Source organism: Berghia stephanieae, chromosome 3 (genome assembly GCF_034508935.2).
Source record: "Berghia stephanieae isolate SIO BIC M18660-M18661 chromosome 3, UCSD_Bste_1.3, whole genome shotgun sequence".
NCBI classification, from domain to species: Eukaryota; Metazoa; Mollusca; class Gastropoda; order Nudibranchia; family Aeolidiidae; genus Berghia; species Berghia stephanieae.
This window is the reverse complement of record NC_088362.1, coordinates 65,233,740-65,341,239: the sequence shown is the minus strand read 5'-3', so window position 1 is coordinate 65,341,239 and position 107,500 is coordinate 65,233,740. Positions and strand designations below refer to the sequence as shown.

Genomic DNA, 107,500 nt, shown 5'->3' with positions numbered 1-107,500 from the left:
GCAGCCCATTCAAGACGGGTGAGGTTAGACCTCTTGATAGGTGTGGGTCGTAGTGCCTCTATCTGTCTAAGACAAGTCTGGATAAACAGGTCGAGTGTAGGGGACTTGCCAGGACTAGGAGTCCAGTTTCTTTTACGTCGTGAGAAAGCGGCAAACGGATCCTCAGGGTCACGGTCATAGTCATGGTCACGTTCATCATCTTTGAAGTGATACTTCAAGCGTAAAATACGCATGAAGCGACGTACATCCGACTTGCGGAGACTCTGTCTGGAAGATGATGAATTTGCGCTTCAACGTGATCGCATGCTAGATTTTTTTAGGGCACGGGAATATCCCGAAAGGGTTTTGCTTAAGGCTGTCCGGAAAGCCAGCCTCGTGTCGAGAGAAGCAGCAATGAGGCCTCGTAATGCCAGGAAGCAGGAGACACAGCGTCCCATTTTAGTCCTCACGCATCACCCCCATGCCGATCAAGTGAGGAACATCCTATTGCAGAACTATGGGATCCTCCAGGCGGGCGAAGACACCCACAGAGTTTTTTCAGAACCCCCGTTGGTAGCATATCGACGGGATCGTAACCTGAGGGATCTCCTTGTCAGAAGCCGCCTGGAACCCATACCTAGGGATGGACCTAAAGCCAGATCGTGTATGCGACCCCGATGCAAGACTTGTGGCACCTGTGGGAGTATGACAGAGTCAGCTTTCCAGACAAGATTTGGGACATCAGGCGGCCGTTTACTTGCACTGACCGTAATCTAGTCTATGCGATTACGTGCTCCCTGTGTGGGATTGCTTACGTTGGTGAGACGGAAAGAGGCGTGGTGTGACCAATATCGAACTGTGCAGACACAGCAGTGGCCAGACACTTCAATCTGCCAGACCACTGCGATGTACAGTGTGTGCGTGTGTGTGTGCTCAGTTTTTGCCATTCGGACACTTCCGCCCGTCGACGTAGGGAAACTCACCTGATCAAGTTGTTGGGAACGCTGACTCCACGCGGACTCAACACCAGGATTGACCACCACTAGATGTCAACGTCCCCCATATTCATCACCACTGCTGCTCTCACTTCTGCCACTACAGCTACTGCTGCTGCTACTACTACTACTTCTACTACTACTACTACTACTACTTCTACTACTACTACTACTACTTCTACTACTACTACTTCTACTACTACTACTACTACTACTACTACTACTACTACCACTACTACTACTACCACTACTACTACTGTTCATACTACAAAAAGTACAACTCTACCTACCTACCTACCTACCTACCTATCTATCTATCTATCTATCTATCTATCTATCTATCTATCTATCTATCTATCTATCTATCTATCTATCTATCTATCTATCTATCTATCTCTATCTATCTATCTAGCTAGCTAGCTAGCACCTATCTATCTACTGATTATCCACCGATTCATAGTCATCTACCTTCCTAGCTATCTCTCATTGTGTCCAATCATCCACTTTTTTATCCATTTATATACATATAGACCCAGCTATCACTCGGCTGTTTACTCGCCCTCTCTCACCTCCCCTCCCCCCTTTCTCTCTCTCTCTCTCTCTCTCTCTCTCTCTCTCTCTCTCTCTTTCTTTCTTTGTCCCCCCTCTCTCTTTCTTTCTTTGTCCCCCCTCTCTCTCTCTTTCTCCCTCCCCCCCTCTCTCTCTAATTCCCCCTCTCTACCGGTCCGCCTCAAACCAACCCCCCTCCCACCCCCCCCCCCCCCTTTTTTTTTTTTTTTTTTCTCTCTCTCTGTCTCTCTCTCTCTCTCTCTCTCTCTCTCTCTCCCCTCTTTTCTGTCTATCTACCTATCTATCTGTCTATCCATCTATCTATTTATCGGTGTATTCCACTTTACTATCGCATCGTTCCTTCGCGAAGATTCGACCTTCGCTCATCCAACAAACACCCCCCCCCCCCCCCCCCCCCCACCTCCGCCGTGACTCTTTCACCTCGCCCCCTCCACCGCCCCCTACTGTTCCACTACAGTGTTCTACTACTACTACTACTACTACTACTACTACTACTACTACTACTACTACTACTACTACTACTACTACTACCAATATGTCTTTTACCTTCCATTATAGTCTGGAAAGTTCGGTTCCCTGACGCTGACCTTTGCTTATCAATTAGATCACCCCCCTGGGGCACCCTATCCTCTACCCACGCCACGCTAACATTTCATTCATACTGCAACCACCATTGAGTACAGACGATACAAGTTATTTTTCATTATATTTTATTTGTTTTCCACGTTTATTTGTGTATTGTTGTGCTGACGAAGGGTTTGTACCCGAAACGTCCATTGTCTGTTTTGTTCCCATACGAAGCCTTTCCATTTTCACTCTTTCGTTAGTATTTTACGATCACCGGCTTCAGGCAGCCCTTACCGTTTTCTACCCTCACCAACTGACAAATTTTGATTTATTTAAATCAAATAAGTGCTTCTTTGTAGGTAGGTGCTTGCAACATTTTAAAGTTATTTCACAGCCAAAAATAAGAGGAAGATGGAAGAAAAGCTTATAGATTTAGATCTAGCTAAAAGCACCAAACACTTACTTAAAACGAAGGGAGAATTCAATAGAAAGCAGTAGATCCAAAAGCAAAATACCCTTTTCACTAAAACCACCTTTAAGTTTACACTGACCCTATTACATGGCTACAAAATAAACATTACTGTAAAATTCTTTTGTTTTTATGTTTTTAAGGGTTTTACGGCGCTTGCAACACATTTAGGTTATATCAGCGCCAGTAAAAAGGAAGAAAATGGGATAGTAAAAAGTTCTAGAATTACAATTAAAGCACCCAAGAAAAAGTAAGACAAAGGAAACTGAGAACAAATAGGGATCAGATGTAGATTCCAAGAGCATACCACCAATGTACTTAGTTTGAAATCACCTACAAGTCTCATCCAGACACAAGCACAAAATCCAACAAAGAGGAATACACTCAAATGCTTACATTATACATTCAAAATAAAAATAATAATACATAACAGAGAGATGACTTACAAGGAAAAAAATATCATCTCCCAAAACAATAACTATGCATTTGACTGTTTCCCTCCCAGCTAGGACTCCGGCCAGATCCAGGACAAAACCAAGTAATCTCATTCCAAGACAAAGACAGAAAGCATGTTGGAAAACAGATATAAGGGGATAGAAGACACAGTATGTACCTCCCTGCCCGCTATGGGAGGTCAGGATCCCCACCCAGTTACTGTAAAATTCTACCAATGGTTTGATCAATGATGTAGAGAGATGATTTACATGGTAAAAACAACACCACCTCTCACAAAAAGATTACCTAGTCCATCTGACTGTTTTTCTCTTAGAAAAAGACTCAATGCAAGACTCTGGCAAAGGTAGATAGAAGAGGTAGCAAGGCTGTGGAACGATGGAAAATCCTCACCCTAAAGGGAATTCCACCCAACCAAAACTTGAAATGAATCAATCATACTAAAAATAATGTTGAGAACTGCAGATATAGATTACAAATTACATAATGGATTGTTATATAAAATACAAAAGTGAGGAATAAATTAATGACATAAGAGAGCCAGATCTAATGCTTGTCACAATACAAACAGTTCAGCATTTTCTGCAACAGAAATAAGTCCATTATATGACATGATACGAGGGCTCTTTCAGAAATAACCGAAAAATGCCCATTGCTCAGCAACCAGTGGAGATTTTTTAATTCTGTAAACGACATGATATTCCTTATTTCCTTACGGATATTCCCAGAAATTATGAAGTGCATCATTTTGCACAATGAATTTCTAGACGATTTTAAAGATGGCGGCCCACCTTGAAACTTGGTCAAAGGAGGAAATCAGAGCTGTCATACGTTTTTTGAACGCCAAAAGTCTGAATCCTACCGAAATTCATAAAGAACTTCAGAGTATATGGTGAGCATGTAATAAGCCGTACACAAGTCTATCACTGGTGTAATTTGTTTGAAGCCGGCCATTCCGACTTGACAGACAGGGAAGGGAGAGGGTGTCCGATAACTGCGACGTCAGAAGACAATGTGAAGCGAGTTGATGAGCTTATTTGTCAAGACAGGAGGTTGAAACTTCATAAAATCACAAGCAGTCTTGAAATTTCGGAAACTTCTGCCCATAGAATTGTATTTGATGAACTTGGCTACAGAAAAGTCAGCGCAAGATGGGTTCCTAAGCAATTGACAGACAATCATAAAGAACAAAGATTGGACATCTGCAGGGAACTTTTGAGAAGAAGCAAGAGCTCACGCAGGGTTCAAGGGCATACTGCCAATGCCGGAGGAGACTTTCTAGGGTACGATGTGACTTTTCTTGACAGCATAGTCACCGGTGATGAGACTTGGTTGCACCATTGCACCCCAGAAACAAAGCAAGATTCGATGACATGGAAACATCCATCCTCACCTGTCGCGAAGAAATTCAAAGTCATGCGGTCAGCAAAGAAAATAATGGGAACTGTTTTCTGGGACAGTCGTGGTGTTATTCTGTTAGAAACCTTACAACCTGGAGAAACAATCAATGCTGCAAGGTACTGCCAAACTCTTGACAAGCTTAGGGAGGCCATTCGCAGAAAGCGCCCAGGGCAGTTGACCAACGGGGTCATTTTGCAACACGACAACGCTACACCCCACATAGCACGAGTGACGCAAGGTTGGCTAGAGAAATATGGATGGGAGATCTTGCCACACCCACCACACAGTCCTGACCTCGCACCATCTGATTATCACCTCTTTGGGCCACTGAAACGTGAGCTGGCAGGAAAGCGCTTTGATGTCGATGAAGAGCTTGTTGACCATGTGCGGAAATGGCTACAAAACCTTGACGGAAATTTCTTCCTAGAGGGTATCTATTCCATGGTGCGGCATTGGCAGAAGTGTGTCGACAGACTTAACTGTTACGTAGAGAAATGAAAGACGAGTCAAGGTATGAACACGTGCAAGAATTTTGTTGATAGCATAAAAAACGCGGATTTTACAGGCATTTTTCGGTTAATTATGAAAGAGCCCTCGTATTTTAGCAAAATATGAATATGACTCAAATTTAATAAGACCTTGACATACGTTACTGATGTACACTGACAAAACATTTTTCTACATTTTGGACTGAAAAATTTTATGTTCTGTATGGATTGATTAAAATGACCCTCAGCTTGGAAGAAAAATTAATTAACTTGAGACTTTGATCTAGGGTTTAAGAACTTTCAACAAGTTGGGAGTAATTTGAATCAATCGATGTGGGAATCAAAAGCTTTCTGTCCAAAATAAGGAAAGATGTTTTGTCAGTATATATACGGGATTTGTTTGTTTGTTGCTTTAGGTCTCTTCCAACACAATTGAGGTTATATGAGAGACCGCTGAAACAAAAAAACAAGCAATCTAACAAAAATAGTACAAATGTAAATCAAAATCATAACCTAAAGATATCATAAGCTAAATTATAAATAACCAAGAACAAACAGGCAGAAGATTTACAGAAAAAAAAATATCCCCTGTCAAAAATACAATCACAAACCAAAGAAGCAGGATAGGCTAGTAAAGAGAAGAAGAAACGACATCACTATCGGATCGTACACCCATGCGAACATCATAGGTATATGATTCAAGGGTGATGCTCCCATCCAACCACCCGCTTATATATACGGGATTAAGGGTGTGGGTCACATTATTGATGATGAAAAGTGATGGATGAACCTATATATTTTTTTTTTAAGAGAGAGAGAGAAATGATGAGAGACAAAAAGTCATGAGAAATTGGACTTTGTGAGATATTTTGTGGGAAGACAAGAGTCAATTGATTTGGATTGAATAACAATTAATTTGGCAAAAAAAAAAACAAACAAACAAACAAAAAAACAACAACACAATTATCCAGTAAAACCTGGTCTGGGTTAACCAAACTTCAACAGATTTGGTTTGTATAGTATTGAACATCTTTGGCATTTGACTCAATCTGTGAAAAACGGCAGCAACCATTTCAGATTTGTTTTTAGCTCAAATTAAAAAATTGAAAACCGATATGGTGTGTCCATGACACCTTTTACATCAACATCTAATAAATAGCGCAAGCCATCTACGCATTGTCACATTTGTATTCAGGATGATAGTAATACAGGTAAATCGTAGATGTCATTTGCACTGTTGGAATCAAAAATTGACAACAGAGCATTTGGTTTCAAAGACAGTAATTACAGATCTAGAGAAAATCTAAAGGTTGTTACACATTCATGAGTTGTTCCCTTTCATTTTGGGGATAAGAGTTTTGGATTTTAGAGAGTTCTGTAAAAACTGATAAAAAGTGCTTTTTAAAGAATATAGGTTTAGTTTATCAATATTTTTTCATTTAACAGGTTTTCACTGTAGTTTGATGTGATGGAGAATAATTTTTAAATCATACTGCACCATATAATGGTAATAATAATGATAATTTAGTGTACGATAATCAAAACTAACAATACTTATAATACTGGTACTAATACAAATAATATAATAATAATAATAATAAAATAATAATAATAATAAATAATAATAATAATAATAATAATAATAAAATAATAATAATAATAATAATATATAATAATAAAAAATAATAATAAATAATAATAATAATAATAATAATAATAACATCATCATTGACATAACTCTCCCTGAGATTGTTCCACACAGAAAATCAGTTGTTTTGTTTTTGTTTTAGGGGTTTTAATGCGTTTACGACACTATTAGGTCAATTCGGACGAGTAAAAAGGAAGATGATATTGGAAAGATGTAGATATGAAGTTAAAAACACTGAAGAAAAAAGAAAGACAAAGGGGACTGGATCAAATGGGGAACAGAGGATTCCATGAGCAATCCATCGATGTGCAAATTTTGACATTAACTGAAAGTCCCATCCAGGAACAAGCAAAGGATCCTACTATGATGGATACACTCAAATGTGGACAAAGTACAATATACAATATTCAAAACTAATAATGATAATAGAACAGTAACAGAGAGATGATTTACGAGGAAAAAAAATATCATCTCTCAAAAAAAGGTACTATACATACGACTCGTCTCCTTCCCAGCTAAGGATCCCTGTGAGTGTGAGGACCAGAAAAAAAGTAATGTCAATTCTGTACAAAGAAAGAAAGCAACATGAAAAGGAAAAACAGATATAAGAGATAGACGACATAGCAAGTGACCTCCTGTCTACCGTGGGAGGTCAGAAGACCCCACCCAACAGAGAAGTAGACATACTTAAGTTAAAATTATCAATTTAAATATGAGTACCTTTATATTTGTTCCTCTTAAATTCACAAATGATAGCACCAGCGCACAGATCAGCACATATTCATGGTGTTCAACACACTGACATGAGGAATGCTAAAACACGCTATTGAAATAAATAATAAGTAATATTATATCATAGACTGATTTGAGAGAGATACATTAAGATCAAAATATTTTTTTTAAAAAGCAGGTAAAAAAATCTTATCAGCAGTACTAGGAAAAATTGAACTTCAGCCAGAAGGGACCTTATATACAGCTATACTTTTGTAGACATCACTCACTAGCTTGTCTTCATTTTCAATGAGTTTTACTTCATTAGGAATGTGATTCAAAATAATTTCCCTTTTAATAGTATAGCGGTTTTATTTAACATGATAAATTATTTTATTTTATTTTTCTTGCTGTGAAGAGGGTGTTTAGATGAGACTTTTTGAAAACACAAACAGTAATCTACTCACCAAATTTCTACAATGAATTCAAGCCAACAAAAGTCATCAAAAGCGATTGTATTATTAAAATGGAACTTAAACTTAATTGATAGGAATTGAAAATAAAAGGTTAAAAAGTAAAACATGATGTAAATATAAATATATGAAAAGAGCCAGAGACCAGTACTTAGATAAGACAGACTGACATGATTTTAACAGAGAAAAAAATCACCATAATATACCAGGCTTGACTGAAAAGTCTTGATACCTATCGGATATTTCTGATTGTATTAAATGCACCAGTGTACATTGTAAAATCAAAATGTGTGTAATTTATTCTTCCAGTAAGTCACCAAATCTTACTTAGCTACCATTTATTTTTAAAAAATCATTTATATGAAAGAACCCTTACTCCATATGTCACTTAAAAAGGATTATACATCATACAGCGGGCTGTAATTGATTTCCCTACTGCAGAGAGATGTGCACCCGTAAAGATTCAGGGATGGGTGAAACCTGTTTATGGTGACTTGTATATTGGCATTTGAACACTTCAAAGGTGAATTAAGTGTTTTACTGGAACTGATGCCATTTCTACCAACATAAACGACCAGAATCATTGTTTTCGTTCACAAAGTGCATTGACCGCAGCAAGTAAAAAAAAAAATTGACAAACTTAATTGAGCCAATCGTGTATAATACAACAATCAAACACTTTGCAAAGTCTTGGAATTTTATGGGGAAGGCTTTGATCTTTGGGTACAGAAGGTATCTGTGCGTTGGATAACGAAGAGCCCACACAAATGCATGATCACATTGAAAGAGGAAGTTTTCTTGAAGTTGTAGAACACACCCCTTACATTTCTGATTTAGCTCAAAGTGACTTTATCCTTTTCTTAAACCTAATGGGACACCTCAAGGGGGCAAATTTTGACAGTGTTGGCGAGGTGCAGGTGGAGGTGACTCGATGGTGTCAAAGTTTGCCACATGAATTCCTCTTCGACGCGATGTAATAACTAGTGTGTCTTTGGCAGCTCTGTGAATGGGAACAGTGAGTAGCTGAAATCTAAAATGATGATAAATGGAAAGGACATAAACTAAGCTTTGTTTTGATACCTTTGTCAATCTCCTTTTATAGTATTTTTAGGGGCAACGTGGCTCAGCAGTACGGTCTTTGCTTCGTACCTGAAAGGTAACGAGTTCGATCACCGGCAGCTACGCTGTGTGGCCTTGAGCAAGTCACCTAGCCCTAGTTCAATTTGTGATGCTGCACTGCGGCTAACGCCTGGGTTATTCCAGTCTTCCCTTGGAATAGATCCTAAAGACAAATTTCCCCTTGGGGATGAATAAAGGGAATTTTATTTTATTATTATTTTTTTTAATTTCAAAAAACGGCCTCAAGATTTTTCAGTCCGACCTTGTACCAATACAACAGAAAGACAGACATTTAGGCAGTTCAGGAAGCAGAAATTCATCTTTTTTTCTAGCACAACATGTTGAATTTCCTTGGCAGTTTTCACTAGGTTGTGTCGCGTTGCTAGTCTCTCTGTTTAGCAGTGACTAAAATTAAAATTTACATTCATCTCATGCAGAGCCCTGTACCCATCAGTATCTTAAATTAATTCATTAATTTAGGTCAGGTTTAAACGTTTAAAGTATTTGCAACACTATACGGTCATATCAATCTAAGATTTAAAAAATAGTACACAACCTACAAGTCATCTCGATGAATTGAGAGTTGGGCAGTGTCTGCAATAGTCTAAGCTCACAAAGGGCTTTTAAAAAAAAAGGACAAAGGACAAATAATACAAGAAAAGGCAAGATGTTAAGATAGCAGGATCCCGAGTTATAGATAATTTTTTTTCAAATTTTTAACTTATGTTTTTTTTGTCTTCTTCCAACATTCAAAAACAACATAAAACATGTAAATTAACTTAATATGATCTACTATTTATTCTATAGAGCATTTGGTGAACGAATGTATATTCCGATTACCCCTGACAACCGTTTATTTACCTTGGTTCCCACCATATTTTCCACATCAACATACAAGACTGACCTAAACATGTGAAGTTCTATTAAAACTGGAGACCGTTTAGCAGTGAAAATTGCATGGAAGCATGTATACAATCCCGGGGGCCACTGAAAGACCGAAGTGAAAGTAGACTATATTTTAATCTTTTTTTCCGTATCGTTTTGCCTTTTTTTTCTGAAATACACACTTTTGTCCAACCTTACAATTTTTAAATAACAGTTATAAACAAACTATTGAAGATATCAACATGACACTTTGCATTCTAGTTACCAAGATATTACTTTATGTCCTGAATCTAACACTAATACTCTATAATCAATATTTTTCTACTTGTGGGTCTTTTGCATACGTAATTAGGGCCATTTTTTCTCAGGTTTGTATTACTTGTACATTTCATCTTCTGTCACAAATATTTTAAAGTAAAATGCAATTATTTTTAATAATTTAGGACATGAAAAAGGTTCTAAAAGAAGTTATGTTGCAATTTTGAAACAATTGTATTGATAAATAATAAAGATACCCTTATTTTTTGTTATCTGCAGCCATTTTGGATGCACACTCAAAAAAAAAAAAATCATGCAGAAAAATTTCTTTATTGATAAATAAAAGTACATCAAATTAAGTTTTAAAATAAAAACGGCCATTTCTAGGGTCCTGCTACCTTAATCTGGAAAGCTATCTGTCTTTTTATCATGCCGGAGGCCTCCTTGTGTCTCGCTCAGATGGAAGCACAAAAGCTCAACTGAAAGGGAGACACTTAGGTGATTTCTTAATTCTAAAGCAAACTTAATCAGAAAGGTGATTTAAAAGTTTAAAGTGTCTCCACGTCAATTTATAATCCAAGCCAGGGCCTGGTCAAAAGATGACAACCTCATTTTGGAGCAAGGACAGAAATAAGACAACAGATATAAAAGGAAATTACTCTCCCAGTAGTCCCAACAGCCTCCCAAAAAATCTCATCTTCACGCTTAGCTTTATGTAAAAACATCAACATAATAATAATAATAATATAGGAATGAGTCGGACCAAAATATAGAACACAGTACTTTAACAACCTTTGAAAGTATATGAGGATTTGAACTCTTTCATGGTGAGCCTCTAACCTTTTCTTCAAACAAAAATTTCTCCCATCATTTATCTGTATATATAACCCAGATTTGACTATTTTCAAAAAGCAGTAACAATTATGCAACTTGAACTGCAACAAAGCCAGAGTCCCATCGATGTAACTGTTTTCTTGGTGAAGATGGATAGGTCTGTGTTTATATTCAAATAAATACTGGGAGATATTCTTGTTTGATTGGGTTAGAGTAAACCCAAAATTGGGTTATAAATGCTTAAAAACAGACAGCTGCCTTCTATCTCCTGGAGGACAGCTTGACTTTGAAGTCTTCTGGAAATGGGACGAGGCCTCGTTTTCTCTGGGTGGACGGTAACTGTCCCTCTTTCTCTGGTTGCAATTTGAAATTGTACAAAATGGATGCCAAAAATGTGTTGAGTATTGCAATGGCGATATTCGATGCTGGGCAGTTGCGTTTTCCTGAAAAGAAATTCAGGAGATAATTTATCATTAAATAAAAAAAAGCTCAATGATTAGGGGGAAAAAATGCATAGCCACATGATTGGAGAAATAGATAACAGTTGATAAATATTTCACAAAATAGAAAAACAAGATTCTCATCAGACCGCATCAGCTAAATAAAACAAAAATAATAATGATAATAATAATAATAATAATAATAATAATAATAATAATAATAATAAATAATAATAATAATAATAATAATAATAATAATAATAATAATAATAATAATAACAAATAATTATTATAATGATAATAATAATAATAATAATAATAATAATAATAATAATAATAATAATAATAAAAGATAAAAAGAAAAAGAAGAAGAAGAAGAAGAAGAAGAAGAAGAAGAAGAAGAAGAAGAAGAAGAAGAAGAAGAAGAAGAAGAAGAAGAAGAAGAAGAAGAAGAAGAACGAAATCCATTAATAGCAAAATAAGACAGAGTTCATAATGACAAAACCATGTGTTATCTTATAAGCAATAATGTATCACCATCAAATCACCCCCCCCCCCCCCCTTCCTACCCCCAACCATTACCACCACCTGCTGCCTGGACAAATTCAGTGTTAGGCTGGTTTGTAGCAGACAACAAAAAAGATTAACCTTTACATCAGGGTTTGATTTTACTCAACCTGACATAATGCAACTTGAATTTCACTAACTAAGGCTTCTTACAGAAATGGTAAGATAACAACGTCTTTCTACCTGTTTTGGGTTAAAGTACACATGATCAGATTGCACCTTGATTTAACTCAGATGCTATTTTAACTTTAAGCCTAATTTTCAGTGTCTTTTTCACACTTGACAGAATATGATATTCAGTGTTGCCGATTCAAAAAGGTTTTGCAGTGGTAAACCGACAGACTCATGGAGCACGACAAAACATCCGTCAGTACAGGTTGAGAAAGATTACATGGACACAGTGTAATAATTGCAATTTATCTTATTACAGCTAGAAAAGAGCAATGAAAAATCCTGAAATGCTGAAGAAAGAGACTAAAACATGGTGGGAGAGGGGGATAAGCAATGTAGATTATTTGTTTTGGATAAAAGAAACATTTTCAGAGTTTCAAATATCTATATAGATACATTATTATACAATAATAATGTCAACCCTGCATACAGAGTTGAAGGCCATTGGCACAAGAAGCAACCTACCAACAAAAAAGGGAATGAACTCAGGTGGTGTGGAGAGTTTTCCATCAGAGTTGATGAACCTGTCTGGCCTAAAGTTGAGTGGGTCACCCCAGACGTCGTCATCCATCATGAGGGAATCCAGATTTGGGAGAATTACAGCATCCCCTGGCACCCTGAAAGATGCACATCAAATTTAACAGCATTGTAAAGCTGAATTATAAATATGGTTTGACATATCTAATCTGTTAATCTATCAACCCATACAAAAGACAAATGAAATTGAAAAACTGGGGAACTGGTAATGGTGTAAAACAAAAATCTGAAAAGGTGTGTATGATACTGATATAAGACCAGAGAAAAGAGAGAAAAATAAAAGAGAAAAAAAAATCATTCTTCTGCCAAGGGAGACTGGTTTCCCGGGATGATTATTTAAATAAAAAATTGTCTGGCACGGTAAAAAAAAAATCATTTTACATTTTGTACCGTAGAATGTAAAGTCAGAATTGTATAATTCCAAGTAAATGATATGTTTATGTCTGTGCTCAGTATCTTTAATAATTGAACAAGACAAGCTGCATCCTGGAAATTCAAAGCAGATCAGCTGGAAGGTCTTAAATAAATAAGTAAAACAGTACTGAACCTGAAAACAATTAAATTACTAAATCTAGAACCCCTTAAAAAAGGGATTTGATTAAATCAAAATGGTATCGATGGTTAATCTGAGAAGTATGTTTGTCATGTGAGGACTTAAGACGATAATAAGGTGTTTTTAATACAAGGATGCAGTCAATTTTTAAGTTTAAAACAATAATAAAAAAACTATTTCAATATTTTAATTACAAAATCAAAATGTATTAACCTATAAAAAACCCTGAAAGAATTTGTTTCCCTATAGAGGTTAAAAAGGAATTTGACATATGCTTTAAAAGCTAAACATTGGGCAAGCGACTCCACTGACCTGTATCCCTTCAAGAACTTCTCTTTAGCAACAGCATGGGCCATGGATAAAGGAGTGACATTGGCACATCGCTGAACTTCCCTGACAAAGGCATGGAAATTCACTGGCAGCTCAATGGCTTTCTTTGATTTGTCACTGTCACCCTCAGATTCTAATAATAAACATTATTACATATATAGTCAAATCAAATTTTAAAATGAAATAAAATAATTAGAGACACTTGATTCAATTTAGTGATATTTTATTCCTATTATTTGAAAAGTTTTTTGTTTAAAAAAAATTTCATTCGCAATTATTACAAATTGTGTTATAATCACTATTTTGTAAATAAAACAATAGAATTCTAGCCGCTCAAAAAATGCAAAACTTGAATTTAATTGGAAAAATAATTTTTTCAACAAAGAAATGTATAACATCTTAAATTTCAAGAAATTTATAAATAAATGACTAATTCTTTAAAACATTTACACTGGATGTAGTATACATGTATTAATATAAAAACAGACTTGAGCCTGTTGTAAAAGATATTTTTTGTTGAAAAAACAAATACTGATTTATTTTGAAAAGATCATATATTCATTGATTGCTTTGGGTTGTATAATCGAAAATGATCAAAATACTGGGAGACTGGAAACAAAAGGAATGGCAGAAATAACTTGTCAAAGAGTTGAAAAAGTATATGGATATAATACACTGAAATGCAATATCCTCACCAGCCTTTAGAAAGGCCTCATCTATGCTAATCTGTAGATTATTAGTGATGTCAGGGCGACGCAAGAGGAACACTAAAGCCCATTGGAGGGTGGCAGCTGTCACTGTCGTTCCATGCCATAACAAGTCATACAAAACAGCCTGACAGCTTTTCTCTGGAGATAAAAATGCAAAACATCCAAAATATGACCTAATGTTATAATTCTTGGGCTTATTGCAAAATATTTCGAAATGAAACATGTAATAAAAGGTTTTCTAAAAAGTTTAACATAACGTTTTATGTAATGTTTGTTACATAAAGACAAAGCAGTACTAGTATTTGGGGGGAATTTGTTGTGTTTGTTTTTGAATAACTATGGGAAAATATTGTAGGATTATCAGTAAATCTGAATCTAATGATGTGTTTTAAAATACTAAGAGAATAATACCAAAAAATGAAGGTAGAGCTTATCACAGTGTATTTTGTCCGCATGTTAAGAAAACATTCCTATAAACCTTCTGTTCACATTCTCTTAATTTTTAAACCAACTGTCATTTTCAAATGAGAAACTAATGGCGTTTAGACAAGTTATACAGTAACGACTGTTTTTCCTAGCCCATATGAGGTGATCATAAACTGAATCTATTAAACTAAACATGAATTTAGGGCATTGTATTTTAAAGGGATAAATATGTAGTTAAAATAGCAAAGCAAAACGATAAGATTCATATATGGACTAAAAAAACAAACTGTGAATGAATGTTGTATACTCATACTCCCTATAATCGTCTTACCACAAAATAATTTAAGCAAGAAAGTTTTATAGACCTGTGGTTAAGTTTAAAGAATGACCATCATAAGAATATAATTTTTTAAACCAGCAATGACTGAATCACTTCACTTATCTGGAAAATAAACCAATTAACTCTTTCACACTTGAAGGTTTTCCCAATTAATCTGCCCATTTCCTTGGAATTAAACAGTTTAATCTGATCTCTGTCTGGAAAACGGCATGCTTGCCTTTGAAAATCTTCCAAACCAACAAGCAAAGGCTTGGGGGAATGCTAAACAAGCATGCTAGAATGTCCCAGAGAACTTTTATCCATGATTTTAAGTGAAGTCACATTTGTAAAAAGAAAGTTGTGAAAAACTGTAAAAAAGATTTTAAAAAAGAAAAAAAGAAAAGTCTGTAAATAAAAAAATAAAAACATCTAAGTTCAATGTAATGTTTATTTTAAGTTTTAAAAGTGGTTCAAGCTAAAAAAAAAAAAATTAGTTTCATTTTCATATGCTATAACTTGTTCACCATTTGGATTCCAGTATCAATAATATCAAACCAAATGGGAATTAATTCAGGAAATTAATACTATAATATATTTTATAATCATGACATGAAATAAAATCAAAAGTGCTTTCAACACATTATAATGCTAGTCATTGGCAAGCAGGAGCTACTCAGGCTGAAAATAAATTGGAAAAACTCCCATCTCAGTAACAAACTTACCTTCAATAGTAGTTTTCTCTTCATTCTTATGTTTCTCCATTTCACTCAAATAAACATCTAACAAATCAACAATTTTGTCTTTGTTAAATTCAACCCGATGTTCCTCAAATGATGGATTGATGATCTTCTGGTGAACTTCAGTCATGTTAATGCGTAGATACTTCACATCAAAGAAATCACCCATGAGGAATTTTTGGAATGGAAAGAAGTTTGGAAATTTAGAATCAGAAAACAAACCAAGATTTTCCCCAAATCGCTCAATGGCTTTTTCCAATCGCAAATCTTTGTAATCAAGACGACGAGAGAAAATAAGGGAGCTGATGGCATTAAATACAGCCGACTGCATCAACGCCTGTGGAAGAAAAAAAAAAATACATATTTTTATTGATCAGTTTCCCTCCACTACTTCCCCCCCCCCCCCCAAAAAAAAAAAAAGAAAGAAAAATAATAAAATTAATCATTATTCAAATCGTCATATAACCACTATTATGTTTTATTTTCTTTTTAATCAACTAGTGTTATAATGGATAAAAAGAAAATCGGTCTCCCCCATCTCTCTCTCTCTCTCTCTCTCTCTCTCTCTCTCTCTCTCTCTCTCTCTCTCTATATATATATATATATATATATATATATATATATATATATATATATATATATATATATATATATTTATATATCAAAATAAAAAGAATTCAGACTTACATGAGTATCAAATGGTGTGTCGACATGTTCCTTCATAGCATTGACAAGATGTGTGCCTTCTCGTCGCACAAGGATATTAATATTTGGACTAATTTTCTCAATCCCTGCATCTGTTGTCACCCTCTGCTCCCGCCACTCCTTTCCAGAATTGCATATGACACCTGTCAACGTTTCAACAAGATTCCACAATGTTAAATATATTTTGGTGTGAAGAAAAAATATTCTACTGTAAGACTATAACATAATTAGTGGAGCACTCAACTCAAAGGGACGTTTTAATTTCGCACTGGGAAGGTTGAACCTAATGGAAAGTACCTTGCAACGGTAGAAAAAAAAAAAGAGTAAGTTGGAAATAATTTAGTCTGTTCATTAAATAGAAACGTGGATAAACTCTGGCTCCTACTTCTATTGTTTAAAACTGCATGCATCATAAATGAGAATTAGTTCTCTTGGAAATCGAAATATTGTTATAAGTGAATTGTGAAAAATAAATAAATGTTACTGTATGGTCAAAACACTTGAAAATCTATTTGAATAAATTCAAAACTATATTTGTTGCCCATAAACCCCAGCAAATCCCATTATTGTTCACATGCTATGTGCTTTTTTTCATTTGCCAAATTATGATGAAAAAAAGTTCATTATGAAAATGGATGGAAACCTGTACAATTCATAAATTTTCACCTCTTTGTTCTATTATGAAATAAATACACTTAATTCTTAAATTTCTTTTTAGAATTTTGGAGCCCCACAGTTAACCATCATCTAACTTAGTAGAAAAATTGAAAATGTTGTTAAAGGAAGAAACATCCTCAATTTCAAGAATTCTTCAGCAAAAGTATGTGTCAGTGTTTCATAATGTATGATCTTTAAATAAAAAATTTAATGATTTAAAAACATTGCCTAATTAGCTTAAAATCAGACCTTTTTATGATGCGAGATCGCTCACTTGCCCTTACAATTCACCATATAAAATATGGAATTAATGCTTTATCTAATAATTGCACCCATTCTTAAATCCCTTGAAAACATAAATGAGAATTTTTTAGTTTAATAGTTAATTCTAAACTAAGTAACAACAGACAAGGTGAGAAGTTAGTGCCATTATAATAACTTACCAAAATGAAATAAATCACATGTGCGTGTATTGGGACGCCAGTGGAATTCTGTGCCGCGGATATCAAATGCTTCTCTTATGGCAGCTAAACCATTGACAACAATCACTAACTGGGCATCAATGTAAATACTGTAAACATCCCCAAATTCCTTACGGAGTCTCCTTAATATTGATATAGGTTCACCCCGAAGTAAAGGTCTGTGTCCAATGATTGGGAAAATAAACCAGGGATTTGGTGGGATGCCAGAAGGTCTTCTAACACACAACCACAACAATAGAGATGACACAGATAGCACAACTGATATGTTTGGGTGGGTGTACACCAAGTCCATCAGAAAATGAACACCAAGATACACTGACATGGTTGGAACTTTTTTTTGTGTGTATGTAAAAACCAAGAATTAATTCTCTTTGAAGAATAAGTATTCAACTTCAAATTACCGAAGAGCTGAAATATAAAAAAAAATTCAAGCATTATTAGGGGTTGGCAAATAAAAGCATTTCTACTTGATAACTTTAAGCTAAAACTAATCCTGCAAGAAAATAAAATTTAACTAAGACCTGCCAACCCTTCACATTCCAAAAGTGGAATCATAACATCAAAAAATAGGAATTTCTTAAAAATGGATAATTCTGTGTCAAAATGACCACCAACTTTGCCAAATATTTTTTATAATAATAACCTCTTTAAGATTTTTTAAAAAACCCATATAATATGATATATAAAATAAAATGAGCAACAACAGTTACTGCCAGAACTATTATTATCTTCTGTGATAATCTACTTTTGACTTTTTATGTAATATGTAATAGTTCAATAAACAAATGTATAAACTTTATATTGAAATCTAATATAAAAAATAATAACATAAATTTGTTTTATTAAAACATGTGCAATGAATGTTTACAGCACAGCAACACTTTTAATGTCATTCTTGTGTGTATAATCTATTATATTATAATAATGGTGATAATGTAGATAAATTTTCCAGGAGGCCTTCTGAAAGCTCTTTGTGCTAAAGGGAACAACCCAAATATTTCCTCAACTAACCCTAAGAAAAATTAAACCTAGAACCTTAAACTAACCATAATAGGAAAAACAAACACCCTAGCACCTTTACTAAGACTTATGACTAACCCTAATAGAAAAAAAAATTCCTCCAACCTTGAACTAACCCTAATAGACTAATAGAAAAAAACCAACCTAGGACTGCTTTCAATACTTCAAAAAATAAAATGGTGGTGGAAAACCAAAACAACGGTCGTATTAGGAAAGTTTAAACTTTCACTAATCTATCAAGGTATGTTCTAGGGTTTTTAAAATGTTACTTTATATTGACAAATTGAATAAATAAACGCATGACAAAAGATCCACGGTAAAAATACAAATTGAAAGAAATGCTAGCACGAGAAGCTTTCGGAAGGCCTCCCTAAATGAAGTCCAAACACACAAATAAAAATGGACAAGTATTTTATCTGAAAACTTTAGGTGAATGGTATTTGCAACATATATACAACAGTTATTTTCACAATTATTCTTGGCGTACGGCCACTAGAGTCATTGAGCTAAGACTAAGAGAGGGGAGTAAGTGTAAGAGTTAGAGAGCCATTTTGGGGATCTGAATGGAACACCCCACCCTAATTTTAATCGTTTTCTTATTCCACTTTTTTAGCCCTGATAGGTCACATGCCTTTTTTATTATTAGTTATTTTTCTGACATAGACTTAAAGATTTGATGCAAAATGCCAAACTAAGCGTGACAAATACCTAATAATCTGAAAAAATGCTAGTGGTAATTTGTGTCCCAAATCAGTTTATATCACATATCTAACAAAAGATGAAAGTGAAAGTAAACATCTAGTGCTCAAATGCGAAATCCAGCTTTTTTAAAAGGCTGACTCTATTTCTCTGAACGCTCAGGAAAATAAACTTGAAATCTGAATGGACGGCTAGCCTCCAGTAGCTGATGTGTTACGGATGCGATGTTGATGCAAAAATAAATGCTCAAACAGAGTGGATAGGGAACTCTCATGAATCATCAAGCTAGCGCTTTTTAGGCACATTGTTGTCAAAGAAAGATTTTATCAAAAAGTTGTGCTATCGCGAATACTCCATGACGCATTCACTTTTGCACTTCGCGCTGCACTATCAAAGAGAGAACAGAAATAAACCTAATTAACAAACCCAAAGTCTCAAGATGGGAACAGAGATTGAAAGATAGGATAGCACAAACTTAAGATAGAATTATAGAAGTCTAACAGAAAGTTGGGAATAAAGGCAAAAGAAAAACAAAAATAAAAAATGCATACACAGTCATCGTTCATACACACACTCTCGAAATAACCAAAAAAATCTTAAGAACGGAAACCGTTCTGAGAAATACAAGCTTATTTGCCAAAACATTCCTAGAAATTAGTCACTTCGTTTTTTAGTTTAAAAAAAAAAGCAAATGGAGTACCAACATTGATCTTTCTCACAATAAAATAAAAAAACTCTTTAAAATGATACCAGTACCAGAACCGTTCAGATACTGTGAAAAATAATGCAACAGTGATTGGGTGAAATTGTGTTATTCAAATTTAAACCCAAAATTGCGCTTCACTTTTCCAATGGCTACAACTACAACTAGACCAGATGATATCTACACGACAGGCTGGAATCAGACCTAGAAAATGACTTTTCTTCTGCTTATCTGAATCTGATCATCACAATTTTGGTATCATTAATTAGAATCGTGTTGAAAAGCACTTTATAATTATATATGTTTCATTGAGCTCAGGGGTAACAAAAGGGAAATTGTTTAATTACCTTTCATTCTTTAATGTTTATTTTTCTCTAGAGTCTAATTCTAAATTCTAATGCCAATGCCAATGCTAATCAATGCTAGACGTCTAACTCACTACTAACTCTATACTCTCCTGCGCCTGATCACAGCCACAGCGAGATACCACTATACATCATGAATCATTGTGGATGCCTGACTTTGACTTTCAAGATAGGAATATCATTTATTATCTCATTTAATACAACTTAATATCTATTGTTGATGCGGGCAAATTACCTTGCCAAAATATTGGCAGACTGAGAAAAAAAATACTTTTTAACTCCACTTTCCAGTTTCTTGCCGGCGGAAATGACAGTTTTTATTTTGTTGGGTGCGTATTGAATTACCCCCCTTAGAAGAGGGGGGGGGGGGGGGGGGGGGGAGTTATAAATACTCAACATCTGCTAAAGGAAGTTTGTTTCTCTTTTTTTTTTTTTTTTTTGGTTGGGGGGGGGGGGGGGGGGTCCTTTTTTTTTCTTTTTTCTCTTTTCTTTATTTCTTGTTTAACGAATACGACTTGACATTCAACATGCGTTTCGCCTATTATTATTTTATTCCTAACCAGGAAGTTCTCTCACGTTCGACATGTACCACACCCCAGGGAGTTCCTCATAAAGTAGGTTTAAGTTCTTGGTGCTAAGTACATGCAAATGAGAACACGTAGTCTTATTATGTCAATCGACCTCAGAAAGACCTTATTACATATTTATTTTACTGAGCGTCATATAATTTTATGTATTTTAATCTACGTTTTGATTCAACCGATCCATATTCAATGCGTATGAGGAATCTTTAAAAAAAAAAATTATATAATCTTTTAGGCAATTATAATATTTCACATAATATCATTACAACTCCCACACAAAACAAAGACCATATTTTAGATGGGGCTGCCTCAAACACCACAACTTGCCCAATCTCTATCTTTGCCCTGCATGACATGTATGACTGACCACTCCGTCATTATGGATCAGCATTAATGTCGCAAAACCACTCATATCAAGGCGCTGCTTACATCCCGTAACATAAATGTTTAGCATCGGGGAAATCTCTGGAAGCGCGAAAACAGAGCTGACGAAGCTTGGTGCACAATTAAAAACAGAATCTTATGATGCCGCGCACAAAGGTCACCTGGCGACGGACTGTTCCATAGATGACGAACAATAAAGTTACTGTTGCAAATTGAAGCCGTAGAGCTATGGAAAAGGGATGGAGGAAGTCCCGCACAAACGAAGACCATCGTGTTACTATCGTCAAGGAGACAACATCAAGTAACGGGAAACTTACTTTGTTGACAAAATTTCCACATACAAAAACACACGTGCTCTTTTTCAAACAGTAAAGGAAATAAAGTATGCAGTCGATGCTGTTACCAAAGGACATCGGTGAGGAAAACAATCCGCTTTTTCGGAATATTTCTCTGATAAAGTAAAAATGATTAGAAAGAAAATTGGACCATTTATTCGATTGTTCAAATCGGGAATTTCAGACTGTGCTCCATCTCCAAATTTAATCTCAAATTTTAGTATTCTTAAAGGTGTATCTTCTGATGAAGTGAGATAAATCATCCTAGCCATAACCCGAATCTTGTCCCCTTGACCTGATACCAACTAATCTCTTATTAAAATATCTTGACTATTTTTAGAACACATTTCAGAGATCATAAATCACACCCGAACGCAATTATGGGCATAACAACGAACGACGAGCCCATAATAAATTGGGTATCAGACCTGCAAATTAGTGCACGCCGAGTAGTACCAAGCAGTTAAATATTTTGTTTATTTTGTTTTTAAGGGTTTTACGGCGCTCGCAACGTATTAAGGTCATATCGGCGCCAGTAAAAAGGAAGAAAATGGGAAAGTAAAATGTTCTAGAATTACAATTAAAGCACCCAAGAAAAGATAAGTCAAAAGGGAATTGGTTCAAATCGGAAGCAGGTGAAGATTCCAAGAGCACACTATCAAAGTACTTAGTTTGAGATCATCTGAAAGTCTCATCCAGACACACGCACAGGTACCCACAAAGAGGAACACACTCAAATGTTTACAAATCATATTATAATATAATATGTAAACAAAACATAGGTAATACAATGCATAAAAGAGAGATGATTTATAAGGGAAAAAATATAATCTCCCAAAACTATACATTTGACTGTTTCCCTCTCAGGGCATCCAACCAGGGCCAGGACAAAACCAAGTAATCTCATTCCAAGACAAAGACAGAAAGCAAGTTGGAAAACAGATATAACCCAACAAGCAGTTAAAGAACCACCTAAATATAAATAATTTTTATCAAACTTTTTCAATCAGCTTACCTACCGTGAAAATCATAGCAATGAAACCGCTCATTTGAAGATCGTGCGTGATCTGCTGAGCAAGTGATAATGGAGAGATATCCATCCTTAAGTTATTAGATCTATCGGCGGCATTCCACACAATATATCTGCTATTTTTGTGACAGGGTTTATTCTGATTTTAGCATTTCTGGCACTGCTGTAACGTGGTTTAAATCATACCCCACAAATGGGTTCCGGGCAGTGAGTATAAATGGGAAAGTTTCTGTGTATGTCATTATAGAATATGGTTTGCCACAAGGATCGGTTTTAGGCATGGCTATGGTTTTAGGCCATATCCTTTTACATTCCTTACATTCACCATTAGGCAATGTAATAAGCTCCCATTTTGTTAGCTACCACATCTATGCTGACGACACGCAACTATATAAAGCTGCCTCTCCGCATGATTTTTCCTCTCTTTTGTATGATCAAAAAAAAATATTATGACTTCATCAAAAGTTAGATGCTAGAAAATAAGCTAAGCTATTGTTGAATTAATAAAACTGAAGTTGTTTCGATTGGAGCTCAACAAAAATGAAAATCTACCGACTTGTCAAATACTAAACTTACCATAACTGATTGTGATATTTCCAATTCTGACAACGCTAAATTTTCCCATTTTTATTTCTTTTATTTTATTTTTATTTTATTTTATTCATATCTTTTCACTAAATACTTACATAATTGAAATGTTTAAATGCATATTATACGATTTCTGTTTTTATGTATTTTTTCCCCTCTTCTTTCCCATCGATGCCTTGATCAAGATAATATTGTTTTGATATTGATTGTTTGTTTTAAAGGGTTTTACGGCGTGTGGAACATATTTGGGTCATATCAGCGCCAGTAAAAAGGAAGAAAATTGGATATTAAAAACATTCTAGATGTGCAATTAAAAGGACTTGAGAAAAAGTAAAGCAAAGGGGAATGGTTAAAATCAAGATTCCGAGAGCACACTATCAGCGTACTTAAAGTCTCACTCAGACACCAGCACAAGACTCCACCAGGAGGAATACAAATCATATGTTGAAAAATAATAATAATAATAATAATAATAATAATAATAATAATAATAATAATAATAATAATAATAATAATATAATAATAATAATATAATAATAATAATAACTACATAACAGAGAGATGATTTACAATGAAAAAAGTATCATCTACCAAAAACTATTACTATAACTTCGACTCTTTCAGGTCCAGGACAAAACAAAGTAATCTCATTCCAAGACAAAGACAGAAAGCAATTGGAAAACAGATACAGGGAGATAGAAGACACAACAAGCACCCCCCCCCCCCCCCCTGCCCACTATTATTATATTATTATTATTATTATTATTATTATTATTATTATTATTATTATTATTATTATTATTATTGTTATTATTATTATTTTTGTGCAGCTATGTGGTCTAGTGGTATGACACTTGCTTTTGGATCGAAAAGTCCTGGGTTCGAGTCTCGCTCGGCGCATAGTTGAGTCCTTGGAAAAAGGCTCTTTACTCACATTCTCTCACCGTACTCAGGTGTAAAATGAGTACATGGCCGTTAACAGCGTTGTCTATGTCTGACAAATTGTAATATCGCCTAACAGGCGTCATGTCTAGCTTTACATGTTACGTGTTGCTGTTGGTCAGGGACCAGGGACCCCTGTAACGCGCTTTGAGCACATTTAGTGGATATTGCTCTATATAAAAGCTCAATGATTATTATTATTATTATTATTATTATTATTATTATTATTATTATTATTATTATTATTATTATTATTATTATTATTATTATCATCATTATTATTATTATCATTATCAATATTATTATTATTATTATTATTATTATTATTATCATTATAATATATCATCTCATCACAGCCAGGGCTTCATAAAAATCAGTCACATCACTAAAGAACAAGGACAGAAAGCCACACAGAAAGGACGAGGGGTTTAATAGAAAGAAATCATTGAGAGGGAAGGTTGGTTAATGACATGGCTATATGCACCGTCTTATTATTGTTTTTTTTTAAAAAAACACACAAAACCCCAAAAAACAGAAGGAATTTCAAACGAGGATTTACAATATTATATTCAATTTATTGTTGTGAGCCTTTGTATGGTTCAGGAAAAACAATGTTCATAAAACAACAGAATTTGCTTGAACTAAAGAGACATCATATCTATTAATCAAATATATAATTTTAGAAATGGTAAAATACATAGATAATCGGAATTAGGAACTAACATTGCAGTTACTTCATCTAACAATTGACAGCTCGAGGAAATAGAAATGTGTCTAGATAAAATGGTTACACTGATCTATTAATTTTCGAAACAATCATTTAAATATACTATATATAAAGATGAGAAAAGTATTAATAATTAAATAAATAAATAAAGGAAGAAAGAAAGAAAGAAAGAAAAATAAAAATAAATAATAAATTTATAAATCCATTAATCAAAAAGAAATGAACATGCACTAATTTCAAAAACTCCACATGCCTTGGTTTTGTAATGACTTATAAATAACATTATCCAGAACACACACATAGTCGCATCAAGGATTTGTTGATAAACTTGTCTTCCATGTCCTGAGCTGAGTCGAAAATGATACATAAAAAAAAAAAGAAACAAAATATATAAATAAAAAACAATCTGAGCACCACAAACATACGTAAGTATACAATTGTCACACACACACACACACACACACACACACACACACACACACACACACACACACACACACACACACACAAACTTACAGATACCCAAAAGAGCAAAATAAATCGATGCGGTAAATTAAGTATTTTGTTCGACTCCACCAGTCACATTTGTTGCATCTCTTAAGAAAATTAATTTTAAAAGATAACTAAGTTAAACTCACATATTTTTGTCAGACAAAGTATTTTTAAATGTTACTATTACAGTTAAAAGCAGATGGTAAAAATAATACAGATTTCTTTTCTTCAAAGATATGTGCATGAATTTAAAAAATAACATTATTACACCCCATTTTTTAAATTTTATTGTCCATTATTTCCTTTGTGACGTAAGCATAAGTTTAAAGATCCATAAATGCATGATCATGGGATATCAATTGTGGTTAATGATCAGCGCTAAAAGTAAGTTGTTTGTTTTTTGTTTGTGTTTTTAAGGGTTTTACGGCGCTTGCAACACATCAAGGTCATATCAGCGCCAGTAAAAAGGAAGAAATTGGGATAGTAAAAAGTTCTAGAATGACAATTAAAAAACCCAAGAAAAGGTAAGACAAAGGAGAATTGGTTCAAATAGGACACAGATGTAGATTCCAAAAGCAAACTGTGTAAGTACTTAGTTTGAGATCACTAAAAGTCTCACCAAGACACAAGCACATGTCCCCACTTAGAAGAATGCTGCTTTGTTTGTTTTTTAGGGTTTTACGGCGCTTGCAACACATTGAGGTCAGCGCCAGTAAAAAGGAAGAAAATGGGATAGTAAAAGGTTCCAGAATCAAAATTAAAGCACTCAAGAAAAGGTTAGACAAAGGGGAATTGGTCCAAATAGGAAACAGATGTAGATTCCAAGAGCACACTATTAAAGTACTTAGGTTTGAGATCACTTTGAGTCTCATCCAGACACAAGCACAGGTCCCCACCAAGAGGAATACACTCAAATGTTTACAAATCATAATTAATATGTAAACAAAACATAATACAGTGCATAACAGAGAGATGATTTACAAGGAAAAAATATCATCTCCCAAAACTAACTATACATTTGGCTGTTTCCCTCTCAGTCGCGGTATCTGGCCAGGGCCAGGACAAAATCGAGTAATCTCATTCCAAGACAAAGACAGAAAGCAAGTTGGAAAATAGATATAAGGTGAGAGAAGACAGTAAGTACCTCCCTGCCCACAATGGGAGGTCAGGAACCCCACCCAGAAGAAGAATGCACTCAAATGTTTTACACATCATATATAATATAAAGAAAACACAATACAATCAATGCCTAACAGAGAGATGATTTACAAGGAAAAAAATATCATCTCCCAAAACTGACAATACATTGGACTGTTTCCCTCCCAGCCAGGGTATCCGGCCAGGGCCAAGACAAAACCAAGTAATCTCATTCCAAGACAAAGACAGAAAGCATGTTGGAAAACAGACATTGGGGGATAGAAGACGTAGAATGTACCTCCCTGCCCACTATGGGAGGTCACGAACCTCACCCAGCTAAAAGTAAGTCATGATGTAATTGCAAACAAAACTAGAGAAGGAGAGGGGCCCGTGACCCACGCGTATGAGGTCAGTCAAAATAAGTCAGGTACAGATAGTAGCAGAAAAAATAATATTCTTAGATGAGATTTTCAATTCAATTAATTTGGTTTGGCCTTCATTCTTCTTAATCTTACAGACTTCCTTGTTTTATGTATGGTTTTGGAGGAGAAGAGGTGTAATTAAATGATTAAATCACGTATTTTAATTTAGGTTCTTCATTCATCAAGCTCATGAAAATCTTAAAATAACAATTTATGTTTGCTGTTTTTGTTTTTAAGGGTTTTACGGCGCTTGCAAACACATATAGGTCATTTCAGCATCAGTAAAAAGATAGAGAATGGGATAGTCAACAAAGTCTTGATTTATTCAAGGGAATGGTTTATATTAGGAACAAATGTAGATTCCAAGAACTTGTGTTTATAGCCCAATAAACGTGCTTTAATCCTTTAGTAAAACAAACTAGCTTTAGGCTTAAATAAAAATAAAAGTAATTTCACACCAAAATTCCTATTAGAATTGATGAATGAATAATAAGACTAGAATAATTAATTCATATAATACATTCCAACAAGAAACTAAAGTCACATTTAACCCTTCTTTTTATAGGGTGATTAGTGCTCTGAGCCTCCATAATTAGAGATATGCTGAGCACTATCATTGAGTAAAATACATTAAAAAAAACAAGTGCATAAAGGTTGTTATTAAATCGTTGATATGATGAAACGTTTCATTAGAAAATCTGTCTATTTCGGAGATATCACAAATTTTACATATTTACACAATCAAACTAAAGATACAGTGGTGCTTTACGTAAACTAAAATAAACAATAACATTCAAGCTATATTCAAACATCACTGTATCAAAGTCCACTTTGTATCTATGCCCACTAAACAACCAAAACAATTTTCATCACCCACACGGTTCACGTTTATTTGTAAAACTTCAAGAAGTGCACGGTTAGATTGAATCTTACTAAAAAAATTCTAAAATATACTATAAAATAGATGATAACTGGAAAGTAAAGTATTTTTCATATCTGTGAGTGATCAGGCCAATCTGGGAAATATGTGACCCACCATCTCAAAACGGTATTACATCGTGATTATTTAGATGCTGAAAAATTTATTTTTAAAGTAAAAAAAGATGAAATTGTGTCAATTATATTTACTTTATTGAAGACAATATGCATAGTTTCTTGAAGGGACAAAAACTAAAATCTCATATTTCTGGTCACTTTAACGTTAAAATCCTTTATTTTTTAGCACCTTGTTCAATTCAACATAATAGCGTTTTGAGACAATACACCACTCATGTCCAGATGAACCAGATGGAGAGAATTAAGTTGAGTCAAAACTCATAACATGATGATCACAATTGAGAAAACTGAAGTCTTCAGCAGGTTAAGAAAATCCATTGACCCTCGTCAATGAAAGCATTTAATCTATATAAAATTTTATACTTGAATACAAATCATTAACAGGGTAACCAAATACAGGTTTGATTCTCTGTGTCATATCTATAAATGGACATAAACTCAGAATTCTGTCCAGACTAAATCAAAACTTTAAAATATCATGTTGAGATATCACTACGACTTCACCCATCCCCCCCCCCCCCCCCCCCCCCCCCCCCCCTAAAACTAAAACATGTATAATCAAATTTATTTTATTTTGTAAGCCAGTATCTTTAGATAAGCTAATAGTTAAGCATTTCATTGGCGCACAAAAAATTTACACACATGCTCACACATAATTAGTTATGTTGTTGCAGATATGGCTTTGTTTTGTTTTTTGTTTTTTAAGAGTTTTACAGTGTTTTCGACATTATTAGTTCATTACAACACCAGTAAAAAGGAATACGATAGAGGAAAAATTGTAGATCTGAAATTAAAAGCACCAAAGAAAAAGCAAGATAAAGGGGACTGGTTCAAATAATGTTTCTGTTTCTAAGGGTTTTACGGTGCTTGCAAAACATCAGTGCCAGTAAAAAGGAAGGCTATGGGATAGTAAAACGTTCTACAATTACGATTAAAGTTAAAGCACCCACGAAAAGGTAAGACAAAGGGGAATTGGTTCAATTAGGACACAGATGTAGATTCCAAGAGCATACTATCAAAGTACTTAGTTTGAGATCACCTAAAAGTCTCATCCAGACACAAGCACAGGTCCCAACTAAGAGGGATACACTCAAATGTTTACAAACCATATAAAATATTCAAACAAAACAATACAGTGCACAACAGAGAGATGATTTACAAGGAAAAAAAAAAATCATCTACCAAAATTAACTATACATTTGACTGCATCCCTCCCAGCCAGGGTATCAGGCCAGGGCCAGGACAAAACCAAGTAAACTCATTCCAAGACAAAGACAGAAAGCATATTGGAAAAAAGATATAGGGGGATAGAAGACAAGAAAAGATAAAACGAAGGGGAATTGGTTCAAATAGGAAACAGATGTAATTCCAAGAGCACACTATCAAAGTACTTAGTTTGAGATCACCTAAAAGTCTCAACCAAACATACGCACAGGTCTTCACTAAGAGGAATACACTTAAATGTTTACAAATCATATATAATATGTAAATAAAACATAATGCAGTGCATAACAGAGATGATTTACAAGACAAAAAAATTATCATCTCCCAAAACTAACAATACATTTGACTGTTTCCCTCCAGCCAGGTTATCCGACCAGGGCCAGGACAAAACCAAAGTAATCCCAATCCAAGACAAAAACAGAAAGCAATTGGAAAACAGATAAAGGGGGATAGAAGACACAGCAAGTACCGCCCTTCCCACTATGAGAGGTCGGAAACCCACCTAGTGGTTCAAATAGGGAAAAGAAGATTCCATGAGCAATCCACTGATTTGCCAATTATGATATTACCTAAAAGTCCCACCCAGGTAAGAAAAGGATCTCGCTATGAAAGATAAACTCAAATGTTTACAAACTACAATATATTAAAAAGTAATAATTATAAAAGCACATAACAGAGATGATTAACAGGGGGGAAAATATCATCAAAAAAAAATTTCTATACATTTGACGTCTCCTTCCCAGTTACCAGGAAAAAAACCAGAGCAATCTCAATCCAGAAGAAAGACAGAGAGCAACATGGAAAGGAGAAAACATATATGAGGGAGATAGAATACACTACACATCTGTCATCTGCATTTTTTGCGGCCGCAAATGGCAATTTGCGGCCGCAAATATCAGGGCGATCCGCAAATTTTGGCAAATTTCCCAAAATTGGCAAATCGTGGCAAATTTTGGGAAAATTGGCAAATCGCGTGGCAAATTTGGGGAAAAAAAAGAAGCGAAAACAAAATAACGAAAAAAAAAGTGCGAAACTTGAGAAATGTTGCTGCTTTGCCTGGGCCCAAACCAAGGGAAGCTAGACTCTACGGATAATGATCCTTTAAAATCTTACATTGTGTAAATTAATAAATGTAGCCTCCTTAAATGTAATAAATTGTCTTTTATATATATTATTTTCTGTATCGCGTGTTAATTTTTACTGAAACGCTTAGTTCTCCTTGGCAAATTTTTTGGCAAATTTTGGTCTTTTTGGCAAATTTCTTGGCAAATTTTGGGGGTTTTTTGGGCAAATTTGGGCAAATTTTAGGTCCCAATTTGGCAAAAAATGCAGATGACAGACACATGACCTCTCTGCCCACTGTGGGAGGTCAGAAAACCCCACTCATAGATATAGCTTAATTGTGTAACTCGCAACCAAAGAAACTCATCTTATAGCATTCAGACACATGTGTTATGCTGCATGTCTTTAATTTCTAGATTCCTGAGAATGAATATAATATTGCACAGTAACAGATCATATATAATTTATATGTCATAAACATGAAAGATCGTCTTATGTGCCACAAAGGTAACGGGTATCATAGACTGAAATAAAAAAGTGGTCAAATAAACAAAAAAGGCAACTGGAGATCTACAAAGAGATGGATGGATGGATTGCCCCTTTTCCAACCCTCTTCCCCAAACCACCACCAACACACACACTCTCAAACCAGCAACATTTTGGATTCAATTAATATCTAATACTAATAAGCAGAAGCATCAAACACATTTGATCTATATCTACTTTTTTGTACACCGCACACACATAAAGAATACTGTAATATTATGAAGTGCTTATACAGCATATCAGTCAAAGAGTATAAAATTATAAAGCGATAAATGTATTAGATTAATATAAATATTTTAAAACGCACAACATATCAAGAATGTACAATCACTTTTCATATTTGTTGGACATGCAACATCAAAATAAATACGCAGTCTGACTGCCTTCCTTCCTACAATGTCTCTGGTCAAGTCCTGTTTGTTTTTAAGGATTTTACGTTGTTTGCGACACATTTAGGTCATTTCAGCGCCAGTAACAAGGAAGAAAATGTTTGTTTGTTTTTAAGGGTTTTACGGCGCTTGCAACACATTTAGGTTATATCAGCGCCAGTAAAAAGGAAGAAAATGGGATAGTAAAAAGTTCTAGAATTACAATTAAAGCACCCAAGAAAAAGTAAGACAAAGGGGAATTGAGAACAAATAGGGATCAGATGTAGATTCCAAGAGCACACCACCAATGTACTTAGTTTGAAATCACCTACAAGTCTCATCCAGACACAAGCACAAAATCCAACAAAGAGAACACACTCAAATGCTTACATTATACATTCAAAATAAAAATAATATTACATAACAGAGAGATGATTTACAAGGAAAAAAATATCATCTCCTAAAACAATAACTGCATTTGACTGTTTCCCTCCCAGCTAGGATTCCGGCCAGTGCCAGGACAAAACCAAGTAATTTCATTCCGAGACAAAGACAGAAAGCATGTTGGATAACAGATATAAGGGGATAGAAGACACAGTATGTACCTTCCTGCCCGCTATGGGTGGTCAGGATCCCCACCCAGAAGGAAGAAGATGGAATAGTCAAAGAATTCTAGATTTACAATTAAAAGAACACAAGAAAAAGTGACACAAAGAGGAATGGTTCAAATAGGGAACAGATTTAGATTCTAAGAGCACACTATCCCTGTATTTAGTTTAAGATCACCTTAAAGTCTCATCGAACAAAGTCCCCACCACAGGATCCCACTAAGTGGTATACACTCAAATATGTACAAGATATGTTTGAAACAAAAAATATAACTTAACTATCAGCAAATAAAAAAAAAAAAAAAAGAGAGAGAGAGAGAGAGAGAGAGAGAGAGAGAGAGAGAGAGAGAGAGAGAGAGAGAGAGAGAGAGAGAGAGAGAGAGAGAGAGAGAGAGAGAGAGAGGAGAGAGAGAGAGAGAGAGAGAGAGAGAGAGAGAGAGAGAGAGAGAGAGAGAGAGAGAGAAGAGGAGAGGAGAGAGAGAGAGGAGAGAGAGAGAGAGAGAGAGAGAGAGAGAGAGAGAGAGAGAGAGAGAGAGAGAGAGAGAGAGAGAGAGAGAGAGAGAGAGAGAGAGAGAGAGAGAGAGAGAGAGAGAGAGAGAGAGAGAGAGAAGAGAGAGAGAGAGAGAGAGAGAGAGAGAGAGAGAGAGAGGAGAGAGAGGGAGAGAGAGAGAGAGAGAGAGAGAGAGAGGAGAGAGAGAGAGAGAGAGAGAGAGAGAGAGAGAGAGGAGGAGAGAGAGGAGAGAGAGAGAGAGAGAGAGAGAGAGAGAGAGAGAGAGAGAGAGAGAGAGAGAGAGAGAGAGAGAGAGAGAGAGAGAGAGAGAGAGAGAGAGAGAGAGAGAGAGAGAGAGAGAGAGAGATGATTTACAAGGAAAAAAATATCACCTTCCAAAACAAATACTATACATGTGACTATTTCCCCTCTCAGCCAAGGACTCTGGCAGAAACAGCACAAAGCCAAGTATTCCTATTCCAAGATAAAGACAGAAAGCAATTCGAAAAACAAATATACGGGATAGAAGACACAGCAAGTGACCTCCTGCCCACCATGGGAGATCAAAAGACTCCACCCAGGGTCATGTCCTGCGTAAAACCAATTAGTCTAGACTTGCTAACAAAAAAACTATCGTGAGACTTCATTTTACCCATATTCTAAAACAACAAAAAAAAAACAAAGCAATTTTTTTTTTTTTGTATATTAAAAAATCGTTTAAAGTTTTAAGCATAATGAAGCAATTGCTAATTAACTTATAAATTTCATAACTATAGGAATGGACAGGGAATGGACAGACGAGCAAAGAGACTACATAAGGCTCTATGTCCTGAATTCACAAAGTTAGGTCAAGTCAGATCACGTAATTGGAAATAAGGAAATAAAAAAAAAAATAATAAAAAAAGATTTTCATCACTCACGCTGAAATTTATGCTCAATGTAATCAACGTTAAAAGATACTAAATGATATTTTACAAGAATAATTATTGACTATAATTTGCATAATAATATCAATTAACATTACATCAATATATTAGCATCAATAAGAAAATAACAGAATAATAATAATAATAATAATATACATAATATAAAATAATAACAAAAATGACCAACAATACAAATATCTATTAAATAATAATTTCATTTCGGTTGAAATTACAGGAACTTGAATTCAATCACAAAATTTGACATTCCTTGCCTGCATAAAAATAACTATTTTGTAAGTTTACAAACAATAAAACAATTCAATTTCTGAACCCCTTTACATATCTCAAGACATTTTGAGTACTTTTATATATTCTGTGTATTGTTTTACTTATCACAAAATCAACACAAGAAGTAGATTTTCATACATTAAATATCAAATTAACGCACATTATAACAAATTGAATACTGGCAGTGATAGAAAATTTAAACGAGCTAGCAATCATGAAAAAAAAACCACAAAAACACACAAGAAAAAAAAAACAAAACAAAAAAATACAACCATACAAACTTAATGACACAAAATGGACATAGAGCAACAACTTCTAAAAGTTTTATATTCGATGTTAAGTAATCAGACAAAATAAATTCTTCATTTTTCTTTTTCATCAAAAACTAAAGAAAACAAAACATGATTAAAAATGAAATTACCCTACGATATGCCCTATGATTTTACTTATACACTTCAAACTTCATAAAATGTGACCAAACATGTCAATCCGGTATCATGTCAGAGCAAACTTAACGCTGGAAATCAAATTGAATTGAAAGCTTTGTGGCCATTGAGGGTGTTTGGGCTGCCTGAAGCACGGGATTGTAAAAATACTAACAACAAGGTGAAACTGGAAAGGCTTCGGATGGAACAGTACTGTTTCCACCCAAAGCCTTTCCATTATAAGCTTTAAATTCAATTAAATGCTGAAATCAAAGATAAATCAATTTCGTATCTCTGTTCATTTGGTATTTGAGCACATCTTTCTTTATATGGTTCATTCCGTCATAATAAAACTTGCTACAGGCAACATGCACAATAAAATATATATCCCCTCCCCCCACACACACAAAAGAAAAAAAACCCAATCACATTTCAACTTTAAAAATCTGAGTCAAGCGACAGATCTGGGTCTCATTATCACTTTTTACTTTGATAAATTTTCACTAATTTTCTTCGACATTTTTGGTTTAAAAATCCAAATCATTAGGGGAATAAAAAGCTGAATTTGGCCAGATTCCAAAGTTGAGGGACTTGTGTCTCAGAAGAAAAGTTTCTCACAATTAATTGTAAAGACACGATTTTCTCTGTGCAAACATCAGATTATTCAAACAGTAACAGAATGAGGGCATTTGCTTTGCTTATACAAGTCCATTCAGAAAATCTCTATAATACCAGATTGACAAGGTGGTCATAGTCTACATATCCATATTATACGACACCTTTTGCACAAGTCAGTGGTTGGTGGGGTGAGTCAATAGACGAAAAATGGTAATACAACCATTTCAATAATGAAACATCAAATCAATAGTTCCAAATCAACAGAAACAAAAATCTTTTAACTTAGCATGGGTCGTGAAATAATAAGATAAAATCTGTGGTCCTCAGGAAAAGAGCAAAAATCTATCATAACATGAAACAAAAGTAAAAGAAAAATTAATGAGTTTACAAAAAGATCTTCGAAGAACTAAAGCCTTGTTAAGAGAGAAATAAATAAAAGTCATGATACTTGACTGCGAATCAAAATCTGGAGAGATGAGCATGAAATAGTGCCAGGGATAATTTTTCAGATTTTTATCATATACTTTTGCCTGCTAAGTAATTTATCAGTTTTAATACAACTTAATACCTTCTGCAAGGCAACATGATATGCCATGAACTAGGCATTCCATATGGGAATAATAATATCGAATCCAATCAATTAAATATCCAAAGTCGGGTGAGTTGTGTATCAGAAGAAAAGTTTCTCACAATTAATTGTAAAGAAACAATTTTCTCTGTGCAAACATCAGATTATTCAAACAGTAACAAAATGAGGGCATTTGCTTTGCTTAAACAAGTCCATTCAGAAGTTGGAGAAAAGTGAATAGCCTTAAATTCAAATTTTACACCGACTGACACCAAAATTAAGTTGGAATCAAGTAAAAAAAACTTTTTACTTTATATACAGCTGAGTAGATGAGCCTGAAATTGTCAAAAGTTTAAAATCCAAACATTTAAGCTTTGCGTGTCAGGTTTAAGAATTTTTGACAAGTTAGGGCTCATCTTATTCAATCAATAAATCAACAAGATGTTTTCTGACCAAATTGGAAAAAAAAAAAAGAAGATTTTGTCAGCAACAATGACTGAAAATCATGACATTTTCTCACTCATGAGTTGCATCCCAGTTATGTTAAGGAATAAAGCTACTAATTGCATATCTTTATTACAACGTCAATTTGTGCCGAGTGCATGTAATGATTGACATTACAAATCACAAAAATTATAAATTTGGCTTTGTAAATAGCAACTGAAGACCAATATGATTTTCAGGTGATCAATTGGTTGCAGAATGATTTCGGATTAAAAATAAATTTTTTTGTTAAGTTGATTTCAGTTAATCAGGTTCTAATTACGGGTACTGCAGAATGAAACTATTTTGTACATAGGCCCTATAGGGAATGAGATTAGCGGAAGAGTAGCATCCCTTGATTGGACGTCACCAGCGGAAAAGTTATTAGAGAGAGAACATCATGATGGTTGTGCGCATGCGACTCTCCTCCTCGCTTCCGGTGAAAGCGGCACGAGACACTTCACCGAAAGCGAGGACAAGAGAGACACATGCGCAAAACCATTTTGACGTTCTCTCTGTAAGGTGATGTCCAATCAAGGGACGCTACTCTTCCGCTAATCTCATTCCCTAGGATTTATGATGCTAATCTCATTCCCTATAGGATTTATGATATCACATGTTCAAGACAAAGAGCCTTAAATTTCACTTGGTCTTTGACACAGTCATGCAAATGTATAGATAACACAAACTATTGTCATCTCATTGACATTGTAATGGAAATCTCTCAAATCAACATAAAACATTCTCTATCGCAACAATGATAAATTAAGCCCCTAATTTGAGTTCACTTATCAGGCACGCAAATATGTACACACAGATCCATTGCCAATTTTTTGCATTGGATATTTCTCATTCTTTTTCTCTCTCATGTCTTATGAAAAACCAATCAGTATTCAATCTAACAATGGCTTAATACATAACACAGGACCCCAGATGATCTAACTGGAATGGCAAAACTTAATAACTTAATTTAAAGAAGAGAAAAGGTGCATACAATTCAAAACATAAAAAAACAAAAAGCTTAGAGGGAAAAAAGTTGAGGAAAGTAAGAAACAAAAGGCCAAATGTACAAACAGGGGACTGCCAGTCTATATGAATTGTAATAACATGGAAACATGGAATATCAACAGTATAACTTATGGTACAGAATAGTTGTGATTACTGTGCTAGATAAAAAAAAAGTAGTCCTTCAGAGCCATTAGACCCATGAAGCATGAGTTTATCCCAGTTTGTAGAGCATGAAACAATTGCTTGCCACCCTTTGGAAATGAAGCTAGACTAAGCAAACCCAATCGCTGCTGGGTGGACAAGGTTGATCACAGCCCCTTTGTCTGTGATGCGAGAGCTCTACCAACTGAGGTATAGAGACTCCTGTGCCAGACAAAGCAGGTGAAAAATACACGAAAAAATAAAACCAGCTTGTTTCGAAGCAGGCCTTTTTTTTGGTGATGATTCTTTCTTGTATTTTTCTTTCTGCTTTGTCTGGCACTCTTTCATGCATTCCTTTTCAAATAGTCATGAATTCATATATGATTTGAGTTATGAGAGTCAAACGATTTTTACAACACTCCTTTGCAGTATTAGTGCTATAAGAAAGAATTGAAACAGTTCATCAAAAGTCTTTGCATACTATAAAGCCCATGAGACTCGGTCAGTGGAGCACTCAGCTTGCTTCTTGAAAGATCTAGCTCTAAGCTTCCACTTAATTAAATTTTTATCCAGATCCCTCTGCACAACAGAGATTAGTTAATTGGGTCAATGTTAACTATGCAAAGATTATTGTAGTGAGTTAAGGCTAGCGTCATATCCAAAGAGAGACAAAAAGTTGCCAATGAAATGTGTTTCACTGGGATAAAGTTAAGACATAGGTTTGGACCACTCAAATTCCACCTTGAAAGTTTCAGCTTCATTGGAGAGCTAATCATGACTGTTAATGAAAGACAGACATGTTTGTGCTCCTTTTATATTGAATAAATGTTTACTTATAAGAGAGTTGGGTTTTTTTTCACATGAGGCTAAATAAACTCCAAGTTCACATGAAATTTCAATAAAAGAAAAATAACAAGACTTTTCTTCAATTCTTAATGTATTTGAATATAATATGAAAAAAATGATTTCTTTCAAAATATTACAAACTTTAGCTTAAAAAAAATTAGTCTTAATTTTTCTTTTTCAGTGTTGGAGATTTTAAGAAGCTCTCCATTCATCTAGAATACAAAAATATATTGCACTATATATAATTTTGTTTTGTTTTTCTAGTGTGGGTTGAGAAAGGACTTGAACCCAAATTTTGATATTTGTAATGTGGTATAACCTAAAACCTTTAAATTTTACTTTTGACCCTATATCTAGATCCTTATCTGGCTGACAGTTATAATCATGAAATTTGTAAAATAAATAACAATTTGTAATAGAACAGCCATGGTAAAAAGCTTATACTCATATGATAATAGAATATTCAAAACGACGAATCTGGTATTTGTTAAATACTGGAGTCAATTTTTTCTAATTCCTTGGTACATAATGACAAATAAAGAAAAGAAGTGGAAAAAATGGAGAGTACTTTTATCCCAAAGGATATTTTTAAAAAACAACAAACAAACAATAATAGTATATCACAGATTCGGTTCCATAGCATTTGTAATCTATTTGGAGCTAAAGTCAAAGTATGATATACTTAGTCGCTTATGTACTTTGGAGCAATTTCATGAGGGATGGTTTTGTTTGATTAGAGAAGTTTTATAGCAATTGCATTTGCTTCAACAATTGTCATTTCATAGCCAATAAAAAGAAAAACAATAAAATGATTTGGGTGAAAAATAATAGATCTAAATGCTAGATACAACCGCCCAAGAAGAAGTAAGACATGAGAAAAGAAAGGGAATGGAAAGGCATATATAACGTTATAACTATTTATAGACACAATTATTTGTTCTTATATTTAATCAGCCACATACTTGATCTGTTCTCATCACACTATGAAGAGGTTAAAAGTTACAAATACATTGGTGTGTTGGTTACAACGATTTATTGTTGCTATGCCACTTAGAACTGATGTACAAATTGTCTATTAAAATATAATGGTTTTCCTCTGAAGCTTGATACAAAACATAAATATGTAAATGAAAAAAAAGGCAATGAATATCCCAGAGGCAAGAACAAAAATCTTATCAAACTTTGGTACATACAAAACATTTGGCACCAAGCAGAGAGATGAAAATAAAGTGTGTCATAACATTATACGGATTGGAAATGTCTCCTATAAAAGGCAATGGATAATGACATGATAAAGGGCATTGATAACATGATGGGTTTTTATGCAACAAATGGAATAAGGAGCAATGAGAACACATAAGCTATGACACAAAACTTGCTGGAATGAGTCAGATGGAAATAGGGCTATGACTGTAATTAACATGAGTAAACGAAGCAGATGAATGCAAACACATAAATACAAAGAGAAGTGGTTTGGTAGGGTATGTGTATATGTGATTCTTTCAAAGACCATTTCCATTGATGGATATGATTGCCTACTGTTACAAAATCAGTACGCCCAGATCCTGATAATAAAAATATAATCATTGAAATTGTGGTCTTGTGGTATGATACTCACCTTCGAATCGGAAGGTTGAAGTCCCGCGCTGGGCAGTGCATAGTTGAGTCCTTGGAAAAGGCTCTTTACTCATATTCTCTCACCATATTCGGGGTGTAAAATGAGTACCTGCCATAAACAGCATTGCCAGTGTCCACAATATTGTAATATCGCCTAACAGGCATCATGTCTCATCCTACATGTTATGTGTTGCTATGGGCTAGGGAACCCCTGTAAAGTGCTTTGAGCATGTTTAGTGGATATTGTGCTACATAAAAGCTCAAGATGTACAAATATTGTTGGTATTGTGCTTTAACCATGATACGGAAAATGTTGGCTTAACATAAAGATAAGCCATTTCTGAAGGTTCCATATTCATCAGGAAAATCAAAGAATATTATCGTTGTGCTCATGAAAAAAATGAGAGAGAAATAAAGAAACTGAATTTCTCTTCTGAAACAAACCAATACCAGAGACAGTGATAATGCAGAATTCTTATAAAAAAACATCTTAAAACATTACTTTTTATTATTCAATATTAAATAATTATATTTTTTATTGTAATTATCATTATCTTTCTTATTTTTTATATATATAATATATAATAATAATAATAATAATAATAATAATAAATAATAATAATAATAATAATAATAATAATAATAATAATAATAATAATATAATAATAAAAATTAATTACTATTATAATTATTATTATTCTGATGATTATTATTATCCTTATCATCACTATAATTATTATTATTATTATTATTATTATTATTATTATTATTATTATTATGATTATAACCATTATTATTATTATTATCATTATTATTATTATGATTATGACCATTATTATTATCAGTATTATTATTATTATCATCATTATTATTATTTATATCATTCATATTTTTATTATTATTATTATTCATATTTTTATTATCATTATTATAATTATCATCACCATCATCGTCATCATTATCATTATTATTATTATCATCATCATCATCATTATTATTATATTATTATTATTATTATTATTATTATTATTATTTATTATTATTATTATTATTATTATTATTATTATTATTATTATTATTATTATTATTATTAAACAGATAGTCAAAAAAGAAAAAGAACAGACTGTATGTATCTCCCGTAAAAGTCCACAAATCCGAATCTGGTTAAAGCAAGACATCAGCAATATGTAATTCAACTGTTATTACATCTAAACATGACAAAAAACAATCTTAATAATTTGTTTTAGCCCGGAATAATAAGCCACCATTTGTTTTGACATGAAAAATCAGGGAAAATGCAGGATTTTTTCAGTTATTTATTTGATTAAAATCATAAGATCTGTTTTCTTTTTTAACGCACTTGACAGTCATGCCCAATTAGTTTGAGTCTGAATATTTACAATTTACTAAGCTTGGTTACAATTACTGTAAATAGGTTATCTGAGGGTGTGTAGGTTTGTTTGTGTGTATATGCATATGTGTCTGTGTGTGTGTGTGAATGAGCATCAGTGTGTGTATGTGTGTATGAGAATATGTGCTTGTATGCATTGTGAAGAGATCTCAGTTCCCTTATGAAATCTCAAACACCAAATCAATACGGTTTTTACTATACGACACATAGAAAGCATTTAGGGTAAATAATTTACTTCAATAATCCCGATAGAAACAGACAAAGCTCTTCACAGATCACCACCACCACCACCACCATCATCATCAAAATTAAATTCATTAATACAGTCACAGAGCAACATCTTTTCATTAAAATAGACGATACATGGTGCACCCTTTACTACTAGTTCATGCTAATGACATTCCAAATACACAAATTTGTGTATATTCAATTCACAACAACCCCAAAAAAATAAATGTCAGAATTTCTTTCCTTATTTTTTTTTTTTATCTCACTATATCCTTGAAACTAGCATGTTTTTGACATAGGTCCAAGCACAGTTTTGCAAATAATATTACAAACTCATTTCCATTATGATTGTTCTAAAGATGAAAAACTCATTTCCATTATGATTGTTCTAAAGATGAAAAACTCATTTCCATTATGATTGTTCTAAAGATGAAAAACTCATTTCCATTATGATTGTTCTAAAGATGAAAAACTCATTTCCATTATGATTGTTCTAAAGATGAAAAACATTGTCTGTCAGTGTGACCGAGCCACTTTTTCTTCAAATAGAGAAATGAAGTATGAAGGGAAAAGTAACTAAAGTCAAAATGAGATACAAGAAACACATCCTTCTCTTTATTAGGGTTCCAAGTCCTGGCTGATAAAGTGATACATGAAGGCTGCTTTCTTGGCCTCCTCTTCTCGTAACTTAACCCGCTTCTCCTTGGCTGAAGCCGTCTTGGTGCTGGTGATGGGGGTGGAGGCAGCAGTGATGGGGGCACGTAGCAACACTTCTCCAAATAAGGTGGCTGGTGATTAAAAACGATTTGTAAGAAAATCAAATAATTTTGTATGTATCACAGAAGTTCCATGGCACTTCTAGGCTATGGCTCAGGCATTGGTGATTCCCCATAGCAAATTGACCACAATCATTAAAAAGCGAGAGAAAATCGAACAGCAAGGAATTGAGCCACAGAGAAAAAAAAAAGCAGTGACTGCCAATAATTGCTAACGTTAATGCTGCTCTGCTGACATAATTTATGTGAAGTTGAGCGATGAATGCAATGTTGTCATGGCTTAGCATTATAGAATGAATATGGTTGACATCACTGGCTCTGGTTATTTTTAGACCGCCAGTCGAATGATTATTTCTCACTAAAAATGCTCTATCACAATAAAGGTCACTCATAGTTTTGTGTATTGGTACGATTGATCTGGTAGGCAGAACAGGGGAATATTTTATCTAAATGCATAGCATCAATAAATTAGGCGAAGGTATTGTAAAGACTAACTATTTTAGGCAATTGTAACAATTGTAGACAATGGCTGTCTCCATCATTTTAAACAGCAACACGGCATATTTTCAAGGTAGCCTGTTTCCACTGAAACCACCCTTGGAAAAAGACAGCAAGAGTCAAGTACTTTGTACTCCCAAATAAATAATATATAAATATCTAAATGTACATCAGTGTTTTTACGATAAACTAAAATAAATTAAACAAATACATAAATAAAGACAGAGAGAAAGAAATCACCAAATAATTAAGTTCTTGACAAGTGTTGACTTACAAAGAAACTTGACGGTGAGTCCATTTTTATCTGAGTGTTTTATCAACTCTCGGAGGAAAGCACAGATGTAGTAGAAAACGTTTTTGTGACAATCTGGTAGGGCAGAAATCAGCTGGGGGAAAAACGAAAGTTTTACAGGTGAAGAATTAATCAAACCTGTTTCTTAATTTTGAGAATGTAATGGCACTTGTAACAAACACGCCTGGCTATGTTGTCTTTTAGCAGTTCCATGGATTTTCACACTATTTGAAAATTAATTTCATGGGATGGCTATTTTCAAAACGCTCTAGCACATCATTCATGATCAATCTGGACAAATAGTCCCACACACTTTGGGTGTACAAATACAGAGCAAACATTGAAAGAATGAGTTGTGGCGCAAGATGGAACAAGTAAAAAATGGCTTATTTTACAAGTGCAAAGAAGGAAAAAAAAATAAACGAAAAAAATATAAATCTTTTATTTTATAATAAACAGACCACATTTCCACAAGATATGAAGTCATTTGAATACCAAATTATCAATCAGTGAATATTTGAAAATATATTTTCAAATAAAGAACCAAAAATGAAATCGCTTTACTTCAAGACAAGTGTCTTTTTTTTTCTTTTTTTTTTGTTTGTTTGTTGCTTTAGGTCTCTTCCAACACAATTGAGGTTATATGAGAGACCGCTGAAACAAAAAAACAAGCAATCTAACAAAAATAGTACAAATGTAAATCAAAATCATAACCTAAAGATATCATAAGCTAAATTATAAATAACCAAGAACAAACAGGCAGAAGATTTACAGAAAAAAAAAATATCCCCTGTCAAAAATACAATCACAAACCAAAGAAGCAGGAAAGGCAAGTAAAGAGAAGAAGAAGCGACATCACTATCGGATCGTACACCCATGCGAACATCATAGGTATATGCTTCAAGGGTGATGCTCCCATCCAACCACCCGCCAAGACAAGTGTCATAACCATTACAAAGTACAGTCGCCTAAAGCAACTTTTGATCATTGTGGTCAAAATATATCTATATAAAGTTTAAATAAAAGAAAATAATTTATATTCTGTAAATCAAAATACTGAAAACAAAATATTAGAGGATAATATAATAGAAAAATAATGCATTCAAAAGATAAATGCAGCCAACTGCTAATAAAAAATCCTTTCCATTATTGAACAGTTAGGACAAAAAGTTCTTATATGCAGGAATCAACAGTATGAACATTACATTTAATAAAAAACGATTTAGCAAATTTCATTCTCAATAAAAACATTCAAGAAAAGAGAGTGACTTGTAACCAAGAGCTCAACCAACTGCACTATCAGGGCACCTGTCTATGCACCTTTATAAATCAAAAACAAGATGTCCTCAATGCTTATTAAAAATAAGGCACATCTACAACAAAGGAACATCTATAAAAGCAAAAAAAAATAATTTTACAATGGACAATCTTTCTTTCTCACGTATAGCTAAATCATTCGTTTACTTAGATGATTTTAAAAATGCATGCTAAAAGAGCATCATAACCTTTCACCATCCTATATGTACTTTATAATGTTTCAATTCTCATCAAAGCAGGCCATATGGAACCAATGTCCATTTCATACAGAACTATTGCCCTTTCTGTACTGGTATTCTTTCAATAGCCGTTACTGTCTAATGTCAATACTCTTCAACAGTCGTAATGTCACTTCCTTCCTAATGACGCATGTAACACTGGCTCTAAACTATCGAAACAATGGCGGACGCCTGTATGAAATATTTCTCCAGAGAGCATAAAAGCGTATCCAGAGGAAAAAAAACACATAAATTTGATCATGTTTTGACTTTTACACATTCTGATCACAAGACATACGAAAAGTTCTAGCCAGCATGAAGAATAAAAAGTAATGATTTCCTTTGTTTAGAACCATGATCGCCGCCGTTGCTGGACGGCGTGACATCAGACTACTGAATCCAATTGTTAAGTGCCCATTCACATTTAGGGTATTGTGTAAGGAGTGCCTTATCCAAGGACACAATACCGGGATAAGAGTTGTGCATTCATCATCATCTGGCGTCTGATAATGTTCAATATCTTTCAAAAAGATGAGAATCAGTACCACACCACTAGGCCAAGGAAGAAAGTCAAAATTTAAATATTCAAGTCTACTATCTACTGATGATCGTGATGATGATGATGATGATGGCAATTACAGTGATATAAAACACAATACCGTTGACATTATGAATGACCACAGTATTGGTAATGAAGGCAAAGATGACAGACAGCCTACCTGTTTACTAAGCATAAAATTATTGGAGCTGGCAAGGCATTGGGCATAGAACTCATAGGGAATGATGGGCTGTCCAAGACACTCCAGGAACAGGAGGAAAGACTCAGCCACTGAGTGGACACTCCAGGACTCCGCTGGGGAACTCAGGTCAAGGATTGCAACAGTTCAGGCAGTGATTTTGAAATAGTTTGGGCTGAAATGAATAAACTGAGCAGCATTTTTTTTAAAAATCAAGATTTACAGTGCTTGTATAAATTTGTAGCCATACTAACCATAGCAGAACAAAATCCTTTACATTGTAATTTCTCAATAATAACTGAAGACCTTACCATTAAGCGAAAAATATAAATAGAGCATGAAAAGGTTTGAATGAAGCTTGTGTCACTTTTACTGCTGTCTTGGTGAAAATGTTAAAAAGTGATGTCAGCATGTGAAAATTATTTGGTAAAAAAACAAAATGACTTGGTTCTTCTAAATGTGCCTGGAATTTTCTACTACAGCCTTTTCCTCTTGTAAAATGGTATTGAAAGGAAAATATTTCCATGTCGTAAAAAAGATATATGAAAATTTCAGAATATGTTGAAGACCAATTATCTCTGACTCCAAAGGTTCAATTGAACTTGAAAGTCATATTTAGTTGAAAATACTATCTGATTAAAAACCTTTTCAGATATATAAACTGAGGTCTGTAGTTTTTACCACAAAAATAATGAAATTGTGATTTGAAAGAAATTCAGAAATTGCCATTGAATGGCAGTTGCAAATATTTGACTGCAGGTCTTATAAAATTACAAATAAATACCTGCAATTCTATTCACAAATAAGTCTTAAAATACTGGGCCATGTGCAAAAAAAACAAAAAAAAACAAAACAAAACAAAACAAAACAAAACAAACAAAAAAAAAACCCCCAAAGAACATTTTTTTTTCATTTTATTAGAATAATTTGATTTTCACCAACCTCCTCTATCTAAGCCAATGGACCAATGAAAGTAATCATTTTGTAAGTGCACAGTTACTTCACATTAAATTTAAATGTCAAAAGTCTTTCTTTTTTTGAGAGTGTCTTATCCAAAGTTTGCCTATGTAAACTTACATGAAAACATAGAATTTCAGTAACAAAAAGGCGTTCATAGGCATACATTTTACTTATTTAGAAAAAATTATGGACAATGTCAAATTCAAACAATCCCAAAAGGATACGGATGAGATGTGGGGCTCCTGTGTCGAGACAATCACGTATAAGTTTCATTTCTGATGTACGACCTTGTTGTTGGAATAATTCTTCCTGTTGCAGAAATTTAAAAAATTGTCATGTCTAGTTTTTCGACAATTCTAAATTTTAAAAAAATAATCTATGAATATGAGACCCTTAGACAGAATCTGGTTTTATGTCAAGTTGAACTTGAAATGTAAAACAAAGATTAAAGTACAAATTTGGGTTAAATTAATAGACTTGAAAAAAAAAATGAATGTTATTTCTTAAAATGAAAAATACTTAAAATATTGTCACTGTCAACATTTGATCTCTAAATTCAATTGTCTATCTCTGTTTTATCCCAACATAATACCAAATTGAGGTGGGTGGGTGACATTTTGTTTGGTTGTTTTTAAGGGTTTTACGGCGCTTGCAACACATTTAGGTCATATCAGCGCCTGTAAAAAGGAAGAAAATTGGATAGTGAAAACATTCTAAAGGTACAATTAAAAGGACATGAGGAAAAGGCAGACAAAGGGGAATGGTTCAAATTGGGAACAGATGTAGATTCCAAGAGCGCACTATCAGTGTACTTAGTTTGAGATCACCTAAAAAGTCTCACCTAGACACTAGCACAAGATTCCACTTAGAGGAATACACTCAAAACTTTACAAATCATATGTTAAAAAATAGAAAAAATAACAGTACACAACAGAGATGATTTACAAGGAAAAAAATATAATCTCCCAAAACTATAACTATACATTCGACTGTTCCCTCGCAGCCAAGAACTTCGGACAGGGTCAGGAAGACAAAGACAGAAAGCAATTGGAAAACAGATACAGGGTACAGAAGACAGCAAGTACCTCCCTGCCCACTATGGGAGGTCAGGAACCCCACCCAGTGGGTGACATTTTATACTAAACAGAAATACAAATCATTCAAATGCTGTGTATAAATGTTATCTACATATTAAAAGAATTCCTGTCAGTAGTGCAAAAATAGAACTGAATGTCCAAACAGTTATAGACATCAATAATCGCAAGTGCAAATTCCTGAGGCAAACATTCTCAATCTCACCCTACTACCTTACACTAACAAAACTCCCTTATGAACCTTTGGTCATCGCAATTAATATCTTAAAAGATTAAGATCACTAAACTTATCCAAAAAATCTGAAGCCTGGTCAAAATGGAAAACCATATTTTGCCATTGTACACCAGAATAGTCAATGTGCCTCACAATGCTTTAGCGGTCTTCTGGAATCAAACTTCAATTTAATACTGTGAATGATGTCCATTATTTATTGTACTAGCTCTCTTACAATATCTGTCATTGCATACTCATCCACAACCAAGATAATAGGGATAATGTATGTTGAATGCCTTACCCAAGGATTCAACACTGGGTCAAATTTTCAATAATTGTCACCCATCCAGTCACTGATTATGTTTTCCATTATTTGATTTTACTCAAAAACAAAACGTTATAAATGTTTTGTCAAAAGTTACAAGATGACAAATATGTAGACTTACTGCATAAAGTCCGTTTTTGTGTAAAAAGTCGACTAGTTTCCAAATCTCTTTTGGGATCATGTAGAGACGACCCCCATCTTGTGAAATGTCCACATGACTCAAACTACCAGGCTTCTCCTGAGATCAAAGTTCAAATTAAAATAATAAACAACAATATGACAATGACAGTGATGAGTTGTTTGCTAAAAAAAAATCTAACAAAAAAGTAACCAAAAAAACAAAAAAAAACAACAGATTTTGGGTAAACGATAGAAAGTAGAAATGGCAATATTACAATTATCTATTCTTAACCCATGGCTTTCTCAAGCATATTGTTACAGCTATTACTACTCAAATCGCTTCCATAATATAAACAAAGAGTGTGTCTAACTGTGAGATAAACCTTGTGCACCACTTGTGGCAAGTCATTTTTATTTATACCCATGCCAGGTGAGGCTTACATGAGATGCCAAATATTCTGCAATTTTTCAGGGACAGAAGAATACAAACAAGTAAAAATAAAAGCAAAGAACAAAATAAATATTTAATTACAACTCCTAATATATCACGTTGATAACTTACATGGTTGGTTCATGTCACTGACAGGCCTAATGATATTATATTAATTTAGTGAAAATTTGATGCATACACCAGCAAATGAAAATTTACCTCGATCTTGTCATGCAGATACAACAATAATGAATACTTCACACTTAAACAATTGATTAGAGTTTTGGCTGGGATAAATTTGATTTTCAAAACCACTTGTGGGTATACACATTTAATGTGAAAGCATCTACTGATTTATGATTTTCATGTAAGTAATCCATTGCAAAAATATAATGAATGAAACAGGAACAGTCAAAAGAAAAAAAAAAAGGGGGGGGGAGGGAGGTGTTAATGATGAAACTGGATGTCCGTGTTATATAAGCCATTACAATGTACTTACAATTTGCAACAGGTCAGCTACAGGAACCTCCCTAATAGGCGAGTGCATCTGTACTAAAGCTTCGATGGATGACCCGAAAGAACTGGTCAGATAGTTTCCACTAACAGTGATCTGATCACTACAGTCAAGGAAATATTGGTCGTAGATAGTAAAATGAGCTTAAGACACATTTAGGATTTGTAAAAGGGACCCTCATATTTCATGAATTTGTCATCAAACTTCAAACGTGTTCCCCCCCCCCCCCCCCCCCCCCCCCCGCCCCCCAAAAAAAAACAAAAAGGGGAGAAGGGTGGAGGAGGAAGGGTACTATTACTTCTCCAGTACAAGGACAGCTTAAAACCTCTTCTTCTTCTATCCCTCCATCCTAAGTTAAGCCTACCCCCCCCCCTTCCCCAAAAGGCATCGTCTCATATGTTTCTATGTTTACATGTTAAAGAAATATTATTCCTGGGATTCTAAGATGCCAAATTCCAAACTTAAATGACTAAAAAACTCAAACATAAAAAGCTGAGAAAAGTGAAATACTATTGCTGTAATCATTCAGGTAAATAATAAATACAATAATATGAAAAAAGTTTCATCAATTTGATTTGTGAATATGTATCTTATATAATTACATGCTGGACGATTTCTATTGAATGCACATTGAGCAAGGATATGGCCTATGCAAATGTCATTAAATTACAATCATTATTATCATTATATACCAAGACCTAAACAAAAGGATACAAATGAATCTTTTCCATTGGTCAAGTGTAACACTAGGATGTCCTCCATCTTCTCCTCTCCACTGTTGAGTCGTGATGCTGTAGATTTGTCAACGTACACCTCCACCTGGACTTCACAACAATGACCTGAATAGGAAAATTAAACAACTTATGATCGCAGCACAAAGTTGCAAACAGAACTAACTACTTATTTCTTAAAAGCTAATAAGAAACTCACAGATTCAAAGGTATGCCTTTAACAGAAAGACTATATTTCTTTTTTTCAAATCAGAATTTCTTATTAAATTACTCCCCAGAATGTAAGCCTTCACCTAAGACAACAATCTGTATCTATCAAATTATGGCAAACATCTTTTCCAAGTCTCGCCTCATTCCTTTACTTCAGTCTCTTCTCTTCGTCTCTGAATTATTCTTGGTCTTCCTCTTATTGTTTCAATTCTGGGTTCCAACGTAGGTTAATATCTGTGATGTTTTCTATGCTCTGTACATCTCCCTTTCTACTTTCCTCCATGTGACCAACATTGAATAGCCAAATTTCCGTAAGAGATTTTCATTCGAAAAGTTTTTTGTTTTTTTGTATCTTTCAAAGACACCCAGGGTGGAATGCAGATAAACTCCATTGATCCATATAAAGAGTTGGCTGGAAACAAACTGATAAATTTTGAGATCTGTTCTCCCTTTTGACTTATTTAAAAATAAACCCTGGACGCAATTGACCAAGAGAAGAGTAACAGTGATATTACTCAGCTTAAATAGTCTAAGTACTGCTGTCTTGATAAAACTGAAGGATAATATGTCACATACTAAAATTTAATCCCGTCTGTAGATGGTTAATATAACTCTAAACAAAAAACAAGGCAAGCTCAAATTTTACAATCTATCTAATGGATATTTAATAACTGTATGAATCAACAAATGTCATCTGCATATACTTACCTTCTAAAATGATAGATTTGCTAGGAGTGACCTTGAGCCAAGGTCGACAGTATGACTGATCATCTAGTTTGTTGATAAATTCAAAATCCACAGGCACCTGAGAAGGCATACAAAAGACTGCATTATCATTTTTCAAATGTACTAGTAAAAAGCCCTCAATTTCGTTGGAAAAAGTAAATTTTGACATTACTTGAGGGTAGGAAAAGTGGGTAAAAGTGAGCCTTGTAAAACGATAACTGAAGTTCTACAACTAAAATGAGTTGAATAAAACAGGTTAAATGAGTGACAGAAAGCCAGTGGGCCATTACAACTGTAATGTAATCTTGAAATATATTTATGCAATATCTATCCATAAAATCTAAATTATACAAAGGGAAAAAAATATTGATTTAGATGCAGTATTTATGTCAATTCATTGTTTAGCAGCCGACAAATAGGAAGACTTTAAAACTGGAAGGAACCAGTCTGTTAACAAACCTATTCTTCTGATTGGACAATTCAAATAAAGAATTTAACCATGACCTAAATAATATGTTTTCTATTGACAAATGTATTCTTCCGATTGGACATATAAAATAAAATGATTTATTCAATAAATTATTAAAATCCAGGAGGAAATGCTTTACAAACCTGAAATTATCCATTTAAGCTAAACAAAACATTACACACAAGCTACTTTGGCAGGTAAAAGCTAATGTAAAACAATGATATTTGCCAACAACGCCTTGGTCAAATAACAGATCATTATGCTCTAGCTAAGTATCTAAATAATCACTTTAGTCAGCGGTGATATATTTATTACCCATAATTTAGAAAAAGGTCACAAGTTACTCATAATTCAATCTGTTAAAAAACAATTTTAAGATTTGCCATTAATTTTGACCAGCAACTAAAAAAAATAGATGATTCTTTGCATTTTAAACAAATGTATTGTGCAGAGGGTCACTGTTGATTAAGATGTTAAATGTTGCCCGGGACACTTTATTTCATATCAGTGCCCATGAAATAAGATGATGGATTAAAACACACAGACTAATATCATCAGTGGCAAAAATGCTCTTGTGTTATTGACAGAGGACTAGTCCAAGACCAACAAAAAATAAATAAATAAAAGTAGATCCAAGCTTAGCTTAATACACATTCCTGAAAGTGAATGTTTGTAGTGCATTTCCAAAGGTCTCAATATTGTTTTAATGCTTATATACTCTTCTTATTTATGTTAGTTTCAGATTCCACATACATTTCTTTGAGCACATTTAGTGGAAATTGAGATATATAAAAGCTGATAGTTTTTTGTTTTTTTTTAATTTCTTTGTTTTTTTTTTTCACTTTCTGAATCAATAAAAAATGATATAAATGATGTAAATACCTGTCCAATGTTAGCCACTGTCACAACCTCCACCTGCGCCTCTGTAAACTTAACATCTTTGAATACGCACTGTGGGATAATAAATGTTTGAACATGTATTTTCTTCAAGTTTGGTATGCTCAATAGACATTGTGATTATTAATTTATCCCTTGCCTTTATTTTCCATATCTGCTAATGATGCTGTATGTTTTTAACACTCACCAAAGTCTTGTGCATAACTTTACAGTAAATGTTTATGCCATCATAGTATCAGCTAGAACTTTTCTCCCAGTCTAATTGAATTAACATTTTTGTTATTGGCTAAGCTAAGGCTTTTAATACATTATAATAAAAAGCTTTAAAATAGCCCATTGTCAGATTGGCGAAATAAAAAAAATTCTAGAAAATAATAACGTGAATGATGTAAAAATATGCTTCATCTGACCTCTGTCTTGTCTAATTTGATTTGGGGTAGGTAGTCATTCTCCAATCTGTCCAACTTCTTCATGATGTCCTCATACACCCTCTTGTACCTGGTCTGGTCTATCACACGGATCTGGCAACATCACAATTATTATTTGTCAAAAGTTAGAAAATTATTATATGGCATTTGACAAGAAAATCCGAATAGATGTCTTATAAAAAATCTAAAATTCAGCCATTCCACGCAGCATCATAAAATGACATCACATCATTAAGAATTAAAGAGGTAGAAGACTTCATTTATTTAGGATCAGAAGTAACATATGATGGAAACTCAGAGGATGATGTAAAACACAGAAAATGCAAGGCAAATCAAGTGTTTGCAATATTGAAGGAAATCTAAAGATTAAAAAAAAAAATGCAGACCAAAACCAAATTGAAACTGTTCAAGAGTAATGTCCTTTCAGTCCTCTTGTATGGCAGCGAATGTTGGAAAGTAAAAACCAAATTAACAAATAAACTGGAATGGGTTCAAAAGAATTACCCTCGAAGAATTTAAGGAATATTTTGGCCAAAAAAAAAATTAGAAATGAAACTCTGAGCAAAAAGTGAACATGGCAATAACTATAAAGAGACGCAGATGGCGATGGCTTGGATATGTTGCCAGAATGGAGGCAACTGCTTTGTTTGTTTGTTCTTAAGGGTGTTACGGCGCTTGCAACACATTGAGGTTATATCAATACAGTAAAAAGGAAGAAAATGGGATAGTAAAAAGTTCTAGAATTACAATGAAAGCACCAAAGAAAATGAAGACAAAGGGGAATTGGTTTAAATAGGAAATAGAAGTAGATTCCAAGCGCACACTACCAGTGTACTTAGTTTGAGATCACCTAAAAGTCTCATCCAGACACAAGCACAGGTCCCCACTAAGAGGAACACACTCACATGTTTACAAATCATATATAATATGTAAACAATACATAATAAAGTGCTTAACAGAGAGATGATTTACAAGAAAAAAATAAAAATCATTTCCCAAAACTCAAACTGTACATCATTCGACTGTTCCTTCCGCGCGCGCGCAAGAGAGAGAGAGAGAGAGAGAGAGAGAGAGAGAGAGAGAGAGAGAGAGAGAGAGAGAGGGGGAGAGAGAGAGAGAGAGAGAAAGAGAGAGAGAGAGTGTGTGTGCGTGTGTGTGTGTTTTATGAATTGATTTTCTATTTTTTTTTTCCCAATCCCTACCAAACAACGATTCATCCAAGGACACCACTGGCATTGTGTCACTTTTGACATTTGGTGCCACCCTGTCTAGGCTGACGACATAAAAAGGCGAGTGTCACCAAAATTTATGCAACTGAGCACAGGTGTCAAAATTTGACACAAGACATGATGGTGATTTTTTCATCCATCTACCGTGGACCCACCTGAGTGCCTTTCATAGAAAAAGGTTTGACACTGCAAAAACAGCTGAATATTTAAAAGAAAATCCCCAAATCCTGGAATTCCGAGGAAGATTATCAACACTGATATATATACACACATACACAGGCACAGCCCTGCAAGCAGACTTGTCACCAACAACAAACAAAAACATCAGTATATTCCGAGAAGAAAATATTTAAAAAAACAAAAAAAAAACAAAACAAGTATGCTTCAACCCTAAATGTATAATTTATGCCCATTTTGTACGAATTTTTAGTTCAAATTTTTTTTAGAGTTGATGCATGTGGATCAATTTGTCTATATATTTTGCTCTGTTCAAAATTAAAATGATTCAGCCAATTGTCTTCCTAAATTTTGGTGGAAAAATCCACAAATTTTGCTAAAATATGTGTGAGATCTGCATTCACCCAATACCTACCCCTGTGTTGAACAAGGCACTGACAGGCTTGTGATCTGATACCCTGAGGTGTGGGTGCGAATCATAGCGTAGTTGTTGGACATTGGGGCCACGCCACAGGACTCGGTCACACCAGGCAGGGATTCGGTTCTTTTCACTTAGGAGATAAATAACATGGTGGTTATAAGGCATAAATAACATTATTAGACTTTTTCTTTGTGCATATCGTCATAATGTATGATGAAGACTCAAAATAACCAACGGCTAATTCTGTCATATTGTTTTTGCCTAATTTTGGATATGCTTTGATAAAATTTGACCCCTTTTGATTGGTCAGCAAATCAAAAAGTAAGTAACTAGGTAGGTATACAAGTTTGTTTTTTTGGTGTTTTTAAAAAATCTCATTCCACTTTTGACAATTTTAAAAGAAACCTGGGAAACAAAAAGTGTGACAAAAAAGTGTCTTTTGTTTTATTGAATGACAAACAAATTACAGGATAATCATTGCTTTGTACATCCCAGAAATAAAACTACAGCAGGAGGATGGTAAAAAAATTAATGCAACACCATTTCTATGATAAACCAGATGAAGAGGTAGTTAAGCTCAAATTTTATAATTCAAACTTTATATTCCATTTTCATCGTCCAGTTTACCCTGACATAGTTAATGGTTTTTAAGACAGTTGATAACATACAATGTTGCACAGAACCACACTAAACTAGTCACTGATGAGATACATTATCACCAGAGACCTTTTCATCTCGAACTCGATTAGAAATCTGAGACAACTGCTGAAAAGACAAAGAACTGAGTTTGTTGTGAAGAGATGAAGAGATCAAATCTTACTCACCTTGAGTCATAATGATCTGTGCCAGCATCAAACTTGTAGGTGGGGTCAAAGGCCAAGAGACCTTCCTCATAACCTTTGAAAACATCGGAGCAGGATCTCATCTGACGAACCAACTGGGAATGAAAAGGAAAATATAGTTTAAACCAACTTTTTGTTATAAAGTTATTGCACTATAAATCTTTGATAATGAAAACATTAGAAGATTTTCAAGGAATATCTTTTGAAAAAGGAAATATAAAATGCTGCAAAACGCAATGGTCATGACGAACTGTGTCAGATCTTGGTATTAGAGAAATAAAAAGTGGAGCAATATTGTGTTTGATCAGTGGCCAAATAAATGACAATGATAGAAAACGTTTGTCCTTGTGAAGCACTCTAAATAAATATCAGGGATACCCTTTGCTAACAATTTTTTTAAAGCATGAAAATATTTCTTGTGAAGAGCATATACGAAATTATGGCGTGGAAATTTTCTTCTTCAAATGGTATCGCCCTTAAATCATAGAAAAGGATGCATATCCATCTAGCTTCCCCTTTAACAACAAATGCTTTCATCTTATAAAAAAATCAACTAACCAATACCGAACAAGGTCAGTCAGAATTTAGTTTTTCGTCATTAGCCGGACAAAGGGCATAATTGAAATATACAACCCCAACCAGCTCAGGTAAAAATGAGTACCTAACTACAGCATTGAAGACATCGGAAGAGTGCTAGTACAAAGAGGGTATCTATCTGCTGATTATATTTGACTGAAATCAAGATCCATATAGCTTGTTTGCCGGAATAAATGAAGCGATATTTAGCTCACTGAGTAGAGGTAAATCATTTATACAACTAGATAAATTTCTCTTTTCACTAAGTTTATTTGCACATTCACAGTTACATAAGAATTTATCTGTTTCTATAATCTACTTGATCAGACCTCCCTATCTACAGACTAAAGGTATAACAAATTGTGGTCGATGATGATTTGCTCAATTAAATTGGTCTTGTTCAAGCTAAAGTTTTAAAGCTCAAGATTTTTCATTTTTAAAAAGAAATAATTAAATACTGTACAAAATTTTGATAAAAATCATTTTAAAAAACTGTATCTATAAAAATATAATTATTGACAGAATATAAATTAATAAAACCTTATAATTAGACCTGTAAATGAGCTCTATAAAAATTGACTGAAACTCTTCGACAAACTGAAGATTCAATTATTTTTAAAAAAATAAGGGCATCATTGGAGAGGAGAGTGATAAATACAATACATTAAAATAGTGGGTGTTATTTCTTACTGGAAGTATGACTGCCATAATTTGATGTAGAAGGAATGCTAAATAAGCATGTCATTCATATAGGTAAAGATGACTTCATCAAAGTCATATTCCTGCCTCTGGAATTTTTTTTGACATAGTCAGAAAAATAATCACCATTATCATCTTTAACTTCTAGCCATGACCAATTGAATTTATTCCTCACACTCACATCTTTAACTTTATCGATGCTCGACAAGTCTGAATTGCGATCCACGAACAGCTCAGCCATTGTGAGAACATTAGAATAATGTAGCAATGATCAAACTTGATTTTCAATCAGTAAATGACAGAGAAACAAAAACTTAAATAAATATGACTTCTGGCTAATACACTGAATTATTAAGTAGAAGTGAATTATCAAGAATAAACTTCGGCAGGCATAGCGGAAAAATTCAAAGAATCAAAATGAAGGTAAATTGCCACAAAACAGCAAGCTCGCTTGGGCTTGAGCAAAACAATGGCAGAAAACGTCCTGATTTGCACGGGAATTAATTAGGCTACTTACCATTGTTCCTTATAATCAGGTACTCAATCAGTGAAGAAACGGTCAACCAGTTTGTTTACAATGTGAGGCAATCGGAATGTGCTTGTAGCAATCTATCCTAATCTAACTTTCGATTTAAAGGTGTCTCCATCATCTACTAGAGATGTTACTTCCAGCATTCGCATTTTATTTTTTTTTATAATTTTAAACCCCAGCTTGTAATTGTGGTCAATTTTGGCTTAGACGAAACAGTGAAATTTATCGCTCGGCGGCTCAGTTAAAATTGGCTACTGTTGGGATCACGACAGGTTGGAAAGTGAAAAAATAATTTAACGAAGGCTGTGTGAAATTTCACTGGAATGTGTTCAGTCACGCCAATTCTAAAAAGCGCCGCTTAGCCTTGGCAATAAATCCATCGTTAATATTAACGGCTCCCATGAGCTATGCGTATCGTTATGGAACACTCCTAATTACTATTCGACGACGATTTGTGAATTCTTTCTTTCTTCACTTCTTTCTTTCCTTTTTTTAATATTTGAATTTGACAAATTGACTGATTTCAGTTAATTGACTGAGAATTTACAGGTCTATATAATTCTTGCAATAAACTTCAGGCCACTCTTATTAAGATACACACTCAATGCAATTATCAATAACTTTGAGATAAAATTTGAAAAATATGTAGCTGGCACGTGAAATCATAATAATTAGAAATAAGGGGTGTTTTTAAAAATACCTCCCCCCCCCCCCCCACACACACACACAAAAATGGAGATTAAAAACCACTGTGAGTAGGAATTGAACCACAGCACCCTCCACATGAATGGATCAAAAGCTTAAAGGAAAAACAAAAGCAACATCAACAAATAACAAGGTGGACTTTCAACTTAAACGCCTAAGGATGGTTTTGGGCATCACGTTGACAGATAGAATCAAGAATGAAAATCTGTTGCAAAAACCTACAGCCATGACTCACCTGGTCATGATCACACAATTTCTTATACAATCCTTTTTGTATACAATACTTGACTTCATCAATGGGTAATTCTATACGGTAATTCAGATCTCCAATCCAGAAGATGACACTGAAATATAAGAATTATTTTTTAAAATTAATATGAGTTTTATCTTCAGTTTAAGGGTAATAGGTTTACATGCTGATTTTCAACAAATGCATTAATATATAAAGTCTACTCACTCGTGTTGGGAAAGTGACAAAGGGGGTTCAAACTCCTTAAATTTGGTTTTTGCATCAATGTCTCTGTAATCCTGATGATGGTTAAAAGAAGAGGAAAACATCTTTAATAATAGTATTTCAGTATGAGCATGACACAATAATTATAACAATAAAAAAAAAAAGAGAATAAAGTTAAGATCACCTCAACCCAGTTGTCAAAGGGTGTCTTTATACAATCATACTTTTGAAATATTTTGGTAACAGTACAACAATGATACACCAGTATAAGTTCAAACCCATCAGGAATTGAAAAACAAAAAATGTTTCAGAAGATACTGATTTTTTATTCTAAAATTCACAATTTCGATTTTCAAAGTTAAAAGAAAAGGTGATCAATTTGGCAAAAATAGCATAAAACATTTAACTTTTATTCAATACAACATCCAAATCCAATTGTTAAAAGTGAATACCCATTCATGTTCCAATTACCTGGTTTCTTCTCTCAAATTCATCCTGATGGGCTGCCAGATGACAACTCACAAAGCACAGAGACGTGCTATGGAAGGTGAAACGGATAGACACACCTCCTTTGTTGCCCTGAAATAGAACAATAAAAAAACAAATTCTTTGATATTCACCACCCACTTCAATCTTTCTGTATTGTGTTTCATACTGTAAATGTTTAACTTTGAAGCCCATTTAAATACATGTGTAACTCAATACTTCAACCTAGATTTAATCTGAGGAAACCAAACACTAACAATCAAATTTTAAATAAAAATTAAAACCATCTATCTAAGGCGTCTATTGCTCAAAAGTAGCATGCCTCATTTTATAACAAAAGCAAGCAAAGTTGGGAATGCTAAGTGACCAGTTGAGTAATAAGTAAGTGTGAGTGAATACCTTGATATAGGAAGTGACTTACATCGTAATAGTTAGATCAAAAGAAAAAGGGATGTTTATAAGGCAACTACTACAGTGTGAAATAGAAATTTAGATTCAATATTGCTTGCTAGGGAATAAATGAAGAACTGTGAGGTCAGTTTAGCAAGGCACACTCATGGAAATCCCCTGAATTTATTTTATCTACATCTTAGGTTAAACAATGAAGATTACAAATCCCATTTACCAAACCAATAAAAATTTAAATTTTGCATTCTGATCATTCTGAGTTCAAAATTAAATTCTCTTCATCTAGTTCAACTTGATACAATACGTGAGTGAGGCAGGGTCACGTCTTATGTTAAATAGTGGCATACCATCGTTGGCACACAACAGTTTGTCCATTAGATTGTATCCAAAAAAAGCACATAGGACTGCATATAACAATAATGTTCAGCAACAAAACCTCTAAAACTAAAACCTTTCTATTGAATGTCTCTCAACCAGCGTTTTAAACCATTAACTTGTTCTAAAACTAAAAGTGAACAGAATACAAATTACACGTCAGTATTCTCTATTACTATGAATGAGTTGTCTATAACATCTAATTTAAAACCTTCTCACCATGATTCCCATAATTCCAGTGGCCACAGAGTCCATTCCAATTGCACTGATGTAGGGGACATGTTTCTCCTGAATGTATACCAGTAACATAACACCAACCAGTCGGACAGACTTCACCTAGTCCATGAGGAGTTTTTTTTTAAATATACAGAGCAACATATACATTTTAAATTTAGAAAAAATATATCTGAGGATTTGAGATTTTTAAAATGTTGGAGACAAAGCTAAAATTCTGAATGCCATTATTTAAAAAAAAAGAGATATAAATTTTCCTTTGAAGACCAAGAGGATAATCAAAAGTGGATCAGAGAGCATTATCTATCCGTGTGTCATGTCTAAGACCATTTAAAGGTCTCCTCCCCAAACACAGAATATACTCAAATGTTTACACGGTATACATATCAAATACCAATACTTGAATACAATATAATCAAGAAATCATTTACTGTAAATAAAAATTTCAATTTCCAACAAGAAAAATACATCTGACTTTCTTCCAACTATCAATGGACTCCCAAAGAAAATCAAAAGGCCTCCTTCCAAGACAAGGACACCAAGATACTTTGAGGGGATAATCAATTTAGGAGAATGGTAGAAACAACAAAAGATGATTGATAAAAATAACACCCTGACCCTGAAAATTGTTTTCCTGCTATGCGGGTAAATCAGGGGTGAGAATGACTGGTTACAAAAAAGGAGGGAATTTTTCAGCGCGTAGATCAAGACCGATCTATGCAACAATAACCTATAAATTTAAATTTCATTAAAATTTACTGAGACTGCGTGGTGGTAATGATGAAGATGAGGTGGTGGTTGTGCTTGTAGTAGTGGTGGTAGTGATGATGATGTGGTGGTGATTGTAGTAGTGGTAGAGTGATGATGATGTGGTAGTGATGGTGGTTGTAGTACAAATGGTAGTGATGATGATGTTGTAGTGGTGGTTGTAGTAGTAGTGGTAGTGATGATGATGTGGTGTTGGTTGTAGTAGTAGTGGTAGTTGCAGTGATGATGATGTGGTGGTGGTGGTTGCAGTAGTAGTGGTAGTGATGATGTGGTGGTGGTGGTGGCTGTAGTAGTAGCATTAATGATGATGTGGTTGTGGTGGTTGTAGTAGTAGTGGTAATAATGATGTGATGGTGGTGATTGTAGTACAGGTGCTGGTAGGGATTTTGATGTAGTGGTTGTGGTGAGTCTTTTTAAAAGGCGGAATTGTGATGGTGATGGGCGGAGATAAACCACCAATTAGGCGGAAATCTGCCCTTAGGCAGAAGATTCTCAGCCCTGCAGAAATGCACCCACCATTGCTAATGTTGTGCCATTCTTCAAACTTAAAATAAGAGAGATAAAAAAAGTCAGACAAAACGTATCTCAAAAATCACCTTTTGATACTTGGCTTTAGGGTGGAGATAACTCCTAACTGCATTCTGCCATTCAGCCTCTTTGACAGAGTCTGTGAATATGAATGCTTCCTTGCTCAAGTCCAGTTCCTGAAAGCTGTGAGAGAAAAAAGAAAAATATATTACTTTGTTACTGTTACAACATTCTGTAATTCACAAGATGGAAATATATTCAAAGCATCAGAATAATGTAAATTTTACCGTTATTCTAAATGCATTCTTCTCGGTGAGGTAAAAGCATAAGTGGGACCCCATCTGATGAGAATGTGTACAATGGGACCTCAAAATGGGGGAGATTTCATAAAAATGGGCACAATCCTGAAATCGACGGAAACTAACCATTGTGAAAGTAAGAGGAAGGTATACTTACATAAAGTCACACCGCACCAGCTCAATTGCAGCAACAAATGATGTTCCCAAAACTATAATCCAATCCTTTCAGAATTCTACCTCCCAGCATGAAGATCATAATTGGTCAAAAAATATATGAATATCCACTTGGTCACCAAGGTTTCTCTAGTTTTGCTATTACAACTAAAGAAAACTGAAGGGACTGCGTACACTGAAAATGGGTACAATCTTGGGGGAAATGCGTACAATCGCTGAAAATGCGTACAATTCCGCATTTTTTGTGGTAGGTTGGCAGCTCTGACAGAGTCTTTGTCTCTAAAGACACTTCCAAATGTCTTAACTGTTCATATATAACCCATACCTCAGATTTTACTTTAAAATTTTAAAAAGCCTTCACACACGATCATACTCCTATGTCATGAAAACAAAAATAAAAAATCTTCATAATTTGGTGACACATTCTTTATAATTTAACTAGGCTTGTGCAAAATTCTATACTCAAATTTCTTTCATGAGATTTCACAATTGGCTTACTCACCCTATGGCATAGATATCAGGGGGTTCATTGTCCACTACAATCCACTTGTGTAAGGCCTCGGCAGGGGATTGGCCATTTACATTCCATGTACCACAAAACACTCTGAAATAAAATATATATTGAATAAATATGAACATATTTTAAGGTATATGTGATGATTTCCCCAAACTCTATGCCTTCCAATACTCATCATCAATGAGACAAAGAGTTCAGGCATTGATCAATTCTAACAGTAAACGTATAAAATACTTCAGTGCATCATATATGCTGATTTCAATTTTGTGCTCGATTTTGCCAAAATTTGATTTTCATAGTCAAAACAAGATAAACAAAATTTTAATTTCTTGACATTCATTTTCTTCAATTTAAGCATAACCAGAATTTAAATTTCAGTTTCAGGGTATAATTCTCTTTAGCATCATACTAAATTTAAGGCAGCAGTTTAAATATATCTTACTTGAATGTTTTCAAATCTGTAAACTCCTCCTCTCTCTCTGCCAGGATTTGACGTACAAATTTTTCCCTGCTTGACAAAGGTTTGACTCCACCTGAGAAGTCTTTTAACACAGGAATGCCATATTTTGCCTGGATTGTGTCTCGCTTTTCTTCAACTCTGAACAGACAAAAGGCAAATTTGAAAAGTATCAAGTATAAGCACAATATTACTTTTTGTTTGTTTGTTTTACTTCTTAGTTTTTAGCAGCTGCAAAACAATATAAACCATAAAAATAAAATAAATTGAAGGACTAACTTTACAAGAAATCAATAATTGTATCGTCTTGGTTTATTTCTAAATTTCTAAACAAATTCACCAATTAAAAACAGTTGAAACCATATTACTTGAAAACTAGCATTTTAGCCATTTCAATTGGATTTTTTCAGTCCTTTCCTTTTAATTTAGCTGATTTTTACTTTTACAATGTAATATGTATTTGTCAACAACTTCAGGGTCACAATGAAATCAAATAGCTAATTTTCATCAATTTTGCAATTTGAAATTTATCAAATTGTATATAAAATGATAAAACATGAATTTTGTATTGAAACATAAAATGGCAGGGCCTTACGAATCCAGCAGGTTGTCCAAGGAGTCTCTACTCCGACTCCTATCTCTGGCACTCTCAGAGAGAGAAGCCTCAAAAGTGTTGTCAAACCATGTGGTTTTGGTGGACGAGGCCACATCTGTATTGGAAATGGTAAAAAAGACAGTAATATAAAAACTAACAACATTTGGATGGAAGAAATGATATTTACTGTCTCATCATAGCATCCAATTTTTCAAATAGCAAAAACAGAACAAAGAGGCTCAAGCAATGATTCAAAATCTCACTGCATCAATAACTTATATAATGATGGTTTGATGTGCAATTAATTCGTTTCTGGACTTATTAATGAAGGCTAAATGTTGATAACAGAAATTATCCACAGTTTTTTTATTATTGACCAAACTTGCAAAAACAAAATAAAAGCACAAGGCAAATGTTATTTAAACTCATTCAAACTATAATTCATGCTGAGATGCATTATGTTTGCAAATAACTAAAATAAACTTTTAAAAAATGAAAATTTAGATGAATTCAGTATAAATATTCAACTAACTGCCAGCTCCTAGATGATTAATTCGTACAAGTTGGCCATCACTACTTTGTATTTCTTGGGAATAAAAAGGAAATATTAAAGCTTTTTATTATTTTAAACTAATTCTTTCCTACATAGGTGTAAAATCTTTGATAGATCTGTCAAAATACATTATTTAAAGAAGAAAAAAAAAATATTGAAAGACTTCCAATACATCATTACACTTCCATATGTACCTAAGATGCAAAATGTTAATGTCTTTTCTCAAAACTAGATGTACATTTCTTTATTTCCCATCTCTTATTCGTAAACTTTGTGTCATTTATTTTTAAGCCAGAATCACATGATTTCTTTATTCCTAATTATAAAACACGATTAAGATTCCTATCTGCCCTCAACCATAATCACGACTATAAAATTTTCTCTTTTTATCACAACAGAATATATATATACCGAAAATTACATACAATGAAAATGTCTTTGACAAAAAGTGGTAATGAATTGATGATTTGGCTATGAAGGGGTATGATTTTAAGGAGAAAAAGTAACAGAAAATGGTACATTGTGAATTAATCTACCTACTGAAAGCAAAGACAAATTGGGTTACATATAATACTCCATGCAAAAGCAAAACTTTAAAATAAAAAAAAACAAAACAACTAGCCACACCAACCTGAAGCGACAACATGGCTGTTAACTTGGTTTATGTTCATATGTTTGAGGGGATCGAATATGTCATCGACAAATGGGTTATCGTTAACAGGGTCAGTTGATGATGATGTGGTGGTGGAGGATGCCAGCTGCAGCTTGGACTGCTCTGTGTATTTCTCTAGCCATGCAAACTCAGGTGGGGAACCGAATGCTGAATTTTGCGAGTTTACTGGATGAATGAAGGGAATAAACAAGATTGTGAGAGAGAAGGTTTAAGAGGGAGAGAGAGAGAGAGAGAGAGAGAGAGAGAGAGAGAGAGAGAGAGAGAGAGAGAGAGAGAGAGAGAAAAGAGAATGAAGGTAAAGGGTTAACTTAAACAGGAACATTATAAGTTAAATGACTTAAGTCATGCTTTAAAAACTGATGACGCTTGCAAAAATTATCAATACAAACATTTTGAAGAGCTTTGTTAGTAGTACCAAACCAAAAATAGAAAATAAGAAAAAGTATTCAGCATGCTAGGAACTCAACCTTCTCTGTGATCCTTTATGCATTAAACATCTTACACTTTAATGTTGTTGCAACACTCACATCCAGATAGATTTGTTTAATTTGCATATTATTATTATTATTATCATCATTATTTATTGTAATTATTATTATTACTTTTGTTACTATTACTGTTACTATTCTTATTCTTATTATTATCATCATCATCATCATCATCATTATTATCATCCTCGGCATCATTATTATCATCATGTACACAGAAAATAAAAAAAATATAAAAAATAAAAATATATATATAACTGATCACTGCACCATATAAGAGTGATTCAGTATACGACAGACCTATAACTGGTACGATAAATGTCATTGTTCAATGGGTTTATTCAAGTCAAAACGATGGGTATAATCTTCAACTGTTTTGTAAGCATTATCGCAGGCAATGAACATTGAAAAGTCTGTGTGGAACAATAAATTTTCTATGAACACAAGACATAATTATCAAATAGAGAAAAAGGGGGAAAGGGCTGGAAATGGGGAGATGAGGTCAGGGTCAATAGGAAGTGTGAACGGTATCAGAAACAAAACTCTGAGAGTGAGAATAAGAATATGAAAATGCACACCATGGTATAATTCACAACAGTTTCAGTTGAGCAAGCACTAAACTGTGAAACATTTCTTTTTAAAATGTGAGCTTTTGCATATAGTGCAATATCCACTTAATGTGTTAAAATAACTTAACAAGGCAACAGTAACATCAGACATATAGGACGAGACATGACACCAGCAAGGCACTGTTAAATCTTTTGGCACAGAATCAACGGTAGTCATTTCAATGAAAATGTGAGCATTCTCCTACATCTGGACTCGATCATGGGACCTATTGATCACAAGATTACTATTAGATTACAAAGCCACACTTTTACCATCACATACCAAGACTCAAAATCGTTAATTCACTTTTTTATATTCAAAACTATAATTTGGCCTGTTATGTCAAAGACTTGTAATACAAAATGTAAACCTGATAATGAAAATTAGGTTTAACCTAAATTGGGAAAAATTCTTTAGAGCCTTTTGGCTAATGAAGGTGGGTTAATCTCATTTTAAGTAACTGGAAATGGTAGTACTGAATAAGATGCTGGCACATTGTACCTATATCACAAAATAAGACCCAGGAATAAAATTCAGAAAAATAATAAATATATCCTTTTTCTCCCACTGGACTTCTCTTTTGCATAAACTCTCTGCCTTATCTGTCAATTTTCGGAATGTCCTCAATAACCAGAAAATAAAGACAACTTTTGAAAAGAATGAGAAAATCCGGCAGTGTTGAAGATCATGCTGTGATTGGATTGTGATATTTTAATAATCAATTCAAATTAGTGATGATTCCGCTAGGCAATAATAACAAATGGTATTACAATTATACACTATAATATGGTGTATTCCTATTGCCTGTTGTTTTTGAAAGCAGTGGATACTCCAAGAAAAATATAATGCACAAATATATCACTTGTTTTATTGAAGTAGACCAAAAAAGCAATGCTTCCCTTTCCATGTATATGTCCAAAGTGTCACAAAGAGGTTAGTTCCAGAGTCCTGAATTGAGACTTCAATGAACAATATTTAGATTGTAAATGTAAAAAAAAAACAACAAAAAAACACATTGATCAAAATACATGATTTGGATTACATCCTCATGAAAGTGAAATGGCAAATATGGGATAAAACTTCCCATTCAGTTTGTGACAACAAACAATCGAAAGTCCGACAATGAGTATAGGTTAGGTATGTTGTTACACAGAAATGGTACATGGCACAAAGCATATAAAGTTTTTCTGAAAACAATATCAAAATCATTTTTTTATAATCCCAACATTTCTGGAACAGACGTTAACAATGTATGTCTATCAGTCTTATTCATGCAAAAAATGTTTTGGATTATTAAAACTACTGAAAACATCCTTGAATAAAAAAAAATAAAAATAAAAAAAAGAAGAAGAAAACTTACATTTGATATAAAAACAAATATGTGTTACAAGAAAAATGTAAATCCATGACAGCAATGGTAATGAGAATAAAGCACATGAAAAGTTGTTCTATCACCTCTGTCACCAATAATAGTTAAAGAAGCAATAAATGGATAAAAACCGGATTGTATCTACAGCAGTGCTGATACCCTTGCTCATTGGATTCAGCAACATGTTTTTCACCATTAAGCAAATTAAAATGTGCTTCACCAGATTTGCAATCTAAAAAAGCGTGTACTACATACTTGTTCTTTCAAAAGTGATGTATGTAAAAAAAAAAAAAGACACAGAGAACATGAGATAATTGGGTTTCGGGTTTCCCCTTTGTCAACAAAACATGATGAATGAAACACTAAAGACAAATGAGAGATAAAAAGGATGACCATTTGTCTTTAGTGTTTCATTCATCGTGTTTTGTTGACAAAGGGGAAATCTGAAACGTCCATATCATCTGTCTTCATTAGTTAAATTGAAGCTTCCACTCCATTTGACTATTATAAGTTATGCCTGAGATCTGTTTAAAAAATTGCACTTGAAGAGAGATATCCCCACACTCTTCCACATATTCAGAATCTAGTCCAATTTTACTTTTTGGTCAATCCATAAAATGAAACATACAACTAATCAATAAATAGATTTATTAAAGTTAATGTGGATTACCGATTTTCTTGGACAAAGAGATACCAAAACTACTTCAGTTTGGGGGGGGAGGGGGGGGGGGGGGGGGGGGGGGGGGGGGGGGGGGGAGAAGGAAATCTAAAATTGGCTAAAATATATATATATAAAAAAATTGTGTCGGAACTTTTTGAACACACGATATAGACACAACAGGACAAAAATATGGATTAATTAATAAACACAACACAGATATGACACATCAATTGACTAGTCAAATCATGTCACTTTCCCCTACTTATTTATAATGAGGTCCTTATTTTATGGTACCAAAAAAAAAAAAAATCCCAATTATTTGAGGGCCCAGGTTCCTACCCGTTTGAAGGATGTGTATCTAGTGCTTGACACGGAAAGCAGCGTATCTTCGCTCCTGTTTGTTTGTGTTAAATGTTTAAGCTGATTCATTCGTTTATTTGGATTAATTCTTATAGAAGAAGAAGAAGAAGAAGAAGAAGAAGAAGAAGAAGAGAAGAAGAAGAAGAAGAAGAAGAAGAAGAAGAAGAAGAAGAGAAAGAAGAAGAAGAAGAAGAAGAAGAGAAAGAAGAAGAAGAAGAAGAAGAAGAAGAAGAAAGAAGAAGAAGAAGAAGAAGAAGAAGAAGAAGAAGAAGAGAAGAAGAAGAAGAAAGAAGAAAGAAGAAGAAGAAGAAGAAAGAGAAGAAGAGGAGGTGGTGCAGTCGTGTGAGAGCTTTCGAAAAAGAATATATATTTCGAAGAAAAATAATTATTTCGCATTATATTTTTCTGTCTCACATCCAGATGGAACCAATAAATCATAGGGAAAAAGATATGAGACACGGAGAAATGCATGTACGTCGGTAGCAAAATAGAGAGAAACCTTCCGGTCTGGGAAGCTATGACACACTTCTGTGTGTGCGTTATTTACTGACTAGGTGTGTGTTCGACGACTCGCATGAACTTCGCGACCCTCTCTCGCTGGCTGTGGCACAGTAACCAGGCAGTGAATACATCCACGTCTAGCGGAGGTGGCACGATAATATTATAGCTAACTGATTGATGGCCTAGTTTTGTTTTGTCTTTGATGCGCCAAATAAAAAGTTTTTTAGTTTTTTTTTTTAAAGTCGGCATTTGAAACGGAATAAAATCTGATTTTTTTCGAGGAACGAATTAAAAGTCTTTCATTTTCTTTTTTATTGGTTCTGTTCTTGGACGTTACGAATTTTATTTTTACTATTAATTTTTAAAAAAATATTAGCACTTATAGAGCAAAATCGTACTGTCGGAAATCCGACAATAGTCGGAAGATTTACAGGCTTTAATATATATATATATATATATATATATATATATATATATATATTATCAATGTCAGTGACAAATCTGTACATGGTCATCATTCTGTCTGACAATACATATTATTGCAATTGGAATAAATCTAAAACAACTATAAAAATAGAAAGAGAAGTATAAATGTTATAATCATCTAAGCCAGGACTACACTAAAAACAAGGAATCATGGCCCAGTCTATGAGTCTGTTAATTTTTAACATAACCTACTACTACCTTAAGTCCATATTGATCTTTGGTTTTGGAGAGCTTTTACTACAGCCTCATAGACTGGGCCATGAGGCTTTGGAAATAGCAGGTCCTGGACATTACATTAAATAAAAGCAAAGATGGGTACCAAAACAGCTGAAATAACTTGACAGGGAGGCTGTGAGTTTTATCAAATAGAAGTGCGTGAATCAAAGAAAGGAAATTAATAATATGACAAGTGATAAGCATGCTTTGGACGTAATTGCTTACCAGGTCTCCACATTGCAACTAAGAGAGAGAGAGATTTGTTTGTAAGCCATAAGCGATGGAAAGAGTGAACACAAAAATCCATTTGTCAAGGTTGCCAATTCAGAGCATTGACATTAAAAAAAAAAGTGTATAAAGACTTTAAAACCGGGCTTACAATTTGGTGGCTCTCAGACTTGGCAATTATTGAGAAAGCTTCAGGAATTACATAGGGAGTTGGTTTCTAAACATTTTAAAACTTATGTTTGTTGCTTTCCCAGCAGATCTATTCGTGAATGATACAAATGGCATTACTTTTTATTCAAACACAAAATCTTGTTCATGAGAAGCCTCATAATTGGTATGTGCCCAAGACAATGAACATGACACTGTTCATACAGGTAAAAAGGTATATCATATATTTAAAACTTTAGAGCAAAGAAGAGTTTAAGATAAGGAGAAATCTGTAAATTTGACAAATTGACAACCTTGACCCTTAAATCAGAACAGGCAGCCCATGGTTTGAGTATATTTTTTTTCCTGAACATCATACATAACATAAAAATGCATACGAACAAACATCCATACAAAAGGATAAAACATTTGGGCAAGCCACATGAGACAAGGGTAAAAAGACAAAAACAAAAAAAATTTGGTTACTTTTAAAAACAAGGAAAGACTGGAATCCTTGCATTCACACAAACAAAATGCATCATCGCAGGCAACAAGAACATCATAAATGATAACTTTCAAAAAAAGTAAAATCAGAGAGCATTGATTAATAAATGTAAATATAAAGTGAAAACAATCAAAAATAAGAAATCTACAAGGTGGTGATGGGATAGCCAAACAGTTAAAGATGGACACGGATGGACAGATCAGAGGATTGGTATTTAACGATTTTTTAAACAAAAACAACAGCAAAAAAATTATTTTTATTTAAAAAATAAACCAAAATAGTTCTATCATGCTTAAATCGACAGTAATTATTGTTTGAAATATCTATGATGTGCATTGCAAGAGTTAGGCCATAAAAGGTTAATGGAAGTTGAAAGGAAAAACAGACGATTGGATATTTGCTGGTGAAGGGAAAATGTTAGATGGTTATAAGAGTTGGTATAATTCAAAAGTAGAAACACTTTTCTGGGAAAAAAAGAACAGATTTTAGCTTAAATCACTTGGTCATTTAACAACATTTTAGCATAATACCTCCTCAATGATGGAGAATCTGTATTCATGGTTTCAAAAAAAAATAAATTTGGTGGCACATCAGATGGCCAATGGTCACTCCATAACAAAATAGCTAAAATCTGGTCTTGTTTTTCTACTCTTAATTTATTATTATTATTTTATATTATCATTGCAAGTCATCCCATTGAAACAGAGACTAGCTTTCTACTGAAACTGAATCATAGCTAGGGCTCCAAGTAGGAATATGTTACAAAAAAAAAAAAAAAAAAAAGCCCACAAAACAAAAGGTTTTCTTACAGTCTTGGGCTCTCCGTAACTCTGCCAGGAACATTTGAGTGCTTTCTTGCTGTGGCATCTCCAAGATCACATTTAGGTCGGGTGACTTGAGACCCAGGATGAAATCTGAATATGGAACGAATAAGAAAAGAGAATGCAAACTATAGACACCAAAAACAATAGAATAGCGAAATAGAAAAAGAACCTTATAGAACAGCTATCAGTTCTCTAAAAAAGGAAGTTTTAAAGATGATAAAACCATATCTAGGTATCTAATGAAAAAAAGTTGCTGTAATGTAGAGCTATGGTCTTAGACTCACTACAAAAGCTAAAAGCCAGGTCTAAGGGTTCAAGCTCATGTTTAAATGACACCTCAGTGGCACAAAGGTCCATCTCAAAAGCAAGATTGGAACCACTTGATAGAATATTATGAAACTTTTCACATATGCACAACAATGCTTCACAACATCCCCTGTGAATGTGTGTGTACCATTACTGAAAGCATCCAAAATGAGCTTTCTTTTCCTATCAACACAAAGACAACAATAGCCAGCAAAATGAATGTTCAAAAACTAAAATAATCATTCTCAAGGTTGTTGGCATTCATCTGTCTCTGAAGACAATGGAGTCTTTGCGCTTGGAAAAATCAGTTTGTAGTTAAATGAAATGGTAGCATCTGCTGTGGCTGAACAGGTGGATTTGGGAGCAGCAGAGACTGCTGCAACGGCTGCAGGTGAATCCCATGTTAGTCTCTCCTGGAACTGCCTCTGGTGCTGCCCGTTGTCGTCTGTGTCATCTTTGCTCCTCCCTTCTATTCTTGCACAACTGTATCTGCTCTTCACTGCGAGCCTCTAGGTGTCTCAGTCAGCAGCCATGATATAAAGGTCGGTAGGATGGGTGTTGCTGGGTTAAGTATTCCTTAAACCTAAGAAACGATCGGCCTGTTCAGGTACCAGTAGGTCAGCATGGTGTTTCTCGAGATATGACATTCAAATAGTGATGAAATTTTCAATTCTTTTAGGTAAGTCAGCTCATGAGATACATATTGATCTTATATCAGCTCTTGGAGAATATTTTCCTTCAATGCAAACAATTAGAAAATGGATAAAAGTCATTTACGAGGTAGTATAGACATGGATGATCAGATCAAAAAAGGGAAACCTGTCAATGCATGTGGATATGTTTTTCCACCACCTCTGGCATACTTTTGTGTTTGCCAGTTCCATTTGACACCACAGTCAACGTCAAATTCTATAAAATGGTTTTGCAAGACAAATTGAGATCAGCAATAAGCAAAAAACAGTGGCCCAGTCTACTCGAACCTGGAATATCTTTCATCATGACACTGCAATGACCTACTCTTCCAGACTTGCCAATGAACTTCTTGACCTCATAAGAACGGGAAATTTACCATCCACCCTATTCTCTGGATTTAGCACCGTGTGAGTGTTGGCTATTCCCAAAATGAAATAACACCTTTGGGTTCAAAAATTTTAGTCAAAAGAAAACATCATTTTTGCAACGCAGGCAGCAATAAGACAGCTGGACAAAGCCTCTTACATCACCGCATTTGAAAATTGGCTGAGGAGAATGCATAGTGTATAGCCACTGGCGTTTATTTTTCTTGAACAACTCATAAGATGAAGGTATATTATGTCAAGTTTCATTGTTCTTGTTCATTTTATTTGCAAGTTGTAAAAGGGGAAAACTTACTTTGGGATGGACCTCGTATGCCCTTTATACTTGTACAAAAAGGTGCCTAAAAGAAGATTCTAAATTAAATAGAATTTTAGTATATTTGGACGCCAGGCAAAAAATATATCAATGAGAATTAGGCAGAGAAATGGAATGATGAAAATACACAACTTACCTGGCTGTGGTTTCTTTTGCTTTGGTGGAGCTTCTGAATAAATATAAGGGAAAAAACATAAGAACATGGATAAAGTAAATGATTTATTACGAAATAATCATAATTAAATCAAGCATAAATATTAATTGACCATGTTCCTTTTCTAATATATGAAGGAATAAAAAAAATATCTTTTGTTTCTCATGAAAACAAGAGATCTAAATAAAAAGGTAAAATGAGGAAAACAATGTTTCAGGCTGAAATATTTAATTACCCCCTCTTATAAGCGACATAATCATGAATGTTTTAAAGCATTGGCAAATACAAAAATTTCAAGAAGAGAAAGGATGTGGTGCCTACAAATTATATACAATCCTCCTGCTACATTTTGTATGTTCATCCGTAACTATTATTTCTTCGACAGAAGGTTTACACCCTACAAATTCCTTGAGTGAGTTTGTGTGTGTAAGAGAGAGAGAGAGAGAGAGAGAGAGAGAGAGAGAGAGAGAGAGAGAGAGAGAGAGAGAGAGAGAGAGCAGGTGAGAGAGAGAGAGAGAGAGAGAGAGAGAGAGAGAGAGAGAGAGAGAGTGTGTGTGTATGCTTGTCTAAATATGTAGGTGTGTATGTTCATGGTTTACATCTAACTCAAGCTATTGTATCCTCTTTTTTTATATGTTTATTCAGTGTGACTCTCAACTTCATCACAATAAACAAACATATCAAAGACGAGAATAAATTTCTATTTAATTATAATTTACCCAATCTATGTGATTATAACAAGAAATTATTCTCATTACAACAACAATGTAACTCGAACTTCAATGATGACAGAATTACATTGCAATTAATGTCTTATTAGTGAAAATTGTATGATATCATTAAAATTGATGAGCACTCATGAATGCATTAATAAACGACACCTGTTGCTAACAATCATCTGTCAACACTAACAAGTTAAGTAAACAATGCAAAGCTAGTTTTATATCAATGGTAAAATCAAGTCATGACAACGACTATTCATCAAGACATGTGTCAAAATCTAATCAAATTCACAGTGAACAGAGACGATGTGCAACCTCTATTGATTTCAAATGCATAGAGCAGACTGAACCCCGTGAGTGACATGATACCTGCTTGTAAAATTAAGATTTACCAATATTGAGAAATTTAAAAATTCCTTACATACTTAAACTAATAACAAAGCAACATTAACAATTTAAATTCATTCATCTGTAAATTTTGATGCACAATGAACCTATCATTTAATATGAGCATAACATCGTGCCAAGGAGACTGAAATCTAGGAAAAGCTTCCTGACAACTGAAGGCATCCACCCAGACCATGCAGCCATATACAGAGTGCATTCATGGAAAGAATGGGACTGCTGCCCAAATGATGCCATTCAGGAACCCAAGGAAGAACTGCCAAGCAGAGTAAATCTCCCCAGGAAAGATTGGTTGACACTGAACCGGGCAAGGTCTAAAGTTGGGAAGACCAAAACAACCTTACAAAAATGGGGACTTTCTTCAGACTGCCGATGTCAATGTGGACACACGGCTCAAAACATGGACCACATCCTTCAAGAGTGCGAACTTGGACCACATATCAGTGATATGGACCTGAGAGGCTGCACCCCTGAAGCCATTCCGACACGATATGATGATGAATTTGTAAGAAGATGAAAAAAACATGATACATAAGAGACCCATTAAAATATGATTTTATTTCATTAAAATCTAATTCATTCATTTATCATTTAAGAATTAATTTTAAGAGATTCCTTAAAATATATACCATCTTCTTTATTTTATTTTAACAAAAATTGATAATTTTCAACATGGTTAGATAACAAGCTTCAAATGATTGTCTCATGGAGAGGAAGAAATTACATCATGCGACACCAATGATATTTGAACTAGTTTAATGTTGGAGTTGGAGGAAATATTTATAAATGTGCAACTACAATAAAAATGGACAAGAGGAAGAAAACTCCCACACAGACCACTATATCTGTACTGTTCCCACCATAACAGCGCCATACACTACATCACACTATGCTTTCCGTTATTCCAATCTTTAAAAAAAAGCCAGCAATATTGCTTTTCACTTGCATGGTTCATGGGGGAAAAAATAAAAAAACAAACAGACATTTGATGGAAAAGGGTGAAAAGATCTCCTCCTAAGATTTTGAAAATAAATCTATACTATATGAAATGAAAATATGATTTCATATTGCCTGCCGGGGGAATAAATAACATTATTCATGGTGAATCATTTGGAAATGCGCTATGTAAAAGTTCAAATCTATCCTATGCAGAGACGCCAACTTAAAATTTGGCTCACAGGCCGAAAGAGGAATTTCCGCAAACAAGAAAGGGAATTTGGATGGTAATTGGAGTGTTTATATATATCCTATAATTCTAATTGATAGCTGATAAGAACTATATGATAAGTAAAAACACAATACCAAATACCATCCCATCCAAAGTCCGTTTATTTCAAATGAAGTAAAGCTCCAAAACCTAATGGTGGTGGTAGAAGTAGTGGCAGTAGTGATAATGATACATGGGTAGTGGTTGTAGTAGTATTGGTAGTGATAATGATGTGGTGGTGGTTGTTGTAGTAGTAGTTGAAGTAGTAATGGTAATGATGATGATGTAGTCGTTGTTGTAGGAGTAGTAGTAATGATGTTGATGTAGTGGTTGTTGTCGTATTAGTGGTAGTGAGGATGTGGTGGTGGAAGTTGTAGCAGTAGTAGTTGTAGTAGTGATGATATGGTGTTGGTAGTTGTAGCAGTGGTAGTGCTGATGATGTGATGATTGTGGTTGTTGTAGTAGTAGTGGTAGTGATGATGTGTTGGTGGTGATTGGAGGTAGTAGTTGTAGTGGTGGTAGTGGTTGTAGTAGTCGTGGTAGTGATGATGATGTGGTGGTGGTTGTTGTTGTTGTAGTTGTAGTGGCGGTGATGATGTGCTGCTGGGGGTTGTTGTTGTAGTAGTGATAGCAATGACAATGTGGTGGTGGTAGTTGTAGTAGTCACGGTAGTGAGGATAATGTGGTGGCTGTTGTAGTAGTGGTAGTGATGATGATGTGGTGGTGGTGGTTGTAGTAGTGTGACTGTTAGTGATATTGATGTGGTGGTGGTTGTTGTAGAAGTGGTGTTTGTAGTGATGATGATGTGGTGGTGGTGGTTGTAATAGTAGTGGTAGTGATGATGATCTGTTGGTTGTAATTGTAATAGTGGCAGTGACGATGATGTGGAGGTAAAGGTGTTTGGTGGGGGGTTCCTTGGAGCAATATGACCTCACCAGAATTTTACAGAAGTTGCCCGTAACCCAAAATTTTTTGCCCCTGACCTGATTTTTTTCCAGTGAAACCGTAGTTTTGGCATCACTGCCTATGTCATTGAACTCAGCCACAAAATACTGCACCACAAAGTGATCAATGGAATTCAAACCCGGTGCATTGCCTTACCTAATCGACCAGTTCACCACCAGGATATTAACTAATAGATGTTTTTCACATGATTCTCAATTAAATTTATATGAATAAAATAATTTTTAAAAATAAAAGATAAATAAAAATCATCTTCAAAACTCCATGGTAAAAATAATTTGAAGTAAATGTGGCCTAAAGAATGGTTGTCTACTTTTGTCAGAAATGGGTTTGTACATAAACCTCTAAATTTTACAATGATTACCTGCATGGCACCGTAGTCTGGAATCAACAGCTATTGTTTGCTCTAAGACAAGATCTCCAGATTGTAAACATGGAATTCGCCCAGATGAGTAGAGGAAAACTCTGAGTGGTTGAAAGGAAATGAATGACAAAATCAATTCTGTGATAACCTAAGAGAATGTTGTGTTCCAATTAAAAATATTTAATGTTCATATCAAATATATTTATCCCCTTCTGACATAAACAATACCAGAAATAATTTTATCTTTTTAAAATTTTAAAAAATTCAGCTTTGCTAATTGTTCAGAACTTGAGGGAGGAAGGTAGAAGTGACGATTTAACAGAAAAAGCATTGTATCCTGGAACATCATTGGTTCAAACCCTGCTTCAAACACTTATTCTTTTCCAAAACTGAAAAGAATATTAATCACAAAATAACTCATTTAAGACTTCACTGGAGATTCTATTCAACACTAGACTGTTTGATGAGGAATCTATACATGGAATTCCTAGTCAACCATTGTTTCGTTTATTTCGTTGTTTGTTTGGTTTTTTTTTGTTTTTGTTTTTTGTATGATAATGAGTAATGGTAAAGTGAACATCGTGAAGGTAGGGGGGAAACTTCATTTCTACAATGTTAGCTCTCAGAATGACATGTAAGCCAAAGACACGATACATATATTTTCATTTTATGTAAAGCAATATCCCAATCATACAAATTTTTCCTTCTATCCTTTCAATCCATTAATTTGCTGTGTAGAATTATATCAATATTCTAAAGTATAGAAACTCTGAAATGTGTTTTTCTCAAAACCACAGTTTTCAACAATGAAAAGCTGCTTGCCTTCAATCATTTTTATTTGTTTCATAAAATATATTAATAACAACTTATTGGCCAATTTTACAACTTTCAAAGAAAGAGACTTTTTATCATTAATTTCTCCATTCAAATACAACATTTAAAGCAAATCAAATAGCAGATTTAAAATGTGCCCCTTGTTATGAAGAAATTGTTTCCTTCACAGGAATACATAGAACTATCAAATCTGTCTTACCCATACTCATCTTGTCTTTCCACCACAGCTGCAAATCTCAAAAATCTTTTGTCACCTTCAAGTAAGGCACATTCCACGCACTGAAAACAAAGAACATGAAAGATACAACATAAGGTATTACGGTATAATCTCAAAGTAATCAATGCAAGTACTTCATCCTGAAATTTGGAAGTTTTGCAGAGCTTAAAAGTATCAAAATCTGATAATTTCTCATTTTTCTATAAGGATGTGAAAGCCTCCAATCTTACACATTTTAATTGACTTTATTTATTTAATGCGGCAAAGTGGGTGAGTTTAATACCTGAAACCTTGCTTCAGGCGCTTTCATTTTTTCCTTGAGCAAAATACTTAACCCCCAATTTGTTCACTTTAGACAACAAGGGTGATTCCTGTTGACATCAAACGTTTGTCTGATGGATTATCTATACTCTTTAATGGAATGCCTAAGCAATGATATCTAAAGATATTGCTTGGAAAGACGTAATTTAAAAAAAAATATTTTGTTATCAAACCAAAGATCAAGAGGTTATTTTTATTAAGACAAATTAACTAAGAGATGATATGTTACAGTGAATGACATAATCAGTCGGATGGTGAAAAGGTTTGATTTTCATCAAAATGAGTTCTTGTCATAAATGATTAAATCAACCCTTCTTGTACATCTTCGGGAAATATCAAAGCTTAATTTCACTTCTAAATATTTTTTACAGTTATCAAGTTGAAAAAGTATAAGCTGTTCCTTTTTTTGCTTTCATTATAATTATAACAAAGAAAATATAAATGAATTAATAATGTGAGCTTTTTTAAAGCGCAATATCCATTTCATTTGCTCAAACCCAACAGCATATGGTGTAAAGAGCTCTTATACAGTCCAAGTCGGTATTGGGGATGCTGCTTAATTGGGATAACTGCTTTATTGGGACGATTTCTTGGGAACCGAATTTTTTCTTTATAAAATTATACCCTTCCCAATTCCCAACCACTTAATTGGGACATCCTGCCACTTAACGGGGTAGAAATTTGACAATGACCGTCCCCACAAAAGAGCTTTTTTGTTGTCTTCAATCATTTAAAACAATGGTTCATAAAATGCAAATTAGTCTAAAGGGACAGTCAACTGATGTGTGGTCGTATCATTCATCACAGAGGTGTGAACAATAGAATTTACCTGTATCCCCTATTAGTGTCTAGCGCAACAGCCAATTGGATGTGTAATCAAACTGTTCATCATAGTGATCACAGAGATGTGAACAACAGAATTTGCCATTATCCCTTGTCAGTGTCATCGACGGCCATCGTCACATGGTCATGGGCCAATGGCCAAAATACAAGCTTTGCAGGTAAACCGACCATTGGTGCGATGGGTTATGAGTGATGGCTTTGTTTGTTCGAGGTTGTCGCCACCAAACGGTTTGTTTGTACAATGAGACAAATAGGCAGACAATGCATTCTTAATCCATTTCTTACTTATGACATGAGTGACATATTCAATTATTGTTTTGTGCAATAGATTTGTCTCTCATAGCTAGAAGTAGATTAAGGTGTCGTTGTTTTTCATGAAGACACAAGTCTGGATATATGCAGTGGTCAATGGTAAATCTGAAAAATTGTTCAATTTCATGCCCGCCGCTTATCTGGTACACCACATGATCGGGAACTGAGCCATCCCAATAAACCTTGAACTGTAGTTTGGTATCCCCCCCCCCCCCCCCCCTTAATGCTGTTACAGGATAGGTACTTGTTTTACACCTGAACACAATGGGATAAAGTTGGAAAAGAGATTTCTTAAAGATGATAATGACAATTTGTTAAAAAGGAGGAAAGTGTTTCAGTCCATCAGTCTAACTCAAACGAAATTAGAAAATTGTAATATATTACTACTACTAATTAGTATACATTCATTCTTATCATTAGAGATATAGAGTCATACCACTAGACCGCTAAGCTGCACAAGCAAGAAAAATTTTTAATGTAACAATAATTGATATATTGATAAAAATATTTGTGAGCCAAAAACAAAATGTTACCTGAAGGCAAACTTCATCATTAGCCAACTTTTTCTGTATAAGTTTGGACATATCCATCACATCTTTAGGAGGAGATTCAGATTCCACATAAAACATGTTTGCACAAAATAAATTGGAATGGTATCAATAACAGAAAAGGATGTATCTTCTAATTTCCTATTGTTTAGATGAACGGCTTGACATGCCTGAATTGTAAAAATGTTCAAATTTGATTACAGTAACAAATATAATGTAATGTGATCCAGTACATTATTTATCATCAAGCATTAACATCTCCATAATGAACCTGTGGACAAGAAAAAAATAAATCCTTGTAAACCACATCATGAATCATATTTCTGAATAGTTAATTTGGCATTAACATCACAATTAAAACTGTCTCATCTATATGAACCTTTCCAACCACCTTGTTGATGAATTTACTACTCATGCAGAGTTGCTTATATATACACTCCAACGCGATTTCCGCGAACTCATTCGAATGTCCCAAATTTTTTTCTTATTATTGTTTGTTATTATTCCATACCTTCCTCGAACTAATTTTTACCTCAAACTAATTTCACCCAGCCAATGTTATAAAATGAATTTAAAAATTGTGTTTGGTGATTTCGATCACTGATAGTGACAGTATGCATGTATCGTGTGTATCTATCTACACTGCATGTGTGTGTATGCAATATATACACACGCATTCACACACAGCCACTCACTCACTCCATCGCCGCTTCACATAAAAGACACCTCTCTGTTTATCTTTTTCACTTTGCCAATAGTATCAAGTTCAATTCCACAAGCCATTTCATACTCATAGTAGGTGGTAAAGAAATGTTATGATACGGCAATCTCTTCCCCCCCCCCCCCCCACACACACACATCCGATGCAAATACACACACAAACCCTTGTTACATATCAATAAGGTAAATGATAATAAAGTTCCCTTTATTCACCCTGTGCAGAAATTTGTCTTATGGTTTAATCAAAAGGAAGACTGAATTAACCCTGGTGTCAACCGCAGCACAGCGCCGCAAATTGAGCTAGGGAGAGGTGGCCTGCTGACAGCCAAATAACACGGTGGATATTTGAACTAGGTATCTTTCTGATACGGAGCAAAGAGTCATACTGCCCCCTCTCCTCATCAAACGTTATGGCAAAGTACGGTTTCCTCGAATGTTTTTGAATGTACCACGGAGTTCGAGGAAATGGTGCTGGAGTGTAGTAAAATAGAGAAATTTTTTTTTTTTCCACGAGCCACAATTACTTATATTTTATGCTGTTGTTGGACACAATTTCAGGTAAGTTAGTTATTATCATGAAAACGAGATGTGAAAATCTATTCAGGACAACGGTATATAATCCAATCCATCAAATTTGATATTTTGATCAAATAAATCCAAATAGACAGCGCCAAGCATATAAACAGCTTTAAAAGCCAAATTGACAGTTTCCTGCAAAATCTAAAATACAGCACCGATTTCCCATTGAAGCTAGCCTTTTGACCTCCACAAGTTGGTGGAGACTGATCCAAAGACCATAAATGGGCCACCGGCCCTCTACGATGAACTCATACCCAGGTGGGTAGGTAGTGAAATATTTAATGATGGTTGGACTCTATGAATATGAACCGATTTCATATTAACAAGTTTCTAACTGAGGTTGAAAAAAAAAGTGGAATTGCCAGTTTGACGTTTTCAGTTTGGATTTGGTATTTGAACAAGTTTACTTTCATGTTGTGTAGTGTAGTGTTAATAAATATCAATTGATTTCTTGGGACACAAATTACAACTGACTGACATTGTCATTGTAACAATGATTGTTCCAGATTATTTATTTTTTTCACTAGAGTTAGGCCTTTTGCATTAATTATTTTCTGCCGTGTGACTGTGTATAATAAAAAGCCTGGCCTTTTCTTATTGACATTACTGTCTGGGAATAATCGTCCATCGTTGTCTGTTACTGTTATTGACATTGTCATTGAGTGAGTGACAATGACAATGATTCAATAATTCAGCTGATCAGAGGCATTCTTATCATTCTACGATTCTAAGCAGAAATATTTTCATAGTGATGATTTTTGTTTTGATGCTAATGGTTGAATGTTATTAATTTATAACTGAACTTGAGGTGTGAGCAGCAGGTTCAGGAAACTGATTACTCAACTGATACTGACACTGATGCTTCTGCCGCTCAAGATGAACTTCGTTTCCAGAACTTCCTTGAGCTCTATCAACGTCTAGCAAACAAAAAGACAAGGCAGAGTTTTCATGAAAGAGATAGATTCATTCTAGACCCTCTACATTAAAATTCCACTCGTTTTTGCTGAAGGTTATGTCACATACATACAAAATAATTGAAATTAATACTGAAGTTGATGCAACTTTCTCACCTACAAAATTGCAGAAACGAACGAACTCACTGTTTACCGTTTTGCGGAAGTGAAACTAGAAATAATGCGTGTTAAATAGCATTCAACCTTTTCGATGTGTGGATAGGCGTATCGATCTATTTACAAACAAATTTCGTGGGAGGAATATACTTCCACTTATCCTGCCCGTACTCTTCAAAAATTTAATCTTCACCAGTTGCCAAAAATAAACAATTTGACAAGCCAATTTTTTCAAGGTAATGTGCCATTACACACTAAATGGTTACCACTTTAACAAATAATAAAATAGTATTTCTCTCAAGTTGTATAAAAGAAGGTCCATAGCATCAAAGCGCCATGGCAACGGGGTCAATAATTTGGGGTTACGGATCAACCCCCCATTGAAAGATAATACAAGTTGGAAGGGGTTTCGTTGTGTATTGAAGGTATGCATGATTGGATTCAGTTATCAGGTCTTTATTGAACAATATAAGACACAACTATGTTTAGGTTGTATTACCTTTCCACGATTTATGTGTAGTTCAATGCTCCGGCATGCCATTCATGAAATACCGTCCCTGTCAGTGAGTAGTGTAGTGTAGTCTGTAGTGATATCTAGTGGTGGTCAGTGGTGTGTAATTGAATAAAGAATGAAGGTAGATGTCTATTTGTTTTCAGTAAGTAATAGGTAAAAGTTCCCGACATAGTTTCAAATCAGTGTAGACACCTCTCTGTTTTTAATTGTGGTGCTGAGACTGTGACAAGACGCTGCTTTATTTTTCTTATGATTGATGTTGTGTTCACTTTCATAATAAAATTACATGCAATGCATGCTATGGACCAGGAATTATTTGCAACTCTTTTGGCTGCTTTCGAATTTTGATATTGCTATACTGCACAAGGCTCATGGTGCTAGAATTAAAATATCAAGGAGATATTATTTTAAATCACAACCAATACAAATGTTGCATGTGGGTTTAGAGTCCTCTTCACAGACCTTCAACATCCTTTTCAGGCTCTCATTATTCCTGGGAATAAGGAAAAGGTTGCCCAGATTTTATTCTCATCTTCAATGAAGCCTGAATAGTATTGTTTTTCCTGCTCACGGAGTTGAAAACGCTAGGATATAATGTCAGTGATGAGAGTAAAAGGAACTCATATTGATTTCTTGGTACCCATTTTAGATTCGTTCATAACTGTGAAGACATACTGGGACTGAAATTATACCCCACGAGTTTTAAGAAATTAAAAGGATGCTCAATTATTTGTCTTAATTGTTTGCCAAGAAGATATTTTTTCATCCTGGTTTATCATGAATTTGGTTTTAACTAGACTTTTTGTTTACGAAGTGACTATTTCTCCGAATGCTCGGGAAAATAAACCGGATCTCTATTTCTCTGATCGGTTTCCGTTCTCAAGATTTTTTTTGGTTATTTATGAGATTTATGCAAAAGTGAATGCACCATGGAGTTTTCGCAATAGCACAACTTTTTTATAAAATCTGTCTGTTAACAATGCGCCTAAAAAACGCTAGCTTGATTATATATGAGAATACCCTGTCCACTCTGTTTGAGCATTTACTTTTGCATCAACATCACATCCATAACCCACCACCTACTGGAGGCTAGCCGACCATTCAGAGAAATAGAGTTCACGTTTATTTTCCTGAGGGTTTGGAGAAATAGAGCTGGCCATTTGTTTATCACATGTTTATTTCGATGCATATTTCTTGTTTTAAAATTCATGGATCACCATTCTAAAAATGCTGTGCACTCTCATTCGATTCCTCTGTATTTTCTATACCTTCTCAAGATTTTTTTCTTTTCTTTAGTAGCCTTTAGTACTATATGTATATTAATATTTCATGTTTCTTTTAGTTTTTTTGTTTTTGTTTAAAAAAAAAATAATAATCACTTTCACCGGAGAGAATAAAGGGGAACATCATGATTGTTATATGTTGTTTTCCCCACCTTATGCTAAAACAAGTAAATATAAGAGAAAGAAAAGTCATCATCTACATACAGCTTCATCATTACAATAAAGATCTCAGGGTTAACAGTAAATACACATTTTGTCATAGCTCTCTGGATTTTCATCTTTTTTATCTCAGTCAAATTGTTCCGCTCACCATTTGTATCCAAATGATAATTCATGCATCTACTTGTGTTTTATTTATTTATTTTTTTATTCAGAGGGTTTATTTTAGCTTTGTGTTCATAAAGATATTACATATTTGAGCTATTAAATTCAGATCTATAAGGACATGGGAGTAGATAAATCTCTGTTGTTTAATTCATTTCTACTGAAGTGCTCGATTGTCAGTAAACAAGAAAACAATACATGCAAATATGGCATACACATGATACCTTTGCTCACTTTTGCATTAATGTGATTAACTAGTTGACAGCCAGATGAATAGTAATTATAGAAAGAAAATTGTGGGTAATTTGGTCATCCATGGTTTAAAGAATAGGCGTACTTGTCGATGAGATCAAAAGGAAGGCATTCAGAGAGATTAAATTAAAAGAAGAAAAAAAAATCTGTTGAATAAGAAAAAATGTTCATATCTGGGCAGTGGATGAAATCACTATATTTTGAAATGTCCTTGTCCGTGGATGTCTCAAAGTATTGTTTGTTCGGTTTGTTCTTTTTTTTGGGTTTTGTCATAGTGATAAACACTCAACAAAATTACTTGTATGTATTTTCTAAATTGGGGGAGCGAGCATCTATAAATGTAATTGAATAGATTTTAAATAAATTGATAATTGGATAATGATCTGTAAGTAATGTTTTTCAGGTCATCAGAGGAGTGCAGTATATTTTGATATAATGTTGGTACGCACCAATCTGTTATTATGTTGGGTCGCATTAAATGCTGAAAATTGACGCTTGGGTCTAAACAATGAAATTTGAAAAGAGAGATTGATGTTTTGAAAGTATATTTTTATTTCACAAAAATTTCAATTTTCAATAGTATGATTGCTATTTTTTAAATATTAATTTTTGACACCTATATCGTTCGGACATGATAAGAGATAGAGATGAGTAGTCACATGTCCCATTAGTATGATGCCTTCCATTGCTCTTAAGTGCTTTTACAATGTTTTTGTTTCTTCCTTTTGATGACATTCATTTTTTTTTTAATTAGCAAATTTTATAATTAACAGCATTTTACAAGAGGTCCCCAGCCAACAGCAACTCTTAACTATTAACATGTTGGAATAGAGACGACATAGTGCCTGTTCTCATTTTACACCTGAGTACAGTGAGAAAATGTGAGTAAAAAGGCTTTTCCAAGGATTCAACAAGCTAAACCCACTGCGGGACTTGAATCAAGGTAAACGTCCTACCACTTGATTACTTCGCTGCAAGATGATGCCAAATTCAAACTTTCAAATAATTTTGAATGATATTTTTTTGAACAAATACTACAATGTTTTGTTTTTTAACCCAGAGAGAGAATTGTGTGTGTGGGGGGGGGGGGGGGGGGGGGGGGGGGGGGGGGGGGGGGGGGGGGGGGGGGGGGGGATTAAGAGTTGCCAACAGAGGAGAAATTTGTGTAAAAATTTAAACCCAAAGCTAATCATTAAAATGTCAAACAAAAAGGATATAACGATGAAAGGAGTGCCTCGGGGCCTATTGTACCAAAGTTTATCCATCTTTTTTTAATGTAGCGTCAAATAAAAAGCACAAAAACCATAATTTCTTCCTGTCTTTGGATATGATATTTGCCAATCTACCAAGTCACAAAATCTATTATACCGAGCTACACAAACAATGCTGAGTGGTGAGTTGACAGAAGGATCTGGAAAACTCCTGAAGCAGGTAATTATGCCATCCTCTTACACACACACACTCACACACACACACACACACACACACACAAACAAACACACACCAAATCAAAACTATTAATATGCTATTAAATGTTACTGTTTCTCAAACAATACAAACCAAACGAGTCTGTGATATATAAAGAATAGACCAAAGATGTAGGTCATTATAACAGTTTGAGATCTATAGCAATAGCAATAAAGAATATGGAAAGAGGAAAGGAAGGAGGGGTAGAATTAAGTTAGTAAGAAAGAATGAAGAAGAAGAAGAAGAAGAAGAAGAAGAAGAAGAAGAAGAAGAAGAAGAAGAAGAAGAAGAAGAGGAGAGAGGAGGAATAGGAGAGGTTACAGGTTGAGAGAAGAAAAGCTAATCCATAGGAGGAATACAGAAAGCGGTTGGGAGAGGTGAAGAGATAACGGAGAAACCGGTGTTAAATTTCAAACAACGTCCTTATATAATCACACCAAAGTGTTAATAAGTCTCTGGTCCAGCCTCAATGTGTGTACCAAAACCCTCTACATGGAATATGATCAAATCAATTTATAGCTTTCACGTTCTTTCGGACTGAGCGATTGTCAAGTGGTTAGACTTATCCTAACATTGACATAAATATCCACGGGATTAGCTAATCAGGATAGATAAGGGTTTATAGGAAGAGCGTTGAATACATGTAGGTAACTGCATGTGTTCTATGAGAGACAATGACATATAAACAGTGATACAAGAGATTACAGAGCTGACAATGATTATGATATGAATCGATATAGTTTCATAGAAATTCTCACAGTCATTGCATATTTTATCAGACAGAGGTCATACAAAATTAATCAGACATAAATTATATACCCTACCATAGACTATACATTATTTATTGAAGAGACACATCAAAAGTATTCAAATAAACATTATAATTTTATAGAACAGTCATTAGAATACTGATAAGACTATAAGACATGCATTACAAATTAATATAACACCATCACAAAACCAATCAAACATATCAGACAAACAATGCAAAATGAATCAAGCATTACGTCATTAGTTTGACAGAAATTACAAAGTTATTGAAACAGGCATTACTAAAGTAATTGAACATCGCCTAAATTAATCAAAAAAGCTTTAAAAATAAACTCAGATTACAATTTACATTGACACAATTAATCGTACAGACACTTACAATGACAGCATTGATTTGATAGACAATAGACATTAAAATATTTATCAGACAAATTTAAATGTTATAAATTTAATCAGTTTTTACCCATTCAATTTTTTTGTTTTCAAGATTTTTCAAAATGTTTTGTGAGTATTATGGTGTTGAAGAGAGTTAATTTCAACACATCTCATTATCTCGTTACCCTTTAACCTTTGTTTCGCGCTTACTTATGTTACTTAATAGACTTAACCTGAATTTGTTTTATTTTATTTTCTACATGTATTGATGAACGAAATATTTGTTCAATTTTATTGATGTTTACCTCACAACCTCATGAATAAGTTTCATGACTTTATATTAATACAGGTGTGGGGTGTGTCAAACTCTGCTTGGGATCTATTAGGAAGCAGACCAGTGTGTGATCATGCATAAAATTATTGTAGTCTGCTGCGTTTATTATTTCCTATTTCCCATTATTCTGCCTTGCACTGACAAATCGTCTCTTTCTTAGTTTGGCCAGAAAGTTTTACTTCATGATCGATTAAGATTACTCTCAATTATTCAAAAAGACTGTAAATTGTAAAGAAGTTTCCGGTTTGAGAATTCTCACAAGTTTGAGGTTATATTTAAAGTATTTCAATATATTAATAATAATTAAACAAAAAAAAACAAAACAAAAATACAATTCTGGTCAAAATGAGAAAATGATGTCTTGTCAGTGTACGGCTGTATTGTATTAATGTTCCGCCTCCCGACACTGCATGATAAATCCTTTATTGCCATTATTATTTTTATTTCAGACCTGTTTTCAATAAATCGTCACAGTACTAGCTTCCATTCTCCCATTGGACTAGTTTTGGGCCAGGACTCAAGTCATCAATAGGCCTGTTACTGTCTGTAAGTGTTTTAATGATATCGATGAATTGAGAGGACCCATAGAGGATCGCACACAAGAACTCACAACAAAGAAAATCGGATGACATTTTAAAAAAATATCTTTATATAATTCAGACGACTTTCGTGTTTGGATAATGGTCAGTTTTGACTTGTCGGGATACTAATATCTAATATTATTTTTTTTTAAATAGGTCACAATCTGACCCAAAACAAACTGGCTTTTGTTCAAGCATTATAACTGTTTTGGTTTTCTTTGTGTCAGTGAAGTAGGACTTGTTTTTAATTAAAAGACAGTATAGATATTCGGTGTTCTAGTAAAGCAGGAGTGATATTCTGTTGGTGGAGCTTCGATTAAAGTAAACTGGGAGACATTTCTACTGCTGTATACCTAACTAGAATTACACAGACATGTCTGCTTCAGCGAGAGAACAGGCCAAAAGATACCTGTCTGAACACCGGATACCACAGGTAAGACAGAAGGGGATACTTTTCTTGTGAATAATGCTGGTTATCTCTCGATTTGTTTGTGTGTTTGAAGGGTTTTAATATTTTTTTGTTACATTTTGGGTGATGAGACCAAGGGATATGCTTGTGTTTTTTTGGTTTGTTTTTTTTTTTTTTTTTTTGTTTTGTTTTTTTGTTGTTGTTTTATTCTTTTGTTTGTTTTGTTTTTTGTGCTTTTTTTGTTTGTTGGTTTTTTGTTTTGTTTTGGGGTAGGGGGATTGTTTATTTTTTGTTGGTTTTTTGTGTGTTTGTTTTTAAATTTGTTTTCCTTTCTACTTAAGTCATCTTCTTTATTCATATGCATACAAACATCGGCACGACGCACACATAAACACCCACGCACAAACTCAGACACAAACATGCACACGCACGCCCACGTGCAAACAAAATTATTAACGATGTCTTCAAACTTTCAATCTCATCAATTGCTAATGAAAGTTTAAAATTTGGTGAGTTTCCAACTAGATTTTGAAAATGCAATAGTAGGACATTAATGAGTCAACTTTAAATCCTGACAACTTACAAATTTTCCGACCAATCTCGAGCCTTCAAATCGTTATTTTGTTGTTTTTTTTAATTATTGAAAAGCTTGTCGGTAACAGACTGAATTGAGTAACTGGCCTCCACCATGATAATATACTAACTACCAGCAATCAGCATAGAATCCAATGTACAGCAAACAAACACCATTACAAAGTCTTCAGAAATGTTAAGTTATGTACCAAGATAGATACGTATTGATGGCGTATTTTTGATGCGAAGTTTTCTGGGTGGATCTACTTACTGCTTTTGACACTGTTGATCAACCTGGAGATCAAATTGACTGTCCGCGGACTGGTGGCACCCAATACCAATATACTTCATTGTTGTAGTGTCCTTCATAGTTCTGTCTTGCGATCTCTTTTTTTTTTTCTTCTTCTTCTTTTTCTATTTCGCACCGCTACGCACCTTATGAATCATTTGGTATTCTTTATCATCAATAAGCCGATGGCCAGCCCGATGGCCAGTTAGCTGCACTTACACCCAGGGAACCAGAGTTCGAGCCCCGCTCTCGGCATTATTTTATCAGAACCTTTACAGATTAAAAAAAAAATATAAAACGAAACAAAACATAACAGCATTGATATCGGACACTCCAATAAAAACACTAATAGTTCTACTCTTGTAAGTAATCAAGTTCCATTAATAAAACAACAACAAAAAACTTTAACTGTTACAATAAAAATTGGTCATTCTTATTGATCATTTACCAAATAATATTTGTATTATTTGGCGTCTTATTGAAAGATAGTACCGCACGGTATCGGTTTATTGATCACGCCTCTGTAACTATGTAACTAGTGTAATTGATCATTGCAACTGGTGGCTTTAGGAAGTGTCCTCCCAATTCATTAGGGGAATGGGATTGTCACTGATTCTGTCCCTTTGTGTGACCCGAACAGTGAACACTATAATGAGGACAACTACATGTAGTCAGTTATATATTGCAGGTGATATGTATGTAGCCTATCGCGTCTACCTTTTATTACGTCAGGATGAATTCGATGGAGAAAATTGAGTGTTTAAAATGATGTAAATGATTTGAAAATTTGAGTTTGATTTTTAAAGAGTTACTAAGCAAAACTCACCCTCATCCCCCCCCCCCCCCCCCCCCCCCCCATGAAAACATTTATTGATTTAATTCAAAATGTATAGGTTGAAATTTTAAGCATTAGGTTCACCCCGATAGAAAACCGTTATGAGACGATTGGTCACGTGTTTCTAACTGCTTGATACACTCACTAGAACTCTGAAAAAAAATGATATGATAAAAATTAGAGCTGTTAACAAAATCTACCTCATCAAAGAACGATTACATTCTCTCTCTCTCTCTCTCTCTCTCTCTCTCTCTCTCTCTCTCTCTCTCTCTCTCTCTCTCTCTCTCTCTCTCTCTCTCTCTCTCTCTCTCTCTCTCTTTCTTTCTTTCTTTCTTTCTTTCTTTCTTTCTTTCTCTGTTTCTCTCATTCACTCCTTCACACAATCAAACAAACATTCTTCTTCTCTCGTATCACCCTAATTTAGTACCTTTTTATTCTCTATAATTTTATAGTTTAATATAGATTGAACCTCAAATGTACAGTTTTACATTATAACATGACAGCTGAACGTTCTTGGTTTTTGTTTTGTTTTATTTCGATATTTAAAATTTTATATTCGTTTTTGTTTTTATTATTATTATTATTATTATTATTATTATTATTATTATTATTATTATTATTATTATTATTATTATTATTATTATTTTATTATTATTATTATTATTTTATTATATAATTAATAATAATAATATAATAATAATAAATAATAATAATAATAATAATAATAATAATAATAATAATAATAATATATAATAATAATAATAATAATAATAATAATAATAATAATAATAATAATAATATAATAATAATAATATAATAATAATTATTATTATTATTATTATTATTATTATTATTATTATTATTATTATATTATTATTATTATTATTATTATTATTATATTATTATTATTATTATTTTTGTGGGAGGAGTATCTGTGTTAGCGCACATGTTTATGTGTATATGAGTTTTCTGTGTACTATACGACGTGTACATATAATATAAATAAGTTCATGTCGGTATTATAGCATACAGGTGGGAAAATGCTGCTTTCTAAGAAGTTATAATATATTCTTGTCCAAAATTGGGACCAGATGGTTTTGTCCGAACCCAAGCTGAGGTCTTGTATCGCAATTGGATAAAGATGGGGATTAGAGTATTTAAATGTGTTTCTGTGAGATATATCGTCTCTCTTAAAGATTGAGTATAGAGCAGTAAAATTAGGTGCCCCAAACGTAAACAATAACAAGTTGCTAGTGATTTTCGTTAGGGACCGGAATAATTTACGCACAATATAGGTCTCCCAATTTTGTAGTTTGAGTTGTAGGCAATACACTTTCAGTATTGAAAATATGTTTACATAAAATCTAACAGTTGCAGAAATAATAATATAAGGCTAAATTATTCTGAAAACCACGCTCCGAATAATTCTCGTCTTGTTCACACCAGCGCAATAATTTGCTCTGGTCTAAAAATAGATAGACTGTAACTTTTGATAAATTTTACCTTTGTTCCATAAAATATCCATATCTAGACATTATTTGATGCATGATCGAGTATTTATGAATATGTGTTTCTTTTGCCACCTAACAGCCAAATTTTAAAGGTTATTTTTTTCTATAATTTACATTGGAACTTGAGCTGTCAAGACAGGAACATGTGGTTTGCCATGTGCTTCTAGACCCTTGTTTACGTTTGGGGCACCAAATTATACTGCTCTATACGGTGTCTAATACAATACAGACAATCTGTACGCAGTATGTGTGCAACTTTTGGTGGTCCAATGCAGAGGACACACTGGGATAGATTGCTATTTATTATCACTCAATGAAATATTTGCTTTTGTCTTTGTATATCTTTTTGCCTATTGTTTGTAATGCTAAATCGTCGCAATCACTGATTTTAAATTCTTTTTCCGTTAATAGATTCCCTTTTCTATGACCTAATAATTTCGTAATCGCCATTTAACTACTAAAAGCTTTTGGGCTCAGGGTGGCATAGCCTAGCATGGAGTGGATACTTTTTCACACCCAGAAGGCACCGAGATCGATCCCCCTCCGGGATGTGTGGTCAGTGGCCATGAGCAAGTCACCTCGGCCAAGCTCTATTTGCGGTGCTGCACTGTGATGTGACTGACGCCAAGGTTATTCCAGACCATAACAAAGAAATTAGCATTGGAGATGAATAAAGGGCATTTTGTTTTTTTTTTATCACTAAAAAGAAAGAAAAAAAAAACGCTTTAGAGCAACAAACAAGCACGACTGCCTCAAACACACACACACACACATACACACACATACACACGCACACACACATACGGGCATACGCTCACACAACACTCACACACTTAAAGGCAGACATCCAGACACGCAATACGTATATATGGTGATACTATATGAATATATAGATAAGCACTCCTTTATTCCAAATAAATCACAACTATGTAGATAGTAAAGCACGACAAGTTACACGATATCACCAACCATATTAGACTATCGATGAGAACCTCTGATCCGATTAGCGGTGGACAAGTGACTGGTGGTGCCGCTTATGGCGGCGATTATGTCAGCAGATTGGTTGATTACAATCGAGGCAATAACTTCTGGCCGTTGATCGGTATGAGGGAATGGATTTTTCTTTGTTTTTGATTTTTTTTTTTTCGAGAGGGTTGGGGGGGGGGGGGGGGAGTTAATAACATTGTTACCGGTTAGGCTGATGTTTAGATGGATTGCGTTTAACCTCTTATAATAATAATAATAATAATAATAATAATAATAATAATAATAATAATAATAATAATAATAATAATAATAATAATAATAATAATAATAATAATAATAATAATAATAATAATAATATAATAATAATAATAAATAATAATAATAATAATAATAATAATAATAATAATAATAATAATAATAATAATAATAATAATAATATAATAATAATAATAATAATAATAATAATAATAATAATAATAATAATAATAATAATAATAATAATAATAATAATAATAATAATAATAATAATAATAATAATAATAATAATAATAATAATAATAATAATAATAATAATAATAATAATAATAATAATAATAATAATAATAATAATAATAATAATAATAATAATAATAATAATAATAATAATAATAATAATAATAATAATAATAATAATAATAATAATAATAATATAATAATAATAATAAATAATAATAATAATAAATGCGGCTAGAAATGATGCAAAAGCCGTCAATTTCAGGGCCAAAAAGAAATTCTATGAAGAAAGCCTCAAAAACGTGGGACGTTCGAGACAATTCTTTGCCTTGACCAAGGAACTGCTGGGACAACAGACGCAACCAGCTCTCCCATCTTTAATCAATCGTGCAGATCTACCAACTCGCTTTGGTCAATATTTTAAAGAAAAAACGGATACCATCAGGAAAGAACTCTCGTCTGAATCGATCCATACAACATTTGACACGTTTCATGGTGATTCATTAACACATTTTTCAAAGATTACTGAAGCTGACTTATGTGATTGCATTATGTCGTCTCCAACTAAAAGTTGTGATTTAGACCCCTTAAATACTGCCATTTTAAAAAAATGCATTGATGTAATTTTAACACCATTTACATGTATTGTTAATAATTCGTTGCAGTCAGGTGCTGTACCAGACATTTACAAAGTTGCTCATGTCAAACCCCTTTTGAAAAAACCTGATCTCGATAAAGAGAACTTAAAAAACTATCGCCCTGTCTCTAATCTTCCTTTTCTCTCTAAGATCTTAGAAAAGCTTGTTTTGAAACAATTACTGTCTCATCTTAAAAATAATTGTCTTGAAGAAAAATTTCAGTCTGCTTATAGGCAACATCATTCGACGGAAACCGCACTTGTTAGGGTTGTTAATGATCTCCTCTCTGTTATAGACAATGGTTCATGTTCTTTGCTGAATTTGCTTGACCTATCGTCTGCTTTTGATACTATTGATCACAATCTTCTTCTCAAACGTCTTGAAATTACTTATGGCGTGTCTGGTGCAGCGCTTGATTGGTTTAGGTCATATTTGTTTAATCGTAAACAGATTATTACGGTGGATGAATATAGATCGGAGGAAATCTTTCTTGATTGTGGGGTTCCCCAGGGTTCAGTACTTGGACCCGTTCTTTTTGTTTTGTACGTTGCCCTCTGTCTAAAATCATCAGAAGTTTTGGTCTGTCTTACCATCAATACGCTGATGATACGCAATTGTACTGCGTTTCCAATACGAGAAATTTACAAGAAGTATCAGCCAATAGTAAAAATTGTATCCAAAGTGTTAAGAAATGGATGAATGAGAACAGACTGAAACTGAATGATGATAAGACGGAGGTGCTGTATGTGGGGAACAGGAAGTGGAAAAGTGAAACAGATTTGAAGTTGGGGGATGCCTCTATTCAAATTGTTGACAAAGTGAAAAACCTTGGCACATTCTTAGACTCTGGACTGTCGATGGAGCATCAGGTTAATAATTTGGTTAGATCTCTCTTTTTCCAACTAAAAAAGATTGCTTCCATTAGACGGTTCATATCTGAGGAGGTGACCAAGCACCTGGTTGTGTCCCTCGTACTATCGAAATTGGATTATTGTAATGCTCTGTTGTTTGGCGTTTCGCAATACAATCTGAAACGTCTTCAGATTGTCCAAAACAGCGCTGCCAGACTAGTATTCATGAAGCGTAGGTGCGACTTTGCCAGACCTCTACTTCATGACCTGCATTGGCTGCCTGTTGGGAAAAGAATTAAATTCAAAGCTTGTGTTTTAGTGTATCGTTGTCTTGAAGGTACTGTCCCTTCCTACCTTTCAGAACTAATTGAAAGATATTCAAAACCCCGCCCCTTACGTTCGGCCAGTGATTCCACAAAACTAGTTGTCCCTCGAATTCGGAAAAATGCTGGAATGAGATCCTTTTCTCATTTCGGACCCTCTATTTGGAACGCCTTACCGCAGAGCATTCGTGAAAAAGAATCTTTGTCTATTTTTAAACGTTCGCTTAAAACATATTTGTTTCGATTTTAGTAGATGGTATGAGAAGCAAGATAGTTTGGTTTTTGGTGTTGTGTTGTGTGTGTGTATTGTGTGTGTGTGTGTTGTGTGTATGGTTGTCGTGTTGGTGTGTGTTGAGTGGTATGTTTGTATATATATAATAATAATTAATAATATAATAATTAATAATAATATTAATAATAATAATATATAATAATAATAATAATAACATAATAATAATAATAATAATAATAATAATAATAATAATAATAATAATAATAATAATGGGCGAAAACTGTTAAGGCATTTGAAGAATGATAAAGCAATTTTATTATTTATTCTATAGCGGACAGGAAGCCAGTGCAAGTTTTCCAAAAGTGGGTGATATTGTCGGATTTTCTTCTTTTTTTTTTTAAATATATAATACGGGTTCTGAATTTTGGATCCGTTGCAATTTACCAGTTATATGTAGTGGGAGATCTGACTAGATGGAGTTACAATAATCACGTTTTCATAAATCCAAAGAAACCATTAATTTGTTGGTGACATTATCAGTTAAAAACTTTCTGACAAGGAATATTCTTTTGATTTCAAAACTCAAAGACTTGCACATGTTATTTACATGGAATGATATGGATAGATTTTCATCGAAGATGACCCCCAGATTCCTAGCCTGCTTAGACAAATGCTCTTCACTTTTATTTAAAGTAGTGGTAGTAGTAGCGTATGGCTACACCTCCAAATTCATTTCGTCAACCCAGAGTCGAAAGTCTTCCTCCGTCCGCCCTTAGAACTGTTTCATAGCCACCTTCAAGTTTAATCACTGGTCAGAAGAGGATGATGTAATCGCTGGTCTCTGGGGCTGCCGGACATTCCGGCAGGCATCACTTTTATTTCTAATTGCTTTGTTTGGGTGTTTTTGCCAATAAAAATATTTTCAGTTTTAGATTCATTTAGTTTGAGTTTGTTCTCAGCCATCAAATTCTTCATGTCAATCATACATTTTTGAAAACGCTGAATTGTGTAATTTATATCAGAAAAAGACAAAGACTTATAAATATGAGAGTAATCTGCATAGAAGAGGTACAGAAAATTATGGGAAACAATAATATAAGATAATGGCTCCATATATAGACTGACAAGAATGGGCTCATGGACCGAGCCCTGTGTCACGCCAGTCGCTTATTTAAACTCATTGTTTACGTCCTTTTAGATAAGACTCGAACCGGTTTAAACAGTTCCCGATAGACCAAAACGTGTTTACATCCTGTTGAGTAGAATTTCATGGTCGATGGTGTCGAAGGCTGAACTAAGGTCAAGCATGTTGAGAAAAAACGACGTAATTGAGCGTATACTTGTAGTTAATTGTTTTAGAGGCTCATGTGTGATTCGATTTCACCACTTTGTAACTGATTTACTGCAATGCACGCCATCTAAATGCACGGTCACTGGGAGGTTCAATTATCATGCTTTAAAGCGAAATTATGCTATATAATATCTGGATATTTAACTAAACAGTAACCAATATTGGGCATGGCGGCGCTTACCATGTCTTCAATCCCCCTGTATCTGTTTTACAACTTGCTTTCTGTCTTTGCCTTGGGATGAGATTATTTGGTTTTGTCCTGGTTCTGGCCGGGGTCTTTGCTGAGAGGAAACACTAAAGATAGCTGGATCATGAGATATCATTAGAATATTTCTTTCCTTTTTTTTTCAAATTTTAGATTTATGTTGTTGGCTTTTTTTTTTTCTTTTTTTTTTTTTTGGTCTTCTATCATCATTCAGAAACAAAATAAAACTTGTCAGATCGCTAAATATGACCTAGTATTTATTCTTTAGAGCATTTGGTGAACGAATGTATATTCAGATCGAGTCCTGACAACCTTTTTATTTGCCCCATCAACATACATGTTTTAGCTAAACATGTGAAGTTCTATTAAAACTGGAGACTTTTTAGCAGTGGAAAATGCATGGAAGCTTGTATACAATCTCGGGGGCCACTGAAAGACCGAAGTGCGTGTAAACTATATATATTTTTTTTTCGTATCGTTTTACTTTTTTTTCCGAAATACACATTTTTGTCGGACCTTACAATTTTTAAACCACAGTTGTGAACTAACTATTAATGATATCAAAATGAAAAGTTGCATGCTAGTTACCAAGATATTACTTTATGTTCCAATCTAAAACTAAGTCTCTATAATTAATATTTTTCTACCTGTGGGTCTCATGTATACGTAATTAGGGTATTTTTTTTCTCAGGATTGTACTACTTGCACATTTCATCTTCTGTCACACAAATATTATATAATCAAATGCAATTTTTTTCAGGACATGAACCAGGTTCTAAAGGAGCTATGTGGACATTTTGAAACTATTGTAATGATAAATAAAAGAGATACCGTGTTAAAAAAAATACTCTTACTTTTTGTTTACGGTGGCCATTTTGGATGCCTAATTTGCATATTCAAAAAAAAATCATGCTGAAAAATGTTTTACCTCCAATGTATTGATAATATAAAAGTACATCAATTAAAGTTTAATTTATTTTTTTTTAAATGCCATTTCTAGGGTCTTTCTACCTTATAGTTTTGGAAGGTGATATTTTTCCCCTTGTAGATTATCTCTCCGTTATTTATTTATTTATTTATTTATTTAATTATTTATTTATTTATTTTAATTTGAACATGTAATGGCTTGTAAACATTTGAGTGTATGCCTCTTAGTGGAACCCTGTGCTTATGTCTGGATGAGACTAAGATGATCTCAAACTAAGTACACTGATGGTGTACTCTTGGAATATACATCTGTTCCCTTTTTGAACTATTTCCCACTATCTTACATCTCGTGAGATTTCAATTGTAACTCGTGATTATTTTTTTTTACTATCCCATTTTCTTCCTTTTTAAGGGCGTTGAAATGACCTAATTGTGTCGCAAGCGCCGTTAACCCCTTTAAAACGAAAACAATGGACCGTTTACCAACAAAGAATAATACTATGATATTAGGTCTTATGTTAAATCGACATTTTATTATTATACTGTGCATACATAATAATTCGAAACACAATAGCACGCTGTCTCACTTCGTGTGTATAATAAGAAAAATGACAAGGCACTGTGAAAATAATAAATAGTAGTTTAGGATAGAATATCATTTATTATGCCATGTTTTTTTAATGTCAGGATGGATTGGCACCTGAATATTTGCAGGAACGAATTGGAAAATATTAACCCACGCGAAACTTAAGATCATCTCAGTCCCAAATCCTAAAGGTTAGCACCTCAAAATACGCTTTTGGTATATAAAAAAAAGCCTTTTTCATTACTTCTCCACGCCTATGGGACGCACTCAGTTCTAGGACAAAGTCCTGTGAAAATTTATCATCAGAAAATGTATGAAGACCGAGTTGTTCTGTAAGGCTTTTTTTTTTTAAAGCAATGTGCGGCCATATGGTCTTGGGGTTGACACTCGCCCTCTGGGGTTCCAATCACATTCTAAGGACGCAGTGTTGAGTCATTGGAAAAGGCTCTTTATCCACACTTTCTCACCCTACTCATAAGTAAAATGAGTACAAGTACATGGCAATTAACAGCGTTGTCTCTGTCGGAAAGAAAACCCTGTACTCTCGCCTTGCAGGCGTTATGGCTGTTGGCTAAGGACTGCCTGTAAAGCGCTTTGAGCACAGGTTATGGATATTGAGCTATATGAATGCTCAAGTTTATTTAAAAGAAAGAATGGCATTACATGACTGCAAGGGACTAACATTATTTTTTTTTTTTTTTTGTTAAAGGGATTTTGACTTTAAATTTTAATTTTCAGAACTATAATTTTCATCCCGACATGAACCAATTCGAGACCGTTGGTCACATTTCAATACGTCATCTTGCGATTGAAGCTTTCTTTTCCTATCTGTTTAGTTCATTTACCGAACCACCAATCATAATTTGACACATCACCGTCTTTTATCTTTTCAGCTGTTCGAATCCTTGCTAAGCTCGTTGATGATGGAACGTCCAGAGAACCCCGTGGAATACATCGAGAAGAAGATGTGCCAGATCAAGGAGATAGGTCTAGAGAACGTAAACTGGGAGACCTTGGTAGCCCATCTACATCCGTACAGGGACTCTGTAAGGAGACAGTACATCAGGGACGGGAGCATCTATGACAAGGAATACTCCAAGATGATGGGAGAGGTGAGTAGTTTACTCTGCGGTCTATCTGACGTGTCATTGGCCATTGGCTGACAAAAAATAAATAATTTAAAATCTATGGCGCTTGGCATTTTACCTGAGCCAATTCGATTCAAGTATGATGAGTACCTAGCGTATGATGTCAAAGTGCCAATACAAAAAATATGTCAGAAATGAGACTTCTACAGGAAATTTGGTTCCATATTACCAGCTGGGAGGAAATAAATGAAGCATTTTGAAGCATATATAGCATGGCGAATACGTAGAAAGGCACGGTTTTTTCTTTTTCTTTTTCATTCTAACGTTCTTGACGTCTTTATTTGCTTGGGCAATGAAAATGATACTATACTGCCTCGCAAAAGGGGAAACAATCTTGTTGTGACTTAGAATAGTTTACTTTCTATATCGATGGATTAATATTGATGCTATGTGTTTTTTTTTTAAATCTTTACAACCTCTGCAGCAGGATATAACATAGCAACACTCAAAGCTAATGTGTAACCGCGAATGTTTATAGTCTGATTGATAGAATTTATTAAAAACTAATCATTAAAATGGCTGTCTAAAAACAATAAATAAGAGCTGAATGACGTCAATTTTGTTCCATCTTGAGACTTAATTTGTCAAATATGATTAAACTTGAGATACTAAAGACGTTGCTGAGACGTGTCAGGTTAAAGGCTTTATGACAAGTTTCGAGAGTCAAATAATATAAAGTAAAAGTTATTTGGCCAAAATGGAAAACGTGAGAATTTTTTTTTCCTTTGTTCAGGAGGATTGAGTCTATGATCTGTGTGTTTCTTTTGTTTTTCCTCCCATTCCAGATTGAAGAGTATAGTAAGCAGAAGAAAGAACATTTCGAGTCTATAGCCCAGGAGGATTACGAGCCAGATGTATTCCAACTGACAGAGGCCCATTCTTAGCACTGGTTGTGGGTAGGGGATGTTGTCGGGAGACTAAACAAAGACAATGTCACACACTCCAATGGATAAAGACATTTTTATATTTAGGATGTTGTTTCATTTACCGGACAGTCGTAATTTAAAAATCAATAGTCATGCATTTTTTACTTTCATTAACGTACATGTTATGATGTTTCATTTAAATTGTGGTTGACGAGTGTTTGATTTTCAATCTTCTTTTTAGAAGTTCTGATTTTTCATATTTTTAAAAGATAAACAATTACAAATGATTTGTTATAAATACAATATAAGCCGCTTTGTTCTAAAACTATAGATTAAGTGGTATTCATCATAATCCATGGGGGCAATTTTATTGTAAAACATGTCTTCTGTTTTGGATGCTATTTAATCAATAATTAAATTCAGACCACCCCTCTTTCTCCCTCTCTTTCTTTCTTCCCCCCCCCCCCTTCTCTATCTCTCTCTCTCTTTCTTTCTCTCTCTCTCTCTTTCTACCCTCTCTCTTTCTACTCTCTCTCTCTCTCTCTTTCTACTCTCTCTCTCTCTCTCTCTCTCTCTCTCTCTCTCTCTCTCTCTCTCTCTCTAATTGGTAAAAAACCTGAAAATGTAACGAATCTTGTTCATTGCTTTGAAGTGCAATTTTCTCCATAACTGCCTTGCCAATTTAATATCGCCATAGGTAGGCGGATCATGTAATTGACATTTTTAAAAAAATCCTTTTTGACATGGTTTCTGCATTCATTTATCAGTTTTAACATCGGAAATTATTTTGAGGGTATGTAATGGTTGAACTGCAAGTCGTCTTTTTTGTTGTGTTTCTTTCTCATTGCCTTTTTTTTCTTCGAAAGTAACTCACTATAAATTGAGATATTAAAAGTTGTGTGCCAGAATGACCACCTACCAAATGTAGGGCTTACTGTAATGTCTTTAAAATTAATTGAAGAGGTTTGCTTTCTAGCCCTCTTATCTGCAAACGGATCTGATATTATTCTTGTCAATAATTGTATTTTTTAAAGTCTCGTTATTAAGGGTTTGAAAAAATATCATTTCGATTACTAGTTATAAATATTTTTTTAAACTTCTAGACGTGTATCATTTTCAAACTCAAATTTATGTTGGCTCTTTCCGTACCTCTAAGCCATGAGAGAAAACTATTTTTATAGTCATGTCCAATTCTTTTTTTTTTTTTACCCTCTCTCTTTTTTTTTTTTTTTTTTTTTTTTTTTTTTTTTTTTAATCTTTATATTATTTTCTCCCCTGATCACAACAGTATAAAATATGAACATATTCTTGAGTTAGGGACGGGTGTTTTTATATGTTTTATTTTGATGTTTTTTATTTTTGGAGGGGGCGATGGGTGAAGGAAATTAATGTGTTCTGTAAACATTTTGCTATCTAGATTTTGGTATTGAAAGAGGAGAGGTGACACGCGAAATTTGCAGGAGAATTCTTATGTATATGAGGCAGAAAGTAACCATGAAAGCCATTTCATGTTTATTTCTTTGTTAGTTTGTTGGGTTTTGGGGTGTTTTTTTTTTTTTTTCTTGTTTTGTTTTGTTTTTAGTTTTAGCCCTCATTCCAATAACCCACAATTGTGTTAAGACAAATACTTGCCACTCACTGAGATCTATTGAACGAGATGTTATTTGCTTGCAATTTGATGCAATATAATAACCGCTGATTGGTCCGATTTAAATGCAATTCGGAGTTGCTTGAAACAAAAATAAAATAGATTATATTGACATCTTTGTATGCAATAAATACCTTATTTTTTTTTATACATTTCTCGTTTTTTTATAATTTCCATTTACTATTTTTTATACTATGCTTTACACTTTTACATACAATTCATACCAGCTGAGGACGAGTGAATGAAATAATATTGTGATTCTTTGAAATTTGTATTGCCAGATAGGCCAATATGTGCATTTAATAAACATGTTTATAATTTTATACCTCCTTGAGCTTTGTTTCCTTTCCTTTTTTTTTTTTTTTTGTTAATGTTTTGTTTTGTTTGCCTTAGGTGCTGTTTTCCTTTTGTTTTTTTTTTGTTTAAAGATTTACACACACACACACACACACACACACACATTATATATATATATATTGTTATATATATATTGTATAAACGAAAACCATGAAATATTAGTGCTCAACTTTTTGATAAAAGGAGATATTTATAAGATATTTCAAGTATAATTATGATCAAAAAGAAAAATCTCACATGGTTTGGTCATGGGACACGACGCGACTTGCACAGTCACAACAATGTAATATTATCAGGCGCACTTGAGACAAATGCAATTTTCAGGGCACCTAAATCGACATAATAAATGTATTGAACATTTTGCTCTCACAGGAAAGATAGAAGGTAAAAAGAGTAAAGGTAGACCGAGAAAAACATATTTGAATAGTTTGAACAGCTGTGTGACAAAGAAAGAGAAGAGTAATATTAGTTTTCTGAGGTTATCTTATCAGAGAGATGAATGGCGTACCATGATCACCGATGTCTGGCACAGGCTTGGTACTTGAAGAAGAAGAAGAAGGCGCACTAGGAGGTAGAAAACTAGATCCACAAAACAAGAACTGGGTCGACAACATTAAAGAGTGGACAAGGATGGACAGTTCCACTCTCATCCGCAAGGCAGAAAACAGATGAATGAATCAATGAATGGCGTCAAATAATTGCAGGATTAGCTCTTATGTCTCCTCTACGGTAGACTCGGTCAGTAGACTGGGGTGAGCTGAAGTGTAGAGACAAAGCCTGCTCTGCCGTACTCTGAAAAAACACATATTTAAAAAAAAATAGGCCAGGAAACTCAAATATCGGTCGATTTAAATAACTCACATCTGGCATCTTTTTGAGGGTTTTTGCCAAGATGATAGTCGTTTTAAAAGGATGGGTATTTGAAGGACGAGTTTTCTGGACAAAATTTATAGATATGTGTTTTTCTAGAGTATGGCAGTGCTCTCCTTAACCAGTTAACTGTCGTTTTGTGGAAAAACTCGTTTTTAAAAATTTGGTCAGAAAACTCTTCCTTCAAATGTCGATCGATTGAAATGACACTAATCTTGGCAATAACTCTCAAACCTTGGACTTCGCCTAGTCCCAGGTTTGAGAGGTTTATTTTTTCCAAGATGAGAGACCAGCTACTCTCATATGAGCCGAATCCGAAGTACCTGGGGGTTACGCTGGACCGCGGCTTTACTACCTATCGGGTCCATCTGGAAGGAGTTGCCCGGAAGAGAGTGAAACGCAACCATCTTCTGAGGAAGCTGGCGGGAACAACTTAGTGTGCTAATCAAACGCTTCCGAGGACTTTCGCCTTGGCATTGTGCTACTCCGCACTCCAGTGTGTGGTGGGAGAAAGAACGTTGAGAAGGTTGGTGTAAAACTTCGCAAGTCCATGCAAATAGTGTCGGGAACGTTGGCAACAACGCCTAAAGAATGGGGCGCGATAATGGCAGCAAACCAGCCACCCTTCAGTCCCGAATATTTCTTTGTCGTCGATCTGTTTTTTAGTAAAACTATATTTATGTTTCTATTGCTTTTTTGTTCTTTTTTGTGTGTGTGTGTGTTTTTTTTTTTTTTTTTTTTTTTTTTTTGGTTTTTTTTTTTTTTTGTAGTCTGGTTTGGTATTTCATTCATTTTGTTCTTTTCTTTTTTTAAACTGTTAAACTGTTACATTCATTTCTGTTTATTACAGAGACAGTGGGCCGCATTTTATTATTATTATTATTGTTATTATTATTATTATTATTATTATTATTATTATTATTATTATTATTATTATTATTATTATTATTATTATTATTATTATTATCATCATCATCATCATCATTATTATTATTATTATTATTATTATTATTATTATTATTATTATTATTATTATTATTATTATTATTATTATTATTATTATTATTATTATTATTATTATTATTTGAAATATATTTTCGTTATCTAATTTATTCTGACATAATACCAGATTGACGCGGTGGGTCAAAATTTGAAAGTACAAGTAACCGTTGGAGTTCAAAGGGTATTTTTGTCAGTTTTAAACATAGAATTAAACGAATGAGAATACGTACGTAGCCTAAAAAGTGTCCACCAATGAAAGCATTCAGCGCCATTTTGTTGTTGGCTGAGAATGTAGTAATTACCATTCATTCGGTATCTATGTCAACATAACGACACAAGAAAAACAACAAACAATATCAAAATCCACAATAAAATGTTTCAGAACTGTTGCGTATATTTATGGCACAACGAAGCTGTCAAAAAATGAAGTTAGAGAATGTGTGTAATAATGTATTATAATAACCTGTAATGTGTTTTCCAACCACCACATCATCTACTACTACCACCACCACCACAATATCATCACTAACACTACTACTACAACCACCAGCCCCACATCATTATCACTACCACTACTACTTCACCACCACCAGCACATCATCATCACTACCACTACTACAATCACCACAACAACATCGTCATCACTACCACTACTACTACACCACCACCAGCACATCATCATCACTACCACTACTACAATCACCACAACCACATCGTCATCACTACCACTACTACTGCAACCACCACCACCATATCATCATCATTACCACTACTACCACAACCACCACCACCACTACTACTACATCCACCACCACATCACTACCTCAACTACTACAACCACCACCACAATAGCATCACTACCACTACTACTACAACCACCACAACCACATCGTCATCACGACCACTACTACTACAACTACCACCATATCATTACCATTACCACTATTACTACAACCACCACTACCACCATATCATTACCATTACCACTACTACTACAACCACCACAACCACATCGTCATCACTACCACTACTACTGCAACCACCACTACCACCATATCATCACCATTACAACTACTACTACAACCACCACAACCACATCATCATCACTACCACTATTACTACAACCACCACCACATCATCATCACCAGCACTCCTACTACAACTACAACCACCACCACATTATCATCACTACCACTACTACTACTGCAACCACCACCACCATATCATCATCATTGAAATATTTTTTTTTAAATTGAGCTTTATATAGTGCAATATCTACTAAATGTGCTCAAAGCGCTTTACAAGGGGTCCCTGGTCAACATTTAACATGTAGGACGGGACATGACGCCTGTTAGGCGATATTACAATTTTTCGGACAAAGACAACTCTGTTAACGGCCAGGTACTCATTTTACACCTGAGTAAGGTGAGAGAATGTGAGTAAAGAGCCTTTTCCGAGGACTCAACTATGTGCCGAGCGCGAGGCTCGAACCCAGGACCTTCCGATCCGGAAGCGAGTGTCATACTACTAGACCACATAGCCGCATCATTACCACTACTACTACAAACACCACCACCACATCATCATCACGACCACTACTACTACAACCACCACCACCACCATATCATTACCATACCACTACTACTACAACCACCACCACATCATCATCACTACCACTACTACTACAACTACAACCACCCACCAACACCACATCACCTCACTAACACTCAGTACTACAATCACTACCATTAGGTTTTGGAGCTTTACTTCATTTGAAATAAGGAAACTTCGGAATTGTATTTGGCATTGTGTTTATATATCATAATATAATTCTAATCAGTTATCTATTTAGAACTAGATACTATACAATATGTATGCCAAATACCACCCCAATTCCCCTTTCTTGTGTGCGGGAATTCCTCTTTCGGCATTGAAATTGAGTGTGAGAGAGTCATCACTACACACATAAACAACAGAAACAATTTAAAAACAAGACTATGACACACAACCACTCACACACGAGGCTATACTATTTATCCTTTTCTCTATATAGAATAGGACAAGACAAACAATAGCTTGACTCTCGCTACACTTCGCATTGATGTTTGTCGTCTCACGAGTTCAACTCTCGGTCGACCTGTCAATATTCCTTTTTGCCTCGGACGTAATCATTAATAGAATGTTGTGTGGTTTTGACCGTGAAGAAAACCTTAAGAAGTCACATTTATATCATTTTAGAGAGATAGTTTTGAATAATTTTGAGTTAAACGAGCGAGCAGCAACTTGTTTTCATGAACGGCCGATCAACGCTTGTTTACTATAGTAACGCGATTCCCAGCCAACAGCAAAATGGCGGATATTTTTCTCATCGAGGCCGCTGGTTGGTTAGCCAATAAGAGCACCGTACGGTTTCCATTGGGTAAATTCCTTGGTTTTAAAACAATTATTTTGTTTTATTTTGCAACCTCTTTCGGCAGTGTTACTTTTTATAACGACTATTTTGTTTTATGTTGCAACCCCCATGCATCATTCCATGATCTTTTATCTGTTCTGTTGGTATTTTAAAAATTGTCTATGCTTTTGGGTGCCTTTTAAGTTTCAGAAGCGCTGATAAAATTTTTAATGAAATAAAAGATGAACAAAAAACATGTTTTATGGTAATAATCCACACCAGTCATTTACAAGGAAAGGGGGAAAAAGCCCGCTGATATTTCAAATTTTCAAATTTGATTTAATATTCATTAAGAAACATACCGTAAAACATTTACAGGTACAACATAAATGTTCATATCAGCCATTGCTATACTGTAACCATTTTATTTTGTAAATCATTATGCATATGCAACACAGTCGATTTGAGTTGGGTTTTTAAAAAAAAAAGAAAGTACAGAATATTCCATGATCTCAGATGAGTTTGTATCACACCTTTTCCAACTCACATTCTTAAAAACTAGGTTGGCATTAACTTTTAAAGGTTCCCAAAACCATGCATAATATTATTGTCATTGTGATACCTGAAGTAGTTCTTGTAAGCTCAATGGAAAATTGAAATATTATAGTAATTGTATAACTTCAAACAATAGCTGTATAAATAGAATGAGACAATTAATTGAAAGCTTTTTTTTTTTTTTGCTCCATTTCAGGTCAAACGGTCACGCTGGTACTATTTGCGAGATGTGTTATTACGCAAAAAAAAAAAAAAAAAAAAAAAAAAAAAAAAAGAGCGTTTAGCTAACAACAAAATGAAATTCCTAGAAATAATGCAAAAACATAACAAAATAACGATAAAAACGATAAAGAAAGAAATGAAAATGCAAATGGATTCGAAATCATAAGAGAAAAGTCTGCCATCATGACATGTCAAACATTCCATAGTTTTGTTTTGGCATACTCGTACAAATAAATTCTTTCTTGTTGAAATCGGCAGCTTAACCCCTCTGCGTTTTACATCATTTAAGGGGCGGTTTGGATCTAATTATTAGGAAAATCCTTCGAAAAATTGATTTTGACATTTTGGTGGAAAATGATATTTTATTATCTTAGAAATAATATAATTGAAGTCCAAATTCTAAAAGTAGACTATAAAGGCACGAAAAGCACAGTCGAAAATGGTACAGGCAGTAAGAAATGTGTGAAAAACGGGAAGCCATTTTGCTATTTTCTCAAAATGTCATTTTTCTAAGGGTAAGGGAAACTGTGTCAAACGTTTCTCGGAATCTATTCAATGAAATTGTCTGAAAATTTCCACAGTTATCACAGAGATAATGTATTATGTCACATCAGAGAGATTTTTTTTTAATAAGATAATATGCGAATTTTGAATTATAATCCTAATTCTGAATTTTTAAGGTCAATTTTGTCATAACATTGTGATTCTCAACTTTGTAATGTTCCAATAAAAAATCCATAAGCTAAAGAAGTAAAATATCTCTGTGGTGACACACTATGGTACAATGTTGACAAGAGGGAAGATTATAGAGGTCATTCCTTCATTAGTTTTTGTGGAACGTTTGCCACAAGATTGTTTGTTATATTTTTTTAATGTCAGACCCCCAAATTAGGTCGCAAAATGGGTATCAACACAGATAATGAAAAATTTTCACCGTAAATGTTGTTTTTTTAACCGATATTGACGATACAGAATGATTAAAACCGCCCAATATAGGTAATTAATTTATTTTTTTTAGAAAAAAACCCAAACCGCCCCTTAAAAAGCCCATTGCGATTCTCTCAACAAATATTTCGAAACGTGTTTGTCATTGGAAATAATACATTTTGAAAAAAAGATCGTGATTCAAGTATACTAATCCCTATCTCCGTCCGGTAAACCAGACACGATACAAGCACGTAGCCAAACTATTGGATCGTGTCAGACATCTGCACAGGTCAGTGTTGCAGTCCCATGCAGGGTTTCTCTCTTGGCGTGGAGGGGGACGTTGGTCTTGAGGTGGAGGTGGAGGTGCTGGAATCCTCCACCAAGGATGCATGACGGGTTGCCTTCGTGTGGGCGCTGGGGTCGTTGTGGTGGGTCTCGGTTTCTGTATTCGATGAACCACCGGTCTTCGTAGTGGGTGTTGTTGTGGACGTTGGTTTCGTCTTGGTGGAGATGGTGGGGGTGGGGGTGCTGGAGGCAGTGCCACAATCTGGTTGATTGACTCAATGGCA

At 34.2% G+C, this 107,500-nt stretch overlaps 4 protein-coding genes and 1 long non-coding RNA gene across 19 annotated transcripts in view; 2 read left to right on the top strand and 3 right to left on the bottom strand.

Moving 5' to 3' along the window:
* Positions 1-6,695: 6,695 nt before the first annotated feature.
* On the bottom strand, positions 6,696-20,596 carry LOC144968217 (cytochrome P450 2J2-like). Of its 2 annotated transcripts, none has more exons than XM_078906348.1 (8): positions 20,507-20,596; positions 17,446-17,892; positions 16,328-16,488; positions 15,626-15,977; positions 14,144-14,296; positions 13,431-13,581; positions 12,494-12,645; positions 6,696-11,293 (listed from the first exon to the last, which is right to left on the bottom strand). In XM_078906348.1, the coding sequence occupies exons 2-8, from the start codon at positions 17,804-17,806 to the stop codon at positions 11,112-11,114; spliced, it is 1,512 nt and encodes a 503-aa protein (XP_078762474.1). In that variant the 5' UTR covers positions 17,807-17,892; positions 20,507-20,596; the 3' UTR covers positions 6,696-11,111. The 2 variants fall into 2 exon arrangements, with proteins under 2 accessions (XP_078762474.1, XP_078762475.1); XM_078906349.1 differs by having other exon boundaries at positions 9,648-11,293; positions 20,254-20,520.
* A 169-nt stretch (positions 20,597-20,765) lies between these two features.
* Positions 20,766-29,671, top strand: LOC144968216 (uncharacterized). Its single transcript, XR_013644547.1, has 3 exons — positions 20,766-20,885; positions 24,491-24,591; positions 29,553-29,671. It is a non-coding gene; the product is annotated as an uncharacterized LOC144968216 (long non-coding RNA).
* A 10,599-nt stretch (positions 29,672-40,270) lies between these two features.
* On the bottom strand, positions 40,271-81,184 carry LOC144968213 (inositol polyphosphate 5-phosphatase OCRL-like). 11 transcript variants are annotated; one of them, XM_078906336.1, is made up of 28 exons: positions 80,865-80,891; positions 78,451-78,736; positions 76,424-76,503; positions 75,391-75,491; positions 71,712-71,744; positions 69,863-69,967; positions 68,399-68,416; positions 63,442-63,648; positions 62,258-62,372; positions 61,648-61,803; positions 61,191-61,292; positions 60,284-60,398; positions 58,905-59,021; positions 57,888-57,995; positions 57,420-57,490; positions 57,198-57,306; positions 54,433-54,545; positions 53,603-53,738; positions 51,764-51,874; positions 51,339-51,407; positions 49,970-50,066; positions 49,035-49,159; positions 48,306-48,416; positions 47,378-47,494; positions 45,848-45,932; positions 44,646-44,779; positions 42,374-42,485; positions 41,073-41,613 (listed from the first exon to the last, which is right to left on the bottom strand). In XM_078906336.1, exons 2-28 carry the CDS (start codon positions 78,544-78,546, stop codon positions 41,444-41,446), a joined length of 2,913 nt encoding a protein of 970 aa, XP_078762462.1. In that variant the 5' UTR covers positions 78,547-78,736; positions 80,865-80,891; the 3' UTR covers positions 41,073-41,443. The 11 variants fall into 11 exon arrangements, with proteins under 11 accessions (XP_078762465.1, XP_078762467.1, XP_078762462.1 ...); XM_078906335.1 differs by having other exon boundaries at positions 80,827-80,885; XM_078906334.1 differs by having other exon boundaries at positions 80,835-80,885.
* Positions 81,141-100,929, top strand: LOC144968215 (F-box and leucine-rich repeat protein 13-like). Of its 2 annotated transcripts, none has more exons than XM_078906345.1 (4): positions 81,141-81,259; positions 86,604-87,168; positions 97,838-98,056; positions 98,878-100,929. In XM_078906345.1, the coding sequence occupies exons 2-4, from the start codon at positions 87,109-87,111 to the stop codon at positions 98,974-98,976; spliced, it is 378 nt and encodes a 125-aa protein (XP_078762471.1). In that variant the 5' UTR covers positions 81,141-81,259; positions 86,604-87,108; the 3' UTR covers positions 98,977-100,929. The 2 variants fall into 2 exon arrangements, with proteins under 2 accessions (XP_078762471.1, XP_078762472.1); XM_078906346.1 differs by having other exon boundaries at positions 81,256-81,397.
* Positions 100,930-106,931: 6,002 nt separating this feature from the next.
* Positions 106,932-107,500, bottom strand: part of LOC144968212 (A disintegrin and metalloproteinase with thrombospondin motifs 7-like) — a 70,841-nt gene continuing 70,272 nt past the window's right edge. For all 3 annotated transcript variants that reach the window (XM_078906331.1, XM_078906330.1, XM_078906332.1), the window contains exon 16: positions 106,932-107,500. This exon is cut by the window's right edge and continues 181 nt beyond it. In XM_078906331.1, coding sequence (XP_078762457.1) covers positions 107,146-107,500 — 355 coding nt within the window. In that variant the 3' untranslated portion in view covers positions 106,932-107,145.

Coding starts and splice junctions, on each gene's coding strand:
- LOC144968215 (XM_078906345.1), top strand. CDS start 87,109: ATGTCTGCTTCAGCGAGAGAACAGGCCAAAAGATACCTGTCTGAACAC. Junction 87,169..97,837: donor CTGAACACCGGATACCACAG/GTAAGACAGAAG, acceptor TTATCTTTTCAG/CTGTTCGAATCCTTGCTAAG. Junction 98,057..98,877: donor ACTCCAAGATGATGGGAGAG/GTGAGTAGTTTA, acceptor CTCCCATTCCAG/ATTGAAGAGTATAGTAAGCA.
- LOC144968213 (XM_078906336.1), bottom strand. CDS start 78,546: ATGTTTTATGTGGAATCTGAATCTCCTCCTAAAGATGTGATGGATATG. Junction 61,293..61,647: donor ACAGATTTGAAAACATTCAA/GTAAGATATATT, acceptor ATTTTATTTCAG/AGTGTTTTGTGGTACATGGA. Junction 57,996..58,904: donor CTGGAATTATGGGAATCATG/GTGAGAAGGTTT, acceptor GTTCTATTTCAG/GGCAACAAAGGAGGTGTGTC.
- LOC144968217 (XM_078906348.1), bottom strand. CDS start 17,806: ATGTCAGTGTATCTTGGTGTTCATTTTCTGATGGACTTGGTGTACACC. Junction 15,978..16,327: donor ACACACCATTTGATACTCAT/GTAAGTCTGAAT, acceptor TTTCTTCCACAG/GCGTTGATGCAGTCGGCTGT. Junction 12,646..13,430: donor AAGTTCTTGAAGGGATACAG/GTCAGTGGAGTC, acceptor TGCATCTTTCAG/GGTGCCAGGGGATGCTGTAA.